Here is a 144,179-nt window from a genome sequence, read left to right on the forward strand (position 1 = left end):
ATGAAACTATTTAAAAATTCAAAGCCCAAAGAAGACAATTATTCGAAGCATTACAATTTAAATGGATTGATTTTGAGTTTAGATTTGAAAGATTTAGATAATTGCAGGTAATTTTAGAAGAAAATATATAAGAATGTGAAAGGTATCCATCTTATATGAGTTGTGCTAATAGTTTATAGGGCATTAAAGGTGTCTATTCCATAAAAAAAGATAAATCATTTTTATAGAGCAAACTTATGGCAATGTATTAATAAGGTTGCAGTTGAAGAAAATGGTACATTGTAGGCATTTTAAGCACAAAATGATTTATTATAGAGTTTTAAAAATAGTCTTCAGATTCTTAGGAAGACTAATAAAACAGATATGAGAAAAATTTTCAGGACATTTTTAATATCTCTACTGTAGGACTAGGATAAGAAGGCTGTTATCTCTTCTATGATTAAGAAACCACTGGTCCGATATCTATATCACCACTGCCACAATCAAAAAGACCCCCAATTGGGAAGCTGGTACAACGCTGCTTGGTTTAGAACCATATCATGTTTTCAAACTTCCAAAATATAAGAAATCATCTTACAGTCAGTTAATCACAGTTACCACACTTTAATCATTTGGCTACTTTATTTCACAAGTACCCTAATTCTCATACCTAATTTACAAACACACACACACACACACACACACACACACACACACACACACACACTAGAAATAACAATAAGCTCGTATGAAACAGTAAAACCATCACTCAACAGCAAAAATATATTTGACAACTCTCCAAAAGAAAAAATAAATAAATTCTAGCAGTCACTGAATATTTATTTGGGAAACACTCAATCTCAGTCTCTCATTATTACAGTCGCAAGTCTGTGTTGACATTCTATAATTATATAATCTATCTTCACAATCAAAAGCTATGTAAACATGTGAAATATGGACAGAAGAAAGAAGAGAGGATAAAAAATATTCACACAGGGCAAAAGAGAAATTATTAGCTAATGATTCTGTCCATTGTTTTCCAACTGATAATAACTCCGTTTCATGCTTGTTTTGTTCTCAGCCACACTTGAAGCACTGTCAACCTGTGCCCCTCAGCTTATATAGGTTTCAGTTGGAAGGCCCCGACAATTGCAAATAACACTTTTTTCCTCCCAAAGGAAACATGTGTGCTTCAGGACTATAATTCTTATGTGGAAACCAGGCATTAACTTGCATTCTTCTATAAAACATGGTGAATTGTACTTTAGAGACCTTCAAGTATTTAATAAGACATTGCCAGTAGATCCTTTAGAGCTCTTTCTAAAATGAGGTTATCCTTGATTGTTCAGAAGGGCTTCCTGGAGAGATAACTGACTCATTATTTATATGCATTCTGAGGGCAGTTTATCCCTATAATGGGAGTCATCCAGTTAGAAAAGGTGGTAGGAAATTTGTTTCTTGACTTTACCTGAAATGATCAATGATACCACCTTGACCCATAAAGACATTAAGGTTATCCTCAACTCCCTGGCTGAGGTTGTTAGGGATAATAGAATGGTCCTAGACTTCCTCTTTGAAAGCCAGGGCAGGGTCTGTGTAGTTGTTAATACATTCTGTTCTACATGAATTAATATCTCAAGACAAGTGAAAAGGATAATGCAAAAACTTATAGGAAAAATATCCTAGCTTCCTAAGTTAGACCTTAATGATTTATGGGGTTTGTTCAGCTGATTGGGTTTCAGAACCTGGGAGATCATTGCTGTGGTCAGTACTGTAGGTTTGCTCCATCCTCCTTCTTGGAGTGGAATTGATAATAGCCTTAGTTAAAAGCTGCATGAGACAAATTAAACAGATATAATCCAAGTCTCTGTCAATCAAATTTATCAGAGGAATAAAAAAGTGGTATATACTCATAAAAAAATTCACCAGAAGCCAAGATGGTATAGAAACAAGGGGCAGATCATTTTAAAACAATTTTCATGAGCCTCTTTCATTTTTGCACATTTTGTCAAGAGAGGTATAGGCTGCCTTTGTCCAGGACTAATTTTTCAAATATGTTTGTATAGCTAACAACCTTGGAAGACAAAGATAGTAACAAAATCAAGTTGTTTACAGTCCAGTATGATAAAGAAAATGTCTTTTTCTGGAGCAAAAGTCAGATGGGTTTATTGCTCATTACAAAAGATTTAGGTTCCCTGAGCTTTAATTTTCTCTCTTGTAATGTAGTTCAATGTATGTGCAGGATTCTCCAGAAACTCTTTCTGTTTTCCTGTAGGAATTGGGGCCCAGGAAATGTATGACAAGATAATGATTTACATAATGACGTGAGTTAAAAAAATATCTTTTGTCTCTGACTCAGGAATCTCATGTTTTTCTACAAGTATTCAGAAAACTGAGGCTAGCTAACTTGTTAGCTTTTATGTAGGGTAAAATTTTAACAAATAATAACCACCACAACAATAATAGTAACAATAATAATGATAATACAAATAAAGAAAACCCATTCCTTGCCAGCCATTTTTCTAGATGTTTTAATATATTATTTTAGTTATTTTCATAGCAAAGCTATGTTAGTTCTATTATATAGATAAGAAAATTGAGGCAGATAAATTAACTTGCCAAAGACCACACAGTTTGTATATGGTAGAACCTGATTCATAGTCTGTAAAGTCTTCAACCAATGTGGCATTCTATCTCTCATAATTTAAGTAACATTTTAACCATTGCATTTCATAAACTATCCATGGCCTATCTCATGTTAGTAGAAATGCTGTCAACTTAAAACTGAAATCTTTCATTTAATCAGCTACAAATTCTCATTTTCTTAAGAATCTATTACTCTCAGACATTCTTGTCATCAGTTATTTTATCAACCATTGTTAAAATGCAGGCCAAAAAATGGATTTCTTACTAGTATAAATTGTATAGAGCCTCTTAGAAGAGTATGGAAAGAAGTTCTAGTTTAGGATGGTCATTCAAAGATGTGCTACCAAAGGAATTGGTATCTGTTCTCTAATCAGAAAGGCACAGGTGCCAGAACTAACACGAGTGCCACAATCATCTATTATGGCCAAACGATTGCCATTGTGTCTAAATGCCGAAAAATACTGTTCTCTACAACCGAATAGGAAAATGTGCCCTGCTTTCAAGTCCTACAGAGCTAGGAGAGTGGGACTACTGCTAATATAATGGTAGGGAAAAAAAAAATCTCCTGGACTATGCTAGAATAAACAGCAAAAGCAGATGCCCTTTTTTTTCACTTTTCAAATCTTCTGTGAGTTTTTCTGTTTGGCTGAATCTAAATCAAATCTAGAACTCGAGCTGCATGAGAGTCTGAAAAATGAAAATTCTAACTTGGCTCCCTCACAATGTGTGTAGTAGATGCTGAGAACTAATGCACCAAATTCTTCATAAGGCATTGATTTCTAATCTAGTATAAATAAAATCTACTCCAAATAAACCACAAAATTAAAAAAAAAAAACTACATGCCAATAGCTCTTTTGTGAAAAAATAAATAAATAAATTGCTAGCAAGCAGCAGAAAAAGAATTTCACCTAGATGTCTTCTTTTCTGATGCCTATCTGCTACTTGTCATACAGGGAAGCAGGTTTGGAGTTAACTTTTGATCTCATAAATGTAAACTCATACAAAAAAAAGTAATTTGAGACAATGAATGCAAATTCTTTAAGTTAGAGACAATAACTCCCATCTGTCATGTTGTAGAAAAACTAGAAAAGGAAGGATAATTATGGGAAGTAAAATCTACTTGGGGAGAAAAAAATACTGTATGAAATATTGAAATATGATAATGTCAAGAATCAATAATATTTCAAATTGATTTGTTTATTAGAAATTATATAGATATAAAATAAAGATGGGTAAATGTGGCAGAAAAATAGCCCAGAATTAAAGCATTCCTCAAGCTAAAAAGACATCAGCAATGAAATACTATACTAGATAAATTTCTGGCATTATTATGTGATATTTTTGTGAGTCATGAAGAGAGAAATTAAGGACATGGTACAATGTGTCCCTCAGAAAATGCAGGGTGGCGTGCTCTCATGGGAATAAAAAGAGAATAATTAAATGCATGAAAAAAGAGCGATTGTGGACCAAAATATGAATCAATAAAGAAGTGACTTCTGTTGGGAAAGAAACAAATCCATGGTGATTTTTAAACTTCAAGTTCCATTTCTTACTGAAATATAAGAGAGAATAAATGTGAGGCAATTCTGAAATTGTAACTAGAGGGAAATCTATAACAATTACCTTTGCAAACACTTCTAAATGTGACAGTGGGAAAGATTTCTAAACAAATAATTTTGGGGCCTATTGAAAAAATAATGGAGTGTGTACTTCTTTTTTGGCACAGACAATCACTCACTCTGTCCATAAAATTATAGGGCAAGCAATGTAGGACACTTGGGCTTCATTAGGAAGAGTTAAGCACTCTACTGACTGGGAAACAGGTAGCTACTGGAACAGGAAGTCTGGAAAAAGCATCCACATCTTTCCTATTTGGCATTTCATACAAATATTGTTGTAGAGGTTTTAAGTTATTCTCTCATCTCATTCTCTGTAGAAGAAAAAGAGAGTTGAGTTTTTGTAATGACTCCAGCTGTTCACGAAGGTTAAGAATAATGAGATGAGTGGGTATGCATATTCAAAGTTAATGTACAAAAATGGAGAAGTTATTTATGGTATAATAATTGCAGATTGAGAGTCAAGAAAAATAAAATTTTCCTTGCTGAGTGTCTGAGCAAGTAAGTCATGGCTAAGAGTGTTTTCACTTTATATGTGATTCCAATTATTCTTCAACTCGTCTGAGAATTCTATAGTAAACTTACATATGGCATTCTAAACTTCTCATTTGAAAGGCATTTTGATAATCAGATAATAGGCTTAATATTATACTTTAGGTCCAGATTTTTTTGCCTCATATCAAAAACTTAGAGACTCAATTAGGTATGTACTCTTACCTCTTAAAATATCAGAACTCAAAGAATTAAATTTGTTCTCTGGGAGTTAAACTCTACAGTTAAAAAAAGAAGTTTGAATTTATATTTAAGAGACAAAATCTTCAAAAATATAAATATATATATATTCTAAAATATAACACGATTATAAGTTTTAACATTTTAAAATAAAAAATCTTAAATTGGAAAATATTGCTGGTCAGCCACAAAAGCCTAACAAAAGTAGATTCTTAGAAGCAAACATCTTCAGCACCCATATAAGCTCTATTCCAGAAGAGAGAGACTTAGCAGTCACATCAGAATATCCTGGTGCTTGAGAATGGACAAATCATCCCTATCGCCAGAGAGTTGCATCAAGCAAAATAAGCCTAATTTAGATTCATATTCATGAATATTCATTCATATGATACTCCTTTGTTCTGATTACTTATACACTGAGCTAAGTCTTAATCAGTATTTGTATTCTCATTTAGGTCTAACAAAATGTGCTGGACATAGGCAGGCACTAGAAATATTTTTGCCTCTATAACAGTTCTTTGTTACTACAGAGTAGCATTGTGGTTGTTCAGATTGTATACATCACTTTCACATTTTAATTACTATGAGTCTGTCCCCAAGAGAGGAACTATCCCCAAAATATTGGATATAGGTAAATACCAGGGACACAGTTGGAATTTTGAGAGTCCTTTACAGAGAAAAGCCTGCTTGACTTTCCTTCACCTCTATATTACTGTATAAGAAAGAAAGAAGTCACACATTTATTTTTTTCCCAGGTCATATCTTATTGCTTTGATTAACCACAATACAGTCACTTCCTCTTTTTATTTCCTCGGTACATTTAATGCAGTTTATATTTATTACCACATACTCCTTGAATTAGATAATATATAATGTCGAGTTCATATTAATTGTTCAATAAATGTTACACATCATTGACATTGCTGTGGTTATTATTATTATTACTATTCTTCTTATTATTTTTAAATTCAATTACCAGAAGACACTGTTACCACAGGTCTTTGTCTATTCATCTACAGCACATAAGGTTAAGGAATCAAACTTTTTCCAGTGCAATGTACAAGTGTCATTTCTATTTCCTAGTTCCCAATCAGCTTTCTGGGGGGCTGCTATTCAGCACCAATAATATTAGTATGGACTTTCTACTTCTAATTCTGAGGCAAGATCAGTGGTACAAGAAAGAATGGTCTTGCTTCTAATTTCACATGGCAGGTCTCCATAAATGCTCCATATTTTATTTCTATGTAAAGCTGTATCATCCTTGTAATTAGCAAAAGTGCTTTATAGAGACCAGCAATAGGTTAACTATTAAATCTTTCTATTGCATAGTTTGAAGTTTTTTTCTTTTTAAATGTGTATAAATGTGTTGGTATTTAAATTAAAAAGTGAAAAAATGTGTCATACTCTGCAACCAGAAATGTGTCACCTAAATGATATGTTTACTGCTGACCTTGCTCGCAGGGAAATCTTGACCTGCTCATTGTCACTTCCCTTTTTATCACAGGGTGAAGCTGACCCACTATGCCATGGTCCTCTACCAGGTGACTACATCACCATGGTCACAGGTATTTAAGGGTATATTCTATCATCACCTAGCGAATATATGGTCCTGTCCACAATCTTCATGGAGACATTTGATCCATGCTAAAAGGTCTTGAAATTTGATCCTATCCAAAATGTCCATGGGCATGTTTGATCTACACTAAATTGTCCTTAATATTTGGTCTTGTCAAAAACATCCACTCTTGGAAAACACCCTTGGGTTCAAATAGCCAACAATGTTTATTTCGACTTTAGGTTTACAGAATTAATACATTAAAAAAATACCATCATGTTTCACTGGTATGATAGTTGTATTGAGGCCTTATTGCCAGTAATAAGTATTCTTGCCTCAGTACACCAAATATCAGGGACATTCTGTCACGGGCCGAATGTCTTCACGAACATTTTGAACAGGACCAAATATAATGCAAAATATAATATATTATCAAATAGTTGGCTGTCAAAGGCTCTGATATCCAGGCTCTGGTTTGGGATGAATTCCTCAAGCAACTTGGTCCTGAAGAATAAGGAAGCTCTCAGGTCCTCTTAATGGAGATTTCTTCACTGTCATCAACTTCTGCATCATCTACCAGGATCTAGATTTATCCATTTTTTTAATTTGTTTTTCAAGGTATCCCATTTTTTTCCCTTTTCTCTACAGTTCGACTATCAATAATAGCTAACACTTATTGAGCTAGATTTACTTTGGCACGAACTGCACAAAGAATTTTCCATGAATCCACTCATTTAATTATTATAGAAAATATGAAGCAAGCATTAATATTGTGTCTATTTTACCAGTGGGAAGCCTGAGGCACAGTGGAGCAAAGGAATTTGCCAAGTGCCACACAGCTAAGAAGAGGTAAAGAAAGGAACATGAGCACCAGCTTTACCATCGTGCAGCACTAAATCACTTCCGGGGGGTGAAAGAGATTGCCTGCATACATGTATTACAATATTTCTGTCCATGTGTAGTCTTTGTAATTGCTTATGAAGTGAATATCTAAAGCTCAGTAATATTTTAATGGGACAAGGTACAATGCCTAAAAGAAGGGATTTGCAGAAAACACCTATATAAAGACTTCAAGTTAAATCTCAACCACAACTAATTATAGTAAATTCTTGCAACCATGAATTGTATTAGGTTCTTTATGAAATAGTTTTTATATATAAAATATCCTGAATTTTACTGATTTATTCAAATCCTGAGTAAAATATAACCTTTGCTACATCTTCATATTTAATAAAAGTTTGAAAAATTGCTTATGTTTAACTGATTTAGCTGTATTATCAGAAGCCATTTTAAAATATATTGATATTATTAAAGTGTTTTTCCTCTTGGAACTATCTTTTTAGTGGACTCTCAAGATTTAATTGCATAGACATATGGAGGTCAAGGAAACCTGAGAACAAATGTAAATATGATGATCTAACTTTGTGTTTTATATTGATTAATGTTATCTTATAGTACACACAGAGGGAAAAATTTCCAGTACACAGTGAAAATCAATTTTAAGATACAGAGACCAATTGCTTATAAATAAATGACTCTCATAATAATAAGTTTCCTTTAGGTATATGATTTACTTATTAAATGTTTCCTCAAGGGATATTTGAATAATTCTAGAGCATTCTCATTTTGGCAATTTCCAGAGTTTGTGTGATGGATGAAAATCATAACATAATAAACTAATCTGTGGTTTTATGAAGATGGTAGTATTAATTGCTCTGGCATTCTTATAACAGAACAATAAACTTCAATATGGATTACATGAAGCTCCATACTTACGAATCAACCCCAAAGTGTCCATTTTCAAGGTGGTCACTAGTAAATGGCAGTTGGTGATGTAGGACTCAATAAAGAGAAACAATTCAGAAGGCTCTTAGTTTTGTCACAAGTTTCTCTATCTTAGTGGTCTCTGACAGAGGTCATCTGTGTAACTTATGTGACCAATCCCTAGCATTTTATATTTAGGTGAGTACCTTAGAAATATTTTATTTTAATAAGTTATAATAGTAGAGTTCAGTGGAGAAGCTCGTATATATGAAAGAGCTCTATATTTATAGTCAATGTCTTCATTTAGAAAAATTGATTTTCCTGAGAAACGTAAGATTGACTGCCAGAGATCTTAAGTAAATGTGAAGTGATTTTGTGTTCACCTCAGCTGCCCAATTAGTTGTATTGTTCTGTTTTGTTTTGTTCACTGTTAAGAAGCCATTTCAAGGAAGATGGCATCTAGAAGTTGTTGCTGAAACATATGTATTAACACCTTCACAAGAATGAAAATTCTCATACTCACCACCATACATGTACCTAAGTGACAGAACCACTCTCTCGGAAAGGTAGGTACTGGCCATCTAGGTGGCCACACTCCCACTGTTAGTCAAAAAAAAAAAAAAAAAAAGTTTACAATCACTGTTGTCTCTCTCTTTTCTGCAACCATTTTCAAATATCCTATGTCCAGCTTGAAAAAAATTGTTTCTTCTTTTTTAAAGTGTCCCTTGGATCCTTCCACTTTTTTTTTTAATCCTAATGCCACTGCTTTCATGCGGACTCTTGGAAGACTTCCTCACCTTATCTCTCTCCATTTCTATTCATCCATAATTTCCCTAGCAAAAGTTTCTTTCTAAAATCAAAATCTGCTCATGTCAGGGTGCTGCTTAATAGTTAATAATTTCACAAGATAAAATTCAAACTAAATATAGAGGACCTCCATCATATCACCATATGCTAAATTATATACCCTATTTTACTGCCATTTTTTATTTGCCCTTCTCTTCAAGCACTTATTTTGTTCTCTATCTGCAGTATAGTATTTCCTGACCTCAAAATGGGTTGTATGTTTTCCTTCTCTGTGGCTTTGTGTGTTTTCCATTTCCCTGGCATGTGCCCTGTCTTCCTTTCATCTTTACCTGCCAAAAAGTTTTTCAACCTTCATGACACAGCTTCACTTGTCTCTTTTGTGAATTATTTTTTATATTGTCCCACGGTTCATTTGTCTTTTAACTTCATTAGAATTTTCAATTAAATAAGTTTATTAGGCTTAAAGAGTATAGAATGATGCTATTGAAGAAGAATACGTTTTTTTGTCTGACCACAGTCCTTTAGGCTCTTTCCAACATATATAAAGCTAACAACCCATGAATGGCTGTGATTTCTGTAGCTCTTTTTAAATCGTGCCTTTAATAAATTCTCAAAGTCCATAATTCTTTATGATCTCTACATTATACCAGTGTGGTTTTTTTTCTATTTCTATCTTTAATGGAAATAGCAAGAGGTTAAAGCATATGTCTATTTCAAGAATCTTTATTCCCATAGGAATGAAATTAACTCCCACAATCATAGATTACAAGTTCTGATCTTCCTTTGTCTTCAAACATTTTCAACCACCTGAAATTATACTCATAATCAATCCAATTGAAATCACTTGGCAAAGCTAACCAACCCCACCTGGGAAATACAAAAGAGATGTAGATATCTATGAACAGTAGCAATTTCAGTCAAGCCTGATCACCTCTGCACATTAAACACTACTCTTTAAAAAAGACTTCTGACATATGCGGCTGTTTGAAATATTGTAAGTCATTTTACATGAAAAAAATCTCAGAAACATAGATTTTCTATGTATTTTTTGTGTGTTTTTGTCAAGATTGCCTTTTAAAAATTGTTAAATGTAGATTCAAAGGGAAATGTCTTAAAAACGCTTGAGAAGGCAGAAAACTTTTAAGACTAAAACCAAGCAAGATATTACTGAAAAAGTAAGATAGAATCAACAAAAGTGTAAAGAAAAAACATGAAGAGCAACATTAAAATATTTTGCTAACGTTTATTAATCATAGAGTTCAAAACATTTGGAATAAAAAAAAAGCTTTTGAAAGAAAAATGGAACATATACACCTAAATGTATTCTCTTACTATAAAGATATATTTAACTATATTTCAAATATAAAGAAGAGTTCAGAAAATAAGAGTTTAGATAGGAATAAAGTTTCCTCCACAATAATCTATGAAAAAGATGTATTCAATTCTCTTTGGTTTGTGAGTTCATATAATGAAAGTTTGGATAATGAAAGATGCCTATATTTATATTAGCATCATATACGTTTATGCTAATTTCTGGGATAATTCTTTGTGCAAGAGTAGTTCTATATCCCAAGAAGACCTTATGTGTAGCCATTGAGAAAGAGTCTCTAAATACCATTTCTTTGTTTTCGAAATCTTTAAAATATCCTCATTAAACAGTATTGATTTTATCTGTATGTACATAAGACAATCTGTCCCTACTTTTTATCCAGTCTTGTTTTTGCCGAGGATATATAGAGAAAAAGAAGTTTTTCGGGAGCAGGTAGAAAATTTTAAATTCAATCACTTCAGTCTCAGACAATGATCTTCAAATTTTCCATATCCCATTTCAAGCAGCTATAAAAATTTTAAACTTCATTAAAACCTACATCATTTTCTCACTTTTTACTTATCTTTCTTTTTGGACTAATCTAGGTCCTCTGCTCGACTTGTTACATTAAATATCTGGCAAACCCCCTCGACTTTTGCTAAACTTTCTCTCATTATTCCCTTGGTAAAACCCATATCTAGTTGCTTCCAACTATCTGCCTTGTGTACTTCAGCTCAGACATCTGACCCATGATGGAGAAAAATTATACTGCTTGTCAAACTGGTGCAATTTTAAATCCAGGGTCACCACTGCCAGGGGTCACTTAGGATTCTCTATCAAAACTACCTTGTTCCCTAATGTGCTTACTTTCCAAAATGATCATTTTGTTTCTCCTCTTTGAACAAAACTCTTCTCCCCCACACAATAATTAATTCTCAATTGGTGAGTCACCTAATTTTTCATTGAAAAAAAGAGAAGGTATCTGTTGTGAGTTTTTTCCTCCCACAAATTTCTATCTTTATCAGTTAGGAGTTGGTTTGGATGCAAGTTAGCAGTAATTAAAAATAACATTGGCTTAAGTAAAATAGAAGTACATTAATTTACTTTTATTTAGGTCTGAAAGCAGGCAGTCGGGCCTGATATAAGGGCTTTGCTCCAGGTCTGTAGGAATTCATCTTGTTCTAGATTGTTGTTCACTATTTGTCTTCCTGCCTTCTCCGGCAACTCATGGATTAAGAATGCTCCTTTAGAGTATGGCCATGCTTTCCTGAGCAAGCCTGATCCTACCTGATCTTGGAACTTAAGCAGGGTTAAGCAGGATAGGAGACCACCTAGGAAGACCAGGTGCTGCTGTAGGGATAAAAAATAAAAGAAAAATAAGGGATTGTAAGCTGACAAGGTCTTTACAATTTGTGAGGTCAACCAAGGGTTGCCTTGCCTAAAAAAAAAAAAAAAAAAAGAATGCTCCTTTATCCCCAGCCATCAAATTTGCATATAGCTAGAAGGCAAGCAAAATGACAAAAAAAGGGACAATCTGGCCTCATTTATAATATTATAATATTATATAACCTCTGTGAAAGAGATAACTGATATAATTGTTCATTTTGCTCAAGAAAATGTGTCCAGAGATGCTGTTTTTTTAATTTATAGATTAAGATATTATTTATAAGATTTCACTTATTTTAAAACGACCACCAATACTACTACTACTAATAATAATAACATTTATTGGATAATTACTATGTACCAGACAGTGCTATATGAATTGATTTTGTGTATTAATTCATTTAATTAACATAGTAGCTATATGAGATAGATACTATTTTGATAACTTTATTTTAAGTGATTCAAACAAATTAACTTACTCCTCACATTCATGGAGCTAGTATATATTGAAGTCAGGGTTTAAATTGAGGCAATTTGGTAATCATAACTAGAGCTTAAGTTCTCTGCTAAAATACTTTTACATACCTTTTAAAAATTCTCTTTAATTTGGCCTCGATGATATTTGATTCGCTTTATTTATTTTTAGTTTTTAAACATTTTTTCAATTACAGTTGGCATAGAATATTATATTAGTTTCAGGTGTATAACACAGTGAGTAGATATTTATAAAAATTATGAAGGGGTCATCCTAATAAATCTAGTCTCTGTCTGACACTATACATAGTTATTATAATATTATTGACTGTATTCTCTGTCCTGTACTTATATCGTCATGACTATTTTGTAACTACCAATTTATACTTCCGAATCCCTTATCCCCCTTCATTCAGCCCTCCAACATTCCTTCTATCTGGCAACCATCAAAACATTTTCTGTATTTATGAGTTTGTTTCTGTTTTGTTTGCTCTTTTTTTTTTTCAGATTCCAAATATAAGTGGAATCTTATGGTATTTGTCTTTCTCTGTCTGATTTATTTCACTCAGCATAATACCTCTCATAGGTCTATCTATGCTGCTGTAGATGGCAAGTTTTCATTCTTTTTTTATGGCTGAGTAATGTTTTGTTGTATCTATGTACCACTTCATTATCCATTCATCTGTTGATAGACACAAGTTACTTCCATCTTTTTGCTATTACAAATATGCTGCAATGAACATAGGAATGCATATAAAGGTGGATGACATTAGGAGAAAATGTGTCTGAAAAGTGAATTCTTAACCCTAAAATGCAGGAACGTTGTCATTTATAAAAGACACATAGATATAGATCCCTCCAAATAACACCCTCCCAAAAAAACTGATGGGGGCGGGGTAGGTGTCACTATGTCTTTTATAAATGTACTGCCAATAGGCTAATCTTAGAATATTAAAGTTATTTCATTTAACATTCTTGAGTTAACCATTTCTCCTAGATGGATGGACTAGTTTTAGAGTTACACTAGTCAAATATGCTAATTTTGCTAATGTCAGGAAGAAAGACAGAAAATGGAATTTACATTTTGAATCAATACCAAAAAAACTCAGATGTAGAATAATTTTAGAACAAAAGTGTCCCATTAGCCTGAAATTACAAATTGCTTTGGATTACTGCTACATTAAACACTCAAATTGCTGTATTTTGACTTTGTTCATGAATCAATCTCAAGAGAATTAAATAATAATTATATTTAGTGGTAAACATTTTAAGAAAAATGACATATTTTATGTATGCTTTATATACATAAAAGTTCTTTATTATTCAAAAACTTGTGAAACCTGAGAACCTAAAAACCATTCCTGCTCTTTTTTTTCTCTTTCTGAAATCACACTAGTTATAGTTTCACAAATTAAAAAGGAAAAACAATATTCTGATTTTCAGCTTATATACAAATGTTCATTCATTATTTATTTGCATTTTTAAAAAGTGATTGACTTTGTCATATTTATCAGATGTATATAAATGATGTATTAAATGATGTATATTTGTGACTATCTGGTTATCTCCTTACTTATCTTGCAAATAGTTAAGTATTAAAAGAGGATTCTAGATATAATTTGATATTATTAACTCTCTCTTCTATTAGCATAGATAATCAAATGAGTATATTTATGAAATTTATAAAATTTCTAGCAATTTATTTTTTAAAATTCAACAACCTTGTTGTAGAACAAGGAAATACCATGCTTCTTGGAATCCTTCTTTGGCTTTCTCTAAATCAACTGTTTTACAATTGCAATTATCAGCAAAGAAAATAATTGGAAGATTAAACATTTTCAACTGTTATTTTCTGAAGTTAAAAAAAATAATCCTGTGATTACAAGTCATTTCTTGAATTTTATTTTAATCCTTTCTCTGGATGTTTATAAATTTTACCAATCTTAGTTGCATCCACCTCTTTGAGTAAAAATAAATCTTGCTTGGGTAGAGAAACTGTCAGAAGTAAAATGTGTCATGTTTTATTTGTGTAGCATTTCATTCTTTTAAAGATCCCATGCTTTATGTTTTTCTGTTGGTTTGTTGAGCAAGAGTATTGAATAAAAGTGACATATTTGGGTGTGCTGATTCATTTTGTCTCTCTACTTCTAATTTACTAATACCTAAACACCTCAACATTGGTTATTTCACCCTTGTCAAATGACTGCAGGCTATAAAAAAAAGTCCAACCTAGGTATCAAAACAAATGGAATAAGTAAAGGAAACTCAGACTTATTGGGGATTTGATATGTACTTGCTGGAATATGCTTCTAGTTATATCGTTGAATCCCTGGCATAATACTTCAGAGTAGGAATAACTTTGCCCATTAGGAAATGAAGCCCAGGTTTGTACAATAGCTTAAAGTTCCATAGCTGCTAAAGGGCAGAGGTAAGAGTTAAAACTTTCATGGTTCCAAGACCACATTATGCTGATTTTCTATTAGTTTGGGATTTCACAGATAATGTTTATACCTGGTATTTCAGAAGCATTTAATATTAATTGTAAGATTAATAATCAATGCATATGTGGTATTTATTATGTGCCAAGCACTAAGTACTTTCCATAAATCAACTCACAGCAACCCTATGAAATAGATCCTTCTATTATTTCCATTTCATTAGTAAGAGAGTTTAAATAATCTTCCAAAGGTCATTCATTTAATAAATAGCAAAATGGAGATTCAATTTCAGTAAGTTATTTCAGAATCACAGGCTTCTTTAATAGTACATTTACTACAATATTTTGAAAACAATTCTAAGAGTTTCTTGATCTTTGAGATTTACCGAGAACTAAATCCCCACAGGAGTCCATCAGTCCTGGGGTTAGAAGACAGGCTTAAACTAACCTTAAAGAAAACAATATAGTTATAACAGAATTTAAACTATTATGGTTTTTTTTAATACAAAGGATTATAAAGAAGCAATTGAGAAAAGGAGCAAAAAATATGGCAATTTAGAATTACAATTGAAATAATCAGCTTAGAGCACTAACAGAGAATGTTATTTCCTTTTAAGTTAAATGTACTTTAGTTTAAGCAAAATACTTTTATGGGTTCAAATTGGCCTAAAAGGAGAGATAAATGAGGCTAGAGGTGATGAAAGGAAAAATGGGTCCTCTACTTAGCTTGCACCAAGCAGCCGGTCATTTGAAGATAAAAGAAGGGCCTTGAGTGTCTTACTGAGTAGATGAAGATACATTAATTTTATTTGAATTATAAAGGAAAAGTATTGTCAGAAGACTGGAAGACTTTGATAATCTCAACTGAAATTTTATTTTTATTAGAAGCTAAGAGATGGTCTTTCTAATTCAGAGGCAGTGTGTTTTGACAGAAGTCTCCATCTGATTGAACATCATTGGCAGCCAGCCAAAGATTAGCCCAGATAATATAGAGGAACAGTCTTACTCTTTGTCACATGTATTTAAGAATTTAACTGTTCAATTTCTCTTTAATCATGATGCATGATCTTGGATTCTTTACAATCCCTCAGGGCAAAGAAAACTAATTCTACACATATTACGAATAATATAACATCTCTGAATAAGATGTCAGCATAAGCCCTTTAACAGTCAAGCAATTTCTAAGTTGAATACCTTGGAGAAGTTTTACAATTATTTGTTAAGGGTTTGAAATAGTAGATTGTACAATAGAACTTTGATTCCCACATGTGGAAATATTAATTTGTCAAAATTTATTCTCCTATTTTCAATAGGTATGTTTTCATTGCATATATTTAAAACATTTTTGAGGTTTTTCATTATTTTTGAGTACTCATAAAATATATTTTAAATTTTCACAAACATCTATCATGAAATATCACCATAATATTATCTGCAATATTTTTTTGAATATAATCATAAATGAACATGTCTTAATTTCCTCTTATTATCCCAATATGTAAAATTGTGTCCCTAAGAGTTTGGAAGTTAGTCTTATGTGGACTTATTTCTGTTACTTAGCCAAACAAATGTTATAAGTCATTCTTTTATATTTTGATAATCCAATTTTTATCTGTGCTTATTAAATCTCTCTGGCAATCAATATTCTAATAATTATAAGAAGGCTTTTCAACAAGTATGAAAATTTATTTTTTTCTAAAGGAAGCCTTCTGTTGAACAATTGCTGAAAGCTTAGATTTTTCAGATTCTCTCAGAACTTCCTAATTTTGTTTACACCACTTTATTTGATGCTACAGAAAGAGTTAACTTCTCCATGTCTTCTTTTTCTGAATTAAAATACTTTTTATTTCCTCAAGGTAACAATAACTGTTTATTGAAATAAATAAATCAAAAAATGGCTCAAACACAAGAGAAATATATATATTTTGCCACATAAATTCCAAAATGGATATCTTTGATCACTAATGACTCTCCGCAAGATGATTTGGGACCTCCAGGCTTCTTCACATGTGATTCCAGCATCTTCGATCTGTGGCTTTTAAGTTTGCAATGCTCATCATTATTAATATTACAGTTTAGGCAACACTGTGGTCAGTTTTACTAGATATTTATAGGTCAGTTCACAAAGCGATAGATAATTATTTTGCTTACACTCCATTGAGTAGCAATATGTAAATTGCCACATCTATCTGCAAGGTAAGCTAGGAAATATAATCTATGGTATGCATGGCAAGAGGAGTAAGAGTTTGGTTAATAGCTTTGTCAGTCAATCTCACACTCTAGATCTCTTATTATAGTGTACATAGTTAAGGGGAAAAATTAAAAGAGTATTAGCTCCTGCTTTCCTACTATAACTAGAGAAAGAAAACTTACCAACATAACAAGCCAATAAAATGGGAGGTTGGCAGCAGTCAAAACATGATCCAAATAAGTCACATCTGCATCTATTGCTAACAAAAGCCATTTTGGAGAGAGGATCCTCTTTCTTCTCGAGACTTTTGCCTTGGGAGGTTTGGGAAATTGTGGGAAGGGGAAGAATCAGTCTACTATTACCTTCTTTTTTCTCAATGTTTCAATGAACAGTTCTTTACCTTAGTGCTGTGATACTGGGTACTCACTTTGAATGATACGTGTGAATGGATCAGAAAAAAGAAAATAAGAGAATAGTGTCTTATACCCATACTCTTCTAGTTATTCCTGGGGCATTCCAGATAATTTATTTTTCTTAAAGAGTTAAAGTTAAGATTTAAGACTTATCAAAGAAAATATTTTAATTTCTGACATGGAAGGGGACAGTATAAGACACTTTTTAATATATTGATTGTTTAATCATGAGGTCCTTAGCCTCTTAAAACAAACCATTCACCCACAGAGTTAGTATAAGATGGATCATTATCTACTTAAATAGTTATTGAATTTTAAAATAATGTACTTTGCTTAGAACAAAGTGTAAGCCAAACAAAATATCTGACATCTTTAAACCAGTGACTGCAGCAGTAAAGAAGCAAAGTCTGAGATTCGAGCGAATGTGAGTATTTGCACTTGATCTGAGGAGGCCCCATCTTTACAGCACTGCTGGATGACAGCCAGTACGGAGTTCCCCAGATGCTAGTTACCCCCATTGACAGGTAAACTGTTCCCATAACTTTTCGGAGATAAAGGAGAATTTATCTTTAGATGTGATTAGTTCTACAAGGCTGTACCATAATCAGGCCATTGTTTACTGCTACAATCTCACCTTGCATTATCTTCAACCTTATTCACTACTCTGCTCATTATATGTTCTTCTGCTTGCAATATCTTTCTTCCCAGTCTTTTCACGCATTTTTTCTTTTTGTCATACATATATCATTTCTAATGTCATTGCATTAGAGAGATCTTTCCCGACTATCTTGTGTAATATTTTGTCTTTCATCCCTACCCATCACTCTCAGTCAAAATACTGTTTTGATTCCTTTATAGTATTTAAATGATCTAAAATTATTTTATTTAGATATTTGTTTCTTATTTTCCGCCTTCTTTTGTAAGCCCAACAACAAGTCAATTTGTCTGTCTTGCTCATTATTGACGTATTTCCAAATCCAAGAACAATGTTTAGTATATGCTAGGTGCACAGTCAATATTTGTTGAATGAAGGAGACAGTGAGTGATGATAACTAGGTTAGAGAAGATGATATTAATCCTTTTTAGACTGAGGAATTGCAAATTTCTCCTGCAATATTCTTTGGGTAAAAGATTGTGAATCTTATCATCAAACTAAATGAATATATAAGAGACTTACTGTTATTTTATAGTGGTTTACCAAGGAAATTGCCTTTTCTATCATACTGGTAGAATTATGTTTATATCTCTCACATCTTTGAATTATTTTGTTAATGCTGGTTCAGAGCATCACTTGCTCAATGTAAAAAAATGTATAATAGTGTACAAAATAATTATAAAATTTATTATGTCAGAATAATTAAGCTTTGAAATGACAAAAATAACAAAAATAATTAATAATTTATGGTATCAACAATGTAATTAATAGTGATAGCAGTCATTATTGGTTCAATGAACTTTGGAAACAAAGTGCTATGTATGTTCTTTTATAAATGAAAACACTGAATTTTAAAGGGATTGAGCACTCTGTAGGTAATAAATTCAATAATGATAAAGCTGGTTTTCCACCACGAGTTTTACTGATGCTAAAGTTTGTGCACCATAACCATTTTGCTTAATTATCATTAGCAGCAAATGTTTATTGAGTTTCATCAAGTCACACAGAACTTGCATATGAATGAATCCAAGCAGTCTCTGTTTCTGAGCCCATGTTTGTACCCAGTACTCTGAGCAACTGCCTATCTTGTTTTAAAAGTTTATTCTGGTTTTCAGTAGAAATACGCTGTTCTTTTAAAAACTTATTTCATGTTGCAGTATATATTTGTAAGGGTAGATTAAATATGGTTGTCATCTTTTAAAATGCATTAAAATAAATTTTGAAAATTTATAATTATAGATTGAGAATTGTAAATCTCATACATGCTTATCATACAAAAATGAAAAGGAAAAGAGGAAAAAATTATCTATTATCTCTTCCTTCTCAAGATAGCTACTGTCATGAAATTTGAGGATTAGAAAACAAAATTGCACTTAATGGTAAGAGAGATGAAAGTTTAGACAGTATAAAACCTTTCAAGCTCTCTAAAACAATCATCAGAAAAGCCATCGAAGCCTCTTAGTTTTTACATGGTCTTATAGATAGACATAGTCAAAATATGTGCAGAAATTGCGGTATAGTGAGGTCATTGAAACTTTCGACACCTCAGGTATTCCTTTGAAATATAAAAATAATACGTTCTAGCTTACCTGCTTCAAGGATGTGTTTAAGGAGACAATTAGATTATAAATGTGACAGTTCTTTGAAATATCATCTCTCTTGCAGGACACTTCCCCACAACTATGGGTTCTCATTCTACCATTCCTTCTTTCTTTTATTTTCAAATTTTCTTTCTTTATTTCAGTATCTTTTATATTGGCATTTAAACATCTCATAAAGAAAACATTTGACATCTCATTTTTATCTATTTATTGCCTTATCCAACATTTTATCTTTATGAATAGTCTCTTCCCACTGTTGTCCATATGCACTGACTTTATTTTCTCCCCTTTTCATGTATGCTTTCTTATAATCCATTATGAAAGTAATATATCTAATGATAAACACTTCAAACAGGTTAAAATAATTATAATTATAACCCAGAGTCTCAGTCCTACTGCCCAAAGTAAAATTTTCAATGTCAATCATGGATCCTAGAGGCTGCCCATAGGCCCCTGCCATGTGGCCTCTCACAGGTCCTCTCTCAACATGAGAGCCTAATTATTCAAGGCAGATGGAAGACTCTCTGCTGATTTATGTCTCTTCTTTCAGGAACGGTCTAGACTAGGGGTCCGCAACCCCCAGGCTACAGACCGGTTCCAGTCGTGGCCTGTTAGGAACCAGGCTAAACAGCAGAAGGTGAGTGACATGCGAGTGAAGCTTCATCTGTATTTGCAGCTGCTCCTCAGTGCTAGCATCACTACCTCAGCTCCATCTCAGATCATCAGGTGTTAAATTCTCATAGGAGCACAGATCCCTGGTGCCCCAAAGGTTGGGGACTGCTGGTCTAGACTTATTTTAAAAGAGTCACCTTTTAGATAAGAGCAGACTCATCTCTCTTTCGATTAAGACAAATCAACCCACTGATGCCCTTAATTACATTTGTAAAATTGCTTACTCTTGCAATATGTATTGATTAGAAGCAAGTCACAAACTCCATCCACTTAAGGAGAAGGAATTATAGAAATGTGTGGTTCTTAGGGGGTGGGAATCTTAGGAGCAATCTTAGAATTCTGCCAATCACAGATTTTTCAATATAATGTTTGCATTATGTGTTTTTTTTTCTATTTTCTAATTCCTTGAATTTTATGTTTAACTCATATATATTCATAATAATTATGTTGTATTTCATCATATTACTCATATAATTTTGTTAAAGTATATTTTAAATATAAAGTTCACACATTTCAGGTATAAAAATGTGATAACTATTAACTTTACCATGTTATATATCCATCACCATAAATCAGCTTTAGAATATTTCTCAATCCCAATATTACTGTTGGGGGTGATCTAAATCAGTTGTTACTCAGGTGGCCCTGGAGGAGACTTGGTGCTGTAAGAATTACAATTAGCAAAGTTTAGGAAAAGTAAGATTTATTGAAGTATGTTTCAAGAGAGAAATGAGCTGCACCAGAGAGGGCTATAGCCTCCTTGGGGTGGGGAGAATTCAGTCTGTTATACTTAGATTCATGAACTTCCGGGCATATGTATGATACTATAATGATGATATAATGAGGCTAAGGTGAATAGAAAGAGTGCTCCTTACTGCACAAGCATTTATGGCCTAAACTGTTTGCAGTGTTACAGTCACTTTTTTCCTTATACTCCAGGATGTAGGGATATTATTAATTGAAAAAAAAAATTTTTTTTTCTGGCAAGTCCTGAGGGTGGGATGTCATTCTTGTCATTCCTAGGGTTACAAAACTAGGCCTTCACTTCCATTACTCATGGCTACCTAACTGCCTAATACCAATAAAGTATTACTTTTTGATAAAAGCTAGGAGTGTTTATGTACAATTTTTCCACTGTGCTCTTAGCCTTATTATATAATTTTTTGTCTTAATGTTTTGTTAATACTTTCTACTCTTCCGTTTTAGTTTTTATTTTTGTAGTGACCAAAGTTTTTTTATTATTATTATTAAAAATCTATTTAACACCTTATATTATATACCTGGGATTTTATTTAATATTTATTAAATTAACTCCTATTTTCATTATATTATGTTGTGTTTCCCAGGCTTCTAGAACATCAGTCTTCTGATTTATTGTTTACTTCTCCTTGCATCATTTTAGGCTCCTTTAGTATTTCTCTTCCTCTGACCTTCTTTTAGATAATTTGTTTACTGAGTTTATTATTTTTCCTATTCTTTCTCCCTGTTGTTTGTTTGTTTTGTTTTAACATATTTTGCTTGAGTATTACTCATTCATATGGCTCAAATACTGTTCTTTTGCTAGTAGCCTCACATCTACATATCTACCATACACCTCTTGCCAAGCTACACGCTTATCCAATTGTGTTGGTATATGTCCTTTGGAATAACGCATAGGTGCCTAAACTTAAAATGTTCAAAATAGAGTTTACTGACTTCTTCCAAACCCTATCTCCTAATTCTTCTTTACCCTTTCACCTATTTGATGCCAAATACATCTTAAGATACTAATTCTCTTACCTGCGTTAAGAGGCCTTTTATGCTGTACCTCGGGTATATTGGTTTGGAATGTGATTTGCCCACCTCCTCTCTTCATTCGTATTCCTCTTCCTGCTACCCAAGGTCAATTCCCTTCATTTATATAACATAGAGAAACATTTGCTTAGGCTTGGACTCTGGTACCAACTGCTTTCTGATTAAATTACTCAGCTGTGTGACTTTGAGTCTCTGTGAATTTAACCATTCTGTTCCTCAAAAAATAGTACATCTACTTTAGGGTTGTAATAATGATTTAATTGTAAACATAAAACAATGGTGACTGGAAAAAAGTAAGAACCCACTAAATGTCTGCTCTTATTTTAGATTCAAAATCATCTATTTCTTATTACAAAACCCAAAAAAGCTTTGTAAACAAAAAAGAGTTTTGAAATTTATTTAGCAAAAACATCAGACCTAACCTGACATATGCTTATTTGGAAGCAAGACCTGATTTGAACTAAAGTGATTCTATTAGGAAGTTTACTAACTAAAATTAATACTTACATTTTTCTGTTGAAATAGAAATGTTTTAGATACTGGAGTATTGCCCAAATTCCATTAGGAAAGTTACATAATATACTATATATGCATCATATTACCTTCCTAAAATATGAAAAATTCTGAAATCAAAAACATATTTGGCTCCAGGTTTTCAGAAAATGGATCATGGTATTATTCTTTAGACCCTAGCTTCAATATCACCTTCTTGTCAAAGCCCTTTCTAAATTCCAAAAATGATTAAGAAATATTTCTTATATCACCACAATTGTGCCTTAGGTTTACTTCATCACAGCAATTTTGAAGTATTATATTTTCCTGTAAAGTGTGTGCTCTTTTATCCAACATACTACCTGGCACCTGGTACTTATTGCAAACTATCTGAATAAATGTATTGAGTATAACACCCCTACACCAAACAGTCATCTTAACATTTACTTAGTGCTAGGCATTAAATTCGATACTAGGATTGAAACAATGAATGAGACACAGAATCTGCGCTTGGGTTAGGTGTAACATAGTGGCTGGAATAAGAATATTGACATATGATTCCCTTTAAAGAGATTTATACTTTGATAGCAAAATCTAGAGGGTGCCATGGGTGGGTTGAAGAAGCATTTTGGGGTTGTGGCAATATTTTCTAGAAAAAGAAGACATTTGAGCTGAGAGTTGTAGGAGGAAATGTTGTTAGCTCTACCAAGAGAAAGGACTCTGAGCGGAGAGTATTAATGAGCAAAAGCATGAAAGTCTAAAACTGCTAGATGAATTTGAAGAATCAGAAACAAGACAATTTTGTGGAGACAAGAAATGGAAGGAAAGGAGACGAATAAGAGTCAGAGTCAATTGACAGATCACCTGGAGATTGATTAATAGTAATTCTTTTTCATTTGTAACTGAGAAATCCAAAGAGTAAGCAAACTGCGTTTGAGAAGAATAAACTCTTATTCTATACTAATTAAGCGACTCTTCTACTAAGGGTCTCATAAGCTGAGCTTTTCCTTTAATTTAACTTTTAACTAACCACAGTTATTCGATGATCTGGTTCTATAAACATTGATTTCCTTGTCTGAAAATTATATTGTCAATTTCTGCCTCTTTACAAGGATGACAAGAGTGGAAGTGCAAAATAATTTTTGTTTATATAGGTGACTATAAAAAAATCCAGGTCACAATAAATGTCTAAGTCATTTTTAGCAAGACCACTGAAGATTAGAACATCATCCATGGCCAAAATTTTATTAGCAATATTTTGAGGTGGTATTTAAAAAGTTAAAATTACTAGGCTGAAAATTGTTAAGATTAGGATTTATTAGACAATCTAATATGAACTATTGGACTAGTAAACTTCATTTCAATAAATAAAAGAAAAATAGGATCATATTTAGATCTCTGAATAAATCCTTTACGTTATTGGTTCCTACAACCCATGTTTATAGTGTTCAACCTTATTTTATTCAAAATACGGCTATTTGCACAATATCGACAAAAGGAATATGAGTAAAGGAAAGAAATAACAAATACAAGGACTGAACATTGGACTCTGTTGTTGCTTCTGGTCTCAGACTTCTATTTTGGAATTATGGGCCTCTGGTTCATTACTTCAAAATGTGCATTGAAAATATGGATTTTTTTTTTCTGGAATGTTTGGAAACAATTTCTTTTTTGTAAAGATAACAATGACTTGTGTTTTTCTATATGACTTAAAGCCACAATGTTGGATTTTAGGATTTAAAAAAGACTATCTATGGTAAGTCAGAGGCCATGTTCATGTGATACCACTAACAACGAATGGAACACTGGTTGTATGTAGCTGTAGGAGGAGAAAACTGGACAATAACAAAAAGCTTCCTAGTCTACATTTTTCAAATGATAACTCCATTGTATGCTTGGTAATTACTCAATTTTTAAATGAGGTTATAACTATAAAATTCTGAAAAGAATGTGAATAGGTACTCATTTTATTGAAACTCATTTATTTGGACATTACCTTTAACGAATTAGTTTTTAAAAGTGTGGGTTAACAACCATTAAATCAAATTTTCACTAGCATTTTTTGTTCTTTTTATGTGTTATGGAGTCAGTGGCATAAGAGTTCTGCAAGGGCAGTTATTTAGTACGTGTTTTATCATGTGAGGGCTCCCCAGTGCCTGCACAGCTTGGAAACTGGCATGCACTGAAAAGTAAAGTAAGATGTTGAATGAATGAATGAAGACTGAACATAAAATGGGACATTTAATAAAGATAAGGAGGAGATTACTTATATATTTTTAATAATTACTTTATTTAATCTTCACAATAAGTCATGAGGTATTAATATTTTCATTTTATAAATGAGAAAATTAAAGCAGAGCTAGAAAATACTTCATCTAAAATACTATATACATATTATGTATAAATACGTGTATGTACATATGCATGTATCTACATTTCTATCTTTCTATTATCAATCATCTACTTCTTACCTACCTGTTCATATGATTACAATTCTATCTAAAAGATGGTCAATATTGCAAATCTTCCCTTTTCCAATTATTAAAGTTCCCATGTTTGACATGCAGATTAGATAAAATCTTGAATTAATGTTTAGCCTTGTATAATACTATAAGTTCATAAGATGATTTAAACAGCGAAACTAATTCTATCTCCCTCCCTCCCTTTCTCCTTCCTCCTCTCCTTCTCCTTCTCTTTCATATATATAATAATTGATTTGTCTAGCTTTCTTTTCCAATGATGCAGAAAACAATTTTTGTGTCTCAAAAATTATAGCCATTTTACTTGTTCAGATCTTTTATTCATTTCCATAAAAAAAAACTGTCATTTCTTATATTTCGCACAAATTACAATGTAATATATTTTTCACATTATTTGAATTTGTGTCTAGGGATGTTCAAAGGCCAAGAGCTTAAAAGATAGATGCAGTGAATCAGGGAGCTAAGAAGATATAAAATTTAAAGTAATATATTCATTTTGATTGTGCTAACCTTTCTCTATAGACTTTGAATAAAATTACTTCTAGAATGAAATAAATGTTCAGAGCCTTTATTGTTAAGAAAATGAGGTCAGTATGTAAACGGTGGTTAAATGCATTTATAAAAATGATGACTTAAAATTGAGGTATGCTTGAAGGAAGTATTCATCAAGTCACACAGAAGATTTTCTTTTAAAACTTAGATATCTTAACATTTTCCATTTTGGGGTTATTTAGTATTGAAATATCTCATCATTTTCAGAACTTATTCTTATAAATAATTCAGCTACTTCACTATAATCTGTACTCATTTGGAAGAAGTTTATGGTCTTTTTTGTTAAATACTGGACCCAAAAGTAGAATCCAATTCATCTTTATTTTTCTAATAATAAAAAATTACAGATTTTCAAAACAAAACAAATCCATTAAAGTGTCTTTCTCAAACCGATTACAAGCAGATTACTATTATCCACCTAGATAGGAAATATAGAAATTTAAGCTTTTTATGTAATATAATGCTATAAAATATTAAATATTTTTATTGAATTAATTGAAATCATAGGGAATTATTTTTAGCCATTCTCATAAACGGTTTCAAGTCGAGAAATTATTTTACACAACTTTGTGGTGCTCATTAAAGCTATTCATGTATCTATTTAGTTCTTCTTCCAAGTTTGATGTGGCTATGTGACTTGCTTTGGCTAACAGGATATGTTTTTTTTTCCAATGGCAGCTTTACAATCCAGTGCATGGTTAATCATATTCTACTCCTCTTGCTTACAGTAATCTTGAGAACATATCAAGGTGGAGTCTTTGTCAGCCTGGTTCTCTGGGCTACTACAATGAACGGAACTTCTCTGCTGAGCTTTATTGCCCATGGAACATACGTGAGAAATGTACTTGTCACTCAATTCTGTTACTGTTTGTTTCTGCAATATAATTTAGCCTCTTATGAATGATACGTTATTATTTGGGGGGGGGAACATTGTTTATCTATATAAATGGCATTTAAAAGCATAGACACAGTTACACATTTGAATGATTATTTTTAGTTTTACATAAAAAATAAAACTTGACAAATATGGTGCATTGTGCTATAGGACCTAGGAATAAATAATTAACCATTGTGAATTATGACTATATTAATTAAAATCTAGTTGAGAGAATTGAACCTGATGATAATTGTATGTCCAATACACTATAGGAGTATAGTAGGCACTCTATTGACAACTTTCTTCTTTCTTTAGCTTTTAGCTAGTAAGATTTCTAACTCGTTTACTTTAAGCAAGAATTTATAACTTGACTAAAAAAGTATTAGCAATACAAAACTTGAATTTTTGAATTCCCAGTTTACTGCATTAATAAAAATTCAGCCTTGGTTTTAAAAGGATTATAGTGTTTAATCAAAACATAAAGCCCTTGACTATCACTGATTTACTTTCTCCAGTATAAAATAATGATATTAGATGAGTTGTATGTATCAATCACAACTTAACATAAATCTTAAATCACATGTGTATATGTGCAATAAAATGATTGGTATGTCAGCATTGATATATGATATATGCCATATTTTCTCATATCTGCATGCTTATAACATGTGATTTTGAATACATATTCACTGAGTGCTTAATAGAGTGTTACATACCATAATCAGATATAGTTGCTGTTCTTCTAAAAATGTTCATTTTTTTCTATGACATTTTGATTTTCTGGATTCACGAAAGAGGTTTCATTAACAATTTTCTATATTTTAATGTTCAAAATAGTGTCTAACACAGAAATGACAGAAAGTAGCAACTATCTGATTGGGTTTTAGCTTATTTCCATAGTATAAATTTTTCAAAAATGAAAGTGGTCATTTACTTCCAGGAAATACCCCAAGTTGGACAAATTTTGCCACATTTCCTCCTGCCACTATTTTAATTTAGATCTTTATCATTTCACAATTACCACAGTAACTTTTACTGGCTTATTGCAGTCAGTCCCACTTCCTAATAATTCTACATTAAATCACTAGAGTAAACTTTCTGTCTCTACTCTGTGCAAATAAAATGAAACAAGCACCACAATACCAGGAGTCAGAACTCCTAAGACTAGCCTCATATCTTTTCTGTATTTCTATATACAAGTATTGTAGTATGAACCAAATAACCCTCTATCACCACCAAAGTGGTCAGGAATGACCAGTATCTCAGCAAGTGCTTGTCTTACAACACGCAGATTAAGTTCCATACTAAGCAATTTGTTACCTCTTTCAATCTCTAAATAACCTTTGCCCCATAAACCTCAATTGGTATTTTATTATTCATTGCACAATATTATGAATTCCTTTGTATTGTGTCCACATGTTATTTCCGTAACTAAATTTTAAACTCATGAAGAGTAAGGATGTTTTATATCCTGCTAAAATACCTATGACACTTATGAATATTCAACTTAATTCTAAAAATTGGTACACTTAATTTACTTTTTGAAAAGAGAACATGGGATTTTGTCACTTTAGCAAGAATTTATATGAGACTTACCCTTGTAAACAGTAAAAAATTACTAAATAAAAATGTTTTGAGACTTAAACAAAAGTTTTATATTCACTAATGTGCAGAAACTTTAGCAGTCTTCAAGATACCTTTCTTGGGAAAACTAGTTAAATAAGAGAATTGGTGTTTCTCCTCCAAAGCCTTCAGCTTTTGGCTAAATCGTCATCTGAGCAAGGTGACTTTCATTTTAATGTGATAATATTATCTCAAGATTGAAGAGAATAAAAGAGATATCAAAAATATCTTTTAGAAGAGAAATATGTTTTTAAAAATGGTTGCTCTGATACAGCAAATATAGTGTTGAAAGATTGTGTTTTTTAGTGAGCAAATGTCTCCATATTAACAAAACAATGGGAGATGTGGTTGTAAACTTAGACATGAAAATAAATATTAAAAAATATGAGAATTCATAAAATTCAAAAATATAAACAGAATTTTAAGACATTTTTGCCATTACGTGGGGAGTTAAATTAGCACATTGGGTAGGATAATTCCTTTCCCGTTCTTTTGCACAAAGCTGAGAGCAGGAAGGCAAAGTTACGAATTAATTATAAAGTCCCAGATGTTTTATGAGCAGAAAGCCAGTTGATCTGCTTCTCTGAGAATCTGGGAGGCCAGTGGAAAGGAAGAAAATCGTCTCTGTTTACAAAAAACTATCCAACTGCTTAAATACTAGAGTTTAAAAGATGAGTCCTACAAATTGCTATGTAGCGCCTTTCTTTCTTCCAGAGTTCCTTTAAGAAATTTGTAAAATATTTGGTAGTAGATAGATAGAAGCTGAAGGGAGACAGACAATGAAGGATTAAAGAGGCCTTAAGGCCAGTTCGGCAGAAGAAAATACAACCAGTGCAGGCCTGGCAGGTTCGTAGAGCCTTCCTCTTTCCTCCAAGGTCAGACGCCAGAAAAGCTGGCAAAAAAGCCTGTAGGGCCTGACACCTTCCTCATTCCTTTCATGCCGTCAGCCAAGCTCTGTGCTTCCCCTGGTCAGTTAACTACAGATGGCCATCATATGACTTTACTCTGGGGGCGCTCAACTGATTCAAGCAAAATTAGTTAACTAGGCATGCGCCTACCCTCAAATTACCCAGGGCGCAGGTGTGTGACTTTCCATCTACCACACGCATTGCGCAAGCCCCAGCTTGTAGTATAGGGGTCTAAGGCAGGAGCAGAAAATTCACGTCATTGGAGGTAGGTAGGACAGAAGGGAGAACAAGGAAACTATATGGCCCATATAAACCCTGACCTTCGACTTCTCAGGGCCCTCTGTCCTCTACTGAGGTGCCCGCTTGTACTTTCTTCCGAGTGTACTTTGCCTACTTTACTTAATAAAATTACTTGCTTGCTACTTTTCGTTCGCTCTACCCCTCTCAGAGAATGAGACCCCCATGTAAATCTTTTATGGGCGATCCAAGGACTGAGCTCCTGACTCCCATAGCACGACATCTCATTGCCCTTAACAGTATCAGAAAGATGGACTTGGTTCTGACACTTTTAAAGAGATAACGAAAATAATTTTAGTTTCTTAAAACAAAACAAAAAAAAACTAAGAAAAAAAGGGGGGAAAAGCTTAAAAGTAAATCTAACATGATAGTAAATGCTTTCCTAGAGAGATAATAAGGCAATTCTATCATCCCTTTCTCCTGGCGTTTATGAAGGACAGGATTTAACTTTTACTTCTGTGGTGCTATGGGTCTGCCGTATTGATGATATCTAGAAAAGGAAGGCAATTTCGCCTGTGTTCCAGTAACATATTACCGTTTTTTACTTAAACTATGATAACTATACATATTCTTCTTTGAAATGTACAACATTTTCTATTTAGGAAAAAAGCGAATTCTCTTCAGTTAACTTTTGCCATTTCTTTCTTTTATGCACATTTTTGAGTTTTTCCTGTTTTCATTATTCTAGGCATATCTAGCCTCACCATAACCCCACCCAAACATCCCCTTTGGCAATACTTATTTTCCGCCACCATTTCTCTCTTTTTTTTAAAAGACTCACTTGTTAGCCTATATAACATCTTGTATAACATAACCCAGTAAAACATCTGACATAATTGTCTACAGGTTACATGCTGAAACTCTCTCTTTCCACAACTTCATCTGCGAATCATATTAACAAATTTTCAAACAATTTTTCCAGTTTAAATTGTGAAACAGGAAACCCATTGTCATTTTAATTTACATTTGCCCTTTTGTTATTACCTTTCCTTTTAAGAGTATTACTGTATTCTTATAGCCTACTTATTTTGTGAATTATCTCTGTCCATTGACATATTTTAAAATATTGTTTAACTCTTTATACATTCTGCTATGAATGCATTTCATGTATCAAGCATTTTCTCATAATCTGTCATTTGTGCTTTTATTTTGTTTAAAGTTTAATAGTTTTAGAAGTATTCACATTTTTATATTACAAAGATTTCCTTTCCCAGAATGTGAAAGTCTAAATTAATTACAGTTGTCTTATATTTTGTTAGTGTCAGCATTGTCTTTAAATGGACCCTTTATATTTATGTTTTATTCCTAGATTTTCTGTAAGTTTGTTGCTTTTTAAAAAATTTAAATTCCTCTAGGTTGTATAGGAAAGTTCTCAATGCTTATATATCATTTTTTTGTTTGGCTACTATAACACTAATGCATTAAGTACCTACTATGTGCAATGTAATTTCTAGTCTCTGAGGACAAAATAATCCTTGCTCTTAAGGAGTTTACACATCAGTGTATATGAGGCAATTGGTGACTATTACGATAGATATATTACGTGTGTTTCTTATCAAAATAGTTTCAGATTCCCATAATTTACTGTGAATTTTAAATTGCTCCAAAATAATTTAGTTAATTTAAAAATGGTTCTAGTATAGTACTGAATAATAGAATCATTCTTGTCTAATCCTTTACAATAAGTAAAAATAAATCTATTTTTCACCATTAAGTGTGAAGTTTTTAATAGGTTTCTTATAGATATTTTTACCAACTAAACTATTTATTGTAAAATCTAAATTTGTTATTCTTTGTAATCACAAAGGCAAGTTAGACTTCCTTGAATGCTTTTTAAATATCTGTCGAGATTATCATGAAAATTTTTACTTTTATTCAATAAAGATAATTAAATTAAACCATCTTTTCATTCCTGCAATTAACCATATTATCATAATATACTATTACTTTAATCAGTTCTACACTTTATGTTATAATCAACTACTTAAAATACACTGTGATTCATAGCTTAATGTCTTTCACTGTGCCTAAGAAATAATATAGAGTTTAAATATCATTTTAACAGTTTAATTTGTAGCTAATATTTAGTGTATTCTCTATCTGTTTATTTAAATCACTTTGTAAAAAAATTCTGCTTTACATTCTCATGTAATTTTTTCAAAATTCTCCAGATAACAAACCTATGAACTAACAATATCTGGAGAGTACTTTCTGACTGAAAATGTTTGTTTCATCTTCCAAATTTAAAGTATTGCTGAGAATACAATTCTTAGTTGAAAATAAATTTGATTCAGAAATTTAAAGACATTATATTCTACTTCTCGAATCCTGGTTAAAAACAAGAAATTTTCTGGATTAATTTTTCTCAAAAATTTCTCTGAGAATTTCTACTATTTGGAATTTTCTTTGACTTATTCTGTTTCTCCTGGGTTCAGTTATTTTGGTCACTCATTTTGTTCCTTTTTTTCTTTAAGTCTATTAATTATCTCAAAATCCACTATGTTAATTAATGCAAATGCAGATTTACTTATATACATACATACCTAATGTAGGTTTCCACTGAAGTTGCATAAGTTACTTCCCAATCAAGCCTCATTCTCGAATTGGGAGTTGGAGGGACTGCCATCATTTTCTGTATGAGTAAAGTGTTAACTAATAGGCTTTACTTTAAAGTATTTGGGTGGAGAACAATAAGCCTGGTCATGTCCTTTCCTAATTGCTAAAATAAATAGGATTTTATTCTTGGACATTAACTATGTTGGGGAGTTCCAGAATTTTAGAAGCTCCCTTCTACATATTCTTTTAACCTCTCTACCCTCCCCCTGCAACACACACACACACTGGCATTAATAAATGTATTTAGACAGCTGTGCCATTGTAATAAATTTAACTTCAGGGGAAGGTGTACTATTAATTAAATAATAACTCTGAGAATTGACTGAAGAGTTCCTCTTGATCACTTGTTTCTTGATACTATTTTTGGAATACCATGAAATAATGATAATCTTTTGAGTGGCTTGCTCTGGTATTTCACATTGTGATGAATTTCCTTCAATCACATTTCTTCACGATTATGATCCTAAAGGTTCTTCATGTTCTAAGAGTTCTTGATAATACCTGTCCTATTTATGATGCACATTTGTTTTTGATGGCTGTTTCGGATTTTCCTTTAACAAAAATAACATTTATGCCAATTCATGATGTATAGGCTTGGAGGAGATATATAGGTTTTCTTGATCTAATTTTTGAAATAACCAATCTCAATTTGTAAAATAATGGATATTCCTAGCACACAAAAGTAGTATTGGAATTCTTGGACATGGTAGATTGACCCACTTGAAACCTTACTCCATTCTCCTCTTATGTGCTAAGACTATCTTTCCCAAGAGCTAGAATCTTGGATCTGATTTCAACTTTGCCAACCAAATGAATTAGTATGAGGTCTGAATTTGGTGGGGTGAGAGGTGTTCAAGATATCTTTTTTTTTTTTTTTTGCTGGAGGATTAGTGACATTGCTTTGAATACAACATTCTGAAAAGAGATTCCTAATTCCTGGTTCAACTGTAAGCTAGTGTACTCTTGGAGCTAATAATTGCAGTGGTGGCTTTCTGATCCTTCGATTTCCTGATTGTGGCAGAGGTTTAGGGAGTCATTCCCAAGGAACTTAGCCTAGAGTCTGCTTCTAAATTCCTTTCTGTCTTTAAACATATTACAACAGTGCTTGGCCCAAGTTAAGGACTCAAGAAACAGGGTATTTTTATTAATTGAATTGTTTCTTTCTGCTTACTGTAGCCTCCATAAAAGCAAAGACTGTGCTTGATTTAATCCTTTACGAAAACATTTTCTTGATGAATATATAAACACAAAAGAAACATATAAAACTTACCCTAAATAAGTCTTTTTATTCACAAGTATAAACTACAAAACCTATGTTGGCTTTAACTTGTACATTTTAAACATACAACAGAGATTTTATTCTATATCCTTGGCAGTGAATAACTTTGGAAGAATGTTTGTCTTTTATTCCCATAAAAGTTAAATGATATTTCTTAAATGTAGTCATCAGGATGTACTATTAGTACAAAAGGCACAAATAGAGAAGAACTAAATATGTATGATCATGCTCAAGCCAAAATTACAAAGTAATTATCGAGTAAACCATAACCTATGCCACTTTTAAATAATGATAAACTTGTTACAGAAATTTAAAAATAATTTTTATTAGTATTTTAAAGATGTTTTTAACAGAAAATATTTACTATATCACTTTACAATTATTAAATTAATGAGTACAATAATGCAATTAGATTAAAATAATTATTTACAAACTTCTGAAAAATAAAATATGGAATTCCACATAAACCACATGAGAGAGAATTCTAAATCTTGAACTAATATTCATGTTTAATATTCTTCTTTAGTAGTTGCAACTAATATATGTATTTATTTCAACACATTTTGATAATATGGGATTATAATCCTTATACCCTGATCCAACACACTTAGAACTCATTCCGTGAAGAATTCCCAGATATCTGTCAATAAAAGCAATTCGTTCAGTATGTATGGCATCTCTTTATGGGGCTAAGAGGAGACCTGAGGACTATAAATGGTTTCTTAGTATTTACATGCAGTTGCTTCATTCTTTGTTGGACCAAGAGCTACAGTGAGACAGATGAGGAGGAGGAAATGCAAGTACAAGAAGTCTCTCTCTCTCTCTCTCTCTCTCTCTCTCTCTCTCTCTCTCCCTTAATGGCTATAGGAAACTATATTATTCTTTAGCTGCTAGTCAAATTACATAAATAGACACATTGTGGGCTATAGGACTATAAACTGGATGAGTACGGGGTTAGGTACTAGATAAGATCCATTCAAACATTCACTGGGGGCTATTATCTCAATGCCACTGCTTCTAGCAAGGTATTTTAAATAAAGTATTAGGTTATATATGAGGCAAATGTGTAATTGATATAATAAAGCTTCATCAAGACCTTTAGGGTTTTCATTAAATGTCAGGCTTTGATAAATCTTCAAGTGCTGGACCTCTTTCCTGTAACTGTCTCGTATCCTAAATGGGACTATATTCCTTTGAAGCATGGCTGCTTAAGGGTCATCCTTCAAAACCTCTTTCCCATTTTTGACATTTTTATGGGATGGCCCTTTAAAATAAAATATGGAAGGTCTTCAGTACAATAATGCCCTGGTATGTAGTTACTGAAATAACAGCGTTGGTTAACCTGAGGGAGGAAAAGTGTCCTTGGCAGAAATACAAATGGTTTTTTTTTTTTTTTTAAAGCAGAGATAGTGACTCATCTGTCATTCAAAAGCCAAAATTATGTAGTAGTTCAAAACATGGGCTCTGAAACCTTGTTCCCTAGATTCAAGTCTCACTTGTACCATTTAGTTGCTGTGTGAACTGGGAATGCCATTAAATCTCTGCACTTTAGTTTCCCCATCTGTAAAATAAACGATTATAAAAGTAATTGCCTCACAGGATTCCTGTAGGTTTTTAATAATTTAAGATACTCAAATCAATTAAGATACCCAATGTTTAGAAAATATAATTGTTGGCTCTTGATATTTGTATCATTTTCATGCCTTCTTTAATTATTGTCATTTTGTACTGATCATCAAAAATTAATAAAATATCAATAACTAATATGTCTGCATCAGTTAATAGTTTACAAAGAGCTATATTAAGGTTATTTTGTTTTATTTTTATGCCCATTTTGGTAGAAATAATTATCAACTCCATTTTGTAACTGAGAAATCTGAGGTTCAGATATAGGTTTGCCAAAGGTCACAAAAATAATTGGTGTAGATAGAAGTTAAATTTTGTTGTCTGACTCTTCATTCCTCCCTTTTTCAAGTATAATTTATATGATTCATGAGCTTACAAGCATTTAACCACCTGATTCCAAATTCTGCCATTTGTTGAGGGTCAGATGTGCTAGGCATTTTATATTTATCTAGTAATATTACATCAATCCAGAAAACTTCACACTAATAGTCTACTTTTTATATAGAATAAATATAAGCTTATAGAAATGAAGACTAATGTTCAAAGTTACAGAGGTAGTAAATGTAGAAACACTGTAGTTTATTCCTTCATTCATTTATTCATTGAACAAATGAATGTGATGGGCAGTATACCAGACAATGGGGACAGTGTGAAAAATGAAAAAAAAAAAAGCAAAACCTCTTATTATCAAAGAGCGACAGTCAAGATAAGAGATAACACTTAAATGTTTTTGAAAAAAATATGTTTAAGAATGAAGATATATGTAATACATGTTATAGAAAGCTCAATAGAATGCAAGTTCTACCAGAATACAAAACATTATTATGGTATCTTCAGTATGTAGAAAAGTGCTTGGAACCTCAGTGATATTTCTTGATTTAAATGAATCAGCAAATTATAAAAAATAGCAAATGTGAGAAAATAAAAATATTGAGTGCTATTAGACAGCATAATAGAAGATTTAAATTGGGCAATTGGGACTTCTTTGAAGAAGTACTAGTTAAGCTGAGATCAAATAGGGGATAAAGGAATAGCCATATAAAGAGCTAAAGGTGAGATGGAGTGATCCAGGCATAGGGAAACCATCTGCAAAGCTCCAAGGCGATGATGAGTCATGGCAGTGAAAAAACTGAAGGAAGATCATTCTGGCTGAAAGATAACGAGGAAAAAAATCTAAAAAGGTGGAGCAGGGATGATAGATAGGAGCTATAAGCTGGGGCATCTCGAAGGCCATTGTTCTAAATACAATAGGAAATCATCGAATGGTTTGAGCAGAACATAATCAGATTAACACTTTTAAAAAGACAATTGTGGTATTTACATAAAGAATAAATTAGAGGTAGGCAAGATTAGAAATGGAAGATGTTGTAGTAGTCCAAGTAAGATATTATGACTGCTTGGATTAATTGGCAGTGGTATAGAAAGTTGGATAATTATAACGACAATAGTAATAAATGTTAAGGTTAACTGAGCACTTACTATTTGCTAAGCATGTTCTAAGAGCTTTATACAAATTGACTAATTTTCACAGCAATCATATGGGAATTAAGGCATTGAAAATTAAGCTTTTTATTCTTACACAATTATTAGTAAAGGACCTTGAGTTTGATCCCAGGCTATCTTATTTATGAGCCATGGTCACTGCAATCTATTTATGATAGATAGATAGATAGATAGATAGATAGATAGATAGATAGATAGAAGATAAGATGTGGAAATATTACAAATATATATGTGAAATTTCTGTTTTCACCAGCTGGTATTAGTTGAATATCTGTGTCTCAAGCCCAATAGAAATTCTTGGACTTGCAATACAATTTAAGGGGATATACTTTAGATTTTAAAATAATATATATAGTTTGGGAAATAGATAAGGTTGTTCAATGTGAGAGTGTGATACAAAAAGAAAAGATGTTGAATTGATATTTGAGGAACTCCAAAATATTGGAATCAGGTAGAATGAGCCTTAAAAAAATGCTGAAAATGATTTGCCAAAGATGCCTGAGAAAAAACAGGAAAGTATGATATCATAATATGTGGGAGCGTTTTGGGAATGGTCAACTGGATCAAATGCAGATGAAAGATTAGACAGGGTGAGTATAGGAAGCTACTAAGCTTAGCAATATGGAGGCATATATCTCATGGGGGCACCAGTCAGATAAAAGAGTTTGATAAGTAAATAGGTATTGAGGAATTAATCGCTATTAATGAGGGTAAATGATAGGCATGAAAGACAGAGAGAAAATGAGGTTAATATAGTATTTACGTATATTTTAATGCTACACGTGAGCATATTTTCATGTTGGTGAAGTAAGATAGAAAGGAACATGGGAAATACAAGAAAAAGTGGAGCTAACCAGTGGGAAAAAGTCAGATTCAGAAACTGTTACACAGAAATAAACAAAATAGGGTGGACTTCGTGTTTAGACTCTATAAACTGTCTGCCACTAAGGACCAGCCACTTGACTCACTCTCTTGGCTGCACTCTAGAGGCCAAGTGTGGGATTAAGATGACTGAATAGATTGGCAAAGAAAGGTATGTGCCTTCAGTCTTTTGAAATCTCCTTATGCTGGCCTTCTCTTCTTTTTAAATTAAATAATAATTTGATTGCATAAATTAAGGTGCCTGAGTTTGTTAATTTTAATCATAGCAACTTGTAAATAAGAAAAATAATTAATTCTTGTGGTCTAATAGGAAGAAATAAATCAAGCAACAAGATCCGTATTTTGTCTATTTAGAGATGAACACTTGAGACATACAGTTTTGAAAGAGGTCCCTTAATGACTTCAGAAATATATAAAATGATTAAATATATTCATGCATTCATTAAATTATTTTTTGAATATATATTCATTCTAGAGATATTTATTGAGTGACTATTACTGGCTAGTCACTGCTTAGGACAAAAGGGTAAAGAACAGCAATTAAGTCCCTGCTTTCATGGTGCTATGTTCTAAGGAGAGAAAGGTACTAATCGAATTTATACGTAATATTATATATATATATATATATATATATATATACACACTCACACATACATACACATATACACACACACTATAATATGGTTAAATATATACATAATATAATACCAGGTCTGATAAGCACCCTAAATCTTTAGCATATAAAATTTAAAAACACATAACTGACAGTTTGAGAAGCAATATAGACAGTTTCCAAAAATGGTGATATATTCTATGATATAAATATGAAGTGACTGCTTTAAGTTGATAGAGTACTATAAGAATAATGCCTGGTGACATGTGGTGAATACTCATTAAATATTAACTATTATAGGACAGACCTGTACCATAGACTGGCAAATGACCTGTAAACTTAATTGGGAAGCATGGCTAGGCAGATGAAGATGAGGGAAGGGGCTACTAAGCTGAGGGATTAGCATATGACAAGACAAAACAGTATGATACTGAGTGATAAGTTTAGAAACATACAATTGTTGTTTTAACTAAAGCATAGTTTGTGGACATGAGAAGGGAAGTGCAGTGGGAGAACTAAACATGACTCAAAACGTCTTCTTGCTCTGAAGAAGCCAACATTATCAGGATAATGTTGAGGGTGAAATGAGAATACCAGTCTCCACTAATCTTCCCCAAACTCCCTGTTAGACTGCATTCTAGAAATTACTCCTCTGCGCCAGGTACTGTCCTAAGGGCTAGGGTGAATAAATTAAATTGGAAACCTACTTTCAAGTTAACAACAATGACAACTAACATTTTTTTTAGTAATTTCTATTATATATGTGCTATATTAAGTGATCCCCCACATTAATCAAGTCAGGCCCTAAAATGACTCTAGAAGCTAAGTAGAATTCTCAGCATCTTTTATAGATGAAAAAACAGGCATACAATAGTAAATCTTGTTCATCACCGCATTTCTGATGCTGGGCATACTGTCTAACATCACAGTTTCCGGGGTAAGGTTTACATTCATAATCGGGTCATTGTCTCACTTGTCATTTTGCGAGATGATTATATTCCTATAACCATGATTCTTAAACTTTCTGTGGCATGATAATCTCAGAGGTTCTTGCTACAAATTCTAATTGGTTAGGTCTGGAGAGAAGTCCATGATCTTGCATTTTTAATAGGTACCCCAAACATTTTTGTTCTAAGGCAATGCCTGGACAAATTTTGCAAAATAGAATATTGCTGCACGCTAAGACTTAATAATCATTACAACTAGATATAACACTAGTGGATTATTGTTGTGGCTCAGTCTGTCAAAATAAGGATAAGGGGAAAGGTGACTTCAATGGCAATATAAAGAAATCATCAGTTGCAATGGAATCTGTCTACCCATCTATATTGCAAGGCTTCTTAACATTAGTATTGTTGATAGTCTGACCCTATAATTTTTTGTTGTTGAATGGCTTTCTTTTGCACTCTATAATGTGTAGCAATGACTCTGGACTCTACTCACTAGATGTCGGTAGCTTAAGCCACCCCTCAAGTTGTTATAACTGAGAATATCTCCAGATATTGATAAATGTCCTACGTTATCAAATTGCCTGTAATTGGAATCTACTGCTAAAGTGGGAGAGAGAGCTTTCTTCAGTCCCTACCTTATAAGCAACATTTGGCCTTCTAATCTACTATCATGTAAAACACCTGATCTCCTTTACTATGAATGTTCCTCTATGAGACACTATGGTTTGTTGAATTCAGCCTACTTTCTTGGCTTTTTCAGAACTAACAGTATGTGTCATTTCTCCTCCCACCCTGATACACAGCTGGTGTATTAAATCAAATGAGATAGACTGTCAGGATCAAGACATGGCTAACATCCAAATTCACCATTCCTTCTTTAGGTTCCTGAGGGCTCAAATCCCTTTTACACAGTTTTCAAGGAAGCATAATTAAGTATGACAATAGAGTAAAATGTTTTTTTTTTTTCAGAAAACATATATTATAAAAAGAAAAAGAAAAACCAAAGGAAGAGACATAGAAAGTTAGATACAAGTGCTTGAAAGAAAGAAATGAAATAAAATTGAAAATAGTTCATGGCAAAATTGGCAAGAAAATAGATTTTGAAAAATACAGAAAATTTCCCAGTCTAGATATTACTCCAGTCCTTAATCTTTTATAAAGATAAATAGGCAAGAGGGTATATGATATCCTTGGATAGTACCCAAGAGGGTATATGATATCCTTCACTTTTCCTCTCCATTAATTTCTCTTAACTGTCCTCATTATGTATGAGAATAATAAAAGTAAAATCTTATTAAATATTTTTGATGGGAAAGCATTCAACTACTATTGTGTAACACTATGCATATGCAAAAATCTTACCTAATTTTACCGAAATGTAAAGAGTAACTACATAAGTATTTGGTATTCATTGCATATTCTAATGAATTAATTCCTAATTCGCTGGCTAATCAAATCAGTAAATTAGTGTGTGAATCCAGTGAAACAGTTAAATAGTTATCCGAAGAACATTCTTAATTGAAGAAAAAATAAATAAAACTATTCATATTTATATTGACATCAAGTTTTAACTAAATTTATTCATCTCAAAATCAATTATAATGAAATTTTATTGTTATTTCAATTATTTGGTATGAGCTCCCTTGACTAGTGTGATTTGTGGAAGAGAATAATGCTGTCTAATTAACGTTTAGTAGGAGAAGAAAAACAAGGAGGTCAATACTATTTTCAGAGACTAAAAAGATGGAGAATCACTCAAAGAGAGAGGAGAAAAGCCCAGCACTGCACCATCTGCTATTCTGGGCAAGAAAATACCTGTAACTTCCTTACTGCCATTCAGTTCCTAAGTGATTTCAGAAGGCGGGGTAGCAACAGTTACCTTACCGTCATGCATAAACACTGTTACTCCTGCCTTGAACTGTTTGCAATATACAAATGCTCTCTGGGTAACTAGATGGCAAATTGCAGTTAACTCTCGAATCTGGCCAACTCCAGGAGGTTGCAGGGTGATTAATGACACTGCCAAAGACCCCAAACCCAGGCGGTTTCGGTGGGAGAAGCATGGACTTAGGCATAAAAGCAGAAGATAGCTAGGCAGAGAGAGCTTGCTTCCACCACCACCAACCACTCCTTGTCTTTGCCTGTACGGGTGTTCAAGCTGCCAGAGGCTTTTTAGTTGTCATAGCAACTGTTGAGCTCTGCTGCAAACTCAAAGCAGAGCCTCTGAAGTTAGGTACCAAACAGTGGAGCTCAACATACGCAAAGGCAACTGGAGAGGGAGACAAGAACAAGAATTACCTATTTAATAGGTCTACAACTTCTATGGCTCAGAGGACCTTGTGAAAATCGGATTTTTGATTATGTTTTTGTATGAGATAGAGCTTGCCTGGCATTATTCATTAGTATTATCTAGGGCTTGGAGAGAGGAGGCTGCAAATTTTCTATCGTAAAGACAGAGGAAAGAGGTTAGGAAACGCGATTACCCGGAGTGCACCGCCCATTCATTCAGTCAGTTGTATATTCGACAACTAAAGACTCATTTGTGCCGGGCATTGTGCCAGGTGCTGGGGCTGCAAAGCGAAATGAGACACCGCCGCATACTCACAATTAATGATAATTAACAAAAATTAGCAGAACCTTCGAGAGCCTGGAGAAAACCAGTTAGGCACTGCAACCTTCCTGCTCGAAGACAGATTCAGAATTCAAACGCAGGAGAGGAAAGGGGAGAAATAGAGTCAGGCGAGAAGGAAGGCCAGGAGGAAGAGGGAGACCGCATTTCCCTAGGGAGGGAATCTGTCAAGGACACTCAATCGTTTTCCCAAGGCTATGAGGGAGAGGAATTTGTTTTTCTTTGAGAAAAACGGAGCCCTTTTCCCTACTGGGCTCGATTTCTAATAGGAGGAGCCCCGCCTCTTCGGGCTGTTGATTGGCCAAACTCTTTTTCAGATAATTTATGCCAGCATCTTCTGGGTCTGATTGGCTCCCCGGCTCAATTCCGCTGAGAGTCGCAACCTACCTGGTCCGGAGGTGTATTGCTTTCCCACACTCTCCCTCCTCGTACTCGCCCAGCTGCAGCTGAGGTGGGCGAAAAAGTCCTGTCTTGAAGAATTGAGCGGAAAAAGCCATCTCGATGGGTTCTTGGAAAGCTTTTCTCTTCTCTCCTTTTCTTCTGTGGAGTCAAAGTAGAGGGATGAGGCTGATGTTCTTGTTACTGGCCCTGCATTTGGGAAACTGGTGAGTAAATAAAACTGTTATTTGGTATCTACCCTCGTCCTCCTCGTTTCTCTTTCTAAGTTAAGGAATTTGCATTTCCTCCGGCATATGTGCGATATTTTACTATCATTTTATTTTCTGATTTGATCTACCCATTTTCAGATAGAATGGAATTAGCTTATGTATGAAGCATGGAGGTTTGTTCACTTGTTTTTGACTTGAAGCACAGTCAAAAATATTAAAGATTCAGTTACAGGGAGTGAGTATGGAGAGTAGAAATTATTTTGTTACTAAACTTAGTGAATGAATGTCATTAATGAACTTTGTGATGATTCTGCATTTCAAAGACAAAGTTATTTTAGAAACTAATAAGTTTCATAGCATAGTAGGTATGATGCTTTCTATATACTAATATTATTGTTTATCTACCCTCTCCCTTTTATTTTGTGCTATTATGGAAAAAAAAGTTAACATCAAAAGATTATAAACATGGCTAAAAAATCTATCGATTTTGTGAGCATTTAAATTAGAAATGATTATGCATATTTTATTGAGCTAGATTCGAATGGCTTTTATTTTAATTAGCTATCCACGAATAAAAATTGTATAGTGATATAAATGCCCTGACTGTGTGTGTTTGACAGAGAGCGAGGAAGAGAGAGAGATCAAAAGAGAGACAGAGAGAAATTACTAACTGCAACGGCTAGCCTCCAATTTAACAGGAACAAGACTTGTGCTGCAATACCTTTCAATAAAACTTTGAAATCATCTTGGAAAAAATAAAATATTCAGTTATTGCATCTGACTATAGGAATAGTTGGTGAACAGAGTTAAAATATATTGATTAAGAGAAAGACACTATAAAGATCTTGGACATACTACTCATATCATGTAACTTGTATTTTATATAAATGTACATTTAAAATTATTGTAGTATATGATTTTGCCTAGAGCTTGAGTAAAATACAATCACTATGCGTATAGAAGCATGCCTTTATAGCTACTTGCATCATTGCTAAATGAATTATTATTACAATTCAATTTAGTGTATGGCTAAGGTGAATTTTTTTGGTCAGTGCCAGCCGATACTGTATTTTTTTTTTTCCTGAAAATGGAGAATGGATTAAAGTATGCTAAGTAATATTAGACTTGCCAGGAAATATTTGACACACAATGCTTTTTTAACTACTACATTTTAGTTTATTCACTCCTTTCACTTAGAAACTTAACTGTTTTGCATGGGTACACACATACTACTCGATTAATTATTCCTTATATTATATATAAGTTGTGTCAAAATAACTTATTTCTTTGAATATATTATAAATTATAGTATTTTTGTAGAACATGTGTCATTGCTTTCACGTATCTTCATAATATTGCAAATGAATCTGTGTTCTCATAAAAAAAGATTTCCCCAGTGGTTTTATGAAATAACAAACTATATGCTCCTTTATCATTATAAGTGCAAATTTCCCTCAACCTAATAGACCAACTGCTTACCAGAGAGCATGCTTACTAAAGGGAATAAAGAGATAATTTTTTTTAAATAATATGTTTTGGTTTTGACAATACTTACATTATGATCATTATAATTGTCTCCAGAATTCTCTTCAAGTTGCTCAGAATTAAAAAGTTGTGTGTTATAGTGGACAAAGATGGCTCTAGAAATCTGGAGACATGATTTTATGTGTCAAGAGTCCTTAACCTGTGAACAGTTTCTTTCTCTAAGAAATGAAGGGTAGTGATATGTCATTTATGTTTTCTTTAACTTTTCACATACAGTGTGGCTACGATTTGCACTAAAACATAAAATAACTCAATAGTTGCTTCACTGACTTTTCTTAGTTGTTTTCAAGAAGAAAGTTCTAATTGAGAGTCCCATGTACTTTTTGTAGCATATATATATGAGTGAGACAGAGGTGATGAGTAGTTAAAATAGATAAATAATTTATTTATTTTATCATAGAACTATAGGTAATCTGGGTTATTCTGTCCAGTGGATAAATATTTTAAAAAATAAAGCTATATGTTGCTGTTATAATTAGCTCTTAGGACCTCAATTATAAGAGTTTATGTCTTCACTTTTTAAAGTAGTTACAGTGTGGTGAACTTATATTTTTAATATCTAGTCGAAGATAATTGATCTCAACATATATAAATCATTTATATTCATATTTCCTTCTCCCTTTCTTCTTTTGAATAACTTTTCCAAAACTAACTAAAATGATTGTTTATAAGAATTTTGATGTCTTATTCTACTTTTTAAAATAAAGCATCAAAGTAATCTATTTTGAGATTTACCAAATTGAAAACTATTTCTTATATTTAAGCAGAGAAAATAGTTTGTTTCCTCATTAGTTTCCATCAAGAGCACAAAGTAGAGACATTATATTTATGGCTGAACTATGAAAACTTATCACATTATTGTGACTAAAAGTTGTGGTTATAGTTCTTGTATTTTATTCTCCATAAGACTCTATGTCATCTTGACAGTTGGTTAATACAATTGCTTGAGTTTGATTTGACTTATTTGTAATTTTGAAAAAAATCTAATTATAATCAGATTTTTACAAATGAATTGAAAGTGTTTTGAGATTTTGGCTGTTCTAAAAAGTAATTTATGGTAAACTTTGACTAAGAAGTTATATTTGGAGAGAGCTCAAGAAAAATAACTTGTTTTTATTTTTAAGACAATTTCAGGAATCAGTAACATACAATTTGGCATTTAGTTGTCCAAATGAAAATATTCAAATATACATGCTTTATAAAATATATTATTTTCAAGTAATATCAGTAATATATTTTGTGACAGTAGTCGCAAATGAATGTTGCTTTTCTTTTTCTTTTTTTTTAAATCATCTAAATTTATGGCTTAATTTTCTAATAAGATACCAATTATAATAATGCAAATTTGAGGACAAAATAACTAAGTACGAAGTTCGATGATAATTAAATATTCAAAGAACTGAGAGAAAATAATTTTAAAGGTAAAATAAAAAAGCTGTAATTGATAAATCCCTAAGTATAAAGTCTTTTATGTATACTCTTTTTTCATCTTCATTCATACTATGAGATACACTTTTTTGACTAAGCAACAAAAGAAAATGTTTGACATTTCATTCAAACAGTAAAATAGACTAATCTAATATTGTGTATTTGTATAAAGATAATTAAAATTTGTCTAAGAAAATAATAATGAAGGTGAAGAACCAAAGGAGAGAAGACATATAGGGTGTAAAACTGAAAAAATGAGATCACAATATGATAAATCACTGCCATGGGGGAGAGGTGTGCATAAATTGAATGTATGGGCTTTGAGAAAATGATTCACAGATATGCATGGTACCAACTGAAAATCCTAGACTTTACAATCAGATGCAAATTTCATCTGAAGCTCCATCATTTTCCATTAGAGTGATTTTAGCCAAATCTTTGAGACAGGGACTCCTCATTTACAAAAAATAGAAATGGCATCTACCTTTTCAGATTGTTTCAAAAACAAAGGAAAATATTTGTGGAAAGAATGTTGCACTTGAAATTTTAAATGAAAAGGCATTATAACAGGTACTCTGCAATAAGTGATTTTAGCATTATTTATCCTAATTAAACAGATTTTAAGTGCAATAGAATGAATTTCTTGGATTCTTGTGCATTATTAAATATCTTCTGGATCTGACAAAGATCATTCTTTTACAACAAATATTTACTGAATGCTTGCAACATACTGGGTTTACAGTGGTGAATGGACTAGACATGAGTACTATCTCCATGGAGCTATACTCACTGCTTAGACCTTGATTTATGATATTAAGAATATTTAAATAAAACCATTTTGTAGCCAAAATAAGGAAATATACCTTCAGAATTTCAAAGATAGAGGTTACCTATGGAACAGATCACAATCGAGGAAAGAAAATTAGGGAGCCATGAGATTTCTCATAGTAATACCAAAAGACTGTGAGGAAAATGTCTCCAAAATTCTAAAGACAAAAGTTCAAAATTCTAAAGACAAAAGTTCTATAGAAGGTTATACTTAGTCAAATTACTAATCAAGTGTGAAGAGAGAATGAAGCCGAGATACTGTTATTTTCCCCATTTTACAGATGGAAAGAATGGGGCACATCAATTTTTAGGAACTCACTAAAAATCATTTTGCCAATGAGTGCTGAATCCAAGACTCAAATTCATATGTTCTATTTCCAGAATATGCATTCTTAGCTGCCACAGCCCTCAAATTACAAATGTGATATAAGTCAAAACAATTAACATGCCAGTGGATGAAGGAAACAATAAGGAAGGGAGGGAAAGAGGAAGGGGAATGGAGGGGAGGATAGTGCAATTGAGAGAAGCACAGTAAGTATAAAAATCTACTGTGTACTTATCACATCTGAAATATTATGTACAGTGCTGGATTAATCAGTTTGGGGAAAACTTTAACAAAGTGGAGTACTTGATTTATAAAAAACACCATGAGACAAATGTGTGAAAAGCAAGAATTTTAGAATTTAGGCATATTTTGTTGAGGAGTCATATGGCTACTTATTTTTATGATTGCTATGTAAAGTCATAGTTGAATTTATTTTGTGTAGATATAACAGCCAAACCATAACCGAGTAGTGGAAACTATGTTAAGGGATTTTCTTTCAATACAAAAGCACTGCAACAATATAATGGATGCCTTATCACTAGGCTTATTCAAGCAGAAGCTTGTTAAGAGTTTTTGTACTCTGTGGGAGGCAAATGACATACATGTTTTTTTTCTATTTTTAAATATCTCAGAATCTAATTCTATTAGTACTCAAATAGTTTAACCAACTGAAGCCCCATGTTTGAGGAAATGCTCCTAGCTATTCATTCAGTAAATATTTATTATCAATATTCCTTTAGTGTCTGCTGTGTGTTAAGTGGAGATCCGTGACCTGGAGTTTAGTAGTAAGCAAGACATAATTCTTCCCCTAATTGTGAAATGTATATGTATTTGTGTGTGTATATGTATGTGTGAATATATGTATATATATGCATATATATGCAGATATGTATGTGTGTGTATATAACAGTGTATGTGTATATGTGTGTGTATATATATATATATAACAGTGTGTGTGCATATATGTGTGTGCATGTATATATTACAGCATACATGCTAAATGAATAGGACAAAGAGGGCAGAGTCTCTGCTCCCAGTGAACTAAAATTCTAGAAATTTAGATTGAGATGGTTTATTAATATAAACAAGACAATAAAATGTTATAATTCGTACTCAGAATTCTAGATAAGCTATATCGGAGGCACTAAGGAGGCTGGCATCAATTGCAACTCTGGAAAAAGACAATATTTTCAGCTGTCTTGAGCATAAAGTTAGGTCAGTTAGTAAAGATTAGAGAAAGAGAGAAATGTCATTACTATTATATGGCCAAAAGTATGGTCTCAAAATTTGGTAGGCCTTTTGAAAATGATAGCCCTATGTCTTCTAGGAGATCCTTTACTCTAGTCATCTAATATGTGGCATTAAAATGACAACATCCTATTAAAGGCTATATAATTCAGTTTAACACTGAACTTCTGAACTATAGGGATTCTTTCCTCTCAGATTCAGAGTATTCAAAGATTTAACATTAATTTCTTCTTATTCTTAGACAAATATATTAAGTAACAATTATGTAAAGTAATAGTAGTAGACTGCATTAAGCTGTGGGGGTAGAATAGTAAACTTAACATGGACCTGCTTTCCAGTCTGAAGCTGGATCAGCAAATCAGAAAGTCTATGATATACTGGGTATTAAAAAAACAATTCAATTTAACTGGGTAATTTTGAAGATCCAATTGGCTTTATTGAGCAATTTATGAACTAGGCAGCACCCATCTAGCAACTAGAAAGGTATTCTGAGGCATTGTACAAAATGGAAGTTTTTTATAAGAAGAAGAGTGGGGTAAGGGAGCTATTAACAAAAGAAAAGATTCATTCTAGACCAAAACATTTTTTTCACTGGGGATGGAACACAAGGGTGTTTATCATACACTTTGCCGCTTCTTTTTGTGGGAGATGGAGAGGACCCACTTGACAGGTTGCCTCACTGGTGTTGACCAGAAAATTTCAGACTAGTTAATTGAGATAATATTTCAGGGAAAGATTGAAATAGCAATAGGCAGGGATTAAATCTAGATTTTGGTACCATGAGCTTTTAGCACAAGTAATAATATCATTTGGAGCTCCTGCTTTTCTCTTTAACATGGGTTTAATATAATTATTTTAATATTGGTGTTATCAGGGCATGAGTTGCTTATAGAGATAGCTTTAAATCTGCTAGAATAAAAGGTTTTGGTTAAAAAATTAATCTTTTGGTACATTTCTAGGACTATCACTTAAAGTTGCACAATTTGTGAATTGCTTAAATACAGGGACATCATTCACTTCCCAGCCATCTTTGGATATGTATAAGTATCAGAACAATTTTCCAGCATGTGTTGTAGAGTGTCTTGAGTAAGGATTGCCTTCTCCACAAAATAGCCGTTTGGCTGGATTAAATTTAAGGGTTACTCAGACATGTGTTCTACAAACTGATTTGTTACTCTATGCAGGTGACTTATGAGTGTGTTTGTTTCTGCCATTGCTTTAGTAATAATTCTTTGTGAAAAATTGCCAAATCTAGAATTGACTAGAAAAAGTGATTGTTTCTTTTCTACTTGTTTGTTTTCTCTCCCTTTTTGAAAAAATATTCTGGGAGGATGCTTATGCCAATGAAAACAAACAAAAACTCAGTAGACATGGACAACAGTTTAGTGGTTAATAGAAGAAAAGGGAGGAAGGAGAAGTTAGGTAAGGGTAAAAGGGATGAGATATATAGTGATGTAAGGAGATTTGACTTTGGGTGGTGAATGCACAGTGTAATATACAGATGATGTATTATTGGATTGTATACTTGAAACCTACATAATTTTATTAACCAATGTCACCTGAATAAATTTAATTTAAAAAGATTTTACCTTTCATTTTATAATCCCAAGACTTAGATTTACGAAACTACATTTCTGCATTCAGAAAATCTAATTCTCATTTTTTCTATCATTTAATTTTAAGGTTTTTAATATGTTTTATAATGTAATAAGCCTCAATATATGCCTCTACTTTGTGAAATTTTTAACAGCCTTATATTATTTATCTGATTCAGAAGAGCATCAAAAGCTTAGAGAATATGAATATCATGAAGAGTTGTATTGTTTCTAAGTCTAAGTTATGTTCTGTCAATTTCTGTGGATATGAATCGGCACAATGGAGATTTTGGCATTTATTTTAATATACTGTAAACCTAGTGGTCATTTTTTAATAGACTGTAATGAAAATTATGGTTTCTTTCTCTTCCTGCAAAAATATAAGAAAATGGTCGCAAAAGAACATTTATAATCTTTAGTTATTCACCATCCCCGTGCAGATTATTCATTAGACTAGTGATTCCTAATTCCTAAACATTTCTAAGAACAGAATTGGCCTGACTAACAAACTAAATAAGGAAAATGAAAATAATACTCCAAAAATGGACAAAATACATTGTTTTATTACTAGTGTTACTGTGATATTAAGTTCAATCACTAAACTACAGAAATTTCATATCTATGACCAAAGATGTTAAGAAAAAAAACCTCTGCTTTATTTTAAAATGTTCTCCTTATTCTCATTCTAGAAATATGCCACCATAATAATTGATCTTTTAAAAATCTATTTTGATACCCATCTGTCCCTTTTCTCATTAACTAATAGAATTCTTTTATCTAATCTAACTAAATCAAACTATGTTCTAATAGATTTAAAAATTGTTCAGACCTCTTTTTGAAATTAACAGTGCCCAAAACAATGTTAATTTCCATTTATTTCCTAATTTTGTTGTAATATGAAGGGCTCTATGTATTCTACCTTACCAAGGAAACCACATAAATTTCACAGTGGATGAAGATGCATTTTATTTTCCCCAGATCAATGTTCTATTCACAAATTGTGGAATTATTATGTAATCCAATTTCTGTTCTGTTCTATGGAGTTAAAATACTTTAAATCCAAAGTTCTTCACCACAAATAGTTTAGACTTTATTTTTCCTTATTTGTTTTCTTAAAAAAAATTAAAATTTTTCCAAGTGATATATATCAATTTCCAAGTATATATAACATAAATTATATTATATATATTATATGTATAAGTTTTTTGTTGAAATATATGGAAAAACAAAACCATTTTCTCCAATGCAATATGTTTTTGGTCCTGTAATGTAAATAATAAGGTCAGTTATTCTGTTCCACTCCTCAAAATTACCTAGCAAATTGGAGCCTATACTTCTGGAATTTCCCCTAAGGTTAGACAGGTGTGTTTATACTCATTAGTGTACATAATTATTTTTATATAAATAAAATCTAACACTTGTATTGTCACATACCTATTATCAGAAATATGTTTCCAGATTAGTATACTTAGTGAACCTCCTTTTTAATGATGATGTGGTATTCTATATTATAGGGGAGTCATAAATTATTAATTTATTTCATAAGAGATTCTCTTTTATTATGCACTGTTTTTGTATATATATACACATATATATGTATATATGTGTGTATATACATATGTGTATATATATACATGCATATGTACACCTCCTTAATTTTTATATTATATCAATATTAGCAAATTGCTAACCATAAAGTAATTCAGTTTTCTCTTAACGGTTATAAAAATGCCATTCATTCTTATTATCACCAGTATCGTATGTAGTAAATCTTTTATTACTCTGCCAATATGATGGCTAAAATGTGTTACATTTTTATTTTCCCTTGATACAAGTAAATGTTAGCATAATTTTATAAATTTATTAGCCATTTTCTTACCTCTGAACTCTTGTACACTAATTATGTTATAAATTTTTTTCTCAATCTATTCTTTGTCTCTAGGCTTTTTCTAAATTGTTGTTATCTATGTTATTTTTTATTTTTCTCTATTTTATATCATTTTTTCCCCATTTCTGGTTTGTTTACATGTTGCCTGAAAGGATCTCCTTACCTCAAAGGTCAAAAAAAATTCAATATCTTCTTTAATAATTTTATACTTTGTTTTTTTTACATTTTGGTTTTTAATATGATCTGTGATTTATATGTAAGACTCTAATTTATGTTCTTTTAAGTGGGTCAATAACCATTTCAATACAATTTACTAAATAATTCATCCTTTTATTTCTAAACTATCTAGTCACTTTTATCATCTCATACATTTCTATTTACTTGGATCTGAATTTGCTAGATTTTGTTCTCACTGACTTTCTTATGTATTACTACAATGTGCTACTAATTACAGTAACTTTATTTTGTTTTCTTTTTATTCCAGTAGGGCAAATTTTATCTAACAAACTTTCAATAATTTATTCTAAACTCTTATGTTGATTCTCCCACTTAACTATAACTATTTTAATCTATCGCATATGAACTATGAGATTCTGATTAAAACTTTGTTAAATTTATAAAATAATTTGGGAATGATGTATTAACAATATTGTTTTATAGCCAAAATATTTACTTTGTCTTTATTTTTTCTGTTCTTATATTCTTCAAATAATTTTTAAATGTCTTTATATAAGATTTATACTTTCCTTGTTATATTTCCTCTTAAATATTTTATAGGTTGTGTTGTCATTGTGAAATAAATCAATTTTTTTGTTTGTAATGAATTAGTGTTAATATCATTAAGCTACTGTGTTTTAAAATTAATTTTATATTAGATAAGGTATAATAATTCTGTTATTAAGGCTAACTGATAGTTTTTAGTTGTTTATTCGTGAATCACTGTAATATGTAAACAGTAAGAATAACTTTTAATATTCTTTCCATCTATTTATTCAGAGAATACTTTTTTTGGACACCTATTGTGTGTCAGGCATTGAACTAGGTTCCAATGACATAATACTGAATGGCTTCAAGGAGCTTAGAGAGGACCATAAGTAAATAACGTAGTTAATTAAGATACAGTATGATCAGTTTCCTGGTAAAGTTAAGCATTGCACAGATTAGAAACACATAGCAGAGAACACTTGCTTAGTATTGTAGGCTTGGCTCTTTTCCCTCTTAAATTTCCAAGGCATTCCTCTTCATGTGTGTTAGTGATGGGTCTCATATTCTTTTGCATTAATAAAAAAATCACCAAACTGAGTTGACTATCATTTTACCTCTGTAAAACTCTGAAAGTTCAAATCCATAACTTTTATGTAACACTTTTTCACTCATTTACTTCCCTGCCAATTTGGGGACAATAAAAATGATTCAGAGCTAAAACCCTAGAAAGATTTTTTTGTATGAAATAATTTAGCAGGTATATAAAGGTGAAAAGAAAATAACAAAATTCATTTTTTTAATTTATTATTTTACTTTTATTTTTTTTTGTTTTTGACTTCCAGATCTAAAATCAGTGCTTATACCTACTCTTTAAAAGCTAGCACTTATAGGCTTTGCATTAGGATATCTTCTACTCAGAAACATTATAACAGGTATGTTTCTTTCCTGGAACTTGTCATTTAAATACTATGCTAATAGAAACTGATGTTTATAAATAAACACAATTTAACTTGTCATGAACAACAGATCACAGATGAGACCTGGCTTAGGAGTTTCATTTACTCCTTTTTAACAGATTAATGGAAGAGTCATAACAGAGACATTCACAGTCGCCTTTATATGAACTGTATACAGGGTGACTATATAATTTATCATCCAAATTAGGTCACTTTGCCAGTGAAAGAGGAAGCTATTAATTATTATTCCAGGAAAACAAGGTGTAAACCAGGCCATCCTGGATAAACCTCGATGAGTATTTACCTTGTGCATGAAAAATGGTTTCTATTAATTGATCGAATTGCTATAGGTCTAGTGCAAACACAATGCTAGTCAAGGGGACTGGCTAGAAACTGAACTGTCAGTCAACTATGTCTCCACTGCAGGAGAACCAAGTGGCAAATTTTCAGGGCTGCCACTATCAATTTTTTAACAAAATATAAAGCTCTACTTCTCTCTATAAAAGGTTCTATTTAATTATTAATTTTTCATTATTAGAAATTTATTTCAGAGTGCTCTCTGGTATACAGGAAAAGATAGGCATTAATGTCAAATTAACTTATTTTTGTGTATTTATATTAAAAATTATGCAGAAAGATTGTAGTATACTATTAATATATAGAAAAAATAAATTTGTATAGTTCCACTATTAGATCATACTTAGTATATTGATTATACCATTTTCACATTTAATCTGTAGCCATTTTATACCTCAGTTTTAATAAAAGTAAATTGTTATATATTATTTTTATATAACTTTAAATTATAAAAATAATTTTACATTTTAACAGACTCTTCATAATCATCAGTTGAACGGATGCATCCATTGCACCATATGGATATATTTGGCTACCATGGATAATACTATAATAAACATTTTTGTATAAGATGGTTTCTTTATCATTTGTTTAATTAATTTTCTCTTTTATTAGAATATAAGGTAATCTAAATCAAGATTATAATGTTATTTGTCTGTGTATTTTCAGGATTTAGCACATTTGTAGTACATAGTATATCCTCTATAAATAAAGCATAGGACATGGTATTGAACACACGTTAGACAGCCTTTCTCATCAGAGAGTGTGTGTGTGATTTCTTGAGATTATTGTTCTAATTTCTTAGAACTCAGACGTAGAGATGAAACATCCTAACCATGCATGATCCAAATGCACTTCAAATTACTTACCATAAGTGTTGCTGAATTAGAAATATGAATTAGAAAACTAAAAATCCAACCACCCTGGGTTGATTAATACAAATAAAATGAAATGATCCTATAGAAACTTCAAAGGAGATGAGTCTTCAAACGAAATCAATATTGTCTTAAATCCTGGCTCTATTATTTAATAGTGTATGTCCTGGGAATTCTATAAATATAGTTTTACACTTGTAAAATAGAAATATTAATATTTATTTTATGGAATTTCTCTGGATTAAATGACATAATATTTGTAAGAAACTTAGTACATGGTTCTTAAAACATAGAAGGCACATAATGAGGCATTATAGGTACTCAATAGCAGGGAATAATAAAATATCAACTATTAAAATAAACAATTAGTAAATTTACATATTCAAGAGTCTGAATGTCTTTATACCAATGATAAAATTGTTTGTATTCAAATTATTTAAAAGAAGTGCTTAGTGTTGAATTGTATACCTGAAACTTACTGGATTTCGTCAACCAATGTCACCATAATAAAAAAAAGTGCTTAAGCATGAGTCTAGAAATTCTCAGAGCATTACTTAAAATGAGGTGTTTTCCCCAAACGAACAGCCATTCAACATATATAAAGGTTACAAAAATATTCTAGCCATGAAAGACATTGAGATATAAGATATGCTATATGAACTATTTTTAAAATTACGACAAATATTTTTTGATTATCAAAATGATACCAATATGATATTCAAGGTAATTAATGAATAATCTGATAGTAAATTAAAAATCTTAGAAGATGCAGAAAAATCATACTGAATTTTTTTGTTATTTCTAAAAATAAGGCAAAATAGACTCGTAATATCATTGAGGTCAATTTTCATATTACCTCTAAGCTAGTTAGGAAAAGGGGAGTATAAATCGCAGAGTATGTACTTTTTAGGTTACCAGGATGTTGCTACTATAAAAAGCTTCCCTCTATCCACCAGATGTTTTATTCTATAAAACTTGGATATAAAGCTAAATGGATGCCCTATTTCTCAGGTATTTTAATTAGATAAACAAAATTTTCCTGGAGGACATACCATAAGGCTTTAATATTTTCAATACTTTAGTAAATGAATGCATTTATGTGTGTACTATATATTTTATTGAGAGAAAATAGTAGGAAATGATTTGAAGGAAGTCATAAAACTATACCACCAATAGTATAACTTTTCAAATTAAATACAGCACAACAATTAATATAAGTTAGCACTTCATTAAAAATACATTAACTAAATGCACCCTAGTAGTTTACATAGAAATAGAAGTTGTAAACTATCCCCAAATCTCAGTGACTTACAACACTAAATGTTTATTTCTTGCTCAGGCTACATGTCCAATGTAGGCTAACTGGGTTTCTATCCATGTTGCCTTCACTCTGGGAGTCAAGTAATGAAGTAGCCTCTGTCTGAGTATTGCTGGTCTTCTTACAGGACGAGAGAGAGATGGTAAACCATGCATTAACATTAAATCTTCTGCTTGATGTTGACGTATGTCACACATTTTCTATTACTCAAAGTGAATCACAGGGCCACACCTGAATTCAATAGGATGGGGGTATATACTCCTCTTGCAGGAAGGAGAATTTTAGGTCACATGTCTAAGTTAGAAGTCACTGAAATGAAAAGTATAATTCTCTGATAGAAAATGGAGAAATATCGAGAATAATAATGTACTCCATTAGCTTTTGATAATAACTATCAGTAGAATTATTGTGAAGATGAAATGAAGTAGCAGTTTTGTTAAAGGTTATGTTTCAATTTACAATGTTAACTTGTACTCATTAAAAACAAAGATGTTAACTTATTCTAGTAATCATTTTTTATATACACATATATCAAATCATTATGTTGTATTTAAAGTTTTATACAGTGTTATATGTCAATTATATCTCAGTAAAATTGGATTATTTTTAAGTTGAAAAGGGGTGGAGGTTGCATTAGCTAAGATGTTTAGGTCTAAAACAAAATTGATCTCAATACATAGTGTAGAAAGATTAACTAAAGATAAGAGAAACTTGGATATTTACAGCTGGAAGGAAGCCAATCTTTGAAATATATATAAATAAGTATTATATTATGAATTTACCTGATTTTACTAATATGAGTGTTTAGTCTTTTGACCCTTTTTCACTGGAAGACTAAGATTTACTAACATATAGAGTGTGTTAAATCTAGGGTGATTTTACTCAAATGAAGATAGTTACTGATGGGTGGTAAAGTAAGAATAGCTTGTTACTTTGATGATTTGTGGATAAATAGCTATATTGCTGCATTTTCTACCACAATTCAGAAGAAATCTGAATCCTTATGGTTGTTACACACACAGGAAGCATTAACCGAACATTACAACTTGATACTCAGTTTTGCTAAAAAATGAGATTGTGCTTTGGTTGGTTCCCTACTGTCTTCAGTTTTCTCATTTACAACATAAAGGTGGTGGGTTATTTGATCCCTAGATTCTAATGCCTAGTCCTAAATTTTAATAGTCATGCCTTCCCCAAATACATGTGGAGGGTGAGTCACCCACTCTTGATTTGATGATAAGACATTCTTTGACAATATTTTTAGAATAAGATGTCTGGGTTCTTCTGATTTAAAAGGAAGAAGTACAGATGTGTTGAATACTTATTTCCTTCTTTCTTCAAACCTTTCTTCACTCATCTTTCCTTAATTCTTCTTTGGTACAATGCATTGTATATTTACCAGACTAATTATTACAACATTTCCTGCATTTAGTTTCCTTTTAATTTTTATTTTAAGTGGGTGGTTTAGAGTCACCACATATGGTTGTGAAGATTATGTATTGCAAATATTTAGGTCCACGATTCACACTTTCAGTATATAATTTCTGTGGCCTGTAGTGACAGATGTGGTAGCGGCCAAGATTTATTTTATTATTTTAATATTACATGTTATATTTCTTGTACTGAATTCTTAATTTTGAGTATTATTATATCAGGACAGTTCATATGCTGAAGGTGCTAGTCTTACTGAATGCAAAATATTTCTAACGCTTTTTTTCTTTTCTTACTACTTCCTAACAAAATTATAATAATTATAATAATCTTAAACTATTTTTAAATATACAGTTTGGTTGAACTTTCTGTCATTTTTTTTTGTGTGTGTGGGGAATTATTTAGTGTTGATAAAGCAGATGATGAAGATGATGAGGATTTAACAGTGAACAAGACTTGGGTCTTGGCACCAAAGATTCATGAAGGAGATATAACACAAATTCTCAATTCATTGCTTCAAGGCTATGACAATAAACTTCGCCCAGATATAGGAGGTAAGTTTGAGTTATCTTTCTGGGATTTGAAGGACTATGAAAACCATATTTACTGGTGTTATTTTCATCATAGATCTCATATTCCTTGAGTGTCTGATGTATGTCAGAGACTGTTGGCTTTGACATTTATTAATTGGAATGACACTAGTTAGAGAGGGACAGATTTGGGAAGAAAGGCATATAAACATTTCTGATGTAATTATTTTACAACTGCTACAACAAAGGGTAAAACAGCAAAGTTTTAATAAAACTATCTGAAAAGCTGAGATATATTTCATAAAAGAGAGTACCTGAAAGGTAAGTAGGAATTCTAATTTTGTAACATCTCACACTGTTTTAATTAATGTAGAATTATAAGCCTTGGTAGGATATTTAGGACAGGCTATCCTGCTTTGTTCTTCCTTGTCAGGTCCTTTGTGTTTATACACAAATTTTATAACATAATTAACTTTTTTAAAAATTATTATTGGGATTGCATTCAATATATAGCCATTATGGGGAATTTAGCATGTTAACCATATTGAATTTTTACTATACCAAATTCATGAATATTATCTATTCTTCAATTTATATATTTTTTATTAATGTTTCCCATGAAGAAGTAGTGAATATATTTTACTAAATTTAATTCTATGTATTTGGAATTTTTGATGCAAGTGTAAAAATATCTTTTAAAAATTTATTATCTAATTTTGTGTTAGCAGTATATAGAAATAAAAGTTACATATTCACTCTGTTCTTAGGAGCCTTACTAAATTTAATGATCAAATTTAATTATTTATCATTATATTCTTCTAGATTTTCTACAAAGATAAAGTTATGACTATTATAAATTATGACTACTTTGCAATAATGTCTACTTTGCAAATAGTCAATATATTTCATTTCCAATATTTCATTTTTTTTTTTTTAATCCATGTTACACTGGATGAGATTAGAGTAAGATAAAGTCTTGGCATATTCTAGATATGAGGAAAAGCAGCCCATATTTCATTATTAGAAATAACGTGTTCTGTAGGCTTCCTTTTTTAAGACACCCTTTGTTAGTTCCTCTATCTTCTTATTTTGCTAAGGTTCTTTATCCTCCATAGCGTTTTAACTAATCTGTGTATTTATTGAAATAATCATATCGATCCTATTTTGTCCTTTATTGTACTTACCATTTGTTCTATAAGCAATTTTCACTGACTTTTAAAATTTATTTGCATTTCTGTAATAAATGCCACTTGATTTTGACTAGTAAATTTTGTTTATTATATTAATTTACTTTCTTTGGATTTAATTTTGCTGTTTTCCTAGATCGTTTTAACTATCTATTTTAAAAACAGAACAGACTTAGTAAAATAGTTGTATACATGGAAATCCCATAAATTCTTTAATTTTAAGGTAAACATTTTATGTAAGTATACAGTCAAGAAACTAACATTGATATAATGCTATTTAATCAACAACTTTACTCATGTTATGGCAGGTGCCTCACTAACGTTCTTTTTCCTGATTTGGAACCTAAGCGAAAATCACACATCACATTATTTTCTTATATCTCCTTATCGTCTTCAAATCTGGTGTAATTTCTCAGTTTTGGTTGTTCAGCATCTTGATAACTTTAAAGCATACTGGCCAGTAGAACGCTCCTCAATTTGTCTTATGTTTCCATTACTAGGTCAAATTATTCATTTTTTCCAAGAAACCACAAAAGTGGTATTGTGCCCTTAAAGTGTATTATATCAGTACTATTAATATATGATATTACAGGTGATATAAACTTTGATCTCTGGTTAAGTAGAGTTCTTCCAGATTTCTCTATTGTAAAGTTCTTATTTTTTTCTTTTTGGTTAATAAATATATTGTAAGCAGATACTGTCATGGGGAGAAACTATGCAGATGTTTCTCAGCACACGTCCATCATTAATTCTTACCTACAACAGTATTACTGTGCTGTTAGCCAAATGGTGATTAAATATTATCATTATTCTTTCTACACATATTAATTGTAATTCTACCATAAGGAAGAACTGTGATTCTCCTCCATTTATTTATTATTTATTTATTTACTCGGTATAGACTTACAGATATGTTTTATTTTATAATTAATAACTCATTACTATCATTATTTATTTTGTTGCTCAAAATAAAAATTTGGCCAATGGAACTTTTTACAATTTGGCTTCTATGTCCTTTCACATGTCCTCATCATTTTCTGAACACATCCTTTCTAGCACATATCCCCGGCTCATCTTGATCCAGCCATGGAATTCACCATTTCTCCAGGGAACCCTGGTTCCTTCTTGGTAGAATGCAATTAGAACCATGATCTGGGCACTAGGTGTGTTGATTATTATTGGGTGTCATTGCTTCCTGATCCTCTCAATGGAGAGAAGTAGAAAATATATTTTCTATACACATATTCACGAGCATCTATATTTTCTCAAAAGAAGAAAATACATGTTCTATACACACATTTGTAGGCCTCAAGCCCTCTGTACATGTATTATAAATCTGAGAACTCTGATTCCAATTTAAACATTACAGGGCTCATTCAGAATAGCCTTTCCCCTTTCTCATTTGTAACTCCTTTTCTCAACAGTGAGTCTCCTGGCTCTCATTTATCAATAGTATTTTTTTATTTGTTTAATTTCAACAAATAAAGTAGTTTCAGAATTTTAACATATCTATGAAAACAAATTAACCATAATAAAATATTAATGTATAATTATTTTTATCTTTAACTTTACAGTATATAATCAAAATACTGTTCCTTAAAATTACTTAGGTTAGTTCTTTTCTTCCCTATTCCCTTCAGTGTGGTTATGTTATTCATTTTCAATACAGTTTGATTCAAGTGTTACTGGTTATATTTTACTCTGAGTGGAATTCATCCACGTTTATATCTAGTACTTACATGGCTTTATTTTTTTATATTCCTTCCCTGATGCATGTGAAGTATATTGTATATGTGAAAAATGAATCTAATGTTTATCCTTTTTAAATGGCTTTTGTGTTGAGTCAACACCATTTATTTAAAAATCAATCTTTGTCTCTATTATTTAAGATGGCAACTTTATCATTTATTACATTTTCTTATGCAATTTGATTATTTCCAACCTTCCTGTTTTATTTTCTCATCTGTTTTCCTATTTGGCACCACACTGTATTAATAGTAGGGACACAACAGTATATTGAAACTAAAACATTTCGCTTCTGTGAGGCTAGTTTCACCTTATATTTTCACTCTGTATTGTTTTTCCTTTTTCAGTTTTTCTGGCTATTACATGTTTTTTAAAAGAATGTGTGAGCTTTATTATCAACAAGTTTAGCTCCAGAAAAACAAAAAACTTGTTGTATTTTTATTGGGAATGTGTTAAATTTGTAAATTAATTTTGGGAGAACTAACATATTTATAACATTGAGTCATCTAATTTGGGAACATGGACTGTCTTTCCAATTCTTCATGTTTATTTTGTGCCTTTTGGGAATATTTTTAAAATTAACTCATATAGATTTTTCACAATTTTAAAATTCAATCCTATGTTTTTAATTATTTTCTACTGTAAATGATATTTTCTCAACCATAATGTCTTTTAGCTGACTATTGTTTTTGTATATCAATGTCATTGATTTACCAATGCTCATTATATATACTACCTTACTGATTTTTTATTGTTAGTGTAAGTATTAAATATCTGAGTTTCCAAAATATATTATATCATATATTAACAAATTCTTATTTTTTCTTTACAAATCATATCCAACTCATTAATGTCTCTTATCTAATAACATTCACTAGTACATCTAGGACTAGTAATAGAGATAGTGGGTAAATTTGCTTTGTTTTAGATCTTAGTGAAAAATGACTCTAGTATTCATATATATAGTCACATTAAGAATTATCCCTCAACTTTCTTGATTTTGCTTTTAAATCAGGAACTGAAATTAAAATTTCTCAATGTTTTTATTTTCAGCCTTTCTGGAGGTACTTATGATGTTTTTTTTCCTCCTTAGATTTATTAATATGGTATATAATATAAACTGAAACAATTTGCATCCTGAAATAAGTCCTTTTGGTCATGATTCATTATATTTTTAATGAGACATCAGATTCTGTTTGCTAAAATATTATTTAGAATTTTTCATTGGTATTCATTAGTAATATTCATCTTCCATGTTATTTTTTAGTAGTCTTCATCATTTTCAGATACCATCTTTATACTTTTTTTATGAAAGGGAATTTACTTATTTTCATAGTTCTAGTAATTTATTGGGCATTAGGCACATCTGGCTTTTGGGTTCTGTAGAATTATATTGTAAGACCATCTAGTCTTATCTTTTTTGGAATACTTAATTATTTTACTTTCCTCTGGAAATTGATTTATTTATGCTTTCTAGTCTAACAGGGTGAATTTCAGTATTCTGTAGTTCCCTAGGAAAAATATCTCTTTTATCAAGGTATTCAAATTTTTTGCAAAGAAGTCTTCAAAATAGTCTCCTAGGATTTTAAAAAAAGATACTCTGTTTGAACATTTACTTCCTCTTTGTTTTTTCTATTTTATATGTTGTAGTATTAACCCCCTGTTTTTTGATCAAGAAAACTAAAGATAGTATTTTTTCTATGTTGTTAATCTTCCCTCCTCCAACCCAGGATTTTCATTTATTAACAAGTTCTATATATTCTTATTAACTATCTCATCATTTCTATTTGATGTTTATTATAACCTTCCTTGTATTTTGTTTTATTTTTTATTTTTTTACCTTTATTGTATTTTATTATGTTTTCTGATATCAAGATTGCTACCTCTACTTTCTTATTATTTCCATTTGTCTGGTATTTTTTTATCCTTCCCCTCAATTTTTGCCTTTGCGAATCACTTCGTTTTAGCTGTGTTTTTGCATGCATCACATCATTAGGTCTTGCTTTGTGAGCCAAAATGAAATAGCTTTTTCTTTTAATAGATAAGTTTATTTTATTTATGAATATAACTAATAGATTGGTTCTTAAATTTGTCATAATATTCTAGTTACGTTTCTATATGAGATGTGGATTTCTTCAATTTTGATAACACTTTTATTTTAGTACTTTAGTTTTATGTTTCATTCTAAATTATCTATGCATTTTTAACTTTCTTAATGGACTTAGTCCATTTGTTTTTTTAAACCCTTTGCTCTTTTGATTATCAGTTGTTAGCTGTTAACTCCCACCGATATTCCATACAAAGGTGAGCATTCTCTATTCTTTCCCTTCTCCTTGCTCAATTATTTTCAGTTAGCATATTTTCTGCTTTGCAAAAACATATAGCAATTTTAAATTAGTTTCACATCCTGGTCTCAATCTTTGTTTAAATATTTACTAGGCCTCAATATATGTTAAAATGCTTGTTCTTGCTCCCTTTTTCCTGAAGTTTTCCCACTCATCTCTTACACAGGTAAGCTTTTTGAAAAGTTTTTGTATGTTGAACACTTTTTTCCATTGACTTGATGCTTGAAGGACATACTGATTCAAGCTTTCTTTCACTGAGTTTTCTTAGTAGGTTATTTCAAAGTTGACATTTTTTGGGTGTCCTTTTTGAGAAATTTGGTGTCAGAACAGTTCTTTTGCCCTTGTAATTTATTTCATCTTATTTTTCCCTGAAGACCTTTTGGATTATTGTTTGTTTCAATTGAATACTTTTAATAGGATTTGTCTTATACTTGCTTATTTTGGGTAACCTTTCTTCCAGGTAACTGATATGTCTTTTTAAAATGAAATTTCAAGTTTTCTTTCATCTCTGGAAAGATCTTTTCTTTTCCCTTTTTCCTTTCCTTTCCATCTTCCTTCCTTCTTTCTTTTACATTATAGTATTCAATATTGGTTCTCTTTCATTGTTTTCTTTTCCTTTTCATGGATTCATGGATTATAATTATAGGAATGCTGGTCATAATATGCCTTCCTTCTATTTGCCAAACTATCTTTATTTCATTTATACTCTCTTGATTTTTCCCACTGCCTATTTTTTTTTTTTTTTTTTTTTTTTTTAGTGTTATTTATCTTTGGATATCTCGTAGTTGTCTTTCGATTTTTTTTTTTTTTAATTTTTTTCCTAAGTTCAATCAATACTCTGTATCTTCATGTTTGTTATTCTCATTTGTGTGTGGGGGAGGGCATTTTTTTACTTAGTTTCTAAATTTCTGATTCAAGAGGATTTTTCTTATCCCTAAATAGTCGTTTAAATACATTTAACTGATTGAAGTATTATCTTACGGTTTTTTCTGCTTATTGTTTTTTATTTTTATTTTTTTGAGAGGATATCATCAGTTGATTTATATTGATTCTTGATTTCTTATTTCTTCAGCAACTTTGCATGGATCTCTTCTATTTTTCTATTTCTTCTGTGGTTCATGGGTGTTTTGCAAGACTCCTAGTTCATTGATTTTCCCTTCCCCCCATGTCATTATTAACAAAGCTAAGATACTTTAAATATATTTATTATTGTGAGTGTTATATATTTGTTTTGTGCTGGGGAAAGAATTAAATGATTTTCTACTTACTGGTTCTCTTTTCTTACAGAACATGAAATTTCTCCCTTTCACTATTTTTCCCTTTTTATCACCCAATTTCCAAAAGCCCACCTCTCTTTTCCTTTTTGACACATTCCTCTGCCTCAAAACTGCTTATTTGGAATGCTGCTCTTTCACATCAAATATAAATCCCATTCCTGTTAGTTCTTGTGATGGTCGTAGGGAACACTTAAAAATATTTTCAGATTTATAATTCACCTAATGTGTCACTAGTTATCCTTTAAGATCTGCCTCAGGTAAAAAAAACTGTCATCTTTCTTCCCCAGTTTATCTTAGCTGGATTTGCTCTACACAAAATCATGAATTAGAACAGAGGTGAGAAAGAGCTTGTGTTTTTATGTTTGTTTTCTTTTACAGTCATTTTGAAATTTATACATTCTTCATCTTCAAATTATGCCAAGACCATAGTTTTTTTGCACTCCTATTTTTCTATTTTTTTGTTGTTCTGCACTGTTTTTTTTGTTTTTGTTTTTGTTTTTTTTTTTTGGAGAAAATACCGGGAAATGAGGACATAGGAAATTTATATAAATGTCCCCTAAGAATTGCTTTAGCCTTTCATAATTTATTTCTTTGTAATAACTTCTTGAACACATGAACTAGACAAGTGAATAGTGCTTAATTAAAAAATAGACTTTGTTTTAGATATATTTTTGTTGATAATTAGCATAATTCTATTTTACTAGAGAATGTACTTGTTTTTTTTTTAGCTCAAATAATCTATATATCTACTGAAAACATGTATTAAAAAATTTTAACTGCAATCATTGATTTATTTATATTTTCAAAGTCCAGTTAGTGTTTGCTTTACACATATTGCAACTGTTTTAGGTACATACAGATTTATGATTGTTATAAACTTTCTGTTGAATAGCGGTTTTGTATTTGGGTTTTATTTCCCTAGGAATTAAGTCTTAAAATCTTTTTCTTTTAAATGGAACGATTAGTGCAGATATATTTAAAATAATTATTATATATATTGTTTTAAATCTACTGCTTTTATATTTGTTTTCTGTTTTATGAATCTGTTTAATGTGTTCTATACACATTTTATTTTTTCTCTATTCTTTACCTCTTTTGGACTCATCAAGTAGCTATAGTTTTCTTTTGTCTTTATATTATCTTATTAAATATATGACCATTTATCATTTAGTTCATTTTAGTTGATTAGATTTAATCATAAACTAATAACTTTATCACAATTCAAAAACATCATAGTCATTTAGTACATAATTCTAGTCATTTTTTTAGTATTATACCCTTGTATTTTCATTCTACATCTTGAAATGCCAAAAGACAATATTCTTATTATGTTAAAGTGTTTAAAAACGATTAACTTTTACCAAGAAATTACCCCACTGGTATTCTTTACTTCCTCAAAACTGTGTTTCCATTTAGAAACATATTTCTTATAATATTTGTTTTGGTCCAGTTTCATAACCATAAATTATTTTGGTTTTTATATAAAAATATTTTTGTATCACTTTCATTTTTTAATAATATTTTCAGTGGATATTGAAACCCAGAATGGCTATTATTTCCTTTCCAAATGTTATAAGCATTACTTCATTATCTTCTGGCTTCTATTATTTTTGTTGAAAGATCATTTTTCAACAATAATGTTACTATTTGAAAAGTAAAACATCTTCTATCTATGACTGATTTTAGGTTGTCTTTGCTTTTCTGCAATTTTGTATAATATCCCAAGATTTTTTTGTTTTCTTTTTAGTAGGTATTTGGGGGCGATTACAGGACTTCTTGAATCTATGTGTTGAATTCTTTCATTCCTTTTGAAAAATTCTAAGTCAGTATTGCTTCAAATATTTTATTTATCTCAATTTCTCTATGACCCCACTTGCAGATATATTTGACATTTTCCCTATGGTTAGTATGTCTTATATAATTTTATACAATTGTCCTTATTTCTCTTTTTCTGTTTCTCAATTTGTTCTTTATTACTGACCTCTTTTCTAGTTTAATAATTTTCACTTGTAGTATTCACACATGATTTTTGAGTTGATTTTAATTATTTTATCATTTGCCATCTTTTTATCTATTTTCTTGTGTATGTTAACCATAGTTATTTTAACATCTTCGATAATCACATTGTCTTGATCATTTATGCAACTTTTTAAGAAACATTTTTTTAAAAATTTTACCACTTGATTTAAGGTGATTTGCCTCTGTTTCATTTAATGTGTATTAATTTTTTATTGAATTTTGATATAATATATTAAATACAATGAATATTCAGATGATTTATTTCCTCTAGAGAAGCTTTAAGTTTGTTTTGTTAGTCAGGTTGTGTAAACAAAAATAACCTTCATTCGGCCAAAATTGCTTTATTTTCTTTTGTAAAACTTTCCCTTCTGATGTATAGTTATTTGACATATCTCAACCAATAGCCTGAGGTTTGTACCTATTTATTCACCTGTACCTTTTCATCTATCTGTATCCAAGTATCTGTTTTTCCACATGTAACCTGGTGGGAGAGATGGCGTTAACTGACATTTCTTTGTTAGTAAGACCTGGGAAGATGTATATGAACCCACATATGACATCTTTGGGTTGAGAACCCCTGCTGTCTGTTTTAGGCAATAAGAACACAGTCATAGTTCTTTCAAAGTCTATGTATCATAACTGCTTTATCTGCATCGCGGGCTTTTTTTTTCTTCTTCTTTTTATGCCGATTCTGAGCCATAAAAAAAGACTATTAAACTTACTCTCCAGGATTAGAGTTTTTAATTGATCTGAATTAATTTTAATATCCAAAAGTGACTAAAAATGTATAAAATCTGCTAAAGATATTTTAGTAATCAAAAGTGGGCATCTAAGAAAACATGGTTAAATACAATTATGGAGGAAATATTTTTAGAATTTTAGTTTATATTCCAATTAGTAACTGATTACCTATTACTAGTTAACTCTACTTTGGCTTTGCCTAAGCTGTGTGGAAACTTTATTATTCTCACTGTGTTTTTCTTTTTAAATTTTTTCTTTCTCCTCCTATTCTCTATATTTTCTTTAAGTTAACTGGAAAAGAATGTTCATTCTTTCTGTATACTCACTCCCACTGAGAGTTTACTTATATTCTGGTGCAATACTTAAAACAAGGTCCTTAGAAATCACAGCGCATAAAGAAGTCTTGCTAAAGTAATCCACTGTCATCTCTACTTGCCTTACATCTATTAAAAATGTAATTTGCTGAGGTAGTACACCGTATTCTCAGTTATTGTTACACTATCACAAAAAAAGGGGGGGGGTCTTTGATTTCTGTCTGTGCATTTTCTAAAAATTTCCAAATGAACCTTGGAATGACAATTCCCCTTTAGTTTTATTTTCAGTTTTTGAATGAAAATATGATGTTTTTCTTTTAAACATCACTAGAATTTGCAATAAAACAAACTTTGGACTGAGAAAGTCATAATGCTAAGATAAAGTACTGACTCAATTACTAAGAAATCTATATTTTAAGTGATTTCACTCAAACCTTGTTCAAAATATGAATCAAAAAAGTGGTAATGAGTCATTATTAAGTAGCAATTACAGTTTTCTGTTATTGTTTATTTACTATATATTTTAAAGTATATAATATTAGTTGTAGTTTTACATTTAATCTGAAATATTTTAGTTCACTTTCATGTTTATTCTATCTCCTGTTCTGGGGCTGAAGTTAAAAAATTAGATGAAATACCAATTCAACCAAATTTCATCAAAATTATAAAATGGGGTACAAATAATGTCAGATATTGAATTGGTCAATGTGATTCTTCTTTTGGCCTATCCCAGGTGAAATTGATTTATGTTGGCTGTGGAATACTTCAGTATGGCTTATGCCTTAAAGCCAGAGTTTATATTTTTCTGATATACACATATCTGTCTTATATTTTGCCAAGAAAATGTTGATATCGGAAAACCAGGATAGACCACTCATATCTAAACTCTCTACACTGTAAATGTGAAAAGTGTATCCTGTATATTAAAAAGTCCTCAGGAATTATTTACTTCTTGGCATAGACAGTCTTCAGTCCTTAGGATCATGAAATAAGGAGCAAATATTCAGTATCTGTTGATTTATCAGGTGAACTGAAAAAAAAATCGAATTAAATGAGACTGGTACATTGTACCTAATTGCCTATAAGTGGTAATAAATATGCTTAAAATGAAACTAATAAACATATTGTCTTTTTGTTAATTGGCTTTCACAAAAATCATTCTATAAATCTAGCTATAATTAGCTTAACTATATTATATTTATTCCCTACAGTTCTTAGCTAGTCAAAAATAAATGGCAAACATTTAAAGAAATGCATATCATAAGTCATCAGCTTTAGTTAAATTATAAAACCTAGAAAGCATCTGACCTATTTTTATTTAAGAAATATAATGGTTGGCTAGCAGATCTAATTACATTGTATAGGTCTAAAAACCTATAGTTTTGCATACTAAAATTATTTCTGACAAATCGTATTTTTCTAAGAAAATAGGAATGCCATACAATAAAAATCTTCACTTGAAGAAAAAAAAAAGCTATGTAGATATTGTTATGTTTCTGTGTCATTTTTTTAATTGTAAAAGGTAAAATAAATATTGTTATATAATTATACAGACACTGCTTTTCAAAACGCCTCAAGTTTTTCCTTGTAGCATGCTAGCCTGGAAGCTCTGCCAGACTGAATGTTACAAAGACAGGAAGACTTGGGGCTAAATAGAGACTCAGACAAGTAGATTCAGCTCTGTATTATATAGGAGGAGGTTTATCCTGGCAGGTGGGACACGATGTCTGAATTTTAAGAGAGGTAAATACTAGGCCGGAAAGAGAAATTGAATAAAGTTTAGAAAGGAGAATTGAGTAAATATTACTAAAAACATGCTACTTTAGAAACTTTTACCCTACAAGTTGGTTTCTCTGCTTTATTTCATTTACATTATCTCTTTATAAATCTGTATGAAATATATGATAGGGTTTTTTTCTCAAAATGTTTTTCTCTTTTTTGTCTACTTTGTGAATCTTTTACACACATTCCTTCAACAAGTATTGCTAAATCAATAAATGAACACTTTATAACTTATTTGGTGGGGGAAGAGGAATAAAAGAAACTGAATGTTTTCATAGCAAACAAAAAATCTTATAAGTTATCATTATCATTATTACAGTTAGCCTAATTATAAGAACTAAAAATACTTGACAAAGGTTGAAAGCCTAAATCACAATCAAATATAGCACAATTGTAGATATTTATTTAACATATTTTTTGATAAACATTTAAACAGTTCACCTTTCTGATAGACTATAAAAATACTATATATATATATATATACATATATAGGCCTATGACCATACTACCCTGAACGCGCCTGATTCCGTCTGATCTCAGAAGCTAAGCAGGGTTGGGCCTGTTTAGTACTTGGATGGGAGACCACCTTGGAAGACCGGTGCTGTAGGCATAAAAATAAAATACTATATATACGTTTAAAGGCTAACAAAACACAAATGATTGTATGCAAAACACAATAGATGAAATCATAGTGATAGCCATACCATATACTCTGTGAGATTTAAATAAAAATCCACTTTACACTGAAGTGAACTGTAAACAATATACAGGAATACTGTTAACAAGGGAGGAACAAGGTGAGAACAAACAACAGGCTCTAAAACCCATTCAAATTCTAAAATTCTATGACTATTGTAGAGGAAATTATCTAGTAATTTTTATTGAATTAGCTTCTTTAGTTTTAATGAACGATATAGATATTTTTAACAGTTTTTATGTTGAACACTGGAATGTTTTCACTCAAAATGTTCATTGTTAGTTATATATCACATTATAAGTGAAAAGGTGTTTATGTTTTATAATGAGCAATGTTTCTTCATTTCCTCTTGAGGAATGTTTTATTATTTAAATAATAAATATTATTACTCATTTAGAGGATTTTAAAACTAAGATTTTTTTTACCACAACCTCTGGTTGTATCTTTGACCATTTTTTTTTGTTGGTATTTTTCAGTGAGGCCAACAGTAATTGAAACTGACATTTATGTAAACAGCATTGGACCAGTTGATCCCATAAATATGGTGAGTAATAAATATTAAAAAGTTATCTAGCATAAAGTTTTTTAGTGTATACCTAAATAATAGAATGAATATGTTATAATTATTAAGGATTGTGTTGTAAATTATAATAAGATGTTTATGTATTTATGAAATACATCCCCTTGCATAAGAGAAATGACTGGAAGCTCTTTATCAGGAGAGTATCCTAAGCAGATTTATATGTTTAATAGATTATTCTTATAATAGGATAGGAAATGGTTGTAAGTGGCCAAGTCCAGGGTTAGAGAGACCAGTTAAGAGGTTGTTCCATTAGTCTGAGCAATAGATCTTGAAGGCCTTACCTAGTGCAGTAGGAATTGAGCTAAAGAAGAAAATAAATAACGCATTTAAGAACTATTAAATGGATGAATTTTTCAGAATTTAGTGATTCATTGGTTGTGTATAGGGTGACTTCAAAGTATACAGATGAGGAAACTTTGCAGATAGTAGAGCTACTATTTGAAATAGGGAATATAACCCTGTGTCCCAATGGCTAATGGTACATGCAAAAGTTGCTGTCCAGCAATGATTTGGATTTTAAGCCTGTTGTATAGGGAAGAAATATGACTGGATAGAGATGTAAATGGGGAAGGAAAGAGGGACAGGCAGTATATAAGATAGCTTAACATCTCAAGAAAGAGGAGTAGGATAAGAACCATGAAAAGATGATATTATATAATCTAAGAAATTGAAGAGGACGAAGAAGGAAAAACTAAAATCAACTGTCAATATACATAAGAATCCAATGAGGAATGGATTCAATGGGGCCCACTTGTGTTGGCAATTAGGTGGTACTGGTTATCTCCCTAGGTGAAATTAAATGGGATGGTGAATGTAGAACAGAAATAGCAGCTTAATTGTATGTCTCTCCTCCATCCTCAAAAATGGTCTAATACCCAATTTCTAGTCACAGAGCTCTGAACACATATGTGGGTTCTGCAGGGATAGACATGAAATCATGTACTGATTTCAAGGTGATATGGAGTAAATGGGAATGCAGGTTAACTTTATGAACCACTATATTGAAAAACTTGGCTTAGAATAGAAAGAGAAAGGAGTATGGTGGTATAGAAGGCACAGAGAGAATATAAGAGAAATACAGGAGGAAGAGAGAACAAGAAAAAATGTCAAGGGAAAGTCATTTCAGAGGGAAAATAATAAAGTATAGTATCTATGTTTTACCTTTAATACGTAGAATAGATAATGTTTTATTACTACTCAAAGAGCATAATTAACACCTCTAATACATAGAATATATAATGTTTTATTACTACTCAAAGGGCATAATTAACACCTCCAATATAACTGATAGACATTATTAAAAATAGGTTAAAAATGTTCTGTTCCAAACCTTAATAATCCAATTTTTGTAAGTCAGACTACTAGTTCTCATTCAATGGGTTAATGGTATGTTGTATGCATCTCCTTTAAGCTTGTCTTCTGTATTAGTCTGTCAGCTTTCCATAAAAAATGCCACAGACTAGGTGGCTTAAACAACAGAAATTTATGTCTACATTTCTGAAAGATAGTAGTCTTTATCAAGGTGTCAGCAAGTTTGGGTGTTTTCTAGACCTTTCTCCTTGGCTTGCAGATGGCCTCCTTCTTGCTGTTTCCTCACATAAACTTTCCTCTGTGCAAATGCATCCCTGGTGTTCTTTGTGTGTCCAAAATGTCCCTTCTTCTAAGGACATTAGTCCGATTTGATTAGGCCCACCCTAATAACCTTATTTTAATGTAAGCATCTCTTTAAGTTTCCTAGCTCAAAATAAGTATTCAGAATATAGAATACTTTATATTCTGAGGTACTTAGGATTAAGGCTTCAACATAGGAATTTGTTGGGGGGGGGGGATACAATTCAGCCTTAAAACCATTTGAAGATAGCATTCCAAGATTTTGCTGATTTTCTCCCTTACTTCATTTATTCATTATTACAACAAATTGTCTCTTTATTACAGGCCTTAATCACTTTATATCTGAATAACCATAATACTTAACAATTGCCTGTGTTTGCTTACTCTAATAGTGTTACAGTCAGACTTATTTTTTTCCTCACTCAATATAATGTTCACATGAGTCATTAGCTTTCTCAGCTGCCTTTATTGACTAATATACTGACAGCATTTGGGCCACACAATAACTAACATCTTTGTCTCCTTATTGCAAATGAATATGAATTGGCTTTGAATAAGTTGAATTTGAGAGTCTGAAATTAGGAGCAAAGCCTCAGAAGAAAGCTCTGGAGCAAATATCTGTCAGTAATTAGCTAAACCTCTGAGAAATGAAGAAAACAGTCTTAAAGGAAAAAGAAAAAAAAAAGAAATTAACATCAGGCCTTAAGGAACATATCCCTTTAAGGACCTGTAGGGTGAAGCTGAGGTAATAAGTGAAACAGAAAAGTTGGCAAGAAAATGAAGATAACACAGTGGCAAAGAAACCAAGGAAAAGAAAAATTTTATGAGATTTTTAATATTAGCTCTGCCCAAACTGCAATCCTATACAACCAGTTGATCTTCGTAAAGATAAAACATCCTATATACCTGTATGTATTACTTAACATCATGAAAATATGAGATTTCATAAAGTAATACATTACTAAAATGTTAATTTTTCTTTTTAGGAGACTCTTCAAATGTTGAGCTTTTAATTAATCAGTGCTTAGAGAAGATAAGTCTAAGCATATGGAAATCTATACTTTCCTGAAATGTACATTTTTCATTTTGAGATTTTGTTTTCAATTTGAATGAATTTACTAAGAGGAAAAATGTGGTCATTAAATTATAGAGAAATAGGATTCAAGATCATATTAATATTCCAGAGATAGTTTGATAATAATGACTACCAAGAGGCTTTTATGATGATTTTACTATATAAAAGTTTCACGGTATTAAAGATTTTGTTTTCCCACTGAGGCGAATTACACACTTATAACCTTGGCCAGTGATAATTTTTTAAAAGCTAATTAAATGAAATTGCTATTAAAACTGGTGATACTAAAGCACATACAGGAATGGAATATCTGCTAGTGTTTTTTAAAAGAGAACCATTGTCATACTAGAGATTAATAAGAATCAGTTTATATAGAAGACTTTTAATTAAACAGTGTAACAAAATTAGAATTCAGTGTTCATAAAATGAACAAAATTACTTTAAATGTGAGTGTAATCAAGCAAGGAGACTTGGGTGTAATTAAACAAACAAGGAGGTATGTGTTTCAAGAGAATGACCAAGTATCGTGTGTGTGTGTATGTGTGTGTGTGTGTTTCTGTGATGAGAGGTGGGTATAGTTAGATAATCTGATGAGAACTGACTTTTAACTCTTTTTCACTTTATCTTGTTTTATTAGATTCATTTTTAATAATAAATTCCCCAGACATATAACATGTTTAATCATTCTAAATATATTGAAAATGCTGGTGCTCATAGAGAAATTTTTCTTCATGTATTTCTTCCATTGCAACGAGCACATTTCTTCCAAATGATTTTTGCAATTGGTACTTAAGTTCAATCTCTCTCTTTTTTTTTTTTTTGCTAGCACCTCTCCTTTCTTCTTCCTCTTTTTTGTTACTGCTTCTTCTAGATTTAAGCATATAAAGACTGAAGCATAGCTCTTGGGTAGCAAAGAAACCCTGTTTATTCCTTTTGCTATATTAAGGTACATTAAGTTGAGCAATTATGAAACTGCAGAAACATGAAAAGATTTTTATTTCCTATCTGGAAATTTGACCTGCATATGCTAGTGGAGGGGACAAGGAGTTTGGTCTTCCTGAATGTGATGAATTTAAGTATTTGAAAGACTGCATTTATATTTAACAGTTTGAACTTTAGTTGCTTGGTTTATAGAACATGTTAAGGCTCATTACCATAGTTTTAATTTCTTTACCTTTCTATATTAATATTTTTATATTTTTAATATTAGATACTCTAAAATTTATTTTTTCATAGACTTTTTAAAAAACAATATAAAATATAGGTACATTTTGATTCAACGTTAAGATAAATAAAAATTATAAATGAATGAGTGTTGTCTTCATCTCTATGCTTTGACTCAGTATGCTCATTTGCCCCATAAATATGAAATTAAAGATCTTAGAATTTAAAAAATAAATTAACCTCTGAATCTCCCAAATTATCAAAATAATTTTATTTCTTGATGTAAACAAATTTTTTAGTTCATGGTTTTGTTTTTATTATATGTGTTTACTACTTATATTGTAACAGTTGATGCCTTGACTACTAAAAGATGTGGCCTTAAGAAGCGTAAACTCTAGTGGGGAGAATGGCTAAATAATGAAAATTATATAAATACAGAAGAGGAAGAGCCAGGAAAAGGGCTGTGTGTGGACCCATACATATTTTAAGTTTTAAATGGTGACCCTATGCTATTTTTTTCTAAAAAAAAGTTATAAAGAGAGTTTATTTTATTCTTATAAAAGAAATACATGACCAATATGGGAAAATTGAATATTTGATTTAGGCCAAAGAAAATTTAAATGTTCTAGGTTATTATTATCCGGTATTCACTGTCATTACCATCGTTTTTCATAACTTTATAGAGTTTTAGTACATGCTATATTATTTGATAAAATTGTTTGATAACATTGTGTCTTTTCACTTATAACATGATTGTTATTGCATTTAATTATTTCCTGAAAAATATCTTTAAATCTTGCATAATATTAGGGGAAAACTTGTACTGTTTTAATAATTCATTACTTAACATTTGGGATGTTTACAATTTGTTGTGATTAAGAGTAATGTTATCAAAATCCTTTTTGTCATCCATAATTATTTCCTTAAGATATGGGTACAAACACTTCTGAGACCTCTGATATTTATTGTCAGACTTCAAAGATGTCAATTTTGTATTATTTTCTAATTCTGTCTCAAATTAGAATACCGGGTTAGTTACAATTTTGAGTCCTTTTGAATCAGTAGATATAGAATGTCGTAGAATGGGCCTTTACTGCTTGGTAGTTCTTGTCTCAGTCTAGGCTTGAAGAGGAAAGTCTGGCAAAATAAGGGCCTACATAGTTTGTTTTACCTTAAAACTTTCATACATGTGATTTTACCTATCTGTTCCAAGTCATTATTAGAATTGTTATAGTTGATTCAAATATACCTTATGATTCTTCATTTTTAAATCTTTAAGATTGAATTAGATTCTTCACTTTTAAATCTTTAAGATTGAATTATTTGGTCAAAGAGAAATATCATATGGCTTCACTTATATGTGGAATCTAAAGAACAAAATAAATGAACAAACAAAATGAAAACAGACTCATAGAGAACAAACTGCTGATTGCCAGATGGGATGGAGGTTGGGGGTCTCGGTGAAAAAGGTGAAGGGATTAAGAAGTATAAATTGATAATTACAAAATAGTCATGGACCACAAGGATGTAAAGTACAGCATAGGGAATATAGTCAGTAATATCTAGTGTCAGATGTGTACTAGTAATTGGGGGGATCACTTTGTAAATTATATAAATGTTTAATCACTATGCTGAACACCTGCATAGTGGTTAAACATTTACATGGTACCTTCCAAGGGCTTTCAATGCTGAACTCAAAGTTATTAGGCAACCGCTTCAATTGTTTTATTTCTTAATATAAAATTTATTTACAGGAGGAAAGTGACAAATGCTCATGCTTCACAATAACATAAAAACACAACAAAACAATTTCTAAAAGAATCAGTTTAACACATGTAGAGGTACTTTAACATGGCCTAAGATAACTTCAGAGGGTTAATATTTCAGCATTTTAGAAGATTACATTCTAAAATTATATACATATGTTGAATGTTCAAAACAAAACTTTGAAATACACACACACACACAAACATGTTATCACATAGTGTTTAATATAGAGAACTTGTTTATAGAGACGTGTCAACAGTCTACATTGTTTAGTTCAATGAATACTGGACAAAAATCTTGCTATCTATGGATATTAAGTTCAAAATGTGTTTAAATACTCTAAAAGTCTTCATTTAAATATCTATTATTTTGTATAATGAGTATCTTTACCTATTTCTTCTTTTTCTTTTTGTTTCTTTTACTTTTTTATTCCAGTCAGAAATCTAGTGTATATTGCACGTAAATGCTTCAAAGAAGGGAATCTTAAGTAAAAAATTTCAAAACCTTTATAATTCAAGCTATTCATAAGAAAAGTACATTTTTTTTTTCTTTAACCCATTTCATGTTTGTTCCAAGAATACTCTCCAGTGGTGCTTGCAGATTCAGCGTTTACCCCAAGATAATTCGCAGATTACAGTTCTAATCTTACCCCAAAGTTCACCAATAAATATTTTGCTTTTATTATCGTTTTCACATCACTCTGGTATATTGATAGCCTTTGTAAACAAATGTCATTAGTCTATTTATAACATTCTGTTTTAGTAGTGACATTTCCATTTATAAAATATAGTAATTCTCAATTGCTGGAAATTTCAAATACTAGAAAACATAGCACTCTTATGTGTAATGTTAAATTAACACTAGCAGTGAGCCACCTTTTTTTTTTTTTTCTAAATGGGAAATGGGTTAAAAGAAAAATCAAAATTTTCAGACATCTCTCCAGAAGATTCTGATTCAGTAATTTAGGACAGGGATCTGAAATCAGAATTTTGAAAATGTTCTTCAGGGACTTTCAGTCATCTGAGTTTGGCAGCCACTGACTTAAACCATTTTCAACTATAAATTTATCAGGAATTAAGTGGAATTAATGAAAGTAACAAAGATACCTATAGATTGTAAATACTTTTATGAAGAAGGGTAACTGGAAGATCATGTCCATTTTATCAAATATAAAGATCTTTGTTTTTAGAACATTTCTTGAAAAGTTAATTTCTATAATTTATAATCATCAATCCTCAGAGCTGGGTAATAATCATAATAATGATTTTTCCTAGTGCCCTCATGTTTCTAGTGAGACAGAGTGACTTGTTTAACCTTATTCTAGTAAGTCACAGAATTGGAACTGACATGATATTCTGACTTCATTCAACCAATATTCTTTATACTATAACTTTCATTACAACTCACATTTTCAAAGTAACTTTTACTATATTACAACTTTTCACTACAACTCACACTTTTAATAAGTATTGGTTTCGTTTATTATCTGAAAACTATTTAAAATTATGTATACAATTAAAAGTTAATGCCCTATTGATTATTCTATGGATTATTATTATATATTTCTTAGTGCAAAGTTTTTTAATAATGTACTAAAGTTTTAGGTCTTAGATTGGAAATGGATTTGAACTAACATCAATTGCTCTACAGTTTAATTAAAATGTGAAGAAAAACTCATTTAAATGTCTTAACTTTTGACATTTTGCTATAATAAAAATTATAACAAATTTTTAGCTATAATTTAGAAATTGTGCAAGTGTGTGATAAGGCTTGAATTTTCTGGAAAGAGTACTCAGCTTGTGATATGCACAATTGGATTCAAACTACGAATGTAACTACTGGAACCAGTGCTTTCAACAGTAATGCAAGTGATGCCATCCTAATAGTATACTGACAATGTTGGAAAATTCTTCATTTTCTGCATTAAGTCTATGGACAGTGGTGAGAATATATAAAGTAGTAATAAACAATTTAAAGCATAAAACAAGCAGACTCATTCTAAATAAATCATCTTCAAATATAGGTTTTGTCTTGCTTAGATGGGTTTCTCTTGATGTATCAGATTTGTCAATTGGCTGCCTTTTCTCTGGCCATTCATGTTTTTTTCCTTTGTGCTTGATGCAGTGCTGTAGTGAGTCTAGAAAGCCTTTCTTCTGCCCTCTGGGTTTGTCTTTGTTTCACTTCAACTCCCCTAGTGGCAGAGGCTGAGCATTCCATGTGCATATCCATTTCATAATAACAGAGTGATGGGGAAAATTATTTGATGTCTACACATTGGGAAAGTCTTAGAGTTTGTTCAAGAAATTATCCTGCCATGTTATATTTGGTATCAGTTGGGCATAACTTTGATAAATGTTCCAAAAACATATGCAACTGAGAGAGGTTAAATTCACAAATTTATAAATGTTTAGAGGATCTTGTTGTTTAAAATGTCAAGATCCGAAGTAATTGATTTTTATGGTAGACTGATAAAAAGAGATGTTGACATGTCCATGACCTTTCCCATCTTACCAATGAATACCTTGAAGGAAGACAGTCCCACCTCTTATTCTCATGTAAATAGTACAGGGAATAGGCAATATTGTATGTTTAATCTTATGCAGTAATTTTAATGGAGGTAACTAACATTTTGAAATTGCTTTGCAAATAATTATATGGTTTATTTTGGGAGTCCTCCACATGAAAAGTAGAATTCAATATTTCATTACCTTTATTTCATATGAAATATCAAAGTTGAACCTGAGAACTTCTTGACAAGGTGATATCTGCATGGAAATATATGGTAATCCATATTTTCTGGTGTATATTTGGTATTTGAGAGGACTAATAAATAATTCTCCCACTTTTGTCCCTGTGCCTAAATTCTGAATCCACTGACAAATATTTACAGAAGGCAGGAAAAAGAAGATAAAACAAATAAACAAACAAATATTTCTTATCAATAAGATGGGGCTATAGAATAGAACTAGAGTGTGAGATGCAAATGACTTTGTCACCACTCCACTGCAACTGACTCCAACCCTCAGTTTACACTTTGAGGGAATTCATTCAGATCAAGTTTGAAGTGCAGAAAAAAATGACAAGAATTTACTGATAAACAATTTGTAATATATTAATTGATTCAGTTGAGAAATATGTAACAAATTTCACTGAGAAGTAGAATGAGTAACAAGTGGGACAAAATAAAAAGAGTGTATAGGTAACATGAACTGGGGGAATATATTACTTCCTACCACAGTGATTATTCAATTTATCTTATCTAACAAAGAAACACGTGCATGAATTTTATTAAGACTTTCTGAATACATAAATGCCCTTTCCTATTCTCATTGCTCTGCAATGGTTTATTTTATGTGTCAGTTTGGGTATACTATGTTACCCACATATTTGTCAAACACAAGTCTAGATGCTGCTGTAAAGGCTTTTTTAAAAGTAGGATTAACATTTAAATCAGTCAATTTTGAGTAAATAAAAATACCCTTCATAAGGTGAGTGGGCCTCATCCAATCAGATGAAGGCATTAAGAGAAAAGACTGAGGTCCCTTGAGTAAGAAGAGATTCTGTCTTTGGACTGCCTTTGACTCAAGACTAAAACATTAACTTTTCTGTGGTTGTTCAGCCTGCCAACCTACTCTGTGAACTACATTTGCATCTTTTCTCTACATGTCTATAGATTTAGTTATCCAATTACTGCTTACCATTATTTGGCTTACCATACTATTTTGGCCAAGTAAATAGAGAGTTTAGGGAGAGATTAATGTCAAGGTAAAATGACCACATCAAGATCAACTAAATCTCATGAAAAATTATGCATCCACAATAATTACTTAGGCAAGTCTGCATTTTGTGTAAAGTTTCTTCCATTGCTAGAAAGACAGTAATGTTGAATTAGATAGTACTTTTAAGTATGAGACATTGCATAATTGCCAAGGTGACAATGTTGTAGGAAGATTATTATATATACTTTCATCAATTATGATTTGAATTAATTGAGTTAGAAATCAAAATGGCTCACTTCTTCACCTTCATTTACTAATGCTGTTTTTTCAGCTTTCAAGAAGAGGAAGTACGTCTTAATGCACATTGGATATCAAATGTTAAATACACTGTTTCTTATCTCAAAATGTTTATCCTAGAAGCTATCACATTTTTTTTGTTCTGAGTGAATGGAAATTCCTGTTCATGTTTCTTTTGCTTATTTATTATGCAGATTATTTTAACCTCTTAATAGGAACATGAAGTACAAGAACACAGTTTGATCATTTACTGGAAATTGTACTAATATAAATGAGTAAACAAAATTGGATTTTGTGATTACGTATAAAATGGTACAAACTTAAACGACCTTATCTCAGTGAGACACTTATACAGAACTAGCAATTTAAAAGTGCTCAAAATTATTAACCTCTGTAAAGGGTTTGGGAAGGACAGATTTTCAAGACATATGGTCCATATCTTTCTCTTCTTGATCCTAGATAATTTTGAGTAAAAATTTGTCCACATTTTTCAAAGACTGCTTGGGAGAGCTTTACCGTTTGAAAGCCATAACTCTTTCAACAGTGATTAATTAGCACTTTTATAAACAGGTATTCTAAAGAAGGTACTGTCAGTTGCTAAGCAAGATTCACAGCTGCTTGCTGAATCCCACTGCTAGAAAAGTTAGTTCTCAAGTTCCACCTTTAATACTGTTAGGAATACTGCAGCCAAGTATACCTACCAAGCAGCATGAGGCTCCCTCTATCAACCAATGTTGGATCTTTGCCAAGCCATAATCACAGCAGATATGTAAGCTTCTGCCTTTATTTTAGGTAGTTCCTGCTCTTTGACTCCATACAAAAGAAAAATGTGATTAATTCTGGCACATCAGGTCTATTAACTACTCTTCCTAGAATCTACACATCTACTGATAATCTATTCATCGCAATGAATGCAAGACTTCTTTCTATTTGCATTTACTATTAAAACCAGAAACCATGTTACTAACACAGTTTACAGTGTTAGATTGTGAATAGTCAATTATTTGTGTCAGTTGAAGAGGCTGCTTGGAAAAAGGATAGTTTATTCTACAGAAAAAAACATCTGGTCTGAGAAGAAGTCAGGATAGAGATAAAAGGTAACTATTATGAAGCTACCCAAGAATAAAGTTTGTTTGTATGTGTGTGTGTGGCTGTCTGTGTGTGTATGTGCATTGGCTTTATAACATTTGAAAACAGTAGATCTAAGTAATTGTAATTAATTTTTTGGACAAAGAACAATGTAAGGGCTTTTTGATAATTCGGTGAATATTTGCATCTTAATTTGTACATATTTGTGATTTTTTTCTGTGACTTAAGTGCCATGTAAATATCAGAAAAATTAATATAATTATTAACATTAAGATAATTTGATTTTATATTTAAGGACTGTACACTATATATTATAAAATCTTAACTAAAATTTACAAAAAGTTAAAACCACACTGTATAGCAATAATTATTAAAAATTGTGGATTGCCTTTACATAAACCATGTAAGCAATTAAAGAAAGGTTAACAGTATGGCATACATTTTTCTCCAAAAAAGACTGAGCTTATGTGCTATTTACAGAAACTTTATAATATAAAAATTCAAACATCTAAGGAAACATCTAAAATAATGACTTTACTATTTTATCTTTTAGGAATACACAATTGATATAATTTTTGCCCAAACCTGGTTTGATAGTCGTTTAAAATTCAATAGTACAATGAAAGTACTTATGCTTAACAGTAATATGGTTGGAAAAATTTGGATTCCTGATACTTTCTTCAGAAACTCAAGAAAATCTGATGCTCATTGGATAACAACCCCTAATCGTCTGCTTCGAATATGGAATGATGGAAGAGTTCTATATACTCTACGGTAATACTATTTTAAAAAAATGGAATTGCTCTAATTTATTTTTTGTATTAATATTTGATCAACTTATAAATTTTCCTTTTTAAAGTTGCAAAGTAGGAAATATGGAGTTCCTTTTAAACACTAATATCTAAAATGGTGTGATATTTTGTAAACACTTAAGCTCAAAGTAGTGCTGATTTTTTAATGATGTAGTAAAACAACCTTACAAAAGGATTTCATGAATGTTGTTAACATGTAAGCTTCAAGTTTATTCAGTTCATCATCTTGAACATATCTGTTTATTAAGAATAATCCTCAATGGAAAGATTTTCATGAAAAATTAAGGAAAACACAGTCACCCTACTTAACCATGTACACTTTGTTAATTGTGTGTATGCATGCACATGTGTGTTTGTTGATCTCCTGAAGTACACAATTTTTAACCATAAACAGAGATTATACTAAATGTATACCAGCTGGAGAGGAAACTGTTAGAATTTTCTTCTCATTATTATCACTTAAGACTTTGAGATTTTGAAGTTTTATTTTCTAAAATATCAAAGTTTATTAGTATAGGCCAAAATCATATTTGAAATTAAAGGAAAAGACTTCCAATGCTTGACATTATTTCTCAGTTTTTAATAGTTATTTTTCCATCTAAATAGATTGACAATTAATGCAGAATGTTATCTTCAGCTTCATAACTTTCCAATGGATGAACATTCCTGTCCACTGGAATTTTCAAGCTGTAAGTAATAAAATACATGACAACTTTATATAATTTTAGCCTCAGGTACTGTTTATTTAAAAATATAAAATAAAAGTGCTAAAATACAATTTTTATGGTTTTTAGAAATGTATTAATTCAGAATATATTTATTATGTTCAACTCTCTTAGATAAAAATAATTATAAGTGAAATATTTATTTCTTCCTTTGAACTGTAAAAATATGACAAAAATACTTTTCGAATGTATATATTTTTTATATCATTCTTTGCAAATTTTAGTTATATCCAAGTGCCCTTTTTGTATTTTGATTTAATAAAGGAGTACTTAAGATAGGTTTGCATTAAAGTATTTTTGCACTGTCATGACTAAAGAATTGCTTAAGATTTTATTCATCTTTCTGAGGCAAGATTTAACTTTATTAGATTTTAAAATGTTACAAAATTGATTTGATGAAGAGTATTTACTACATGAATAGCAAATATTTGCAAAGAGCTTAATGAGTTGAAAAGCCAAGGTAGAAATGTTTTTAAAAAAAAAAAAAAGAATGAAATACAGAGAAATGATTAGGGCTAAAACCTTTAATATAAAACCCTAGTATTTTGTTCCAAGGAAATGATTAGAATCTTTCTGCATCAATAACAATTTATTTTATGTATACTAAAATATTTATTGCCACGTATATTATTATAAATATAAAATGTAAAATGAGTTTTTAAAATGATATTACCTATACTCACAAATTATCTAAGGCCATTTTTCTTCTGTTGAAACTTGAATTTTTAATATATTACATTCTAGAATCTTTCACAGTAGATTGTAAGTATTCATAAGTCTTATCTTTCTTCATTTATGAAATTCTCAAATATGTGTTGCTTTTATTAATGATTTTCTTGACTTTTATTAATAATTTTTGTCTCATCAAAATATCTTTTTAATTTATAATCTCATTTCTCATATTAGCTTCTCAGTAAATAAAACAGCCAAATTATAGCAGAGACTTAATTAATAAAAACACTTAAGGAACAATTAATATGCAAATGTTTGAAGATGTAGCAATTATTGTGTTCTACTCTAGGTACCGTGCCTAAATTATTTTTTGTGATACGGCCATTATTGGGAATTAATAATCTATCCTTAATGCAATTGGGTACCACCGACATTAACAAAATAATGTTTTCTTCGGGCACTCTATAATGGGTCCAGTAGACAATTAAGCCTTCTACATCTAATATTTTACAACAAATATATTTGGAATATTTTATTACAACTCTCATTTTCAAATTATCGTGAGATTTAGAGTAGTTAAGTAACTAGCTCACTGTTTTTATTTCCGCCTACACATCTATGTAATGTGACTACATTTTATTGCCTCTATAATGATAATAAAAAGGAAAACAATAAATTTGGAAAAGCAAGATGGATAGAACTTGACAGAACAAGAGAGGAAAGATGGAAAAAGAGAAGAGAAAACAGAGTCTTAAACAGGTCTGTGGAGAGATGACAGCTGTTTCATTGCATGGCTAATGAGGGAATCTTGGTGCAAAATGATACAGTGTTATGGAAATTTTTAAAGTTAATATTGAATTCTGTTCCTGTAATATAATACACTGACTCTTCTGTTGAAAACAACTTAAAACTTTATATTATTACAATATTCTCAAAAACATATTAGTGATCACTAAGAAGAAATTTTCTGCCACAAAAATCCACTTAAAAAATTGAAGCCAGAAAGAAAAATTTGCAGCCAATTTTGACCTGAGGACACTTGCTGAGCAAGGTAAATTTAAGCTTTGATTTCGACAGCCTCATGGATTGGATATCTAATAGAACATAATCTCTACGTATAGTTGGGTTACAAAAGGCCGGACACATACGATGACCTGAAGATTCCCCTCCCCACACTGCCATGTACACACACATACACACACACACACAACACACACACACACCACACACACACACCACACACACACACACACACACACACCCTCAACCAGTAAAGTCTAAAAGCAACATTATCTCTGCAATCATCATACCAAGATGAAACAACTCCTTAAGAGAATTAATTAACGAGCCTGCCCTCGCAAGAATTTAGAGCCCAATTTTCCTTCTCTTGATTGGTCCAAAAAGCCTTCATGGATTTTGCTGACATGTGACAGAGACATATCCTTTTTGAAAAGATGCACATCAGTTCTAGATAGTTATAAAGAAGACAAAGACATTTTCAACGCAAATAAGCGTGTATCTAGAATATAGAAAGAATTTAGACAAAAAGGAAGAAATAATAAGAGAAAATTCAATAAAATAATGGACAATGGAACAAGTAGTTATCCAAAGTAGAAACCCAATACTCTAATAAAGATATGAAAAATTTCTGGGTTTCATTCATAATCAGAAAAATATGAAATAAAATACACCCTACAGGCCAGTAAAAATAAAGAAGATTGTCCACATTGAATTTAATGAGAAAATGGATCCACATGTATTTTCACACTGGCTGATGAGAAAATAGCTTGGTATATTTTTTATGGAAAAAAGCCTCGCATTATCTCATAAAGTGGAAATTATATGTAACACATGACACAGCTACCCTATACCCAGGTGTACGTCCCAGAGAAAGCTTTACATAGGTGTTTTGTGAGTCATGTACAATGATATTATTAGCATCAATGTTAGTAATAGCCAGCAGGAAACATTACAAGTGTCTACAACAGTAAAATAGATAAATAAATTTTAGTACATTTTTACAATGCAACACATTTAATATAGCTACATACGACAGCATGGATAACTATTATAAATGTGATATTAAAAGAAGTAAAATATAAAATAATTCACCCGATAGAGCAGCTATCAAGCAGAGTTCAAAAAAAACCTAAATGAAGCTAATTTTTTCAGAAATGCACATCAGAACATCTATAACAAGAAAAACAAGGGAAGAATTATCACAGAAATCAGGTTAGTGGTTACCTCTAGTTGGGAGAGGAAAGGTTATATTGTAGTGGATGCATGAGTTTTCCTATATGCTAATAAGGTTCTATTTCTTGATTTAAGTGGAGTTACATGAATTATCATTATTTGATCATTCTATGATTATTCTTTAAACTATACACATGTATTTATGCAGTATTTTCTATATACTTAATGTATATTAAAATACAAAAATTAAGAAAAAATTAAAAAAAATTTTTTTAGATTATTCCAACACTAATAGATTTGGATCTTGTTAATCTATATATTTTCTTATGATTTTTTGTCTAGATGGATATCCTAAAAATGAAATTGAGTATAAGTGGAAAAAGCCTTCTGTAGAAGTAGCTGATCCTAAATATTGGAGATTATATCAGTTTGCATTTGTAGGGTTACGGAATTCAACTGAAATTTCTCACACAATCTCTGGTAAGAAAGAAACACAAATTAATGAATCAAATGGCATTTATATGTAAGTCTATGAATTGAAATGTATAGTTTTATATATTTTTATATCTAAAATAAAACATTTTTTTCCTTCCAGGAGATTATATTATTATGACAATATTTTTTGACCTGAGCAGACGAATGGGATATTTCACTATTCAGACCTATATTCCATGTATTCTGACAGTTGTTCTTTCTTGGGTGTCTTTTTGGATCAATAAAGATGCGGTACCTGCAAGAACCTCACTGGGTATGACTATAGTATCATAGGACTTTTACAAATATTTTAATGTGGTAAAAGTTTAAAGTTGAATATATTAGAATATTCTTTTGCACTACAATCGCAGATTAACAAATTCTCTGGTTCAATATGATGTTGAAAAAAAAACATGAAAAACAAGTCAGAAATAGAATTGTAAAGAAGTTGAAATTTCAGAAAATGTTTTCCTGATAATAGGGGTCAAAAAAAGCATAAATGCACAGCAAGAATTTTCAATTGAAAATCATACATAATCCCTGAATCTTAATTTAGCCAACATTTTCAGTCACTTTTCATCAAGATTTTATTTTATTTTATTTTATTTTTTTAGCCGAATCACTTATAGCAAGCATTTATTGACTGGTGTGTGTTTAGAAGGCTTTGAAGTGCTTTGCTCTTACAATGGTGCTAATGAATAGTCAGCTGTTCTAAAGGGCAGGTCACTGAAAGACACAGGAAGCTTCTAGGCTTCTGTAATCTATAAAATGTGTAATTAGTCTGTGAATATTTTGAGAGTTCCCTGTTCAATAACACTGATTAAAAGGGTAATTTGTAATTCACACTTGATAGAGTAGACTTTTGTTTTCCTTCTTTTGCATCTATTGCAATAATCAAAATCATATAAGAAAATGCATCTAATTACTATACATTTGTTCAAAAGAATAACTTACATTTATGTATTGATATACAAAAGCAAGTTATTGGTCAATTGATTCATTCCCAAGATCAGTGAAAGATGTGAATAACATTACTGATAATTGCTTCTTACAAAGCATAAAGAAAGTTAAGGTGTTTTTTTTTTTTCAACAGTGAAGAAGATTTCATGTGATTGATAGCTGGCAAATAACTCCATTTAATAAATGCAGTAAAATGCAAGTCATATAAAAGTAGCAAGATAAAGCCTGAGGCAACTAGCTCTATAGTTGAAAATGCAGTTCCCTTGAGAGTCTAAACAGAGGTGTAAAGCTAAGGAATAAAATGCACTCATATGTGAGTTTTGTTTCCCATTTAAACAATTATTATTATTATTTCAAGTTACTTTTTGTGCCAAAGTAAATTGTTTTAGATTATATGATACTTTAAATAGGACTTAAAAGTTATATTTTTGCTTTTAAACATTATTTTTATTTTTTTTCAAAAGAGAATTTGAATGAATTATTTCTACCATTAGGTCTGTACAAAGCCAAAAACTATATGCCATAGTATCATGAAAGAGGATAACCAATGTGGAATTATGTTTTTGAATGAAGTCATATGTTTAATATTAGCATATCAACTGTAAAGATAAGTGATATCCAGATCTAACTTGAAGAATATTTCTTATAATTGCGAATCATATGTAGTTGGAGGATCAGGGTTTATTTTTTTAAAGTAGGTATCTATCTATTGTCTGTCTAGCTAGCTAGCTAGCTGAAAGACAATTTTCTGAGCTCATTGATTTAACATTGCATTTTGACAAACATTTACTACATGTTTTTTATGAAACAAGCAGTGTTCTAGATGCTTCAGTATTAACAGTGAATAATAGTTACAAAATCCTCATGCTGATGGCATTTATGTTTTAGTGGGCTAATGGTTAATGTACAAATATAAAAAGCATATAATAAAATGTCAGTGAGTAATGAAGTCTATAAAGAGAAAACAAAATAAATAGCTAAATTTACCTCCATGACTTTCAATCCATCATATCTGTGTCATCTCTAATTTTTTTCAATCCTAAGTGATAATGAGAATTAGAGTAGATTAGACAAGAAGATATTGATAACATGTGTAGCCGTGACACAGGGGGCCTAAGATTAGCAGTTATAAGAAAGCCATGGGTAAAGACGAACACACTTCCCCAAAGGTACACACGTAGGGTTGAGGCCCCGAGAGATATCCAAGTTTATATGTAGAATTCTTCAAAAAATGGAAATTTACTCTATGTTGTTAAAGTATTTCCTTGATATAATTTTGCCTGTATTTCTTAATTAAACTTTGAAATTAAAATATAGGGTTTATTCAAGTTATTATATAAAAAAGCTGTACTAGTTGGATTCATTTTAACTGGATATGACAGAAAACCTCAAATCACTATAACTTAAATCACTGTAGGTAGATGACTATTTGTTTTTCACATAAAAAAAGTTCAGAGATAAGTAGCCAAAGGGTAATTTCAGTATGAAGTATTTAGACTCCTTCTAACTTAATGCTGTGTTGTGGGTGATTTTAGTTCTCATGATCACTTAATATTCTAAGATGGTGCTGGTACTTTAGCAGTATATTCTTGTAGGAAACTATGAGGAAGAGGAAAAGAAGGGTACTTCTTGTCTCTTTAATGCCATCTTTTTTTTTTAAATGAGATATAATTGACATGTAAATTATATTAGTTTTAGGTATACAACATGATTTGGTATTTGTATATGTTGTAAAATAATCATCACAATAAGTCTAGTTAACATCCATCACCATACATAGTTACATAATCTTTATTGTTGTGATGAAGACTTTTAAGATCTACTCTCTTAGCAACTTTCAAATATGCAATACAACAATTGTCAACTACAATCACCATGCTGTATATTATATCCCCATAACTTATTTGTTTTAGAACAAGAAGTTTATACCTTTTGACTCCCTTTATCCATTTTTAATGCCATCATTTGGATGTTGCTTATACTTTTGACTTAATTCTTCTTAGCTAGATCTCAGCCTGTGGCCTACACATAGCTGAGAGAAGGTAGCAAAGAAAGCTGTCCTTCTGGGCAGCCTCATGACAGCTGAAAATGAAATGATCTGTCATTATGGAGAAAGGAAGAATGGGTACAGGGAGTCAACTACTTTCAGTCCACGAATTTAGATGATTAAAACACAAAGGGCTATAGTTACTGGTATTTTTTTTTCTGTAAATTACAGTAATCATACCCTTTTGTTTCCATTGTTTATTTCCGCCCACATTATTGCCAAATCAGATAAAAGAATCCAAATGGCCTGTTAAGTTATTTTTCATCTTCTATTGTTTCCCTCCGTCCAGGTATCACTACAGTTCTGACTATGACAACTCTGAGTACAATAGCCAGGAAGTCATTACCTAAGGTTTCTTATGTGACTGCGATGGATCTCTTTGTTTCTGTTTGCTTCATTTTTGTTTTTGCAGCCCTGATGGAATATGGCACATTGCATTATTTTACCAGCAACAAACAAGGAAAGACTACTAGAGACAGAAAGCTAAAAAACAAAGCTTCGGTATGTTAAAATTTTCTATTTTATAAACAGCAACTTACTATTAGAAATACTATTTTGAATACTATGTTATACTTGCTTAGACTAATATGGATGCTTGAGTTACCCTAAAAAAAGATCAATAAAATTAAGATGAAACTGGACTATCTAACATTGCCCACTAAGGAAAGTGTATTTACATTTCCCCTAAGAAAAGACTCTTGGACAACTTTTCTCTAAGTGGTAGATTCTTGTACCTAAGAAATTACTTAAGATCACTCTTTAAAGAGATTTTATATTTGTGGGAGGATGTGAAATTCTAATAACAGATGGCCCCAGAAAATTAACTCTTTAGAGATAAAAATCTCTCTTTAATGTCAGTATTTAACTATGTTTGAAAGTTATGGCTATAAAGTTCTTTTTCATTTCTGCATAATAGTACTATCTTATCCTCCCTTTCCTATCATAAATCTATCTTAAGTTATATTATATCAAGTTGATATATTAGAATTGATTCTTAGATACTGAAGTTTTGGATGATTGACTATAATTTGTTATAGTGGTAATTATAAAGTCTTAAAGCAATATCTAACATTTACTGAGTATGCCAGACACTCCCCTATGTATTTCACATGTGTGATTTCATTTATACTCATAAGTATGAGCTCAGTAATTTGCACAAGAACAGCCTTAGGAAGTAAAGGATCCCAGATTCAAACCCAGAACTTTTTTGGTACCAGAGCTTATAATCCTTCCTTTTTATTTTCTGTTCTCATAGAAATTAGAAAAGTAAACACCTGTTTCTTCAATATTAATTTTAAAAAGGGAGGGGGAGGTTTCATTGCTGACTCTAAAAAATGTTTTCAAAGAAGATTTGTTCTAGAATACCCAAATAAATAGGAACTGTATAAAATAGTTATGTAAGAGTGGCAAGCTCGTATGCCTATCATAGAACGTATTTAATGAGGCTTAGAGTTTTTCATATTATCTTCTAACTGCAAGTTCTAGGATTCAATGTTTTTCTTCCTCTCCTCATTTTTTATTAGTTTATAAAACTTGGCCACACTAATAAATTATATTTTACTTTTCATTTTACACTTCAAGGACCAAATCCTTATGAATTTGCTTTCAGATTCCCACAATATTCAAAGAAAGCAGAAAACATTAGTGGCAGTACACATTTAAGAACTTACATTGTAGAATGAGCCTGCGACTTTCTCAAGTGGACAGTATTTCAACTTACCCATAGGACATATTATGACTCCTAAATAGACGAATCATCAAAGGGGAATGATGTCAACTTTAATATCTATGTGTGAAATTTTAGGTAAAGAAAAAAATACAGGTTTCCTACTATTGGTATTTTGATAAGGATTACAATAAATCTATGCATTGCTTTGGGTATTATCTACATTTTAACAATGTTAATTTTTCTTATCCAGGAGATTCCATTTATTTATATCTTCTTCAATTTCTTTCTTCAGTGTCTTATAATTTTCTGAATACAAGTCTTTTATCTCCTTGGTTAAATTTATTTCTGGGTATTTTTGATGAATTTTTAAATGGAATTATTTTCTTAATTCAGCTTTCTGATAATTCATTACTGGTATATAAAAATGTAACCAATTTCTGAATATTAATTTTGTATCCTGCTTCTTTACTGAATTTATTTCTTAGTTCTATTAGTTTTTTGGTGGAATCTTTAGGATTCTTTATATATAATATCTTTTCATTTGCAAATAATGACAATTTTACTTCTTTTTTTTCCAGTTTGGATATGTTTTATTTATTTTTCTTGTCTGATAGCAGCAGCTAGGACTTCCTATACTATGTCGAATGAAAGTGGTGAAAGTGAACATCCTGGTCTTATACCTGATCTTAAAAAAATGCTTTTAGCTTTTCCTTATTGAATATGACATTAGCTGTGAATTTGTCATATATTGCTCTTATTGTGTTGAGATATGTTCCCTCTATTTCCCTTTGGCTGAAAGTTTTTATCATAAATTGATGCTGGATTTTGTGAACTAATTGATCTACATCTATTGATATGATCATATGATCTTTATCTTTCATTCTAGTATATTAACTGATTTGCATAGTATATTAACTGATTTGCAGATAGTGAGCCTACATTGCATCCCAAGACTAAATCCAACTTAATCATGGTGTACGTTCTTTTCAATGTATTGCTGAACTTAGTTTGCTAATATTTTCCTGAAGATTTATTTGTGCTTCTGTGTTCATCAGAGATATTGGCCTGTAATTTTCCATAATTTTTTTTGTAATGTTTTTGTCTGGTTTTGGAATTAGGGTAATGGTGGCCTTGTAAAATGAGATTAGAGCCTTCCATTGTCTTGAATTATTTTTAATACCTTGAGAAGGATAGTTGTTAATTCTTTTTGAATGTTTGGTATAATTCTTCTTTGAAGCCATTCAGTCCAAGTCTTTTGTTTCTGCTTTGAGTTTATTAGTAGCAACTGATGTGTTTAGATATTCTATTTCTTCTTGATTCAGTTTTAGAGGATTTTATGTGTCTAGGAATATATCCACTTATTTCGGATTGTCCAATTTATTGGCATATAATTGTTCATAGTTATTTTCTTATAATCCTTTGTATTTCTGTGATGTCAGTTGTCACTTCTTTTTTATTTCTGATTTGAGTCCTCTACCTTTTTTTTCTTTATAGGTCTTGTTAAAAGTTTATCGATTTTGTTTATCTTTTCTAAGAATGAGCTCTTAGTTTCATTATTTTTTTTAGATTCTATTTTGTTTATTTAGCTCTGATCTTTATTATTTTCTTCTCACTGGTCTTTTTTTTCTAGTTCCTTTAGGTGTAATATTAATTTGTTTATTTGAGTTTTTTCTTATTCTTTTAGGTAGGCTTGTATGCTGCGAATCTCTTAGGACTGCTTTCACAGTGTCCCATGTATTTCGAATCGCTGTGTTTTCATTTTCAATTTTTTCTAGGTATCTTAATTATCTCCTTGATCTCTTTGTTAACCCATTTATTATTTAGTGACATGTCATTTAGTCACCATGTGTTTGTATGTTTTTCATTTTTTTTCTCATAATTTGTTTCTAGTTTCATACCATTGTGGTCAGAGATGATGCTTGATATGATTTTGATCTTCTTAAATTTATTGAGACTTGCTTTATGACATAAACTGTGGACTATCCTGAAAAACGTCTCATGTGTACTTGAGAAGAATGTATATTTTGCTGCTTTGGAGTAAAATTCTCTAAAAATATCAATTAAATCCATCTGGTCTAATGTGTCATTTAAGGCTGTTGTTTCCTTGTTGATTTTCTGTCTTAAAGATCTATCCCTTGATGTCAATAGGCATTAAATTTCCCTCCTATGATTATATTACTGTCAATCTCTCCTTTTATGTCAGTTAATATACGCTTTATGTATTTAGGTGCTCCTATGTTAGGTGCATAAATATTTACGAGGGCTATATCCTCTTGTTGGATTAATCCCTTTATCATTATGAAATAGCCTTTTTTTGTTTCTCATTATAGTCTTTGTTTTAAACTCTCAGTGATCCTACCCCAGCTATTTTTTTCATTTTTGTTTCCATGAAATATCTTTTTCTATCCCTTTACCATCAGTTTGTGTATCTTTTTATCTAAAGTGGATCTCTTGTAGACGGCATATGTATGGATCGTCTTTTCTTATCCTATGTCTTTTGACTGGGGCATTTTTAAAGTGATTATTGATAGGTACCTAGTTATATCATTTTATTATTCATATTTATGTTATTTATTTTTATTCCCCTTTTTTTTTATAAAGTCTCTTCAACATTTGTTTGTAATACTGGCTTGGTGGTGATAAGTTCATTTAGCTTTTTTCTTATCCGTGAAGCTTTCCATTTAATTTTTATTTTTCTATTAGAGTTGACATTTGATATAATTTTATATTAGTTTCTTAGAAGCTCTTTATCTCTTCTGAAATTTTAAATGATAGCTTTGCTGGGTAGGGCAGGCTGGGTTGTAGGTTCTTGCTTTTCATCACTTTGAATATCTTGTGCGAATCCTTTCAGACATGCAAAGTTCTTGTTGAGAAATCAGCTGACAGTCTTATACAATCTCCTTCTTAGATAGCTAACTGCCTTTTTTTTTTTTTTTTTTACTACTTTTAAGATTCTCTCTTTGTCTTAAAACTTCACTATTTTAATTATGATGTGTCTTGGTGCGGACCCGTTTGAATTAATCTTGTTTGGGACTCTCTGAGGTTCCTGGACTTGTATGTATATTTCCTTCACCATGTTAAAGAAGTTTTTCATCATTATGTCTTCCAATAAATTCTCAATCCATTGGTTTCTCTCTTCTCTTTCTGGTACTCTTATGATGCACGTATTTTTATGTTTGATATTGTCCCAGAGGTCCCTTAAACTATCTTAAGATTTTTAAAATTCTTTTTTCTTGTCGGTGTTTGGATATGGTGTTTTCTACTTTCTTGTCTTCCAAATCACTGATTTCATCCTCTGCCTCATCTAATCCACTGTTGATTTCTTCTAGTGCACCCTTCATTTTAGATATTGTATTTTTCATTTCTGACTGTTTTTATTAATTTTTCTCCTTTTTTATGCTTACTATTCTTTTGTTACATGGATGCTAAAATTCCTTTAGAATCTTTATAACCAGCATGTTGAACTCTATATATGGTAGTTTGCTTGCCTCCATTTCATGTAGTTCTTTTTCCAGAGTTTTCTTCTGTTCTTGAATTTGGAGCATGCATCTTTGTTTTCTCATTTTGTTTGCCTCTCTGGGTTCATTTCTATGTATTACATAGATTTGCCATGTCTCTCAGTCTTGGCTGGGTGGCCTTACATAGAAGGTGACCTGTGTGGCCCAGTCTCCTTGATCACTTGCACTGTGTGCTCCACAAATGTCTCATGTGTGGTTTGTGTGTGCCCTCCTGTTGTAGTTGAGTCTTGATTTCTGTTGGCCCATCAGTGGGTGGCTTGACCATCAGGCTTATTGTGAGGATTGACTATAACCATAGTGTATAAGCTGTTATGCATGGTGCTGACCCCATAAAGGAGGACTTGTCCACATAGGTTTTGGTGCCTGCCCAGACCACTCTTTAGAAATGCTACTTTAGGGCTAATCAGGTGGTACTTTGTTGTGGTCTGAAGCCACTGAATATGAGCATTGGTTTTGTGGCCTCCTGAAAGGGGCAACTATGGAGGCCAGGGTCAGCTGCTGCCTGTGATCAGCTCAGGGCTATCTGATAAAAGCTACAAAGCTATCTATGGTTGGTCACTGCCTGTGCTGGACCTAAATTTGCAGAGGAAAGGCCATGCTGAGAACCAAGGCCAACTGTCATGAGTACCCAGCCTGGGATAGCTCAGCAAAAGGCATAGGACATCCCAAGGACTGCTGCCACCAGCCTGCTACCTGTAAGGCTCAGCCCCTGAAAGAGCCTCAGGCAATAAGGGAGTTGGGTAAGGTGGGGTCTCAGGGTGTTATCAAATAGAGCAAGTGGTGTTCACTAGGTTAGTATAGATATAGATTTGAAGTCAGTGCTGAACCTGTAGCCACTTGCAAAAGTTTCTGATCATATAGAGGCCAAGAATTGCCCACCTGGGCCCTTGTATCCTGAAGAGTTCTCCAAGTAAGTCTGCAGTGTGGAACAACTCTGTCTGCCTACTGGCTGTTGGCCATCAAAAATGCCTCTGGTAGTATGTAGGTTGGGTGGCGCAGGGTCCCAGGGAGTCACCATGGTGGAGCCAGCAGAGTTCAATAGGCCTATGCCAATTCACATTTTATCGTGAGAAAATGGTGCCCTCCTCCTACAAGCAACATGAGAGGTGTGCTCAACACAGAAATAACTATGGCCGTCTCTCCAACCCTCAACCTGAAGCTGCTCAACTCAATCTCTTCCTGTATGACTCCAGTGCTGCCCCTCTATCAGAGCCCAGGGCAAGTGCTTGAAAGATTCTGTGTGCAGGCTCTTTAAAAGGAAAGCCTGAGTTTCTTGCAGCCTTCCATCTCAGTGGATGGATTCCCTGCTGATTTTCACAGCCAGATGTTGTAAGGGCTTCTCTTCCCAGCCCTGGTGCTCTTGGCTGAGACCCATAGCTCTTCAGGGGGGACCTCAGCCACACACATGGGACACTCATGGAAATAACCCTGCTGATTCTCATGTAGATGAGGGCCAACTTGTTTTACATCCCTGCCCCTCCTAGTCTAGAGGTAGCTTCTTTATATCTTTATAGTTATACTTTTTTAATTCAGCTAGTCTTCAGATGGCTCTCCAGGTTGATTGTTCTATAATTTAGTTGTAATTTTAATGTGGTTATGAAGAAAGTAAGCACAGTGTTTACCTACTTGGCCATCTTAACCAAAACCTTTTAGTGACTTTTGTAATAACAAAAAAATAATATATTTTCAGCATATACAAAGTCTATTTCTATTAACATTTACCACTTATTAGAGTGTAGTTTCTTTCAACTTATAAATTTTTGATGTTTCAGAGAGGTAGCAAGAAATTGGAAAATTGTCAATTTAAAGTATCACTGCAATAGAGCTCTCCATGATTTTGACCTCTAGAGATTAGTCCATTTTTGTGCACTTTAGTATTTAATCATCCCTTTCATGTACTATTGATACCTTCTGACAAACACACTATATTTCTATTTTTGGCAGTTCCGAATGATATATAGAATGCATTTTATTGAATGTAACATTGAAATTCCCAACTAACAAACTTGTATTTTAATTACTTTTCTGATTAGCATTTGAATTATACTATTTAAGTATTAAGTGACAAGGAAATGAGTACCAATTTGTCTCATTTCTGTACATAATTTTAGTGTTCCACTAAAATTTAGGAGTCTAGTAAAATATCCTCAAATATCAACCTCAAAAGATCTGTCATTAACATTTAATAATATACTGCTTCTGCTTTTTGATACATCTAAGCTAATGGAGTCATGAATTTATTTGTGTTTGGGGCATTGCTCTTTATCTCCAGGCTGCACATTTTGTTTCTAATATGGATATTATGACTTATGTGGTATATTGATCTTTTTCAAAGATGACAAAATGAAATTATTTGCTTCTTTTTGCATCTTCTGAATCTTTAATATTTTACAGTTGTATTCCATGTTCTTCTTTAGGAACAAAATGAATTTGAATAAAAGTCCAAATTTTAGAAGTTTTCATTGTGTTTAATATTTAAAATATTTTCCATACAATATTTAATTTTTATGGCTTTGAGTTATATTTATTTCAAAATTTAGGGCTAAAGAATTATAAACATTTTTATTAGAAATAATTTAAAATCAGAGTAAAACAATTTCTTAATCTCAGAATTGTATTTATTTTCTAGATAATAAAACCATTAATTACAATAAATTGTAAAGTTACATCTTAAGATAACCTCTGAAATAAGCAGAGTTCTTAAGGATAAAGAATTATTAAAACCACAATCATTATTGATATTATACTCACCATTTTATTCAAAGTTTTATTAATTTTTTTTTCTGGTAACATTTTTGATGATGGCCAGGTTTTTTGTTGTTGTTTTGTTATTGCTTGTTTTAGCACATACTTTAGAGTGAATAGTAATATATCCGCTTCAGGAATCAACGCTAACAATGAAATTATCAACAATAAGTATTACCTATTGGTAGCTGAATACTTGCTATGTTTCAAATATTTCACTTGGTATTTTGTGTGTATCATCTCATTTAATCAAACAAATCTGTGTATTGTTATTGTGACTTTTGTACAACAGAAAACTCAGAGGCTGAAGAGCATCACATTTTCTGTTCAAGGTTACACAACTCTACTAGGCAGAGCTAGAATTTCTAACCAAGCCTGTCTGATTCCAAAATGATTCCTTTAATGTTCCATAGTATTCTGAAATTGCTTGATTATTTTTTATTTTTAAAAATTATTATTATTAAGTATTATTCAAAACCTGATATCATAGATAGCTACTATAATATGTGTCACAGATAGTCCTGATAATAATGGTAGCTATTACTACTGAACAAGATGGAGCACTGATCATTTTACACAAGTTATGAAATTTACTCATCACAACCATCACAAAAATTAGGTACTAACATAATTCCAGCTATGAGGATAGCTATATTGGTAGAACGAGATGAATTTTGAACTAGTTGTTCATAAACCTGAGTTTAAAATCTGCACATTCTCTCTCCCAAATATGATGCTTTGAGCTTATCCACTACTTCAGACTCTATCATATCTTTTTTATTCTTTTGCAGCTTCTCAAAGTTTCTTGCATTATCAAAATGTCATCTTTGCTATTTGTTTTTATTATTACTAAAATAAATAAATTACATAACATAAAATGAACAAATAGGCATTGTAAATATTTTAGTGTATGATATTATAGAAATATAGTTTCTTTTTGTTTTAAAATTAGAATCATGGTTAACAATATTTTAATGAATTATTTTTCTAAAAGTATACAATATATTTCATTTAATCTTGAGGGGTATTTTTTTCCACATAATCTTTGGAATGTAAAATAATATTGTTATGTGTTAGAAAGTAAATTATAATCTAAAAACATTAAAATTGAATACCTCTTTAATTTTGGGGAACCAAGATTATTTTTATTCCATATAAATCTTTTAGTTTACCTTGAGGGGACAAATTAATCTTTAGTATGCTCTTTTCTTTCTCATTTATTATTTTACTCAGATGTCCACTGGACTCCATTCTGGATCCACTCTAATTCCAATGAATAATATTTCTCTGCCGCAAGGAGAAGATGATTATGGTTATCAGTGTTTGGAGGGCAAAGATTGTGCCAGCTTCTTCTGCTGCTTTGAAGACTGCAGAACAGGATCATGGAGGGAAGGAAGGATACACATCCGCATTGCCAAAATCGATTCCTATTCCCGAATATTTTTCCCAACAGCGTTTGCCCTCTTCAATCTGGTTTATTGGGTTGGCTATCTTTATTTGTAAGTTCTATTTACTGAGAAAAAATCATAAGAAGTTTGACTAATTCTAATATAACCTACTGTACTTCACTAACATGAAGTTTAAATTTAAAATGCAGAGAAACCAGTGGTTAAAATATGAACAGTACCATTTTAAGGCTTTCGTAAAGTAGCAGTTTTCCTATCAATCAAATTTATGTAAAGCAGATTAGTTGCAAAATTCAGTATATTAAAATGCTGTTATATATTTTTCTTGAATTTTATTTATTTTATTTATATCACATTATAATTTTGAACTTATAAGTTCCTTGATTCATATTTTAGAGATGGAATAATTTTAATGCATATTTTATTTTAATATAATCTATCTTAACTTGTAATGAGACACTGATCTAATGCCTGATACTTATGTAGTAATATTTTTGCCTAAAAAAATATTGTTAATTTAATTTTTTTTGCCTCTTTTTTGTATGCCCTTTTTGGAATAGAGCTAGTTAAAAACATAAAACCATGTTTTTCTGGTATTAATTTCAAGATATTTAACTCCAAAGAAGAAATTGATTTATTTTTAAATTTATTATTAAAGAAGAAAAGACCTATTTTTACCTCGTTAAAAGGTCAAATTTTATGTCTTTCAATCAAGTTCATTATTTGACATAAGATTAAATAGAACTCCAATTTTATATTTAGTTTTGATGATTTACAAATTAGAATGGATAACTGAAGTAATTTCTTTTAAGTATAAGGTAAAAAAATGTTACATGTAATCATTTTATTATCTGCTTCATAGAATTTATGTAGTATGATGAGATTAACACCGAAATATTTAGCTCTACCAATACTGAAATTAAATGCAAAGAGAATTGATTTTTCTTTATGTTCTACAAAAGTGTTATATTCCCTAAGTTAACAAAAGCACTGAAGAACAGTGCTTTGGGGTTAAAGAATTATTACCTAGAAGATTGAGTAGCAGGTCATACTAAGGATATGGTATTAAATATGAACTATTAACACTTTTCAGACTAGAAATGTTCTGGAAACATGCTTTTAAGCATTTATCATATATTGCCTTTTCTGTCTTCTAAGTTTAGACTCTGTTAGTTTTACAACTTCATTATAAATTGTTATAATGTTTTCTTTTCCAGAAAATGAGAGCAGGCTCAAAAGTCATGGTAAAGGTGGAGTTCTAATAGAGGAACCTCTAATGAACATGAATGTGGAGGCTCTCTAAATTCTTAGAGACAGGAGTAGAAAAAGTGTCACTATAGTTTAAAGCCTATTAGTTAATAGTTTCCAAAAAGTATCTTTTGTTAAGAGGAGCGTTAAATTCATGTTTTATTCATTATATTCCTGTAACTAATTTGGCATATTAATTGTTTATAAGACAAAACTCCATATTCATTCACTATCATCTAATTTTCTGGAAAATTTCTAGAGTGATTATAGAGAATATTTAAAAATCCTATTGCCAAGAGCAATTATCAGGGTGAAGTTTTATGATCAAAGTTTATCTTATGTTATGTGGAAGAAGCTATCACCTGTGCATTTGACACTCTAGTTTTTAATACAATAATTTCTTCGCATAGTGTGTGAATACATGAGTGATGCTCTGGCATAGTTATACTTATGTTTTTAGAATATATAGTTCTAAAAATTCTAAATGTATTCTATAGCGTGTTTCCCAGCTATGTTTGAATTTTTCACTTTGCTTGTAAAAATCTCTGGAAAAAAAAAGTAAGCATTAATTGAAAAATAATGTCCAAATATCCACCGACACTGCTTTTTTTGAATGGAGAGCCAAATTAAACTTTGGCCATGTATTATATTCACTTACAAATTATTCATGCATTAATTTTTAACACTGACTAATGATGAATATTCTTAAGGTGAACATTCATTTAGAAGTAAATGAAAAATAAAGTACCCATGAAGAATAAACACTACTAAACATATTATGACTATTCCCATGTTTTAAGCTGTTGTCGTAGTGGCAATATTAATTCTGGGATTCTTTCAAGTCTCTCTGAGCATGGCTATATTTTAAGATATTTAAAATGCTTAACATAAATAGCTTTGGTTTTCTCATTGGTACTCCATTTAACTTGGCTTTAAATGTTGGCAATATTTATAGGTAGAAATAAAATTGATAAAATATAAAAAATGTTTTTTCTATATACATTCATTAGATATACCATCAAAATAACAGCTTTGTTTTTAAAGACAGTGGTATTATGAGCAGTTTTATTTAAACACATAGCTCAGAAATAGAGGTGCACAAACATTATTATTTCTAAAATAAGAATAAAAAGATGAAAGCACGGTTTAACTCTTTTTACAAGAAATCAAGTAAAGCTAACTTTCAAAAGGAATGAAGTCTAATTCCTTTTCTTCTCTAAAGAAGTTTTTCCACCTTGAGAAATAATTTTTTTTAAAATACTCCTCTTTCTCTTGAGTGATGTCTTAATTTATTAGATTATGGAACTTGTGTTTTCTAGCTGCTTCAAATGTTTTTAACACTATTTTAAAAAGTGAATATGCAGAATAGGAAGAATAATTGAAACAGAGGATTAAGAATCACTTGGAAAAAAGTATTAATTCATTTAGACCCATCCTCTAAATAAATGACTAGGATCTAGGAGTTCCATGAAGGGATATTATAACTGGCACAATTTCATTTTCTTAGATGTACAATTACATTATGATATTTTATTTATTTTTGAATTGACTAGATAAAATTAGTCTTATTTGAAATTAATTTCTAAAATGCCAAATAGTTTCTAGAAAAGCAAACTTAGATTATCTGAGAATTCAGTAGGAAAAATGTAACAATATTCCATAGTAAATTTATCAAAATTTCAATGTAAGTAGGAAACAGAAAATTCATTGAATACATATTAAGTTAAATGCATAGGTTTTATTGAGGAGTTTTAAAAACTTATTACTCTGGGGTAAAGCACAGTAAATGTATGTAACTAGACAATCCTCAGGATATTTTTTCTTTAATGCATTTTCATATTCTGACATCAATATATAGTCATAAAATATACTATATATTTGCTTAAAAGCAAGGCCAAAATTGAGCACTTCATGTTTATCAATGGTTCAGCCCCAAAAGGAATAGCTGATAGCACTTTCACATCGAGTTCATAATTGTAAAATGTGAAATTGTATTCCAAGTCAATATGTTATAATGAAATGACAAAGTGTATCTTGTACTTGATTATACAACAGCAGGTTTAGATAGGATGATTTGTTTCAGTAAATTTATTTACCAATAAATGAATAAACACATAATAAATGAGGAAATACATATATAAAGTTATCAGAGTTCTATACCAGTGCCTATTTTCACTCTTGCAAAATTTCATGTAGCAAGGTACCGCATTTGCAATTACTTTATTTATTATAGTTCTGAAGTTGAAGTGATTCAATAGACATTTAATGACTTAGCATTTGTCCCACCAAAACTCATTTTAAAAATAATTTCTGACCAAGCTATTTTTCTTTATATCATCAAATTTATGTAACTCCTCAATATTATACCATATGAAGTGAGCCCTTGACAGGTCACTGTAAAGTCACAGAAACCATCACTAAATCTGTATTAAAATCATTACTAATATGGTTTCCAAACACTATTGGCCACATTGCTCTAGCAAATGTTCTGCCTTTTTTGTGTTTGCATTTCGAAAATGACATAACCTAATTCAAAAATTTAGGCACCACTTTCTATGTATAAGGTACTGATTTAGATAACAATAGGGAATATTTAAAGATGAACTCTCAAGGAGCACATAATATAATCAGATGATTAGTTATACAATTTAAGGGAAAAAGAATAACTCTGGGAAAGTTTCTTGCAGTATGTGTGTTTAGAGATGGGAGCTTGAGAGTTCAGTATGTCAATAGGAAAGGTTAACAGAAATAACACTTTCCGGTTGAGTAAACAGCTTGAATAAAGAAACAGAAACATGGGTTCAAATAAAAATTCCATTTGAATTAAAGGTTAAGATTTATATAGAGACAGTCGAAGATGAAGCCAGAAAGATAGGTTAAGCTCTGTGGTGGAGAGGCAGGAATATGAACTTCAGGAGGCTGGGTGAAGTTATAAATTCATGAAGAATTCATGAATATACTTGATTACAAAAGAGCCATTATTAATACTGCAGAAGTTTTATCTTATTAGTGTGAGATGTTTAGAGTAAGAAAAGCCAGTTAGGAAGCTACTATAATATGAGTTGAGAAGGGAGGAAGGTCAGTACTCTGGTAATAGAAGTTCAATGGAAAAGCGGGACGATAACCCTTGAATAAGGAAGAAAAAATGGCATACTTGAAGCTGTGATTAACAGACAACATTAACTGAGTGAAATGGAATGAATGAGGGGAGAAGGAGTCTTGTGTCGAATTGTACATATTTGTGTGTAAATAGACAGTAAAACAGTATAAGGAAATTCTGGATGTATTGCAATCCTGTTTGCTGTTGCTTTGAACATTTTAATCAAATGCTTGTTTTTCTTCTATTGATCAGTGTTTTTCCCTTCCCATATTAGAGATGAAAAAAAAGAATAATCTCCTGAGGTACAAATCATAAAGCAGGTCTGTCCTGATTATTATTTTTAAATTGTCTGTTTTTTATTAACAGGGATTTGTTTTCAAATAACTTTCTCTTCTTTCTAAGAAAAAAAAAATAATGTATTTGGAAGGGAGGAGCACTGTGAATAGAAATATGCTGCTATGGGACCATACAAATCCAGGGGGTTGATTCCTGATTCTTAAACAGTTTCTGAAATATTTGTCTCAAAATAATTGTTTTATCATTGGCCAAAAAGAGGTACCCGGAACCTTTTAGTCTGTGAATAGGTAAGAAGAGACTATGATAATTATAATGCAGTTAAGCAGAAAGGGCTAATAAACAGATTTTAAGACATGATTGACCTAAATTAAAATGTTTTTGATCTCAATAAATCACTGTCATAGTAGTTGTTTTTGTCCATTAAATGTATGTAGTGATTTAATATGATAAATTTGTGATTGTAATGGCTTCTATTGTTGCTTCTGCCTCATATTTTTGGGAGCATTTTGTGAGCATGTGGCAAAGGTATCTCAAATTTTCAAAGTATGCTGTACACTCATGACTCTAAGTGCAAAATAAATTCAGTAACTTACTATGAAATAAAGGGTTACACACTCTTAAAATGTATCTTTTTTATAGTTTTCATACAAATATACCACTTAATTCTTTTAGAGTATGTAATCATAACTTTAGCACTGAAGTTAATTTCTGATCAATATTACTTCACATTTTTCCAATTAAGAAAATAAACTTGTATTGGAGAGTTCTGAAAATAGACTATAAAAGGTTGTGTAAAGATAGTTCATGTTTACATAAATGTTTATAAAAATCTTCACTGCAAAGACCATGAATTTCTGGATTATTCTAACAACTTGTAATTTTACCCTAATCTAAACTAGTGGATATCCTTCTCTTCCCTAGGTGAGTCAAATTAGGACAATATACATTGGCTAGGATTAATTCTTGGACCTTTCCAAATATCCTGTATTATGAAAATGTTTTATTACATTTGAGCAAACAGTTAGTGCAAGAATATCAAAACTAGAAAATCAGGAAAGAGGGTAGTTTCTGCCTTAGACTTTCAGTCCTCCCTTTTCTGCCACCACAGCACAGTACTTTTTTTTAAAAAAAAGTATGATTCTTCTTCGCGTCCAATGTTGTTTTCATAAAAATATGAAGACAATGGGATAGGATTTAATGTTTCTTGAGCACTTGCCATGTTTCTGGAACTCCACATGTATCATATATTAATTATTTTCAAAGCAAAGGGGTTTATTTAATAGATGAGAAAACTGAGGCTCAGTTTATTAAATATATTCTCCAAGTTCATATACCTGCAACCTGAAATTAAATTTTGGTACCTCTAGCTGTAGAGATCCTTTTTTTTTTTTTTTCCCAATTACATAAAACTACTAGGATGACAAAGTGATTCTTCATATTCCAACACTAGAACAGGTTTCCTTCACCAAAAAGAAGTTTAAACCTAATAAATAGCCTGCTTAATTCTACTTAAAGCACAGAAACACTATATTATTCAGTAAAAGCATAATCTTTATCTTCTTATTTCCAATCTGAACCTAATTTCAGCAGAAGTATTTTAAACATGTACTTAAAGTTTTCTGAAAAATTACTCCTGCTACCCAATCGGATATAATACACACTCTCGACTTTTCAGAAAGGAGATCGACAAACTATGGCCACCACAGTGATTATCAGAATACAGCCACATCCAGTCACCTATTTGTGTATGTGGCTACTTTCCCCTATAATGGCAGAATGAAGTAGGTGTCATGAAAATTAAGTGGCCCATGAAGCCTAAATACTTTACTCTGGCACTTTCCAGGAAAACTTTGCCACCATCTGTTTTGAAATAACTTTACTGTGCCATTTAAAAAGCCACTGCATTTTTAAAAAGCTATTTTCTTTTTTGTTTAACTTAGAAGAAAAAGGTTTTGGTTAAAAAGAGTTTTATGTGAAATGATGCAAGTGACTGCTCTCCACTGTATTTCATAATCTCAATTCCTCTCAAAAAGATACAATCGATACTATGTTCTCTTTCTCAGAACCTGTTACAAATTATTGTAAATCTGTTTTATTGATAAATACTCATGCTTCTTCATAATTATTTCAGTGTTATTTGAAATAAAGTAGATTACAGACAAGATTGCTATTACCATTAAATTGACACATGCTTAAGTAAAAGAAAGTGATAGATATAAATATTAAAATGATTTTAATATTTTCCCCCTTGAAACAGCTTAAAGAATGTTTTCTCATTAAGCTTGTTTGTGTCAATATAAAATCTTGCTTTTAACATTTTTCATAGTATTAAAAATCTAAGCAGCTCTTTCTGAATAATTCTATTGGAATAAATATTTAATTCACCTTGCAAATTACTCATATGTTTTCCCACTGAATCTTAGGGTGTGCACTTCAGTTATCAAAATTTATATTTCCAATAACCACAAAAATAGTTTGTTAAAAAATTGCACACTCTGAAAAAATAGGAAAACTTTTTTAAGGTAATACTATGCAATAGATAACTTCTGTAATGATACACTCAACATTTACCATAAATCAAATCTTTGACTCAAGTACACTATAATTTTCTTACATTCATACTAATGTAGGAAGGAGGCAAGAGAATATTTTAAATGTTAAATCAAGCTATATTCAGAGACTGCAATATGCTGATTGGCCCAACAGCCGGACCACAAGGAAACCTGCAGAACAAAGAAAGATTTCTGCTGGGATTGCTAACTATCCATTTACCTATACTGTGAAGTGAAAACAGTGTAACAGAGTCTTTAAGTCACACCCTACACAAAATAAAATCATTCATCCCCTATGTCTAAAACCATGGGAAACCTTTGGATCAAAGGCTGGGAATTGCCGGTAGGCCTCTCATACGCTACATAATTTTTACCTTTTCTTGCTACATACTCTTATCCTTTCACACTGTATGTCCATACTATTAAAGAAAATGGATAAATGATGTCTTTAAACTGTAATTCCTAAGAAACTAAGAATGATATATAAACTAAATTCCCTGAATACTCAGGGTCTCTCTCATAGTCTTTGTCTCTCTGTCCCTCTGAGTCTCTCTCAGACTCTGTCACTTTGTCCTTTTGAGAGGAGATCATGCTGTTTATGAAGCATTACCACTTCCATAATAAACTTTCCTTTTGACTCTAACAGTGCGATGTGTTTAAATTCTTTCTTACACTTAGCCAAGAACCCTCTATCAGTGCAGGCCCACTTAGGAAAATTTACCCTCTTCTGCATTAATACTAAGATTTATATTTTTATTTATTTAATTTTAGCTTCTAACCTTCAAATTACTATGCTAACATTTTAATTTTTCATTCTGGCTTCTCTTTTTAGAAGATTAATAATGAAAAGTTTGAAACAATGAAAACCTCACTTTACATTAATAATATTAACATATTATTTAACTATACAAATATTTTGTATCAGTAATCTCAGGTGACAAGTAGCAAAGCCTATGGAATAGGAGGGACCAATAATAAGCAAATCCATTCGACAAACAAATGGAGTAAGCCAGAGATTGTGTTTAACCTAGAAAACATAACACATCTCAAGCTCGACTTTTGCTTATAAATTTTGGGTTCACAATATAAACTCTGGATTTTAAGGGACATTATAAGAATTTTTGAACTGCTTTTACTGTGCACATAATTCTTTCCATCTTCCTTGACTTTGTCTCCTCAAGGATGTGTAAAGAAGGTAGGAAAATATACTCTTACAATAAAGTGTTTTTAATGTGTTTTTTAGTCATAATCCCAGGAGGAGAATGATGGGATATTCAAATTGTGTGATTTGTGGAGAGTTTGATAGAAGCACACTTTACGACAGTATGGGTAAGAGTTAGTAAAGCCCCCAGGTATCTTCCAGAATCCTGAAACTAATTCTAGAAGTAGGAGCCGATGCTACAATAGTGATCTCCAAACTTTGTGGCATCAGGGACTGGTGCTCCTATGAGAATATAATGCCTGATGATCTGAGGTAGAGCTGAGGTGGTGATGCTATCACTGCGGAGCAAATACAGATGAAGCTTCCCTTGCTCAGCTGCCTCTCACCTCTTGCTGTGCAGCTCATTTCCTAACAAGCTATAGACTGGTACTGATCAGTGGCCCAGGGGTTGGGGACCCCTATGCTAGAGGACAAAATGAGGAGGGGGTGGTTATGGGAAGCTAGAAGAAAAATAGCTGTGCACCAAAATAAATTTGACAGGCTTTATGACCTTCAGTTGAAGGACACAGGCAGCTTGTGGCAACACTGCTGGAGGGAATCTGTGTACTTAACACCCCAGTGACAGTGCTTCTCATCTTTCCTCTGATCACCTGCAGTGCTCTACACTGGCAAAGTGGAAGCCAGAGGGGATGATGACCTTTGACTTAACACATACAGGTCAGTTGTCTAGGACACATAGAAGAGAGCAGAAAGGTAGAGAAATTTGGAGGGAAACAAAATAACCAGAAAAATGTTCGAGGACACTACCAGGAGATTCAGAGTTGATTAAATTTAATATGCTTTATGGTCCCGTATTTACTTTCTCCCTACCTGGGAAACAAGAGCTAGAGGCAACTGCTGGCAATTATGAGCTCTATGCCTCTCTTTGCAGGATTAATAGCTATGACTGCTCCAGGAAGCCTTGGCAAGTTTTACCTATGCATCAAAGAAGCTTCTCTGTCTCTCTAGCTCCATTTTCTCTCTCACTCCATTTTCTGACATTAGCAGGTAAAATTTGGGCACTTTGGAACAGTAAATTTCTAGGTCCATGATTGTTGTAAAAGTCAAGAGCCAATTAACTAAAACTTCTTTTAAAAAATGACATTTGTGGCCAAAGTACCAGATAATATGTGTTTTTTTTCTTTGTCTCTATTGCACACCTCTTTTTCTTGACAATTTCAATGGAGGAAGAGAAGCTGGATGGAGAAAGACAAAATCCGAATCTTCCTAGCTCTTTTATTGTTGCTAGGATTGCAACCATGAATATGACATAGTTTCTGACCAACGATTTTTTCTAAACTAGAATAAAATAGTATACAGAGTTTTTACTATGTGACCAGAATCATTTATAAAGTTTCAATCAAATAAAAGGTGAAACTTTAAAGTGCATTAATAGAACTAGCTGGTCTGCAATTTAATATTTGTGGTACAACATGAAGACACCATAGTTCAGTTCTAATTTAACCACTTTTGACAAATAAGTAATGCTACAGGAAGTTACAGGTGGCACATTGAACTAATTATAGTGGGAATAACAGCCATATTTTTCTGAGAACTTGTGAGAAGAAATGGCTTCAGAAAATGAAAATGAATGGGCAGTAAAAAAATAATATAACAATAAGAGACAATTAAGACAAAAAGTCTTGCACATAATATGTACTTGGCATTGTCCTAAGAGTTTTATTCATAATAACTAGCTTAATCTTTACAACATCCCTAAGAAGTAATTACTCTTATCCTCAGTTTGCACAAAGGGAAGCTGAGGCACGGAGCAATTGAGGTACTTGCCTAAGGACACAGAAAGAGTGGCATAACTGGATTAAATCCAAGTATGCCAACCTGAAAACCTGTTCTCCAGATCACTCTACAAAACTGCCTCTCTATGTGTCCAGGCTATGCATACGTAGCCTAAACTCAAAATATTGCTTTGAATATACATTTTTTGTAGCCACTGACATTAGAGGCTAGATTCAGCAGGACATGTATATACATAACGAGATTAAAATCAGAAGATTTTATTATAGGACTGACAAATTGGACAAACAAGATTATTTATATTAATCTATATAACTGGAAAGTGAAAGGTCACAGGTTAATTGTCCTAGCATGAGACTACAGGAATGAAAAGAGATGAAATAAAGGGCAACGTCCAAATGGAGTCTATAGATTTACTGTTTTAGATTCTATTGTTAATTAAAATCACTTCTACAATGATCCAGAAATTTTATTTATATCCCCAAGACTGAAAGAAGGACCTCGAAGGTATATTTGCACATCCATACTCATTGCAGCATTATTCACAATAGCCAAAAATTGGAAGGAAGCAATGCAATGGCCATTGACAGAGAAATAGAGAAACAATTTGTAGTATATACATACAATTAAATATTATTCAGCTTTAAAAAAGAAAAATAAGGAAATTATGTCATATGCTACAACACAGATAAAACTTGAGGACAATATGCTAAGTGAAAGAAACCAGTCACAAAAGACAAAGACTGTAGAGATTCCACTTATATGAGGTATCTAAAGTAGTCAAACTCACAGAAACAAAAAGCGGGATTTTAGTGCTAATTGCTGAGGGGAAGAGGAAATGAGAAGTTGTTTAGTGGATACAGAGTTTCTGCTTTTGCAGGATGAAAAAGTAATAGGAATCTATTGCACAATAATGTAAATATGGTTACATGACAGAACTGCACACTTAAAAATGGGTAAAATGATAATGTTTATATAATACTTTTTTTACCACAATTAAATATATATCTATATCTATCTATCACTATCATCTTTCCCTTTATCACTATCTCTATCTCTATTTCTATCTATCTCTATCTATCTATATACAGTTGGCCCTTGAATAACATGGGTTTGAACTGAGCAGGTCGTTATATGTGGATTTGTTTCAATAAATATGAAGTTGGCCCCTCGAATTCCCAGTTTTCACATCTACTAATTCAATAAACCACAGGTCATAGAAAACAGTGCTTTTAATCTGCTGTTGGAAATTTGCAGATGAGAAAGGTAGATTGTAGGCATTGTTCTATGCCATTTTATATAAAGGACTTGAGCATCTGGGCATTTGGGTATCCATGGAGGTCCTGGAAATAATCCCCCATGGATACTGAAGGATGACTGAGTTTTGGGGAAATGAAAAGTTATGTATGGATTTTTGACTGCAAGTCAGTACCTCTAATCCTCATGTAGTTCAAGGGTCAACTGTAATCACTTCTATAATCTTCTCTGCAGACTGAATACAGGTGGGTGGCATCAGGAACAGCCATTATATGTAGGAGAATTATAAGCCTTGTGTACTAAAAATGAGGAACGGCTTTAAAATTATGCAGAATTGGAATCAAATCCTAGTTCTCCCTTATTGTTCTGTAGCCATTAAAAAAATTACTTAAGTTTATAAGCCTTGAATTTTTTTTTAATCTAAAATTTACAGCTAACATATACTTCGAAGTATTTAACTAAGATAACTTTTATGGAAACATTTAGCATTATGTAGGTGCTCCAAAATTGTATATCTGTCCCTGATATTTGTGTGAGGGGTAAGGCTTATGAAAGGGAGATTTCTTGAAATAATGACTTTTTGATTTAGAACTGTAATAGTGAGCATCATTGTATTATAGTTGAAAATACAACTCTGAATTCAGATGCCCAATTTTTAGCCTAGTTTCATATGACATTGGGAAATCTACTTAACCCCTCCAAGCTACACTTATCACAGCTGTAAAATATAGATGACAAAAAAATGCCCTGACTTGAGGATGTTCAACAGACACTAAAGTGAATGCTTAAATATTTGCAGTCCCTTTCTTCCCCCAGCCTTTCTTTACTGTAAAGGCAAAAGAAGAAAATAAATATTTGTCTTCCAATGCTTTCTTATAATTTAAGGGCGACCATATGATGCAATTCTCATTAATTAGATGAAAGAAAGTGCTAGAAAGGTATTCTTTCTAGCAAGTTTTTTTTCTTTTCTTCTTAAGAAATATACTAGTATGTGCAATCAGTCTTTCTATCTGTCAGCTTTTGGCCTACCCCACCTTTCTGGAATTCAAGTGCAAGACGTGGAGGTGTGAAAGTCAATGTATAGAAAGAATATGGGTCATACACTATTGCCAGTTCTCGTACAAGCCTTAGACCTCAGAATTTCTTGTCTTTATGGATTAAAAAAACACACACCATTCTTTAAGACATTGTACAGACTTATTGCAAGCATTAAAGAAAGTGAAGGGAGGAAAGCTCTTAGCATAGTGACTTTCTTTTCCGCAGCAAATTATTACTGACAGACACATAAATGTTGAGTTGAATGTCATTCTCATAACCCTTCTATTTCATATTCTGTGGTACTAAGCACATGGTAGAAGACAAATGCATTGGTATCAACCTACAAGTAAGTTGTAATTTAATATTTTTATCACTTTCTTAATCTTCACCAATAAATACATAATTATGAAATGGAGCTTTTATGGAGCTAGTGTTCAATATAATGTGATGGACTAGTTGAACAGTGAGGAAAGTAGACATTGAAGGATGCGTGTGAATGTATTATAAGAACTTCCAAAGGGTTTGCAAAAATTAATTCCATATGGATTTCATTATTGCATTAAAATATCAGATGTGCATCTGCTTTCAACTATTTTGATGAGCTTAAAATATCTTGGGGGGAGTAGAGAGTGTATAGCATATGTTCAAGCCTTAGTTCATTGATTAATTTATTGAGCCATGCTAACTACCTAGTGCAAAGCTGATTCATTTTATGATTCATCACAAGAAAAGCTAATAAGTTGAAATACTTTCTCTACTATTCTGGAAAATGTGTATTTCCTAATGGTCTTTAAATGGTGTAGTTTTCAACCGTGACCTGCTTTTCTTAGACTATCAAGATGAAAATTAAAATAACATTTAAACAAAAGTGATACATTCAATGAAGTATAGATATGACCAGCTCTTTGAAACAGAGTATATGAATCAAATTATAATTCCAGAGTTCCATTATTTACTGAACCAGTTTCACCATAGATTGCATTTTTTTTAGAAATGGTTGCAACACTTCTCATCATACATGTTCTTTTCACAATGTGATTTTGACCTTTCTCCAATTAAGAGGTAGAATTTATGTTTTAATCCTTTCTAATCTGGGAAGGTTTATGACTCTAGTGAAAAAATTATTATGAGCAGTCCAATGTTAGATTATAAAAAATCATACAACATCGGCTTAGTTTTCTTGGGGCACTTGGTCCTGCAACCTAGATTGAATGCTGTGGAGAAACCCAGAACAACATATGCAGAGAAATCACATGGAGAGATAATATGCAGGTATTTTAGCCATTAGACCAGCTAAAGTTCTAGCTGACAACCAGTATCATACTATTCAACATGTGAGTGAAGATAACTCCAGATAATTTAAGTCCTCAGGAGCCACATCACTTCTAACCTAATCTTGCTTTCTAATGCCCCAGACATGGGAATGGGATAAACCATTCACATTGGGCCGTATCAGAATTCTTAATCTATAAGCACTGTGAGCATATTAACATGATTGGTTCACGCAATAACCTTTGGGGGTACTTTACGCAGTAATACTAACTATTGCAATTTTTTTTTTCTTTATAAGTTAAGAAGCTCTAAATAATAGAACCCAGGATTCTTTAGTGATAGCAATGCTATAACCTATATATTTATACTAAATCATTCCTCCAATTATTCTGAATAAATGAGAGCTACACAAATACAGGGATATATGTTTATTCCTTAATTTAAGTGCCTTCTAGGCCAAGTAAGTTATCTAAATATACAATTTACAAAGCAGCCTACCCAAGACTGGTGGATTGGTAGGTAGGGTAGAAAATTAAAAAGTATATATTCTAAGTAAGTCATTTAAATGAATATTTGTTCCAATATTCTGGGAAAACACATACACACTACATACCTGTTGTGCTGGCCTTCAGAATTTATTTCTCTCTAGCTTCACTGTGAGGTAGTGAATGCCATTGCCATTATTTCTCCTGAACTCCTAAATTGAATCAATAGCCTCCCTCCATGTCCACCCTTGTTCACTGTAATCTGTTCTCCACATGGCAGTTTAAGATTTATTTGTTAATATAAATTAATTTAGCCACTTATTTCCTAAAAAGTTCTGCAAAAGCAGGCCTTGCTGTCATCTACAAATATGTCTAGTGCCATTTCTAAGACACTGATATTCACAACTAAGAACGTTGGCATAATTTATTATTTCTGCTTTGACTATTCTTTCCCCTACAATTTGCTTTGTTGGTTCTTTCTTATATTTTAGATCTAAGCTTAATTGTAATCTAAAGGAGGCATCTTCTGACTATTCTATAAATGTGGGCCTCCACAATTGTTCTCTGTTCTTGATATATGACTGATGTGAGCCTCATTTATTCACTTTGTAGCATTTATTATAAGCAATAACTTTTATAAATATATACACACATTGATTGATTGATTGATTGATTGATTGATTATCAGTTCTCTTTGTTGTAGACTTCAGAAAAGCAGGGGCCAAAACACCAATCACATAAGAGAATCATTGAAATAATGGTTCAAAGAGAAAAAGAAGTCATAATTATACCATAATTGCAGCACAATAAATGTACAAAAAATTTCTTTTAAAAAAGTTGGAATGCAATATATATTTAATCAGGCAAATGGGCAGTATTTAATGGTATAAACATCAACTAGAAAAAAATGCATTGAATTAAAATTCAATCAAATTCATAACTGCAAGAAAAATAAAAACAATAAACAGAAATATAAAAATTGATAGGTATGACATGAACTGAACTGATAAAAGCAGACAAGCAATTACAAAGTAAAAAAGAAAAATTAGTGTAAAACAATCAAGAATAAAAATAAACTCATGTAACCACAGTAAGGAAAATAAAACATGAAATAGAGAAAAACTTGGGACATCTAAGAATACTTTGTAGATTACATAATAGTAACAAAGCAACCTAGACTATCCAAGATTGATGTGAAAGTTTTAACTGTTACAACAATAGCGAATCAAGGTGAAAAGCACTACAACCAGAGAAACTGAAAATAAAATTATTTTATATTTCAAGGAATAAACTAAAAATAAGTTTAAAAACATCTCACTTTGACATTTCCAAAAAAATTACTTCAAAATTTGGAGAGAGAGAAAAAAAAAAAAAGCAGAGCGAAGGAAACTATAACCCTGCTGCATAGGTATAGGCAAGGCATCTTAATTTATTTATTTATTTGCTTATTTATTTATTATTTTTTAAGTGAGGCAACCCTTGGTTGACCTCACAGATTGCAAGAACCTTGTCAGTTTACAATCCCTTAGTTTTTAGGCCCATAGCACCTGATCTTCCTCAGTGGTCTCCCATCCAAGTACTAACCAGGCCCAACCCTGCTTAGCTTCCAAGATCAGACAGGATCTGGCTTGTTCAGGGTAGCATTAGGTAATGCACTTTAAAGTTATTGGTAATACATCTTACATAAAATTCTAGTCAATAAAATTTAGCAATTATAGTCCTATGGCCACCAGAGATTACTACTGGCTATATTCTGACAAGATCTTCTGGAATGATCATGTAAGAGGGTTGTGACCAGCAATACCTCACAGAGATCACAAAGATGTAGCTTCACAGAGGGTTTTCCCAAAGCTATATTGCCATTTCCACAGGCTGGATGTACAACAAATCACACAGTTTAAAACAATATTGTTAGCTTGAGAACTTACAGTAATAAAGGTGCTTATATATTAATATACTTTTAATATTTCAAGGGAAAATAACAGTTTGAGAAAAAAATTATAAGTTGTTTCTTTCAGGCTATTTTACCATTATTAAAAAAATTTCAAACCAGGTAAAGTAATAAAGAATCACGTACTAAGAAGTTTTCATAAAAAGTATTTTTGTAATTTATAAAAGTTAATTTTTGGTGTGGCTTCATAGGGTAGTGGTTAACACGTCTGCTTTACATGGTTAACACGTCTGCTTTACATGCAGGAGGTCCTGAGTTCACGCCCCAGATGGAGCAAGGACCATACCCTGGTATGCCAGGCCCTGGGTGCGTGCTGAGAAGAGATGTCTCGCTTTCAGAGATCCAGTTCTTAAGGGGAAACAGCAACATCATAGGTCAGGAGTGGAAGGGGGTGTGGGGAGGAATTAAAGAGGGGGAAAAAAATTTCAGTTTGAATATTTTAATATTACACAATCTTTCTCTTTAATCTTGTTTTTCACAAGAAATTTTCATGGAGCACCTTTTATTCACAGTCAGCTTGAAAAGCATATTAAATGATTTTAGGATGCTTTAATTCTACTATTTGAAAAGTTCCTGGCTAGTAAAGGTAAAAATGGAGCCATGGGAGGGAGGAAATTCATTGTCAACATGTACTTTAATAGTGGCAATGTTTGATACAATATTTTATTTAATTCTTGCAGTCTCTCTGTGAGGTAGTTATTCTAAAATAAAGTACTAAAGATTTTGGTACTAGAGTTTTTGTGATTACCTCTATAAAAAGCAAAATAAATTAACAAGTCACAGAAATATTAGGAATGCTGGCTCTCAATGTGAAATATTATAAATATCATGGATTATTTTTCAAAAAGATATTGTTTCAGAACAATATTTTATTTCCAAATTATTGAAATGCCACAAACACAAACATACTACCACTTCAAAAGTAAATCAGCAAAGTAATAAATTGAAGCCAAATTGCCTTCGGGATTGATGAGAACAGCTACAAATAAAATTAGACTTTAAACAATCATAAAAGTAGTAAGAAATAACAAACATAATTTTCTAATAAACTGTAAAAAATAGAAATAATCGACCCGTTTGTTTTAATTGCAAAGCACTGAGGAATCTTGCTTTGTTTTCATTCCTATTCAAATTGATTGCATTGGCAATGGCTTTTAGTGGTCACAAGCCACCACAAACAAACAAGTAAGCAAACACTTTAGACTCAACATTTCTCTTTTTGCTTGTACCAAATTTTCACGGATTATTTTTAATGTTCAGTTCCTCTCAATATAAAAATATCATCTCTAAATATCCAACACTGAATTTTAATGGATATTTACCAAAGCTTATATTAACTAATTTTAAGTTTTAAAGTGTTTTCTATTTTGTTTATTTTGGAATTCCTGACTATACTTCTTGTAATAGCAATCATTTGATCTATATAGTACCCAGTTTTTTTCATAGGCAAACTGTTCAGCTAGATTTAAACAAACTGCCATTCGCCTACTAGAGTTTACCGTTTACCATTTACCAGTTCCAGCACACCTGGGTACAATTCAAATAGTTTGAATCTCTTCCTGAATATCTGAATCAAAATTCCTTCCAAGACCTGAAAAACTGATAGTCATTTCTGTTTCAGAAACATCTTCCAGTCACAGCATTATATCTATTAGTCTTAAGAATTAGTGTAGAAAAAGTCATAAGTCCCAACTTCTGAAATTAAGAATCATCAAGCAATTTTAAGTACAGTTGATGTTACTGAGTAACAAAAAGAGCTTTTCTCACCAGAAGGCTAATATCTTTATTTCTATTACTGGATTCTAAATGATAGAAATATTTTATTCATTCTTCTAACATAAACTTTTTAAGTGAATACTAGAGCTCTAGAGCTCATTCTCTAAACAAATTTGCTCCTTGACTCATGTGCAGTGGTGGGGTGGCATATGTAAATTTATGGTGGGATAATTGGGTTCTCTAAGAAGGAGATAGCCAACAGAGGATTAGATATGCAAGAGATTCATTGGGAGTAATATCAGAAGAGGATGAAGGGAACAGAGCCAGAGAAGATAGGCAGAACCTCAGACTATGATGCATGCCTAACACCTGTGAAGGAGACGGGGAAGGAGGAGGAACTGGGTGGGAGGATTCACGGACTGCACCGCAATTACAGAAAACATTTGTCCAGGCCAATGGGGGTTCTCGAGCTAATTCACCTGTTAAAGGAGTCCTGGGTCCCCTAAGAAGGGGCCTGCACTAGTGTCTCACTATGCTCAATCATTGGTTAAGAGCAACTTGTGAGAACCATGTCCTCAGTAAAAGCATAGTAATACACGCAGAGGGACAGCAGCTAGGGTTGTATGTCAACTATGCTTCCCAAAGCAGGGGATTTGGTATTTGCATTATTATGACCTCTACATATAGTATTCCACAAGGTTTCTTAACTGTAGGTTATTAGCAACAGATATAGCTTTTTATTTATTTCCTAAATTTCATAGCCTTGATTTTTCCTTCTCCTCACTTTCAATAATAGGCCATTTTAAGTTCCCTCTTTCTCTACAGAACATGTAGATGGCACTGATGGCATATTGATGGTTGTAGATGCTTCTGCTTTCCAGTACAGATTGAAGAGAAATGTTTTGAAATGCATTTCTCTATTATAATGGGTAAATGAATGTAGATTTCCCCTACATCTACATTAGAGATGTCGACAATGGTACCTGCCATACCCTGGACTTCTCCAGATAAAGTTAGTTAGGAAAAAAAAAAAAAATGATTTCCTGATCGAGGGCAGCTATTCTTTTGCATCGTCTACAATCAAGGAGAATAATTTTGAACAGGAGAAAAGGTCTTGTCAGTTTAATTCTGACTTTAAACATTTTGAGTTGGGAAACTTTACAACATTAAGAGGTAGCTAGAATATCAGTAGCCCCATTGGACAGTTAAAAACACAAAAGCTAGTTATTTTCTGAAAGTTAAAAAATAGTAAATTAAGGCTGAAGTTTTGAGCCCTTTTGGATCTAATTTTAGAGCTCTTTCTGTCACAACGCCAATCCTTTCTGATTAGTGATGTCTCACTTTGGCCAGCCCAGGAAATCTAGCTCTGTGGGATGTGAAGGAGAGAGGGTTCTTGCTGAAAGAACAGACTGGCTCATGAATGCCCTTTGGACAAAGGAATATTCAAGGTCTTTAGGTCTGGTAAACAGTAAAGAAACAAAGGGGCAAAGACACTAAAGCTATTGAGGACGAAAAGGGAAGGCTCCTTCTTTAGTTTTCTTCATCTTAATAAAAGATAACTTCATCATTCTGATTAGTTGCTCAAGCTAAATACCTTGGGGTTGTCCCTGACTCCTACTTATAATTCGAGCACAAATTTTCTTAGCACTTTCTAAAAATATATCAAGATTATGGCTAATTCCTAGCATTTCAAAAGCTCTCAGTGCAAGAACTAGCTACCATTATATCTTGCCTAATTAAATAGACTCTTCATTTGCTTCCTCTATTCTCCACATCATAGAGAGATTCTTTTGAAATGTATGGAAATCAGATAACTCCAATCCTTTGTTTGAAATGATTGAATGGCTTACCATCTCTTTCAAGTAAAAATCCAAAATCCCTAAAATGGCCTACAAGGTTACATGAAATGACCAGGCGCTACCTTCCAATCTTTATCTACTTCCACTTCCTTTTTCATTTTTCCTACCTCAGCCACTCTAGTTTCCTTGCAATGTGCATTAATACATCATGCATACTCCAGGACGCAGTTTGTATTTGTTATTCCTTCTGCCTGAAGGCCTCCTCCTGATATCTTTATGGAAAGCCTCTTCCCTTTCTTCAGGTCTCTGTTCAAATATCAGTCTATGAAGAAGATCTTTCCTAACCTACATAAAACCTCTTCACTCTTTTTCCACTGCAATGATAATGCTGTATTCTGCTTGGCTTTTCTCCAAGGCTTTTGAAGACAATTATTTTGAACAAACCAAAAAATTAACCTCTGATTCTTTGTCTAAATTTTCTATTAAAGTGTTACCACAGTTAAGTATTTTTATATAAGATTTTTAATGGATAAAACCATTATGTTAAAAAACAGAAATGGTGTTAAACAAACCCTTTTAAATGTATGTTCTTTCAGTATTAATTTTTACTTTGATAAAGTTCCATTTAATTTCCCTAAAATGTCAATACATACAGGGCTAAATTTTATTGGGGAAAAAGTGATTTGTGAGATATTTCGTTCAAGTGAAATAAACTCCTTAAATATTCTCATTTAATCAACCATATATGCAAAAAACTCCCATTATATTCCACTTTATAATTCAGGCTCTAGGTTAGCCATCCAATGTGCAACACGAATAAAGCATAGCCCCTGGTTTTTATCTTTTTCAGAACTTCATTGTCTAATCTAATAATTGTGATCTAATCAATAAAGAGTTCTAGCTAAATTATCCCTATGTGGCAGCACAGTTTAAAATAACTTTATATTTTATGTTCTTTGTAGCACCTGCTGTCTTTAAATGATTTTCAAATTGCTTCTGATTTTTCAACAATTCAGATAACATTTTCTAATTCCACATCAGTAAAGTTTAATTTTATTGTTTCTATTTCTCCTTTGTCAAAAACTGTTGTGGGGCCATTTAGAAGAAGGCTAGTTTGTTCTTCAAGCTAACTGGCATAATTGTCTCCTACCTATACCTTTTGCAAGATGGATATATGTATTCATATTTCTGGGACCTAAACTTATACAATATTTGTTGTAATTATAAGATCATAAAAAAACAGAATAACTTACAGTATTTTTTTACGGAGGAACTAAATGATATCCAGTTGACTTTGAATATACATAAACTAATGGCAGAAAATGTTTGCTAATCGGGTTTTCTATTTTTCCCAAATAGAAGACTTTTTAAAAGCACTAGTGTCTTAACAACTATATCATATAATATTAGTTATAATTTATAAGAACACAAAGTTATTTTGTAACTTAGATTTTTTTTATAATACATGGTTTGGTAGTATAGAATCTATTTTCTAATACCTAAGGGCTGATTTCCGTATTTCAGAGAAGACAAGGGAATTTGATAAGTCAAGAAATTATTTAGCAATTTTAATAAAACATTCATATTGAAGTAAAGTTGTATAATATCTTTATATTTTTTAACTCGTCAGTTAATATATAAATATATATTCCACTTCCCAAAATGCCATGTTATCTGTCACCATACAAAAAATAAATTCAAAGTGGATCAAAGACCAAAATATAAGACCTGAAACAATAAATTGCATAGAAGAAAACTTAGGTACTAAAGTCATGGACTGGTTTTAAAGAGGATTTTATAAATCTGACCTCCAAGGAAAGGGAAGTAGAAGCAAAAATAAATGAATGGGACTTTATCAAACTAAAAAAAGCTTCTGCACAGCAAAAGAAACCATCAACAAAACAAAAAGGCAACCAACTGAATGAGAGAAGATACTTGCAAATGATATCATTGGAAAGGGGTTAATATTTAAAATATATAAATAACTCATACAACTCAACAACAACAATGACAACAAACAAACGAAACAAAAAATCCAATTTAAAAAAATGGGCAGAGAACCTGAACAGACACTTCTCAGAAGAAAACATACAAATAGCCAACTGATATATGAAAAGATGCTCACCTTCACTAGCTATTAGAGAAATGTAAATCAAAACCACAATAACTTTGTATTTTTATAACTAACTTTTAGTTTTTTATCTCGTCAAAATTGTCTCCTGGGTTTTTAATGCATACTTGTACTTTTCCAGAAACTAAGAAGAAAAGATATATAAAAAGAATTAAACAAAGCCCATTAATTAGGAAACTTAACAATCTTCTTTGTTATTATAACAAAGTCAGAGAAAATATTATGAATTATTTTATAATGTGAAAATTTCATAATACTTTTTGTCAGTATTATACAAAATATTTTCAACTTGGGGAAAACAATTGATTAATTCAGAAAACAGCTGTTGGGTATTTTTCATGAGGTTCCTATTGCTTCTTAATGATTTCATTATTTTTCCTTAATTTTCACCAACTTATGAAATAACTCCATTTTTAAATAATCAAAGTAAGTGTAAAGTGCTGTACATTAGGTGGTTAGCAATAACATATCTAAATAAAACAACTATAGAAATGAAAAAAAACAAAGCATGTGAATAAAATAATCAGTTTTATACTTTAATGTTTGCTGTAGTTTGCTGAAATGATATAAAGGAGAAAATTAGAAAAGAACATATGGTACATTAGACTCCATCAAGAAAAGAAAATTACTCTGAAGATTAGAGACATAAATGGAGAATAAGCTACCTAACTTAGATAATTGGTCAAATTTATTTTAAATTTAAAATAATTTTGAGAATAAAAGAAAACAATCAGCATTACATTCAGACTTTTATCAAAGCTTTCTTATAGAAATGTATTCTTTTATATTTGTGTAGGCTACACATTTTAGTTACTGTTCATGGTTTCACTTACAAAGAATTAAGCCATAGGCAATGTAGAAAAAAAAAAAAAACACTTTACAAAATGTCATTCTCACCTGAATTTATTCTTATTATGTTCCTTAGGAAATGGTCATTTTCCTAACTCTGTCATTCTTAGGAGAATTATTAGTTGGCATTCTACTATAAAAAAGAACTTTCTCCTTTCCTTCAATTTATTTGTTTGCTCGGATTTTCATGTTAATATGTGATTTATTAATTCTTTTATGCTTTCATAGTTTTTTTATTAACCAGATCTCTTCTCATTTATTTTCATAGTATTTTCATAGTAGCAACAAAGTAATCATTTGGAAAAGTATAACAGAGTTGATCACTCTCTTAAAATATTTAACGTACTATATATAGCTCAATAAATGTAATTCTTCCCAATTATTTTTAATTTTACGAGACAATACTCCGTTAACTTGATGGTGTAAACTACATTCCCCCCTCCCCCGCCGTATATCTTGTCCTGCTGCACATCTCTGCTCTTCCCAACACTTATTAAAAATATTCATTGTATTTTAACCAATCATTTTCACTATTTATTTTGAATATTACTTTCCCATGTTCAGTTCATGTGAGATTTGTCAAACTGGTTCTTGTGTCATTTGTACATGACAGTTCATTTCTGAGTGACTGTATATTTTCCAGCACAACTAAATACTTCAGAATTACCTTGTACTTCCTTGTAATCATCCATTTTTCTAAATATTTCTGTTTTGTTTTTAATGAGGAACAGTATTTAGGAAACGAGATATAGTTGTAAGGTGTACTCATTGTGACAGGAATTCTCTTGCTTCTATATCCTTCCAGAGTATAAAAGTAGGAATTATGTCACGTGCATTATAGAACTGAGCAAATGAATAAACACAGCAATATTGTTGGGAATCAGGATTTTTACTATGGGGAAAAAAAGATAAATACAGAATGTAGAAAGGAACTATTATATGTAGTTGGCATTCAATATATCATTAGAAAGAATCTGTTTTTTAGAAAATGTCAAATATATCAGTTTTCTTATTTAACAAACTGTTTTTTCCCCCCATTCCTGTTGGCATGAGTGAGATTTTTACAAGTGTATTTAACAGAACACTGTTTCCACAAGATGTTTAGGGATGAATAAAGATTTGATAGTCATTAAGTTTGAAAAATAATGTGTTCTCTGTCACCCTGGTGGAGATAGATGATGCACAATAACATTTTAAGGCTCCTAAAAAGTCTGACAGTAAAGGACCTTGTCTAGCCAGTTTCCCTAACTTATTTGAACAGAGAATCCTTTACCCCTTCTGAAAAGGGAAGTTTAATTGAACTGGTATTATACAAGATGCATTTTAATAAATGCTCTTCTAGATTGTTGCTACAGAATATGTTCTCAAGTGGTTCAATATGTGTTAAGCAGTCCTATATTGTGGCTTAAAAACCATTTATACAAAACTCTTTAGCGCAAAATCCAGGAGACAAGTCTCTGTTTCCTCAGTCCTGAAGTATTTGTCTTTCCTCATGTAACAGTAACAATTTCAGTGTAAGAAGACTTGGAATTACAATATAACATATGTTATTATATATCTAGAGGCTGTATTCACTACACATCTTCCTTTGCTGTTGAAAAAATTTGTTTCAGCCTTGGATAAATAAAAAAAGTAGTTGGAATCATAGAAATTGAAGTTAACATATAATTATTGCTAAAGGCTATGCTCATCATCTTATACTAATTAAAACTCTTCATGTTCTAGATAGACATATCATTTCTGTTGTTAGATATGAGGAACCAGTTCCAGCCAATATTTCTTAAAACTACATAATATCTTAATAAATGAGAGAATATACAATTTAGTAATCTAGCTTGTTTCACTATTTGTTTTTCTCTTCATTTTATATAAAGAAATTAGAAATATGTTAAAAGCTGCATAAATAATTCTTTTAAAATCCCTCATCTCTAAAGCAGAAAAGCTCTGAAATTAAGACATGTTAAAATTAGTTTATATATGTACTTTTGCATGATTTTTTTATATTGCCTTTATTTAATATAAGCAATACTATTTCTTCAATTCAAAAATATTTATTTACTTTGCAAATATTCACTCGGCCCTTTCTATTTGTTAGGTAAACTGTTAGAAGTTTAGAATACAAAAATAAAGAATACATGGGTTCTTTCATCGAGATGCTTACGGAATAAAAAGAAAGCATGTAATAAGATATATGAATGAACAGTGTCAGAGGAGCCATAAAAAGGTGAATGCAGTATTACAAGGTACAGAAAATGAAGAGATTAAGAACATCTATGATGTTTGTAAATTAAGATGATTTTCTGAGTTAATTTTCATCAACAATTTCACCCTAACCACACAGGCTAAAATTTTGTGAAAAGAGGGACTGATTGTATTCTAAAACTCAGAAAAACACTAGCATGTAAATTAGAAAATTTCACAAACAGGAATAACATTGCATTTCCTTACATTATATTCAGAATGATGGCAGAGGTGATTCCTTCATGGTAATAGGACTGACGCAGTGATTCATTATTGTGAGACTTGATATGTAGCACCTTTTCCTATTTATTCAGTCCTGGTTCAGGACAGGATTGAGAAAGCAGAGTAATCGGCCAAAGGAGACGAAAATGAGGGTAAGATTGAGCCAAAGCGAAGTATAAAACAGGCTTTATTAGGGTCTGCGGGTGAGGTTCACTGGTCCCGAGGGAAGGGGCCAGAGAAGTCGCGCGTGCCTGGGCTATACGTGCGGTTTTTAAAGATTTTGGCCTAGGATGTCGGTGGGGTTACAGGGTGGGGACTTTTCTGTCTGGCTGATCTTGCCATCTGGCAAGTCTCTGCTATAACTTTGGTCGTGAGCCGTCGGGCATCTTAGGTATTGAGCCACCTTCCCGCTGGCGTAATGGCGCCCATGAGCAACCGAACATTCTCGACTCCTTAAGATAGGAAATGGGATGTTGGTGTCGTCTGGCTGCTTTCTACTTAGGAGGGGCAGCGTAGGAGGGTTATCTCAAGGAGCTGGGGTGTCCGCATCACCCAGTTGGGGAATGGGCTGGTAGGGGCCAAGCAGCTGGAGCAGCATTTGGTGGACGGTGACTCTGATATCTCATGAAACCGCATCTTTAGGAATTCTATAAAACATGGAGCTAAGAGGAGAAGGATGCAGATTATTAGCAGAGGGCCCAGAAAGGGGGTGAGGAGGGAGTACATAGAAGAGCGCCACCACGAAGTAGCGTCATTAGCAAATTTTTGTTGGTGAAGTTCTGCATTCAGTTTGTGCAGGGCAGCTACCTGGGTTTCAACTATACCTGATTCGTTGACATAGTAGCAGCACTCTTCTTTAAGAAATAGGCAGGTGCCCCTTTTTTCGGCCATGAGAAGGTCTAGGGCTCAGCGGTTTTGGAGAGTTACCTGTGCTAGCGAGGTGATCTGTCTCTGGAGAGAGGCAAGGGATTCTGCAGAGGCATCTATAGCTAGCTGGAGGCGGTTGGTGAGGTCTCGGGTTTGGGTTATGGAGTTAGCAAGGGCCCCGGCACTGAGGCCCGTGGCAACAAGTGAAGCTGTTAGGGACATTATGGCAATAATGGGTAAGAAGATGGTGCACTTCCGTCAGGAGGGTGTAATAGAGGCTCGGAGGCATTCCTTACTGGAAGGAGAGCAGACAAGAATCCTCAACATATTGAAGTGCAGTGGAAGGTGAAAGGTCACAGGTGACTAAATCAGAGGCTAGGGCTTGGCAAAAAGATGTGGGCTGTCGCAAAAGCCCTGGGGGAGGATGGTCCAGGTGAGCTGTTGTGTTCAGTGTGTGTCAGGGTCTTCCCAGGTAAAGGCAAAGAGGAACGTAGAGCTGGGGTGTAAGGGAATGGTAAAGAAGGCGTCTTTAAGGTCGAAGACAGAGAAATGAGAGGTGTTGGGGGAAATGTGGGAGAGTAAGGTATACGGATTGGGAACGGCCGGAGAAAGAGGGACGACTGCACAGTTAATGATACGGAGGTCTTGGACCAAGCAGTACTGGCCGGAGGTTTTTTTTAATGGGGAGAATTGGGGTATTACAGGGGGAATTTGTAGGGACAAGGAGGTTCTATCCCAGCAGGTGAGTGACGATAGGTTTTAGTCCCTGGAGGTGTTGTTTAGAGATTGGGAACTGGGGGTGGCTGGGAAAGGAGGTGGGATCTTTTAGTTGGATACAGACAGGTTCATGGCGAGTGGCAATGGTAGGGGTGTCTGTATTCCATACAGAGGGGTTTACATCAGGAAGGAGGTTAGCGACGGGGAGTGCAGGGTCGGGAGATAAAGTTGGGTGGAGAACCATTAGGAAGGAGGATGCCGTGTGGTTGAAAGAGATAGTGGCATGGAGTTTAGATAAGATATCACGGCCTAACAGAGGCACAGGGCAGGAGGGTATGACTAAGAACGAGTGGGTGAAAGGGGTCTCTTCATAGGAGCAAGAAAGGGGTTGGGTTTGGCTGGGGTTAGAGGGGGTTCCATCTACCCCAACCACAGTGATCTGGGAAGGAAGAGTAAGGCCCAAATGAGAGGTAAGGACTGAATAAGTAGCCCCTGTATCCATCAGGAAATTGACGGACTTACCCGCTACCTGGAGTATGACCCTGGGCTCCGCGAGGGTGACCGGAGTACCAGAACCCGGGCCTCTTCTGTCTTCGGCCAGGCCTAGGAGCTTGAAAACCGGGTGTTGTCCTTCATCTGCCCCTCCGCGTGGAGGCGCCGAGGGCCGAGGAAGGCCCGGGCAGTCAGACTTCCAGTGGCCCGGCTGCTTGCGCTGAGGGCAAGGCTTTGTCGGTGGTTGAGGATTGGGGCATTGGCGAGTCCAGTGGCCATCTTTGCCACACTTGAAGCAGGCACCGGGTGGCGCAGCTTTAGGGTGGATCCCGCAGGCTGCAGATGACTGTGGTCCCCCCTCCCCCCCCAACACAGGCCGCAGGGCTGCAACCAAGGCCTGGGTTTGGAGGCTGACTTTTTGTTGGAGGCGCGGTTGTCAGGTGGCCTCAGCAGTTTCCTCTCATGCGTTGAATACCTTAAATGCCATTTTTACCAGATCCTGAACCGGGGCCTCGGGACCATCTTCAGCCTTTTTGAGTTTCTTTTTAATATCAGGGGTAGACTGGGTGATGAAATGAGAGTCTAGAACGGTAGCCCCACTACGAGAGTTTGGATCTACACGGGTGTATTGAGTCAGAGCCTCCTGAAGGCGGTTAAGGAAGAGAGCAGGGTTTTCATCAGCTTGTTGGGTAACCTCACAGAGTTTGTCGAAATTGACTACTTTGTTAGACACGGTCTCCATACCTCGTAGGAGGTATCAGACAAATAGATCTCTCTGGGGAAGGTTAGATCCCTGGCCAGATTGGTAGTTTCAATGGGGGTCTTCTCGGGGGATAGCGTTTTCCCCAATAGGGACTGTATTATCAACTAGATGGTCACGGTCTGCCTGTTGGATGGCCGTGGCCCTAACATGCTCACGCTCTTCGGGGGTTAGGGTGGAGGACGTAATGACATGAATATCGTGCCAAGTCAGGTCGTAAGTTTGGGCAAGGTATTGGAACTCTTTGATATAGTTAGATGGGCTGGCCGAGAAGGAACCGAGGCGTTTTTCGATTTGGGAAAGATCGTGGAGAGAGAAAGGAGCATGAACCCTGACTACTCCATTTCCTCCCGCCACCTCTCGGAGAGGAAGGAGGTGGCCAGTAGAGGAATCAGGTTCATGGGGATGAGATTGTGTATGGGCGACGACAGGAGAGTGAGGAGGGGACGGAGAGCAAGGAGGCATCTGCGGTTGGGGCAGGGGCGGGGTTGAGGAATCGGGGGCGGAGGGAGCTGAGGGCTTGGGAAGGCGGTAGGGTGGAGGAGAGCCGAGGAGTTCGGGGAGGTCGTGTTCTAGGGAGGGGTCAATAGGCGGCTTGGGAGATGGGGGTGAAGAGGAGGCAGTGGGGGGTGTGGGACTTGGGAAACAGGGTGAGCGGTTGGGGGAGCGGGCCAGGAGGGTTTGGAAGGTGGAACAGGGGGAGCAAAGGTCTGGATGGGAGCGCAGATCCCAAAAAACCTGTACATACGGAACTTCGGAATCTTTTGAGTTCTGTTTACAGAAATTTTCTAGGTCGTTAAGGACTTGATGGTCAAATGTGCCTGTGGGAGGCCAGTGGGAGCTATTGGGCAGGTTATATTGTGGCCAGGCCACTCGGGACAGAAAGAGGAGTTTTTTTCTTTTTTTAAGATCTGAATATAACCCAGGTGGACAAAGTTGGCCAGGAGGCACCCTAGGGGTGTCTTAGGGTCCGGTTTAGACTCGGTGTTGCCCATGGTCAGTCTCTCCTTTTGTCAGAATTAATGGATCTAGCCTCACCCTTGGAGTTGGGGGCTGGGAGGAGCATCCTCGCCCCAACCCGAGACCCGGGTCGGAGTGGCGAAAGCCATGGGGCCAAGCCGGGCAGTCTCAGACGTCTTTGAGAGTGACCAGTAGTGGAGGCCCTAACAGAGGGGCTGGTGGTGGGGGAGCGCTAGGCGCAGCCGCGGCTACGGCTAGGCCCCCCGAGGAGGAAGGGGAGACAGAGGGAAGACAGGGAGAGAACTTACTCACAAGCAGCGGGGGTCCAGAGAGAATGAGTCAGAGACTGGTCCGGGGGAGGGTAGCCGCCACTCTGAGAGGCGGCTAAAAACCCCTCCCGGGTGTCGGCACCAATTGATCGGCCAGAGGAGATGAAAATGAGGGTGAGATTAAGCCAAAACGAAGTATTAAACAGGCTTTTTTAGGGTCTGCGGGCGAGGTTCACTGGTCCTGAGGAAAGGGGCCAGAGAAGTCGTGCATGCCTGGGCTATACGTGCGGTTTTTAAAGATTTTGGCCCAGGATGTCAGTGAGGTTACAGGGAGGGGACTTTTTTGTTTGGCTGATCTTGCCGCCCAGGAAGTCTCTGCTGTAACTTTGGTCGTGAGCCCTCGGCCATCTTACGTATTGAGCCACCTTCCCGCTGGCATAATGGCGCCCATGAGCAACTGAACACAGAGAACTCCATAAACTTCCAACTCAGGTGCTTTAGTAGCAAGATAAAGATGTTGGACTACATGATTTTTAAACGGTCTTTGAAATTTAAGTTTATATATCTAATCATAATTCCATTAAGTATGAACAGGGCAGGATATAAAAGAGGCATGTCTGAACAGAGATGGGACCCCATAGATCACTGGACTGAAGAAATTCTTATTCTGACAACCAGGGCAAAATAAAAAAATGTATTGTTCCCTTGTGGGAAAACACATAAAAAAAAGGGAAGCTGACGGAGTTGGGAGTTTAATAATGACACGGCCAGGTGCCTACTCTTATCTAGTCCTTTCCCATTACCATACTAATTGCAGAGACCTGGCTCTGATCTTCCATGCAGTAACACAGGAAATGCAAACACCTGTACTCACATCTCCACTTCCTTGTTAAACTGCAAGCACACAGAGCACAGAACTGAACAATCCACCTGGAGAAAGGCACCCTCACTAGGTAGGGTTAACAGATCTTTTTTTTTTCTTTTTTGCTTTGAAGAATGGTTCCTCGGCTAAGGGGAAAACATTCCACAAATCTAAATGAAATTCCCTTTGGTATGAAATGTGTGCATAAACCTGGACGAAGACAATTTTCATGTGATTTGGAGTTTTCTGATGAAATTTTCACACTAGTTTGTTCATTTCCCCTAGGAATCTTCAAAAATGAGCCCATGTGAAGCAGTTCCCAGCAGACATTTCACTTTATTAGTTGTCCTTTTTTTTCTCTTGTGTCTGCTTTTTATCTTCTTTCACACTCACACAGCCTCATCCCTCATAGCTATGTGTTAATTCAAATTTTCATTGTATTGCTCTCTGAACACCAATAGTGGAGATGGGATACTCATTGTAGTACACGAGCTAAATATTCTGGGTTGAATTTTTCATCAGAAAGATCACTTGAGTCCACCTAGCCCAACACCTTTATTCGCTAGATGAAGAACCTGAAACTTGACAAGTTTAGGTGAAATTGACTTTTCTATTCCTACTGACTCTAGCAACTTTCTTCTCTTGTTTAGTGTTAACACTAACCTAAATGGTATTATTGCAGTTAGGTTTGCCCTCTTCAATCTACTCTCCACGTTGGTAAATGAGTATTCATTCAAACATGCACTCTTCATGCCATAAAATCCCTAAGGCTTCCCATTGCCTTAAAATAACCCCAGAATTACAATTAAAAGTCTTAGTAACCTGGTAGCTTAAACTCTACTCACCTCTCCTTATGTGTTGTACTCTAGCTATATTGACTTCAGCATGTTCTTGCCTGCCTCTGGCTTTGGAAGTACTGATCTCTTGCTCTGCATGGACTTCTACCTTCTCTGTACTTCTCTTATAAAACCCCAGGTCAGAACTTGAAAGTCACTAATACCTCCTCCATACTGCCTCCATACTGCACACATCTTCCTTCTTCCACTACCAAATACCACAATACTAGTTAGAAACTATAATATGTATCATAAATATTTTTAAATGTATATTTGTCCACTAGACTGTGAGCTCCATTGGGCAGGGTTTTTATTTGTTCTTGTCAATTGCTGTAAGCTCTGCAATTAGCAACATAAGGACTCACAGTATCTGCCTATAAAACAAAACCAGAACTAGAAACTAATTTTCCTTCTTTTCAGTCTGATGCTCTTCCCATTACCCCATATATTTAATCTCAGTTAAGTCACTATAATTCCACAGAGACAGTCAGCGTATTCATGTCCCTAGCTTCATTTATTGCCTCTTTAGTACACTGTGGTTCGTTCCAGTTTGTAGAATTACCTACTGTTCTGTAAAGTGACACCAGATTCGTTACTTTGCTCATTTTCTCTGAAAAGGTCCTTTCAAGGGTATTTTGCCTTTGTGTTTTGGCATCAAGGGCCTTTTTTCTTATAATCCTGATTTTATCACTGCTGCATTCAGTTTGTTCCCAGCCTCGCCTCAAAATCACGTATGTTATGTTCATCCACCTCATCATCTTCCACAAATTCTTTTTTCCAACATCTTCTTCATCATCTTTATCATCTTTTTCCTCAGCATCTGAAGAGCTAACCTCTGCCTCCTGCTGTTTCAGAGAGTGTGGAAAGCAGAAAAGGGAAGTTGTAGATGTGGCCATTGTATCTTGTTTAAGTTTCTCCAACAATGTCTTTTCAATGGCATTTTCCAGTTAAACAGTCATTAATGCCTTTTCTTTTCTTTTTTCCCCTCAGCTCCACCTTCTTACTCAAACAAGGCTTTCCTCTGTCTCTTTAGTGTAAGTTTTCAAATTTGAATTAGGTATTGGGTGATCTTGGTGAATCTCTGCTTACATTTGTGTCAAATGAAACAGAGCCAGAAAATTAGAGTTTTATATATTTACTTCAGTACCTTCTCAGTTTTTATGAAGCTGGACTGGTTCCCAGAGATGTCTAGGAAAAGCTGCTAGCCCTATAACTTTCATGTAAAAGTAACACTGTCCTTTCCTTTCTTTGGTAGTGGCATACTGACTGTTTGCCAGGGGACAGGACACCTGATTACACAGTCTAGTCAAGCTATATTTATTTCTGCAAGAGCTCAGTGTCTTGGTTCTTATTTTGAAGGAACAAAATTGCTTGTTTCCTACTATATCCCAGATAACATCATCTGACTACACAGTGTTGGTAGTTTAGCATTCATACTTGGCCAGATCCAAGAATCATTGATCTATTTTAATTAAGTATTTCTAATAAATTTATGAAAAAAATAGTATAACCAAATATTGTCCTGTTTATTGCAAATATTTATCCTACTTTGCTCTTCATATTGACTTTGGATATCAAGAATTATTGTACATGTTTATTGTATATTATCACTCTTCCTTGTATTTTACCTATATTATCACAATCCTCACAACAGATCATTTATCTGGATACTGTTATTACCTTCACTTTAGATATATGGAATCTAATGCACAGAGAAGTTAAATAACTTGCAGCAACAAATTCGAATTCTAATTCAGATGATGTGACATATGCTTTTTGGCAGTATGTCAGGCTGTCTTAAGATCTAAATTAATCATAAGGTGTAATTATTTTTTTAAATATATACTTTGTTTGAAAATTTGTTACCATTTTTCATGTTATTTAGAAAACCATTGACAGTTCCAGTTAAGATGGCAGGATAAGTACATGCTGTGTGTACCTCCTCCTATGACCACATTAAAATTACAACTAAATTATGAATGTTAACCTGGAAAATGATCTGAAGACTAGCTAAACAGAACTCTTATAACCGGGGATATGAAGAGGAAACCACCTTGAGATTGGTAGGAAGGGCAAACATGCAAAACAAGCTGGTCCCATGTGTGATGACTGAGCATCAGGAGAAATATCTTGGCTGTGGAGGCTCCCCCAGAGAAACAAAGGGCCTCAGCCCCACACTGGGGCTCCCCAGCCCAGGTTTCCAGTGGGAGGAGTAGTCCTCACAAAATCTGACTATGAAAATCAGTGAAGATTCTGGCCATCTGGGTGAGACTGATGGTTACTAAAAATCCAGATGTCCCCCTATATGGCAAATGCACAGACTCACTCACTCACAGGCACCTACCCTGAGCTCTGGCAGAAGGACAGCAGCTGGGATATACCAGAGACATATAAGGAAAGACTGAATTGTGTGGCTTTGGGACAAAGGCTAGAAGGACAGCCACCACTGTCCCTTTATTGAGCCCACTTTCAGGATAGCCTGCAGGAGAGTACCATATTGCCAGTGTTGAATCCTCCCTAACACAGCAAATTCTGAATCTGCATTGGCATAGTGAGATCTCACTCCACCCTGGTGACTCCCTGAGATCTGACCTACACAACCGGTAAATTGCCTGGTGTTGATTTCAGGTGGTTACTGGACAACCAGCCCTACCCTGCACTCTCAGCAGCAGGTTCCTTTGACAGCGATCAATGAGCCTTCATTTGTGCACTTCAAGAGACATTTTCAGTGACAGACAACCAGTCTTGGCCTAGCTGCAGTATACCTTGAACAAATCTTGGGGGTCTGTGGGACTGAGGCAGGTAGCAGCTAGCCTCAGTGTAAGTGGCCATAGGCTACAAATCTGAATCTGCACCAACCTGTGGAACACAACTTGCTCCACCCTGGTGACTCTTTGAGACCTTGCCTCAACCAAATCTGGTTCCTCTGAAGATAGTTCAGCTGCTGAGTTTTATTAGCAGCCAGCAGCCAGCCTCAGGTCTTCGGGTGTGTTGGGCCTTTCCCTTACCTGCCCCAGGCCTGGTACTGATAGTAGTCAGTCTTGGTTAGCCACATGTCCTCTCCCACATAACTCCAGGTCCAGTTCAGGCAGCAGTCAAACACAGATAGTTTTGTAGCTCCTACCAGATAGCTCTGGGCCAATCAGAGCCAGCAACTGACCTGGGCTGCAAAACCAACACACTTGGAGACTGGTGTTGGACCTCAACATAGAAACATCTAATTAGCTCATAAGCGACATACCCAAAGAGTGGTCTCAATAGTCACGTGAACCCACTGGGGTGAACCAAACTCCATGGAATCAGCCTTTACAAGCAATTCATAGGTTGTGGGCATGGGCAGTCCTCAAAGCAAGTCATCCTGAGAGTCAATTCCACTCACCGAAGTGCCAAAAAAATCAAGGCTGACATATACCAGGAGGGCACAGAAAACCACACAGGAGTCATTTCCAAAGCACCTGATACAAGTGATCAGGAAGACTGTGTCACCAGGCCACACAGTACACCTACTACATAAGGCCACCCAGCAAATACAGGGAGACACAGTGAATACACTTAATAATAGAAACAAACACAGAGAGGCAGCCAAAATAGGAAAACAAAGGAAAAAAACATATGTTCCAAATGAAAGAACAGGAGAAAACTCCAGAACAAGAACTAAATAAAATGGAGACAAGCAACTTATGAGATGCAGAGGTTAAAACACTGGTTATAAAGATGCTCAGTGAATTTAAGGGAAGAGTAGATGAGCTCAATGGGGACTTCATCAAAGAGATAGGAAGATGAAAAAGGACATAGATACCATAAAAAAGGAACCAATCATAAATGAAGAATACAATGATTGAAATAAAGAATACATTAGAGGAAATCAACAGTAGATTAGATAAAGCATAGGATCAAATCAGTGATTTAGAAGTAAGCAGAAAATGCCCAATCAGAACAGCAAAAAAAAAAAAAAAAATAGTTTAAGGGGCCTCTGGAAGATCAAGTGCACCAACATTCATGTCATAGGGGAAGAAAGAAAGCAAAAGATTGAGAAACTATCTGAAGAAATTGACTAAAAACTTCCCTAATCTGGTGAAGAAAATGAACATACAAGTCCAGAAACCACAAACAGACCCACACCAAGATAAATCATAATTAAAATGACGAAGGTTAAAACCAGGAGAGAATCCTAAAAGCAAGAGAAAGGCTGCTAGTTTATTGCGATGGTACTCTCATAAGAATGTCTGATTTCTCAACAGAAATTTTGCAGGCCAAAAGGAATTGGCAAGAGATATTCAATATAATGAAAAGCAAGACCTTACAACCAAGACTATTCTACCCAGCAAGGCTAGCAATTAAAATTGAAGGTGAGATAAAAAGCTCCCCAGACAGGAAAGCACTAAATGAATTCACAGCCACCAACGTAGTATTATGAGAAACATTGAAAGGTCTCCTTTAAGAAGAATAGGGGAAAAATAAGTACAAATAATAAAATGGCAATTACTATGTAGTTATCAATAATCATTTTAAATGTAATGGATTAAATGCTCTGATCAAAAGACATAGTATAGCCCAATGGATAAGGAAACAAGACATATGCCGTCAACAAGAGACCCACTTCAGATCAAAAGACACACACCAATTGAAAGTAAAGGAATGAAAAAAGATATTTTATGCAAATGTAAATTCAAAAAAAGCTGGAGTAGCACCACTTATATCAGATAAAATAGAATGTAGAACAAGGCTATAATAAGAGACAAAGAAGGGTATTACATAATGATGAAGGGATAAATCTAACAAGAGGATATAATTCTAATTAACATTTATGAACCCAACATAGGAACACCTAAATATATAAATCAAATATTGACAGACATAAAGGGAGAAAGTGATAGTAATACAATTATAGTAGGGGATGTTAACACCCCATTAACACCAACGGACAGACCTTTCAGACAGAAAATAAACAAGGAAAGAGTGGACTTAGATGATACACTGGACTAGATGGATTTAATTGATGTTTTTAGACCATTTCACTCCAGTGCAGCAGAGTATACATTCTTCTCAAGTGTCATTAATGGGAAGAATCTCTGAAGTCTTATCTCCTTTAAATACTGGGGACAGTGATACCTATCATTAGAGAAAAAAGAAAACTGCTGCTTATTAAAATTACAAATCAAGACATAAACATATTCATTGACATATGTTCTGTTTTAATTAACAAGAAGAGTTGTGTTGGGGTTGCTAATCTTTGATAATTGAGAAAGAAAACATTAGCAAACACATTTATACCATTTATCATGTTATCATGCAGAGGTCTGATCAGACATCAGTATGGATACCAAGCCTATGGGAAGGTGGGAGTAGTGTAGAAATGGGCATGGCCAAGATTTGAGAAACTGGCAGGACAAGGAACTAAACACTGCATCCACAGATATGAAATAAGGTTTGATCTGATTCATATCCATTAAATATCTAAGGGCAGTGGTCTGGGAGGTGACACCTGCTATAGGAGTCTCTAAGTGAAAGTGAGAGGAGGATGAGATTGAGTCCCTCTGAGGTCATAGTGAGTAAGGTCTTCTCAACCGTAGAGAAGAGGTCAATAAGGATTTATCAAGTTGGTATAGCTCCTGACAAATTCAGAATAAAATGAGTGAAAAACTGGAAATACTATTGCAGAAAACTAGTCACACCGATTTTGTACACTTTGCACAGAGGAGAGAATGGGGAACAACTCAATTCAGGCCTGGGGCCTCACTTTATTCATTTTAGATAATGGGCTTAAAACAGAAAACAAAATGCTGATGGAATTCATTGAATTTGAAGGCTTCTAATATTCTACTACGGTCATTTTCATTGGCCTGGGGACAAAATGGACGAGCATCTGCATTTGTCAGGCTTCATTAGTTAGGCAATTCAGCACAGACATGGAAATAAGGAGATCATCAAGCACTATGATTACGTCTTTTTTGTTTGTTTGTTTGTGTGAAGTAGTAACTATTGATCCCTAGGAGAGAATAAGGTCTTTAATATGCAAGTAAAATATACCAGTGAGGTAAAAATGACTTTATCTGCTTATACTATTTGTTAGTTAACTCAGAAATAACAATTGCTAAGTATAAGACATGTTTAAAGGTGCTGGGGTTAAAGTTATTTAAAAATAATAGATGTTTACACTCTAGCAGAGCAAACTCAGTTTCCCTTTCCTTTCTATAAAGCAGGAAATAATTTATTTTGTATGTATATATTATGGTGATGAGCTTCATGGAGTCTCTTTATATGATTTTATATAATGCTCTACATACATAATCAAATGTAAATTTTGCTGTTAAGGATTTATACAAAAATTGTATCCCAACTTACTAAGCCAGGTTGTCCTGAAAAAGCCTGAATACAGTTGAAATTAAAGCAGCATATAAAGTTAAATAGATTAACTTTGTATCTCGACCGAGGATAGTTTAGTTTAGCAAGCTCTTCCATTCATTGGACTCTATTATCATCAATCATTACAAGTCCTCTCTCATATTTTACATCATGTTTTATTTATTTTCTACATTTTATTTTATTTTACACTAATAGATTCTCATTTTTATATATTTTCAGAGAAATACACAGATTTTTAAAAAATATACAGTATTTTTGGGTTTATGTATATGCTTTAAATATATTTTAAAATAAATAAATATTTCTAAGAATTATTAAACTTTTAATATGAGGGAAGCAGTCTTCAAAGTAGTTTTATATGTTGACTCATTTAATTTTTACACCAATGTTATTGTGTAGATACCATTGTTTTCTACATTTGCAGATGAGAAAACTGAGACACAGAGAGGTTTACATAATTTTTTCAAGGTCACACGGCTAGCAAGAAGTCATACCCAGATATAGTTTGGCTCCAGAAACTGTAAGTTTTAACTTGCTTCTATGTATACTGTCTCTCTATATATATTGCATTGTTGCTGTAGATCTAGTTCCATATTTTAATTTTTCACTTGACACTATATTTGTAAGATCTATCCACATTAGTGTTTATTTCTCCAAACTATTACTGCTACATTCTATAGTATATATTAACTACATTTTATTAGAGACTGCTAAAATATTTCCCACTTTCTGTTTCTACAAACAATACTACAATAAATGTTCTGCAAAATTTTATTTTTAGCCCATTTGTATGTTTGAATGTGAAGTAGATTTGGGTCGTGCTATATATACATGTTAAATTTTACTATGTCTCATTAAAGTGCTCTCCGAAATAACTGTACTAGTTTCCATTACTATTCATTTATGCCGGTTACTATTTTGTCACTTAATACTCAACCAACTTTTGATATGTATCTATGTTTTCCTGTCTGATTGAGGGTATATCATGTGGGCTTAATGGGCCATTTCTATTTATTAGAGGAGCTGATTGTCTTTTTAACTACTGAGATTTCATTGTCTCTAAATTGATAGTTTAAAATTTTAAATCCCTTTTGATCTTTTTTTTTAAATTGGCAATTTTGGTGTTACCTAGTCTAGTCACAATCACAATCAAATTGTAAGCAGATGTCCTTAATAGAACCAAGTAATTTGGTGATAATCACAGACTATCATGAGACAAAAAGAATCATGGCAAAGTCAGCAAATCCACAACACATTAGTAAGAACAGACTAATAAACTATATCAAAAAGTATTAGAAAGCATAGGACTCAGTGAGTTAGGCATTGTTATCCCCATTTAAATGATGATTTAAATTGAAATTTACAACAGCTGAGTTACTTATCCATACATAAGCTTGATAATTGAAAGTCAATAGTACTAGGGCAAGGTAAGATTCGCTGAGTCTCAAATCTTCCTTTTTAACAGAACAACTAGTGATTCCACTGAATTTAGTTTTTTATCAACACTTTAAGAAAGAATGTCTATCTTAAGCCTACATTTTGTGACTACTGCTCTATGTACAGAAAAGAAAAAAATTACCAAAATGAAAATCAGAAATAAATTAAGAACTTCTTTGCCAATTTGTCACTCTTTCTCTCTCTATAGTATCTCTTGGCCCACATATAAAGGGAAATGTGTTTTGGCAAAACGTAACTGCAAACAAATTCTTCTTTCAATCCAGAAAACATCTCCATAAGTGTAGTACAGAAAGAAAATAGTTTATTATTGAGTAATGTGATGTGCATCAAAGGCTATCTGCTAATACCTTGAAAACAAAGAAATCTTACCACTTTATATAACCAAGCAGACATAATCCACCACATACCTGTTCTCAAAATAAACAAGTAGTCTTCAAGTAAGAGAACTTGACAGCATCATTGGTCACCTAAGTTCATCCTAGTTTCACCTGGTAATTGGGGTGAACAGCTGTGTAAGCTAATTAACTTTATTCAAAGAAAAAATATATATATTTTTTTCATATCTCAATGACAAGAGATAGTTCTGCAACTTAAAGTCAGCTGAAGTTAGGTTCCTATCCTCCCATAGAAATTCGGAGACAGAGATCCTATTTTCATTGGATGTTTATATTTCAATCAGATGGTTCCCAGGTCCTTGAGAAAAATGTCCCTGGGCCAACAAAAGCCTTCTTTAGCTTTTAAAAAGATTTACATATGTTAAAGAGATAGAGAAAAAACTTAACAATTACAAATCTTCTAAAGTAAATGGTCTAAGTAAAGTGAGGAGAGGAAAATCACTTTCCTTATTTTAACAAAGAATTACGCCTCTTATTTTTAAAGTGAAGTGCTGGCCAATCATACCAATGAATAGCATGGTGAACCAGGAGCCCCGGGGTGAGGGCCTAGCTGTCCAAGCAGATAAATTACTATGAAGTTTTGGGTCTCACCTCAATGTGGCATTGGAGCTCAGAGGGACATCCTCTCAAGAACATTAAATTTATCAGAATGAATATAATTCCTGGTTATCTTCTAGGAGGTTCATCACAAGCATAGAGCAGAATATGATTGCGGAGGAAATCTAGAGAGTTACATAAACTGGGTCCCACACACGAGGTAATAATTTTCTATTTCTATACATTGCTTTAGAATTATAATAACATTTCTGTTAGCCAATTTCTAATCCACACAGTAGCTAAAGTTAGGTAGCATTCTGAAGGAAGCTAGTCCACTGAAAATCAGTCTGTGCCTAAATTGTATGTAATAGGAAAGAACAGCTGTCTTTGATAGCTAAGTGGATTCACTGCAGGTAATATTCTTTCAGATTATAAGGATCAGCATAATAATGTAACTTCCAACAATAGGCTTTTATTCAGTACTTAGATGGCCAATAATAAAATATATATTTTTAATTATATCTAAGAATGAACTTAAAAAAAAATGTTGAAAGAAGAAAGCAACCAGCAACTGCTTCCCTTAAACTGATTTTGATATAATTATAGGACTGAAACATTAGTTTTTGAAACTATCAAATGGGTAGCTTTCAAATCTGCCTTTCTTGAGAGAGAAAAGAAGCCATTAAAACTGTGCACAGCAATGTTAATGGATGACTTGTTTCTCCTTGTCTAACTGCAAAAAAAGATAAAACCATGGACCATAAATCTGTTTCTTCTTTCTTTAATCTGTATTCAACCTTAGTCCACTGACATCCTAGAAGATTTTTTGTCATTAGAAACCTGCAGACTGCCCAGGTAAGTTAAAAGAAATTCCTTGTAAGTAGAAGGAAAGATGATGTTTCAATAGATCGATAGACTGTCTACTGATTTTTAAATAATAATTTTGGTAATGTATAGGAAGTACTTTAATATTGCTTTAAATTCTGAATTTTTATTTATATCAGTATCTAGAATTCAAATATTTTCTACAAATGAACTGAGCTTACTATACAATTTTGTCTACAAATTTTGTGGCTAACCCTGGCATTTTTATTTCAATATCCATTCTCCCCTCCTGTATTTAAGTAACAATCCTTAAATACTAGCAAGATACACGGTTATCAGAATAAAAAACATATTCTTCAATCTTCCTTGCAAGTAGGTATAGCCACATCATTAAGTTTGTTCCACAGCTTGTGAATAGAAGTATGTGCACATCCTCAAGATCTTTTCTTTGAAGGGAAAGAGAATAACCTACACTTCCCTCTTTATCTTTCCCCTCTGGATGAAATAGGTCTGGTGGTAAGAAATTTTAGAAAATGTAGGCTGTGATGGAGATAGTAATGTTTAGAAAATGTAGGCTGTGATGGAGATAGTAACATTCAATGTATTTCCAGCATATCTCAGGCCCATGACTATTAGGTAAGACCAAATGACTAGTTCCATTCAATAAATTATAAGCAGAAATGAGGAAATTGAGAAAGGCTAAGTGGATTCACTGCAGGTAATATTCTCCAAAATTATATATATATAATTAAGAATAAAATCCAGGTCATCTGGCTTCTGAAACACTTTCTTAATAGCACTTGACTTAATAATCAAGACAGTTAAAAACACTTCTTACCTCTTTAAAAGTGGATGATTCTGTTAACATACATCTACATGTAGTTTTAGCATTTATGCTAGCTTCCTGCTATAGAAAAGAAGAACACTTATTTAAAATATCCCACAATAAAAGTCTAGCTCTTGATGGCCTCTAGATTATAAACATCAATAAAGCAATGCCATCAGGACATCTAAAACTTCTAAATGATAAAGCAAAATTCTACTAAAGTTTTGAGTGCTTTTTCCAAAATTAAATATATCTATTTTAAAGACTTTTAAACAAAATGTGTTTAAATGGTAATTTAAATATTTACTTTGACTTTGTGTGTAATCACAACTAGAACACTACTAAGAAACAGAACAAAGACAACTTTAATTCCTGATATGTCATTTACAAAATAAAAACAAATGTAAACAGATCCTATTAACTATGTTAAAGGCTATGGCATTTTGGTGAACTCAGTAGTTTTAAAATGAAATCATTTTTGAATACGTGATGTCAATGTTAAATTTGGGTATAAGTGAATCAGTTTTTGTTTTATAACTAATATAGATTGAAAAATTTCTATTTGGCCACAATCAAATATAATATTTTAGTTAAAAATATTTTGAGCCAGTTGTTAAGATTGCAAAGTTTTGGTCTGATTTATTTAGGATGTCTCATATATACAGAAATATTACATTGTCAAAGAAAACTAATTAATAGCTATCACCTTTTACATCCTTTTTGCTTCAGACTCTAAGACAAAATGCATATTTATAGTTTAAAAATTCACCCAAAATAACTGTCAATATTTCATAAAAACTTCGAAAGCCAATTTATTAAATTTTTATATTTTATTCACTTATTGTTATTATAAGTTAAAACAGTTTTAAAAAGAAAAAATTCAATAAAGATTCACATTTTATATTTAGCCACTGAAATAAAATTGTGTTTGCCATGAGGGCAAAACCACAATGTGGCATTATGATTGCTCATAACATTGATATGATAGTTATTCATAGATAGTTGTAATTTCCCTATTCATATCTAGTAATAAAGGAATAAAATATGAATAATAAAGATTAATAGTAAAAGGGTTTTAATCATTTTTCTGTTATTATTACTATTATCATCATCATCTTTAATTTACTAAGGAAAATGGCTAACTTACTCCATTTGGAGTAAAAACAATAGATGTTTACTGTGTCTCTGAAAACTCTTTTCAATATCAATGATCTGTTTATCAGCTCCTACTGAAAACATCTTGTTTTTCATTAACTCTTAATACTTGAGTAGGGAGTCTGCACATCTGCTTATCCTAACATCTAGTCAGTTTAGACTTTTCAAACTTTGGTGAGACCACTTACTCCCACTGCTCCATGCTAGAAAGGTGAAGCCAAACACCTTTGGTCAATAATAAGTTGGGGAAAGATCTTAGACCATCTGCCTCCTTACAACTAACTCTTTATTCCATTAAACACCTCCAGATAAAAATAAACGTGTGTGCCCTGAGTCAGGAACACCTTCCCATACTATTTATTTTCCTATTCCAGGGTTAGCTTTTCAAAAGTTCCTACCAGGAATGTGATCAAAAAAGAAATCATGGGCTGTAGTGATGGAGTTGGGTAGAGTTACATGCTCAGTGAACTCCATCAAGTAAGTAATACCTCTTGAGTAAGCACCACAAATATGAAGCTTCTATGCCTGACCCTCTTACAATAGATTGAACTCACTCAAATTTATTCTTCAACCTAGCTGCAGCAGCGTTACCAGTTGTGCTATTTGCCGCTCAGTCAAGCTTCTACTTTGTATCAAAAACTTGGCTGGGGACTGGGTGTATAGTGGTGAATCAGAAAGTCTTGGATACTTGCTGAATGCTACTCTCAGTGTTGTCACCTGCTCGAAGACCTTCTTTTGTTTCGATTAAGGTGACTGGATCACCTCGCTTACTGCTGTACCTGTGTCCTACAGAGTGTGGTAAAGTTCCAGTAAAGGCTCCCACAGACTGGGGATAAAACTGCTCTTTAGAGATGTGTCTAACACTCTAACACAGTGTTTACCTTTTATGACTCCTTCCAAATGTCTTCTTATTTTAAATGTATTCTTAAGAATTTAAAACATGTTCAGAATAGTTGAAGCTAGATAAGAGAGAGAGGGGGGGAGAGAGAGAGAGAGAGAGAGAGAGAGGATGAAGGAAGGAGAGAAGAAAAGAGGGTATCTGTGGCATTCTTACCTATAAAATTGTCCATGATTTAGACTTTTGGTAATGTTTACAAGTATTTGAGAGAACTTGGATGGTGCACCAGGAAGTTGGATTATAGTTTTAGGGGAAAGCAGCATGGGAGATGTTCAGATAGGGAGCATAGATGTTAAAAAGTTATTTTTTCTCTCATTTACATATGGTTATGCTTATTACTCCCTTTTAAATTTGTTCAAAGAGCATGAAAACCCAAGCTTCCTGGCACGAAATCTGGAGCCCTGCCCCAGGGACCATCTGAGACTGAGGAAATTCTCTCCTCTAACTAAAGAGGGCATGTAGGAAGCCAAGTCAAACAAACAAAGAAGTGAGGAGGACTAGATTTTGATCTAGAAAACCAGGGTTTATCTAGCTTCTACCATTTAATAAATTGTATGATTTTGGATTATATATATATATATATTTTATTCTGAATTTTCTCATCTATATACAGTAGGGATAAAATGCCTGCTCTTCTAAGCTCACTTAATTTTGATGGCAATTCAATGAGATAGTGATCATGAAAGTAATTTTAAAAAACAAGGTGCATTTCTAATGAAGTATGGCTTCAACAATCAAAGTGTATATAGGAAAATTAGTAGTTAAATTCATGGACTTAGAAATCAGACAGATTCTACTACTTATTAACTTATTTGTGATACTTGGTAATTTCTTTAACCTTTGCAAACTCTATTTATTAGAAAAATGGTGTTAATCATTCCTCATAAGGTTTTGTACAGTTTCTATGAAATTATTTATGCTGAATATATATTTAGCATAAAACCTGGTATAGTGTGAGCACACAGTAAGTGGTAACTGGAATTATTCTTTTTCTGTAGAAATAAGTCTATATTTCAACTTGTTAGAAATGCTTTTAATACTAAAACCCCATATATTTTAAATATTACATCAAAGTTAAACCAGTAAACCTTCTATGTGCTGGAGAGTTAAGACACCTTTGGGACTCAGAATCCTATAATCAAATAAATAATGAATAAAATTATTTCTGTCCTTTGGTATTATTGATCATACCATTGCATTGTAAGTCAAGCAGAGGTGTTGCAACACAGTAGACTATGGTCTTATAATGTAACTCATCATTGCATGTTTGTTCCATTTACATGGTTTTAGACAAAGTACAGTTTGGAACACAAGTGCTTTTTTATTCTGAATGATAAGAAATTATTTGGTACTCTCATTTTCAGCTTATTTTTGTCCTTAGAGAACCTTTGCCATGCAACCAGGTGCATGTGTGTGTGTGTGCGCGTGTGTGCGCGTGCGTGTGTGTGTGTAAACATCAGAAATCACAGAACTGAAGGGATATAAATTTTTAAATAGGGTTTTCCTTAATAGGTAAGACTAATCATTGCCAGTCATTTACACTGTATTAAAAAAAATTCTAATACAGACATTTAGCACAATAAACCTGCTCAGTCCATTTTAATGCCCTTGTTCAATTCAGGGGAGTCATTCCTTAAACAGTCTATGACCTTTATTTCTATTCAGCTAAATTAAAAATATATATTTTTTTATTTTAAGCTTTTCTTCAATTAATAAAAATTTTTCATTAATAATAAGGCTTGCTAGTGTTGGGGGAAAATGCCTACTGCCATCATTTTTATAATTGTCTTTGCAATAAAAAATAAAGTTAAAATGTACAGATTTCAACAGAATCCTAAAAAATGTTCATTTATTTCAAAAATTAATTCATGCTAATAAAATTAATTTTTAGTGAGGTCTACCTGAGTATGTTTTCTTTTTAAAAAGTCACTTAGGAGAAAAAAAGCAGAGGTACTGCCTGTGAAAAGTTTCAAAGAATTCTAAATTTCTCATTTTGTGATCCTTATCACACTAATAATTACTTGTTCTATGATTGTCTTACCCATGAGGCCAAAATCTTTCCATTTTGTTTATTCCTGTTATATCCTTCAATTTCTAACATAGTGACTGCATATAGTAAATGCACAATAGATACATTTTTACTGTATGGAGAATTAATTGAAGATATAGTTTCAATTATAAATATGCTTTTTCATTAAACAGAATGACATCTTTAAAATTACATCAGTATGTTTCCCCTCTCTATTTTCCACATAAAACTCTTATTTCTATTTCACCAGAGGATTCCAATGCCTTCTGAAGGGCAAATTAGAATTGTTATAGTAGAAATGCACAGGGGAAGAGAAGAACAATGATCAGCTGTTAATTTGTAAGAAATATAGTGTATGCGTTTGTGTTTGTGTGAGATAATAACCTCAAATTATAGCCTTTGTAAAGAAACACAAAGTATTTTCAAATTTCAAAGAAGTCCTCATTTAGATAAGGACTATATAAGCCTTGATGAAGAAAATACTCAATATGAGATGGAAGGAAATTCTCACCCACTGAAGGAGAAAAGAAAAAACACTTTTGAGACTTTGAGAGAAGATGAAAAAGAGAGGACAAGGAGTTAGATGACAGAGAGTCCTCCATTCTTTCTCTTCTCATTTTGGAGTTAAACTCTGAGAGGGTTAAATGATAGAAAGAACAGTTATAAGTAGGGGGTAGAAGACAGTCAAAAGCAGACATATTTTAATCCTATTTTGAACTCAGGGTGTGTAGACCACTTCCAAAGGTGTGCTCACTCCACCATGGGTATTAATGGTGAAGGAAAGGAAGCATGTTGCGTTCAATCACAAAGAGGGTCTACATTAGCATTCCACCACCTCTAAGCCTCCACTGCTTCCCCTTGGTTCTTTGTATCATACAAGATATAGAGGGTTCTCTCTTGCTTTTCATAGAGAAACCAGATATATAGGCTGCTACCAGTCTGCCTGCTGTATGGTTATTGTAATTAGGAGAAAGTGACATCACGAAATAACAGCCCAGCTTGGAATGGATAGAGAATACAGTGGACTGTCAGTGACTGCTGTGCTGAAACTACAATTAATGATGTTAGGGGGTTAGACAACAAGGCCCTGATAATTTACAGAAAACTGTTCTCTGAAGTTCCACCAAGAGGAAACTATCAGCAAACATCAGCAGCAGTGAATATGCATAATGACCACATAGGA

General features: G+C 32.6%; 1 protein-coding gene, 1 non-coding gene and 1 pseudogene across 4 annotated transcripts; 2 read left to right on the forward strand and 1 right to left on the reverse strand.

Moving 5' to 3' along the window:
• Positions 1-41,703: 41,703 nt before the first annotated feature.
• On the forward strand, positions 41,704-104,596 carry GABRG1 (gamma-aminobutyric acid type A receptor subunit gamma1). 3 transcript variants are annotated; one of them, XM_016145841.2, is made up of 9 exons: positions 41,704-41,964; positions 56,872-57,020; positions 69,581-69,648; positions 80,963-81,183; positions 81,828-81,910; positions 85,154-85,291; positions 85,407-85,559; positions 88,705-88,793; positions 97,458-104,595. In XM_016145841.2, the coding sequence occupies exons 1-9, from the start codon at positions 41,861-41,863 to the stop codon at positions 97,725-97,727; spliced, it is 1,275 nt and encodes a 424-aa protein (XP_016001327.1). In that variant the 5' UTR covers positions 41,704-41,860; the 3' UTR covers positions 97,728-104,595. The 3 variants fall into 3 exon arrangements, with proteins under 3 accessions (XP_016001327.1, XP_016001317.1, XP_036083860.1); XM_016145831.2 differs by having other exon boundaries at positions 88,582-88,793; positions 97,458-98,496; XM_036227967.1 differs by lacking the exon at positions 56,872-57,020 and having other exon boundaries at positions 41,861-41,964; positions 88,582-88,793; positions 97,458-104,596.
• On the forward strand, positions 68,900-69,017 carry LOC118608844. Its single transcript, XR_004953214.1, has one exon. It is a non-coding gene; the product is annotated as a 5S ribosomal RNA (ribosomal RNA).
• A 24,512-nt stretch (positions 104,597-129,108) lies between the features above and the next one.
• LOC107511490 lies at positions 129,109-131,841 on the reverse strand (annotated as a pseudogene).
• Positions 131,842-144,179: the final 12,338 nt, after the last annotated feature.

This window comes from Rousettus aegyptiacus, unplaced genomic scaffold, assembly GCF_014176215.1.
Source record: "Rousettus aegyptiacus isolate mRouAeg1 unplaced genomic scaffold, mRouAeg1.p scaffold_m13_p_10, whole genome shotgun sequence".
NCBI lineage: Eukaryota > Metazoa > Chordata > Mammalia > Chiroptera > Pteropodidae > Rousettus > Rousettus aegyptiacus.

Coding starts and splice junctions, on each gene's coding strand:
- GABRG1 (XM_016145831.2), top strand. CDS start 41,861: ATGGGTTCTTGGAAAGCTTTTCTCTTCTCTCCTTTTCTTCTGTGGAGT. Junction 41,965..56,871: donor GCCCTGCATTTGGGAAACTG/GTGAGTAAATAA, acceptor GGAATTATTTAG/TGTTGATAAAGCAGATGATG. Junction 81,911..85,153: donor TCCACTGGAATTTTCAAGCT/GTAAGTAATAAA, acceptor TTTTTTGTCTAG/ATGGATATCCTAAAAATGAA.